We start from the raw sequence: 144,179 nt of genomic DNA on the forward strand, positions 1-144,179 counted from the left end.
TTGTTCTTTAATTTCTTGCCATAATCTTTACTTGTTTGGCACGGCCACAGGATCTTTTGTGAAGCAAAGTGCCATAAAGAAATTTGGTTTCTGATCAGATCCAGATTGCAACATTTTAATTCAAGTTCTCTTTGCCTAATTACCTTTGAGATTACCTAGCTCAGGAAAACAAATGTAAGCCTCTCTCTTTCTCTTTTATGCACAGAGCTGGCCTCTGATACCCAAGTGAACGGGGACTCTCAGAGCCCAGTGCCTGCTGCCAGCTCCCATGTTCCTCTGGCTGTGACTGCCGTGGCACTGGTAGCTGCTGTTCTCACTGTGGGAGGATTTCTTTTGAAGCGCAAACTGCAGGAACCCATCCAGTACCAGATAATGTGAGAGGCAACCCAAGGCTTGCAGGTGGTCGGTGCTGGTATTTTCACCAGTCGTCTGCTTCATGATTTGGTTTTGCAATCTGCGTAGCGGGTAACTCTTACTTGACTATACCACCATCCAGATCTTGTTTGAAGAATCTACTGTACTAAGGTAAAACCCAGTGTCACCATGAACTGAACTTATGAAGGAGCCTGGCTTTAAACTCCTCAAGTCCACATACACCTAAGGTCTAAAGGAAGGTTGATTCTTCCATCCCAGCATCCAAATAAGCTACCATCTTCAATGCTGGACATTTCAGAGCATCTCAGTTAAGCTCCTGCTTGAGTGTCTGAGAAGACTGATTTAGGTGACTGAGAAGACTGATTTAGGTGACTTGAGAAAGAACAACTGACTTATTTTGCCATTGCTGATACACAGACAAAACACATGCATAGCACCATGAGATACTCTGGAAACTTGTCCATGAAAAATGTTTCTTTGTGGTAAAAATATCTCAATAATGAGCCACAAGTGAAAATGCATATGGGCTGCACTTACAGAATTGCTCCTGTACAGCGCTGCTTCTTTTGGGGTTCTTCACAGTTACATGTTTCTCTGAGAAAATGTAGGCCATTTATAAGATTTTGTATAGAGGATGAATATCAAATGAATCAAATCTGTTATGTAAATGTGTAATTAAAAAAAGCAGGAAGGAAAACGTTTTTTTGAGCGATACCTCTTTTTGTGTACTTGCAAACCTACCATCTATGTGTCTGAACTCCCAATTAATGCGTTATCAAGTTGGAGAACATGGTTTCTGACAAAGTGACTTTGCCAAGAAATGATTTCTGCTCTTGCTCTTACACATTTCTGCACTTGTAATGGGGCAGGGGGAGAGAATGTACGTAAATTGCCATAAGGAAGTGTGACCCGTCTCCTGTCCCCATGTGAAAATGAAATAAAAACAGTAATAAAGGAAGAATCTCTTTGGAAGAAGCTACTTACTACAGATGGAAAGGTCACTGGTATTTGATTGAGAAATGCTTTTCTTTAGACACTCCTGTTTTCTAGCCAGCTATGAAAGAGGAAACATTGTTGGGAACAGTATAATGAACTATGTGTGAGGTGAGCCAGAGACAAAGTAGTGACGTGTAAGGAAGGTGAGCTGTACTCCAGGGTGACATCCTGACCTGATGAGGAGGATGCGGGCAGCTCTGACGGGAATCATTACAGCCTGTACCGTTTCTTCCTGCAAGCTGCCTTTTCCTGGTGACCCCAGGCAGGCCTTTCGTCATCGGTATCAGCAATAGCGTGGCCAGCAGGAGTAGGGAAGTGATCGTGCCCCTGTACTCAGCACTGGTGAGGCCGCACCTTGAATACTGTGTTCAGTTTTGTGTCCCTCACTACAAGAAGGACACTGAGGTGCTGGAGCGTGTCCAGAGAAGGGCAACGAAGCTGGTGAGGGGTCTGGAGCACAAGTCTTATGAGGAGCGGCTGAGGGAACTGGGGGTGTTCAGTCTGGAGAAGAGGAGGCTGAGGGGAGACCTTATCGCTCTCTACAACTACCTGAAAGGGGGTTGTGGTGAGGTGGGTGTTGGTCTCTCCTCCCAAGTAACCAGCGATAGGACGAGAGGAAATGGCCTCAAGTTGTGCCAGGGGAGGTTTAGATTGGACATTAGGAAAAATGTCTTTACTGAGAGAGTGATCAAGCACTGGAACAGGCTGCCCAGGGAGGTGGTGGAGTCACCATCACTGGAAGCGTTCAAAAAACGTGTGGATATGGCACTTCAGGATATGGTTTAGGGGGCACGGTGGTGTTGGGTTAATGGTTGGACTTGATGATCTTAAAGGTTTTTTCCAACCTTAACGATTCTGTGATTCTTTTGGTAAAAAAAATTGTACAGACTGTATGGGTTCCTGCCATTATGCTGTTCCCAGTGTTATCATGCAACTTATTTTGCCAGCGTTGGGGTTAACGCAAAGCTCAGAAACAAAGTTCTTGTTTGCTTGTTTGTATGCTGAATTTCCTGTGCTTTGGTGTCCTGTTTATCTTTCTATTCTAATTTTGGAGTATGAAGCAGGTAATTCAACTCTGTAGTCCTCCTTCCCAGGAACATACTAAAAAATATTTATAATTGGGTATAAATAAACATTGTTTTCTTTCTAGATCCCATAGCTCACAAGTAGATTAATTTTCCAGTTGATGATTTCCTTAATGATTCTGTGATCTCTCCGTGCTGTGGAGAAGGGACCATGCAAGCAGGGATTGGTATTGCCCACAAAGTGTGGAAGTGAATTTTGTTGTCCACACATGAGGAACAAGGACTGAGGATGGTCCTCCACTCCTCTCTGCCTACAGCCAGCTTTGAAAGGCAGAGCAATCCAGGAGACTGACCTGCCTTTCATCTGGTCCTGTTCTGTGGATCAGAGATTGTCCAGACTTGGAGGAATTCAGCAATCTGCTAAGCAGAGTGAAGACATTCCTGGACCTGGGCTTTCCTAAGTCTCTAGAAGAGGACCTTCCTCTCTGCTTTTCCCAGACTCGCTGTTTTCTCTTCTGCCCTCACTCCTGCTGTGACCTTGCTGCTGCGGTTGTGCGACCCCCACCATTTTTCAGGGCATAGCTTGATGGCACTTTTTCTACTTCTTCTAGTCCCAGAATATTATTGTGATCAGGCAAGCAGAAAGATCATAGACCTAGGATGTTGGTGCCTCCAACCTGCAATGTGCCTGTACTGTTCAGAGCTGAGTCTTCCCATATTATTCTGTGCCAGGGGCCCCAGGTGAAGATATACCAAAGCTGTATCAGAATGCAAGGTAGAATTACCAAGTTCAGTGGTTTCCATATTGAATGTTGCTGTAGAAAACACCACTAAACTGTTCAAGTAATTGGTGTCTCAGACTCATCCTCCTTACTTCCTACCACCTTCCTTGATCCACAAGAATTATAGAAATGCACGATTCAAGAAAGCTGGATTTGGTGATGAGGAAAGGGTCATGCTCTAAAGTACATGTGCCTGCTGAATGGTGTCTCTGCCAAGAACCTTTCTTCCCACCTCCTGCCCCACCACATTCAGGAAAGCTTCTACTGGTAAATCCAGTGGATTTGACTCTCAGTGGCAGTCAGTTCTGATCCACTTGCATCCTCACCGTTAAACAAATCCAAACTGATTTGCAATGACATGCTTCACATGACACATGCAACAGAGCCCAAGAGGCCATCAGGCAATCTGATAAATTAGACTAAGCTGCCTCATTGCATCTTAACACATGGATTCAAACTATGGCTTCTTTGTGCAGAAGTCTGTGGATATCCTCATTCCAGTCTAGATACTTTCTTACAGTAAGGAGTGAAAAGCTGATTAATCTTCTATGTCCTTTCAATGGTTTTCATTTGGACCTCACAACAGCTGATATTTCTGCAGAAGTCTCCTGACAGTAGTCAGTAGAAGAGAAGGTGTTTTCAAAGCTCGGTGGAACTTCTTCCACAGAGTAATGTGCTGAGGAAATCTTCAAGCTGCCAGAAGAAATCCTAGAGAGTAAAAATGTATGACTGCAGGAGACTTACCTAGCCAATGGCAAGGATGAAAACGTGCTCTATAGTATGTACATTAATTAATTAATTCAAATTTATCATAGGGTAACATTTATCTATTCCTACTCTGCAGAGATTGTCTGATAATCAAGATCTCTAGAAATAGCTAGATCTTTGAAGTTTGTAGTAAAGAATTAATTAGTGAAGAACATAATGAAGAATTAATTAATCGGTGTTGTTAATTTACTAGGACAGTCTGACTTTTTTTTTCACTTGAAACATCTGGGAATCACTTTCATGTTCCTCTAAGCCTCCACCCTTTTCAGTTATTACAAGAGTTTGGAGAAGAATTGCTATCCATCATTTACTCTTGCTTCACTGATTGCAATGTTTGATTGGTCAGTCAAATATACCAGATTTTTTCGGCTTCTTGTCAAGATGTCAAAACCAGAAGAATATGAATATTGAATGCCAGGTGTCGTGTACATTTCCTCATTCATGTGCGAATGTGGTTGTTTGTATAAAGAAGAAACATATTTACCCTTCTCAATGTTCACTTTCAAGGCTTCCAGCGTTATCTTTGGCCTCTTGTGTTTTGCACTTCCTTCTTCCATTCCAATACTGCTGGCCTTTGCGGGCCTTCTACATCATTTTTCCCTTGGGCTCCTGGACTTTAGTCTTCATCCCTGATGACTGCCCCTGGAGGCAATGAATTTTGTATATGGCAACAACTGTGCCACAAGTTTTAACTCCTCATAATGCCATCCAAGCTATGATGGCTGTAGAGGTAGGAATCAGATGAAGAACGATATTCTGCCTCTTCAGTGTTAGGATTGTCATCAGACTTCTCTTGTTAAATGGTTAAAACACAGAAACACAGAAAAGTAACCACTCTGGCAAGAAAGTGATGAATGAGAATTAAGCATTATTTCATGTTGTGGAACAGCTTTGGATTCATTCTTCAAAGAATAACACAGCTGTAATTGTCACTATGCAAAATTAGAAAAGGAATATATTAAGAAAGACTCTTAATAGAAATCTGAACCTTTTTTTTTCCCATTTGATGATTCAAAGGATCAAAGGAAATTGTAACTTTAAGTTGCAACCGATGTAATTTACTTTATGCATAAAATCCACTGATTTTTCTGCACAGTTTTCACAAAAAGTTATCAGCTGACCCTGATTCTCTTGACACTTTCTTGCAATCTAACAGTCTCTCAGTGAATAGAGTTTTGACTTGAACTTAATAGTGCAGAAAAGGAATGGGTTCATATCAGGGCTGGAGGTGTTGACTTCAACAGCAAGGTTCTTCAGGTATCTCATAGTGATTTGCTTACAAGGCTTGGCTCAGTCTCTCTCCTTAATTATCTGGAGCAAATTACACGCATGTTGAGGCAAAGTTATCACCTATATGCTGTGGTATGTGCTCCCCTCCACTTACAGCTGTGGCTCTCAAGCAAGCAATATTTCACACCCCTCTCATGTGAGCTCCTCTTGCTGCTACTCCAACTGTCTTTCCCCAGGTCCTGGGTCAGCCCAGACCACAGATTGCCTCCTCTCCTTTCCTGACATCTCCACCACGTTGCCTCTCCAGTGGCTCCTACATGCACCAAAACACTGCAGCCACCTCCTGCCTTACCCTTCTTGTTGTTGGCTCTGCAGCTGATGGCAGAGGAATTGATGGTGTGGTGGAGCTAGTCATTTTGATAGGATGCAACTGTCTCGATAGTGTCTCTCGGTTATCTTCATGTTGCATTCAGCAACAGCCACAGGTCTGGTGGGTTATGTTCAGAGACCTCTGCAGTCATACTTGAACAGGGCCACCAGGTCTTATTTTATCTGAGTATGCCAAACCTGTAAGAAATTCATGGCTCCCCAGGAAGACTTTCTTCACTAGTTGGAATGAAGTTATGAAGCTTTTATTACTTTACTGGAAGAAACCTCTTTATGTTTCAAGATTCCACTACCTTCCCCAGACCTGCCAAGGAATCTCCCCATAAAAGAAAAATACTGAGATTCATCAGCCAGAATTGAAAGGTATCTTTGGATAGGAGCTCATTTGCTTTGTACAACAAGATGATTGTGAAACCTATAGTAGCATAAATATTTCCTTCCAGGCAGTGGAAAATGTTACTCTTGAGATACTATCTTTTGCAAAACCCAGGAAGTTACAAAATGTTGAATAACAAATCAAACTTATTTTTGTTTCAGATCATAGGACTGTCATTGTTTTATTGTTCTGCTGTAGAAAGAGAAACGTATAGAGCCACGCCCTTCAGAAATAGAGGCTATATATTCTCATGGTCCTTTCTATGAACAGCACTTGATGAGATGGGTCCCACTACGATTTTGACATGGCTACTCTTGTTAGTTCCAGCAGTTCTGGAAGTGAAATCAGGTAAAGCATTTTGACTTGTTCCAGGCCTCATAAAAAACCATATAAATACTGTTTGGGATCCTCTCTGTTGATTACGTGAATAGAAACTGCATTCATGCTGGTGTCAGTTTGGGCAAAAGATTAAAGGGGAAATTGGATGAAAGAGATAGTACAGTTTTGTTCTGCTAAAATCATGAACTAATCATCATAGTGAATGATAAGAATGATTTAAAGCATTTAGTGGAGTTCATTTTGCCGCCACAGGGTCATACTTGTCTTAGTGCCTTGTATCATTGAAAGAATTGTGTCTGTATGTTATGAACGAGTCATTCTTCCAGTTCCAGAAATCTGATCTAAGAATTATGGAATAATTTTTTTTAATGTATATTTATTCCAGAGTATATGCACACAGACATATGCTATATATTTAATATTGCTCATATTATTTGATTCTTCTTGATCTTATGTACAATTTAATGAAATATAACAAGAAGTTAGTTTTCATAATAAAACTATTCACTGTGGATAAGTGAAGAACATCTAAAAATAATGATGAAAGACATTAAATGCTTTTAGTTTAACTTTTTTTTCATCATTGACTTTTTCCTTACATGATTAGTTTCTATCTCCTATGTGACTTAGGTGGCTTTGAGCTAAATAGTTCTATGTATATCCTAGAATAATTGCTGATTATTTTTCTAGGTAGTTTAAACATCATTATGATTATTGCCATCATCCACCTCATTCAGTTTTCTTCATCTGTCCTCTCCTTGCCTGGTGATAAGCCATCTTCCTCTTGCTGTTCCAGTTCTTCTCTCTGCTTTTGGCTTCATTCCCCAGCCCCTGGCTCTGTCTCCTGGATCAGAGTAAGTGCTGTATTTGTATAGTCACAGGCTCTTGTCTTATTGACACCTTTAAAGCATGAGGCAGGACACAACCTATCTAATGACATGCCCAGCTGATGGTTATGTTCTCACAGTGCTTACAGGCCATGAATGAAAGCAAATAAAACCGTTTTAGGTCAGCTATCATTTCCTAATCCCACTCTGGCTTTTTGCCACATTCGCAGTTTCACTTCTCAAAAATCCTATGGGTATGGTTCAAAAATGTCCAAGTAGATACTTGAAGAAACAAATCAGATATAGGACAAAGGGTACTTGTGTAGCTTCTCCTTTGGAACTGGCAGTTAAACGCATACAAATGGGGACAAATTTAGTTTGGACACTGTCTTGACCATTCTCCTAGTCCAACAACAAAGAATTAGATGCAGTGAAGAAATCCTGGAGCTGTTAAGTTCTTGGATTTGTTTTGCTTTGGATGACTTATTCAGTGTTTAATAACAAGCTAAATATGTATTTGGCAGAAAGGCAAAGTATAGCAAGTCCAGCATGTGTGTTTTGATTTCCAAAGTGCAAACACTGCATATCTTAAGTTACAACATTTATTTGCTTACTCACACTTAGTGGTAAAGTCTTTAATAAACTTCTTCACCAAAAATGGATTTCTCAGATCAGGATTTTCATACTGTTCACTGCAGAATGTCTACACAAGCTAACTCAAACTGGAAAGCAGATGGGCTTTACCTAAATGAATGCAGTAATCAATGTATACATGATAGGTCATTAGGTATTTCTATATTTCAAACTCTAATAAACAATTTACAGGCATGTAAGAAATAAAACCAGTGGATTTCTATTGAAATTTTTATAATCCCATTTGAAAGCACTGTCCATTCTGTAGAACACTTAGAGGAATTCTTCCACTAAACTTACTCTTAAAAACTTAGGATTAGTTTGTGATATGTGGATTCTAGGATTAGGTTGTGATGTGTGGATTCTAGGTCATTAAAATTCTCCTAAAAGTTTTAGAAGAAGAAGAGAAATCCTAGTTAAATTGCATAAACCAGGGAGAAAAATAAAAAATGGCTATTTTTTTCTCAAAAATTCTGTAGTTTTTCTGAAGGATTCATTTGGCCTAACTCTGACATAATTTTAAGCAAAGTAGGTCACTGCTTTTTGTCCTTCAGTAGTACATAATATCTCATGAATTGCAATTTACCTGCCTCGTAATTTTTGTATGGGCGCATTTTGGCAGCCCCATGAGCATAGATTTAGGAAAAAGTCAGTCTTGCCTGTCCAAGCTGCGTCTTGCTGTGTCCCTGAAGCCTTGGTGAACTGCTTGAGCCACTGCCTTGCTTTCCCCCCTGCACCCAGGTCAGCAGAGGCTCTGTACATCACGTAGAAGTGCTACACGTACATGCTCCTGGTAAGACACAGGTTGAGGGCAGGAAAGCTGTGCTGTACCTCCTAAATTCCAGTAGGATTCAATGTAAATTGCTACATTTCTTTGTTCTTTAGAACAAAACATTTCTACAACTATGAATAAAAGAAATACAAAAATATGAACGATATTCTTAAAACATGTAATTTTCTTCCCATTAACAAAGTGAAAATAATTTGGTGCTTTTTTTTAATACAGTTTTACTTAGATATCATTCAGGTACTGAAATTCATTTTCTCTCCTTTGCTTTCCTGCTATGCTTTTCTTATTATTAAAAAATTTCCCTTCTTGCTGAAATAGTTTGTGCTTAGCTTGTTGTCCAAATTTTCTGTAGAAATCTTGCATAAAATATGTGCAGCTGATTTCAGGATCTGCAAGAGAGGAAGAAAAAAGGTGTGTATCGCCTCTGTCCTCACAGCCATTTAATATCAGGCTAGACAAGCACCCACCAGGAACGATGGGGCACGAGGACAGAACAGATGACTTCTTAAAGTCACTTCCAGCTTATTTGTCTGACGCTGTGCTCAATTCCCTCTCTCCCAAAGCGACCCGTCTCCAGCTGGTGAACGGAAGGCACAGATGTGAAGGTCGCGTTGAGCTCTATTACAAAGGACATTGGGGGACAGTTTGTGATGATTTCTGGGACCTTTCCGATGCCCAGGTTGTGTGCAGGGAGCTGGAATGTGGCCAGGCCATCGCAGCTACAGGAAGCGCTTACTTTGGCCAAGGCTCGGGCAACATCCTTCTGGACGATGTGAAGTGCAAGGGGAATGAGGTCTCCTTGACACGTTGTAGTCACTCTGGGTGGAGGATACACAACTGTGCCCACTATGAAGATGCTGGTGTTGTCTGTTCAGGTGCTGTCACATTTTTCTTTTCTAAATACTTTTGCTATAAATTGCGCTCAATATACATGTGCCGGCATGGAGGTACGCAGACATTCTCCTCCTGAGGTAACATTTCATTCATTCAAGATATGTGGTGGAAAGCTATACCAGATATACCAGATAATATGTCTAATCTTTCTTTCTACTTTATTATGAAGAATTTTCTACCCGTGGAAGGGCACAGTCCCTCTGAAAAGGCCTGTTCTCAGGAAGCAGAGTCTGATCATCCAGCAACCCTGTCTTTTTACTCTGCTGACCCCGCAGAGCCAGCATGGGCTCATGTTTTTTCTCACTAGGGTAGTATACACACTGTGCTTGCTCACTCCATGCAAAGCAATTAAAAAACCCAAGGATCAGATATACATTGCAATATGCAGAACTTTTATTCTGTCTAATTACCCAGCAGTAACAAAGAGAATAAGGAAACAAGTTGAAATTGAGGCAAAGCTATGTCTGATAGGCAATGTTCATCAGGGAGGAATGGGGTTAGGTGGAACTCCACTTCTCATGGCAAGCCTTAATACATTCATCATGGGCAATAATAATTTCACAGTCACAACCCAAACTGCCATAGCTGACAACTCATTTTTTGTTTCTGTATTTTTCAAGTTTTCATTCAAGTTTAGGTCCATTAATATTATTTTCCTTTACAAATATTCATCAATTTTGAGTACTTTGTCACCTTGTTGTTTTCTGATTTTACTTTCCCCTTATTTTTTGAGAAAAGGTAGTTCATTTGTATGTTATTTTCTCCTGTATTAACAACAGATCATCATGAACTAAGACCTAGCTAACAGCAACAGGTTGTTCAGGTCTTTTATATACATTGCAGTTTTCTACATTTTCTCGAAGAGGAAAAGCCTAGAGAGCTGAATTCATGCTAGAAGAAAATGCTAGCCACATCAGTGTTTTGCACTTAGAAGAAAACAACAAAACTTGCTACAATACCTCTATTACCATATGCGTGCTGTGTTCAGTGTCTTTTTAAGTGCCATTTTTTTCTTGCTTGCATTCGTAGCTCCAGTGTCTACGACAGATGGGCCATATTCAGCAGATGATTCATGATGGCCTGATCCACTCCTGGCCTTGTGCCAAGCACCACCCCAAGACTACTGCCTGGGCTGCTCCTGGGGATGACCTGAGCCTCTGCAGCAGACGGGCATCTGCGATGGTGATAGGTCCAAGCCCTGCTGCTGCCAGCAGCCCTACAGCTCCTGGCGCCATGGCAGGAGCCTGTAGAGGACAGCCTCCGGCTGCGCCTGGGCCATGGTGTCCTGTGGCTGGGAGCAGATGCCACATCCCTGCTGTCACCATCTGGAAATACCACTTTCAAGAAAAATTTTCAGTTGGCTGTTACCCATCTCCATTCTCTCCATTGACCCCATTCAAGATGGAGTATGCCATCAGAGTAATTTGTCATGATTTCACTTCATAGAATCAGAGAATCTTTGGGTTGGAAGGGACCTGAAAGGTCATCTAGTCGAACCCCACTGCAATGAGCAGGGACATCTCCAACTAAATCAGGTTGCTCAGAGCCCCGTCCAACCTGACCTGGAATGTTTCCAGGGATGGGGCATCTACCACCTCTCTGGCCAACCTGGGCCAGGGTTTCAACACCCTCAGTGTGAAAAATTTCTTCCTCCTATCAAGTCTAAATCTGCCCTCTTTTATTTTAAAACCATCACCCCTTGTCCTATTGCTACAGGCCCTGCTAAAAAGTCTGTCCCCATCTTTCTTATAAGCCCCCTTTAAGTCCTGGCAGGCTGCAATAAGGTCTCCCTGGAGCCTTCTCTTCTCCAGGGTGAACAACCACAACTCTCTCGGCCTGCCCTCACAGCAGAGGTGTTCCATCCCTCTGATCATTTTTGTGGCCTCCTCTGGACCTGCTCCAACATGTCCATGTCTGTCCTGTGCTAAGGGCTTCAGAGCTGGACACAGCACTTCATCCTTGAGGAACTGGGCTTGTAGCTAACACACCGATGTACCCATTACACAAGTATGGTCTTCAAGTGAGTGGTGTTTTTCTTCCACATTCACAGGAAAGACCACTCCAGCACCGATGACCTCTGCAGTGCTAAGCTCAGTGCTGGAGGTGACCTCAACAGAGGAGACAACCACCACAGAACCAAGGACCTCTCTAGCAGAGGGACGTCTCCTCCTCATAGAGGAGACGACCTCCCTAGTGGAGATGACCACAACAACTTTAACGACGCCCACAGAGGAGATGACATCTCTAGTGGAGACAACCCCCCTAGTGGAGATGACCTCCCTAGCAGAGACAACAACCACAGCACCAATGACCTCTCTAGCAGAGATGACCTCCCTAGCAGAGATGACCTCCCTAGCAGAGACAACCACCATAGCGAAAATGGCTACCACAGCAGAGGGGAGCAGACCAGGTAACCTTGTCCACTGTCACTCACTGATCTCCTTAGTGCCCCTGATCTCCCTTCCCATACCTGATCATGCCGGAGGGAGTCTCCCATCCCTGGGCCACTCCGGTTAGGCCATTCCTGGCACCCAAGTCCACAGTGAGGATGCAAGCAGAGCATGGAGAAGAGCTGGTAAACTGGGGGGCTGAGGCTTGAGGCCAGGACCTCTAGCCATTGCTGCTGAAGGAAACTGTTTGGGGAGGGATTTCCTCTCGCTGCAACTAGGATGATTGTGACAGGGGATCCTTCTGCCTTCGCCCCTCCAGTTCCTGCATGGGTAGTACCATAGCCATTTCCTAGAGATGCTCTGGAATTTGGGGTGTGACTGGAAAACAGAAAGCTGCTGCATCAAATGTTTTGTAATACAAGTTAGACCTCCATGGTCGTGTGGTTCCTGCCCAGGTAGCAGATGGCTGTGTGAAACAGAGACGTCACAATGGTCATTTCAATTGAATGAAAGACCTCTGCAGGACGTGAAGTGCCATAGGACAGGGGGTCCTTAAAGACGGGCTCCTTCAGGTTGCATGACATGCTCTGAGTGTGTTCAGAGCCTTTTTCATTGACACCAAATACTTCCATCCATAGCTCCAGTGACCACCACAGACTGGCCATATTCAACAGGTAATTCATGCCCACCAGACCCATCCCTTGCCTTGCAGCAACATGCAGGCTCCCTGCTCTAGGGGCCCATCTGGGGACCACAGGGTGCTGGGCTGGAGGGACCATAACCCAATGCCCTGTGCCGTGTCCCAGGCACCCACCTGAGGCTCTCCGGTGGGAGGAACAGCTGCGAGGGCCGCGTGGAGGTGTACAACGGCAGCAGCTGGGGGACGGTGTGCGACGACTGGTGGGACCTGGGCGATGCCCAGGTGGTGTGCCAGCAGCTGGGCTGCGGACAGCCCACGGCCGCCCCGGGCAACGCGCGCTTTGGCCTCGGCTCTGGGAGCATCTTCCTGGACGACGTGCAGTGCCGCGGGGATGAGCTCTCCCTCCAGATGTGCAGGCACAACGGCTGGGGCGTGCACAACTGCAGGCACGTGGAGGATGCCAGCGTCATCTGTGCAGGTGCGTGGGCAGCAGAGGCTACTGCCTCTCCTGCAGATCCCACTGGGCGGGTTTGGGTGCCCTCCCTTGGGAGCAGCCATGCTTGTCCCCCTCAGTAGAGCTGGGGCAGAGTGGTGAAGATGGGGTTCTTTGCTGCCTGGTGCTGGAAGCACGTGTCATGCAAAGGCCCCGTCTGGGCAGGCACGGGGCACAGCAGGCTCTCCACACGCGCAGGTGTAGGTGCTCGGTGCAGTGGCAAAGAGCAGGATTGTGGGATCATGGCATGGGGAGGATGGGGCAGGACTGGGGACAGGGCAGGCTGGTGACTGGATGGGGAGATGGCAGGACAGAGCCCCATGGTCTCTGCCCCATTAGTGCTCCAGCCTTGCACTTCTGTGTGCATGGCCATGGCCATGTGCATTGCCATGTCCATTGCCATGTCTACTTCCATTGCCACAAACCCGCTGCATTTGCTGCCCTTTCATTGACTCCATCTTATTCCTTGCAGCTGCACGTTCAACCCCTCCTGCTGAAGCGCCGTACACAACAGGTAATTCATGCCCACCCAGCTTCTTCCCAGCCTTGCAGTGAGCCCCAGCCTGGCATGAGAGGAGAACAGGGGGACTTGCTGGCCTGAGCCTACCCAGCACAGGGCTGCCGCTCCCCTCTGCCTGTGGTGAGGGGCCATGTGGCTGGGGGCTGCTGCAGGGTAGGAGCTGAGCCTCTGTAGAAGGGCGGCTGCAGTGGTGACGGGTCGAGCCCTGCTCCGCCAGCCACTCCGCAGCTCCCGGCTGTGGGGCAGCAAGTGCCCAGGGGATGGGAGTAATCCCTTCCCTGGATCCCATACACTGCCGGGGCAGCCCAGGACACAGGTTGCTTGCCCTGGTGCCAGGGCATGGCGGTGGCTTTGCAACTGTCAAGCCAAGGTGGCCAGCACCTTTGTAGGCACCCAGTTAGGTCCCATGGACTCAAACACCTCCAGGATGCATGAGTGGTACCCCTGAGGGTATGGGCCACAGTCAAGGTGTGCCAAAGGCTTTTCTGCAAATGCCACAGTGCCCCGAGCAGCCTCCAGGACCCCCAGACAGCCCCCATGAACCCTCCCAGCAGGTCCCTGCTTATTGTGCATCTGCCTTCTGCACGCCTGGGGTGTTTTGTTTGGTCACTGCCGTCCCCTGGTCCCTTTGGGTCTGCACCACCCCAGCTCATGGTCACTGTGGCCCAATCTCCAAAACAGCCGGGGAGGTGGGGACGGCAGGTGCCAGGCTGGAGGGACCCTGACCTGGTGCCCTGTGCCGTGTCCCAGGCACCCACCTGAGGCTCTCCGGTGGGAGGAACAGCTGCGAGGGCCGCGTGGAGGTGTACAACGGCAGCAGCTGGGGGACGGTGTGCGACGACTGGTGGGACCTGGGCGATGCCCAGGTGGTGTGCCAGCAGCTGGGCTGCGGACAGCCCACGGCCGCCCCGGGCAACGCGCGCTTTGGCCTCGGCTCTGGGAGCATCTTCCTGGACGACGTGCAGTGCCGCGGGGATGAGCTCTCCCTCCAGATGTGCAGGCACAACGGCTGGGGCGTGCACAACTGCAGGCACGTGGAGGATGCCAGCGTCATCTGTGCAGGTGCGTGGGCAGCGGAGGCTACCCGCTCTCCTGTGAAGCTCATGGCCCTCTGTGCCCAGTCCCCTGTGTCCCCATCCCCTCCTCGACGCAATCCCCTTGGTGTTCCCCTATGCCCTAAGGTGGGGCCACGTCTGTGCCCCAGCACCTTTCTTCTGAGCAACACATCTCACTTGCGGCTCTTCTTCCTCCACACAGCTGCTCTGGTCTCTCCGACACCTCCATCAGGTAAGGGTCTTCTGTGGCTCTTCTCACCTTTTTTATTTGAGGACTGTTTCCCCGTTGGGGGTTTTTTAACTTGATTTTTGTTTCTATGGCAATATCACTTTAAATTTGCATGATAATTCTTAGACAGGCTGTGAGATCCTCTTGCGTTTCAGTGATGCTTATTTTGAATTTTTGTTTGTTGGCAAAAATAGGGGCAAGCAATTTCCTCACTGGGGTCTTCAGTTGGGTCAAGGCTTAGGTGTTGTCTAAATCTCTAACTTTTAACCACACACATCAGTATTGGCAGGGTGGTGGTCAAGTATTGCAATGTGTAATTTTTGGCTCTTCTGCTTACTAGAGCTGTTATGATCTTCAGCCTGCTATTTTTGCCTTAGAAAGCAGTTTTTAGATTTAGAGTTTGACCATTCACAGTAGAAAATAGTACAAAAGTGAAGGTACCTGAGAGCCTGTCCAGCCTGATCAGAGGAAGGGGCAGTGTCTGAATACAGCTGATGCTCCCAAGCTTGGAATAGCCCAGGAATCCCAAAATCCTGAGGCAGGGAGGGATATGCTGAGCTGGGGGGGTGTCCCTGTGCAGGAATATAAAATGGGGGGTTGTTGTCTTTATGTATCACAACTTGTAGGAATTAAGTTCAGAGCTTGCGCTCACCTTCCTATAAGGAAACTTTGAGTATTATCTGTGTGTTTAACACAATAATTATATGCCATTCATACTGTCAGGAACATGAAAGCTTTTTGCAGCTATGCTTACAGGAGAAATTAGATATATTTAGGATTTGGCACAGCATCCTGGAGTGCTTTATTTCAGTCTGAGACCATAAGATTACAGAGTTTCCTAGAAGACTTGCGACTTCTTTATCCTCCAAAGTCCTTAAGGAAATAAAAAGAAGCAGCAGAGTAACCGAGAGGATGCTGTCTGTTCAGGAAGGTGCTTCCATTTTGACCGTCATGACACCTCCCAGAATCAGACCTCGACTGCAGAAAGGAGGGACCCCAGCGGAAAGCACCGAGACGTTACCAGCCCAGCCTGCAGAGAGTGGTCTGACACCGTGGATGTGACAGGGAATCCCGAATCCAACATGAAAGTAAACCTAAAGCAAAACCAAATATTTGTTTTGATTTGGATCATACAGAATATCACCTGCAGTCAGCAGGAGACCTGTTTTTCAGCAGCTGCAGATGAGACACCTACAGCTCGAGTACAATTTTGTAGAGGATACTGTAAGTAAATTCTCTTCCATTTCTTTCTGCAGCACCTTATTTTTGTGGTGGCTCAATCTCAAATTCTTCGGGGATGCTACAGAGTCCCTTGTACCCTGGAAGTTATCCAAACAACGCTGACTGCGTGTGGGAAATACAAGTAGAGAACAATTTCTGTGTTATGCTCACATTTAGAGATATTGCGTAAGTAAAACATTGATTCCCTGGGCAAATAACAAAGTCAAAACTTACTTGAGAAGTTTGAAGACCTATTTGAAACAGGCAACCTTCCCAATTTTAAAGATACTTTCAATAACATCCAGGGGTTGGAAGACCAGAACAAAATCTGGATTACTGCAGTATTTTCTGCTCACAGTTTTCTGCTACAGCTACATAGAAAATGAGTAAAAATTCTGCCGTGAAAACTTTAAGTGATGAAAGATTTTATGACATGTTAGACAGTTAAATCAGAGTTGCTGAAGTGCATTTGACAAGGTGCTGATGTTTGTTCACCAGGATGCAAAGCAGCGGATGCCAGTATGACTACGTTGAAGTCTATGATGGGCCTCCACACTCTTCCCCGCTTCTTGGGAGACTTTGTTCTGGTTCCTTTCCCACGTACATATCCTCTTCAAACATGATGACTGTTCGCTTTCACAGCGATTCTAGATACACCTTCAGAGGATTTCAGGCTCACTACTCCTCCATTCCAGCAGATCACAACACAAGTAAGTTCCCAGTCAGTGTTTCTCAAGGGACAAGCCTGTTTATTTCTTTTGTTTGCAAAATAAATATTTGTATATATTTAAAGATGTTAGGGAAATTAAATGATGTGTGTAAAATATGATGGGTTGGTGTGTGAGTTGCCTACCTTCTAAATTAAGAAAAAAATAACATTTGCTTCAATTACAACCTTTAATCATCAACAAGTTCCTGAAGTCATTAATCGTATCTTCTTCTTCTACCAGCCCTGCTGTGCTTGCCAGACTACATGCATGCAGTGGTTAGCAGAGACTATCTCCAATCTCAAGGCTACTCAGCGCAGATGGTCACCCTAAATGACAATCGCTGTAAACCAACAGTCACATCACACGAGGTTATATTCAACATTCCCTACAATGACTGTGGGACGATACGAGAGGTACGGTAACCATAGTCTGCGCTAAATTGCAGCACCCACATTGAAAAGAGTCATGAAAAGGCTACTGTGGTCCACAGTGCTAAGTAGCGAACCAACGAGACCCAGAGGTTTTTAGTGCTGTAGCTTTTCATGCCTGAGGAAATCCCCACGCTTAATAGAAATGGGCTTCTAGGGGGGAAAACATGGGAGGAAGTTACGTGAACTTTCCATGATTTAAAATAGATGTAGTCTTGTAAGTGCCACACAGGTTTGGGATGACTGGGTACTACACGACCAGTGTTTTGTACAGATGTTCAATGAGTTGGGTCTGCCTTGGATTTGACAACAAGGTTTTCTCCACTGATTGTTGTTTAATTACATGCTTCAGCAAGTTTATTTAGAAAGTGTGAGCAGAAAAGACCAACATCAAGATTATTGGTTTAAAGAGGTTAAGATGAATCTATATTTTTAAATTGCATATTACTCTAGAAAAGCTCAGAACATGGAAAGTGACAAAAATGCAATTCTTCATTTTAAATTACATGTTAAACAGGAGACCAATGATACAATCAACTATTCCAACATGATCAAAGTTACTTCTTCTGGGTACATAATCAAGAGGAAAAAGAATATTCACTTACATATCAGTTGCAAAATGCTACAGAACACATGGATGCAAATAATGTATGTTGCTGAGGATACTGTAGATGTGAACGAAAACCAGTTTGGAAGATATGACATGAATATCACTTTTTATGACTCCTCATCATTCTTGCGGCAAGTGCACGACTCTCCGTACTACATTGACTTGAACCAAAATTTGTACCTTCAAGCTTATCTTCACAGCTCTGACCCAAATCTGGTCGTGTTTGTGGACACATGTGTGGCATCACCTGATCCTCATGATTTTAACACTCTGGCCTATGATATAATCAGGAATGGGTAAGAGCTTTCTCAAGTTGTTAGAAGCATAGCTGTAATACCCTGTCTGCATTTATTTAAAAGAATAGAGCCATCCTGAATTGGTTTAGATCTCATTATCAACAGACCGTTAAAAGGGGTCTTTGATTTTTTTATTTTTACAATATGAGCCTGGAAATAAGAAATGACATTTAAACCTTACTAACATTTCATTTCACTTACTTCATCCTTGTCCTATATGCAAAATTCAAAGTAGTGGGAGTGAGGTAGATGAGATGAGATAGTGAAAACTGCCAGCAGGAATCTATCATCCTAGGTGTTAAATATTTTAGTAAAACCAGGTCAAGCATTAGACTCATTTTTTTATGCCTTGTATAGCACAGACATTAGTAAGAGTCTGTTCTCCCCTCTTCACCATTTATAATCTTCCCTTGGAAAAGAACAGAGTTGTCAATGCTCTAGCTACTTCATAGGACTTAAATAAGTTTATATTTTACAAGTCTATACTATGCTGTAAAAGTTGCATTTTTATCCCACTGTGTTCTTAGTACCTGGCTATGTTGTTAGAATCTTGTTTTAATTTATTGTATTTTTGCGGGAATGTACATGTGTGTATCCATGAACACCAACTCTCTTTTTCGTTTCTTTCTAGATGCATCAGGGATTCTTCCTATGCCATGTACTACTCCCCCTACAGCCACTTTGCTCGGTTCAAATTTAATGCCTTTGAGTTCATTAGCCACCATACGTTGGTCTACCTGCAGTGTGAGCTGGTGGTGTGCAGGCTTGGTGACTATTCCTCCCGCTGCTACCAGGGCTGTATTACTAGGTCCAAGAGAGATACAAGTTCTGCCGAGGAAAGAGTGAATGTGGTTGTCGGACCACTTCAGCTTCGAGAAGGGGGTGCTCAGAGCAGGAATACTGGTAAAGCGAAATGAATTTCATATTTGCCCTAAGACTACTTCAGGCTTCAAGAAAAGTCATAGCTCTGTGTTTCTGACGTCTGTCACTGAAATCTGCTTTTGCTAACTTCGCCATAAAAAGGAAGGGATTGTTTGGCTGACCCAAACGTCAATAAATCTCCTCTTCTTTCAGCGCCTTGCAAACTCCCTGCTTTCACCTGCATGTATAAAAAGTATAACTGCTTTGGCTGGCCCGAAGGAGTGGTAGCGTGTAACACCTTTTAATGCTATAACTCCATTGAACTAATTAGCTCCAATCTGCTTGTGTAATGTGGTGGCCAGCTGGGAGCAAACTCCTAGCCTTTTTGAGAAACCTTTGATTCCCTCAGTTGTCTTCTGCTTGTGGAGTTTGCTTAGTGAATTTTCATCTCTGCTAATGTAAAGCCCGTTCAAACAGTTTAAAGCAATGAACTTGTAAGAAGTTACCTTATTTCTGACTGATCTGGGATCCATCCCTTTTAACAATATGCTGAGATCAAACCCTCCCTGCCTTCACTTGCAGGGCTGGGCTCTTCTGTGCCTCCTCCCCAGGCGGTTCCCGCTGCCGGTAACACCCTCACGCCGCTCGTTGCTGCTGTCGCCATCCTGGCAGTTGGCGGTTTTGTTCTTGCTGGTTTTCTTGCGAGACCTGCACTGAAGAAACCGCTTTCGCCTGCGATAATGTGAGATCGAAGGTCAGCACCATCCCCTGAATGACGACAGGGCAAACGTCACATAGCGTGAGCTGCCAAAATGCTTCACTGATGACAGTCACATATGTGCCATTTGTAAGAAGCTGTGGTATCTTTATCTACAATGACTCCTAGCCTGTTGCAACACTTTATTGTAATCCTAACACTTCATAAATGATTAAGCAATAATTTCAACATTCGTGTCACGAGTTGTTTGGTGCAATCATTATACCGTTTTCCTTCTCTCTAATTCTCTTCTCACATCTTTCTAAGACCATTTATCTAATGCCTCCAAACTTTGTGAGCTGGAGAGAAAATATGAGTGAGGCATCAGTAAATATTTTAAGGTTTATTAAAAGGGAGGAAGATTTAATTTGGGGAGAAGTAATAGGTCATGTCTGGAAAGGAAATGTAAAAATTGATCTTAACATGGCATCTGGAACTGTAGCTATTCAATATTCTAATTATTTTGAGTATTGTTTTTAGTGCTAAATTTCTCACTGAAACAATAATGGATCTGTGCTTATTTATAAAATGCAGAGATTTCCACGCTAAAGTAATATGGTACATGAGGAGTGTAATTTAGAATCAAAGGAAAGAATGTTTACAAGGCAGTAATTCTATTTTGTCTTTCAAATTAATGTCTCTGTGATTAAAATACAAATTAATGTCTTACTGTGTTGAAGAGTGTGGTGTGTTGGACTAAAAATTTGCCAAGTGATGGACTGAGCCCCTGCTTCTGAAATATTACATAGGGAATTTCTAAATAACTTAATGTAGGCTTCAAAAGGAATGAGCTAATTCTTTTTCTTTCCACACATGCAACTTTACAGAAAATATCTGGCCCTAGGAAGCCAGATTTCTGCCTCTTGATGCAGAAATGCTTTTTCTTTTGGTTTCCATTACTTTCTCCTGGGTGTCACACACAAAAGCAAAATGACCCACGTTCAGGGAACTCCTAAGGACCTGTCTATCTGCATTTCCCCCATCCTTGTGTTCCCTCCAAAGCAGATGGCTGACTGAGTCCCTGAGCATCCTCTCCCATCCAAGCAGGCCCTGCATCTGCTGCTGTTCCCACAGCATCACCAAAGGTGAAGACCTCAGGGAAGGTGACAGGAGCCCATTAGTTCCTGCCCTGTCCCTCCTGGCAATGGGGAGTCATTTTCTCTCCTATCTTTTTAGATGCATTTTACCTATTTGATGAATGATGTTTTTTTCACTAACTTTTCACTGCTCTAGATTAAATAAATCCAAATTCAAAAGATACTGAGCTGTTAAAGGTGTTTTGTTAGCATTATTTAAGGCTGAACCACACAACCTGATCTAAAGGCTTCCCATTGACACACATCCTAAACCAGGCAAAACTAAATCTCATCCAAGAGATCAAATGTAAGTCAGAAGACATCTCAGGTCTCACCAAAATGTCATTTCAAATGTTGAAAGACGTTTCATGTCTTCTTTTGAGAAGGAAGAGTGTTTTTCAATTTTCAATACTTTTGGTTGCTGATCACAACAAAATTATTTAAGTTCTTTTTTTTCCCATGGTTGTGTGCTTTGTGGTTGTGAGGAGTTTGGCTTCTCAGGACTTACCCAGCTGTTCAGAGTGTGTTGTCACATTCATAAATCAGGATGAAATATGCTGGAAATACAAACAGCCAAATCCCACATAAACATTTACCAATGGTGCATAAAAACATGAAAAGCAAGGTCTGGGATTTTTTCCTTTCATGTCCTACTTGAAAACACAGAGAATCTAAAGCCAAAATGTAAATTAAATTGTTTATTTGGCCTTTTGTTTTTTATTTTGTTTTTGTTTTCTTGTTTATTCATTTTGTGTGGGATCGGTGTTAGGCCAACCACATAGTGAAGTCTGGTGCCTGCAAACGCAAAGGTGTCAAGAACCAGGAGCATGTGGAGGCCACTGCCTTTCCTCTTTTTAAATGAGCTTTCTGGAGGCTGCAATCAAGCATGTTGATGTCACCTCCTCCACCCTCAGAGAAGACACACCAGTGATCACTTGGCAGGTTTTTGTTTTGAATAACTGTCTGATTTTGGTATTAGGTTATTTAATTTCTTCCTAGTGTGTCTGTCACTACTCAACCATATAGCATATACTTGTTCACTCGGTGGTATGTACTCAACCAACAATCTCGACACCAACTAAATATGTTGTTTGCAACATCATGCTAAAATCCCTTGCAAATGTCAACCTGTGTAGTGTGAGCTGTGTTGGAAGAGGATAATGACTGGATTACACCACGTATATCCAGACGATGTAGCTGCAAGTGTTCATGATAACTCTAATGAAACTGCACATTCCTGAACAACTCCTCTGAAGTAGCACTTGAGAAGGTTATTTTCATGGAAAGAGAATGGATCCATAGCAATTTGATTTCAAATACATACACATACATAGGTACATGAGGGAGCTGGGGTTGTTTAGTCTGGAGAAGAGGAGGCTGAGGGGAGACCTTATCTGAGGTGAGTGTTGGTCTCTCCTCTGAAGTAACTAGTGATAGGACAAGAGGAAATGGCCTCAAGTTGTGCCAGGGGAGGTTTAGATTGGATATTAGGAAAAATGTCTTTACTGAGAGAGTGATCAAGCACTGGAACAGGCTGCCCAGGGAGGTGGTGGAGTCACCATCACTGGAAGTGTTCAAAAAACGTGTGGATGTGGCACTTCAGGATATGGTTTAAGGGGCACGGTGGTGTTGGGTTAATGGTTGGACTTGATGATCTTAAAGGTTTTTTCCAACCTTAACGATTCTGTGATTTTTTTGGTTAAAAAATTGTACAGACTGTATGGGTTCCTGCCATTATGCTGTTCCCAGTGTTATCATGCAACTTATTTTGCCAGCGTTGGGGTTAACGCAAAGCTCAGAAACAAAGTTCTTGTTTGCTTGTTTGTATGCTGAATTTCCTGTGCTTTGGTGTCCTGTTTATCTTTCTATTCTAATTTTGGAGTATGAAGCAGATAATTCAACTCTGTAGTCCTCCTTCCCAGGAACATACTAAAAAATATTTATAATTGGGTATAAATAAACATTGTTTTCTTTCTGGATCCCATAGCTCACAAGTAGATTCATTTTCCAGTTGTTAATAACAAATCCCCATCTTTTCTAGACTGAGACTGAAAAAAGCAGGTAATTTGGCTTTGCAGGTTATGGATAAGAAACAGAATTTTTATTGTTTTTATTACTTTCTTTCCATGCCTTGCTATAGAAACCCACAGATATTCATTGACATTAGGCTGAATTAAGCAGCTAAGCATAACCTTCTGCTCATAGTTCTGACTTAGGTGTCCTTTAATGCCTTTAAACATAAAAAATGCCTTTAAAACATATTTAACGAAATCGCACCTAGCTGAGGAAACTCATCAGTGACCCAGCTGGGTCACAGAGAGTGACATTTGTTTTCATTTCCTAGAATATCACTTGGATCACCTCTTTTGCCCTGAATCACCTGGTACCCATCCAAGCAGATTTTCCTTCTTCTTTCTGAAATAAGTGAATTAGTCACAGGCTGTAATGTAGAAATTAATTGGACTGTTGCTCTTCTAAAGAGCTTGTCAAGTTTGAATGACTGTCGTAATTTTTTTTCATTTTTCAGAAACTATAATTTCAGAGAGATGGCTTCTCTCTTTCCTCCTCTTTCTGTACGAAGACTGAGGGCTGTATTTTGTCCTCAGACATAGTCATATAAACTTGTTGAGTCTAAGGAAGTTTTCTGTGGGTGTGACTAAATAGTGACTAAATAGAATAGACAAAATGTGGGTTTTGAACAGTTGCAGTCAGATGAGCATTACCTGGTAGCCTTGGAGGCTGAAACCCGTCTACTAAGATGGGGATGAAAGTCCAGTAGAAATCCATCAACTGGAATGGAGGTGAAGTAAGTACCTTGTGTTTTTTCCATACGACTTTTTCATTTCTGTTTCTTCTTTTCCCTCCTGCTCATCCCTGCTCCTACCGTGCGGATAACTTCCCAGTACATGTCAAGATCTTGTTATTCTTTGCCTTTTCTCCTGCAACAGTTCTGTTTGTTGCTCTTTAATTTAGGCACTGAGTAAAATTAGGCACTCTGTACAAAGACGGACTTTTCTTCTGTGCCTGACCAGTTGTTAGCACAAAAGGACCTTGACTTGAAGGCTCCTGTTTGCCAAAGTTACCTGGTTACAAAGGTTTATACAGAGGTTCAGCCAGGGATGTTGAGGTGTTTCTGAAGCATTTGACATCAGTTACCATCTTCTATTGCTAAGCCTGGATTTGAGCAGAGCTTTTCTGCACGAGATACAATGAAAACTACGTGGCGCTGATGTGAGGACTCTGTTCTCCCATGCAAAGAGATGGTGGGGAGCATGGTTTAATAGTGATGTGGCAAAGCCAGGCCTTCTTTCCAAAATGCTGGATCCTTCCACCCTTAGTCACAGGCTCAGAGAGCCAACTATGAAGCCCCAGTTGCGGAAGGGTGGCCAAAACCTCTTGCTTCAGTTTCTTTTAGAGCTCCTGGGCATTTTGGGCAGGGTGCATTTGAAAACTGCACGCTGTGCATGTAGAGTAAAGACTTGATCTGAGCCTTGCCAGTGCGAAACAAGCCTTCTTTGTTTCATGGAAGGTCACTGGATTTCTCTAAGGAATGTATTGTTGAGGAAGACAAGTGGACTACTCTCTGCCAACACTGTAAGGATTAATCCAGGCGTCATATGAGTGAAGGCTGTGAAGTATGACAGCTGGGATGACTCAACAGATCAAGCTGAAAATTAACTGTTTGAAATACAGACTAGAATTTGTGCAGTCTCGAGGGGTTTCTGGCATTGCACTTTGAAAAAAAAGCATGTTGTTTCCTGGCAGGTAAGGCGGTCCATTGCGCCACGAATGCTTACAGCTGCAGGGCATGGCTGCGTGAGTGATGGGAGCACAGGGCTAAGACCTCAGCCAGCTCGCGGTACCCCTGCCCCGAGGTGTTCCCCAGACAGGGCTTTGCTTGCTGGGGCTTGCTCTGTCCGGGCTCCTGGACGGCACAAGCGGGCCAGGGTGGGAGGTGCTGCAAATCCCCGCAAGCCTCTCAGCCCACAGAGCCACCCCGATGGACCCTGGCAGAGCCACCGCTGCGGACGTGGGCTGGAGGGTCTGATCTGCGAGGGGACGGGGGAACACAACCACCTCCATCTCCACTTTGGGACAATGGAGAAACTGAGAGGTGGAAAAAGGTCTGCCATCGGTTTTCACTTGGCATCACTGATTTTCTCCCTGGCTGCATGCAGCTGGCTGCTCTTGGGCCAGCGGCTGCCATTGGGTATGCCAAGGGGAGGATTTAACCACTGGTCCCATAGAAGAGAAGGGCTGCAGACAGTAAATAAGGTAAACAAAAAATCAAGGTATTATAAATAAACTCTTGCCAGAAAAAATTAAAAGAATATTTTTAAAATTTAAAAGCATTTCCATTGTATGAAATTGTATGAAATATAAACAGATTTATTGTATTGTATTTTAATATATTGTAGGAAAAAATACAGATGATAAGTAATTAATTTTCTTTAATGCACTGGAGGGGCTTAGACAAAAATATAATGACATTGAAAAGGGACACCAGCAAGCAGGTAACAGCATTTGCTAAAAGCTTGGTGAGCTATATGCACGTAGCAGGTTAGCCGCAGCCTGGGTCAGAATTACTGCTTTGGATACACCAGTGTGGGCAGATCCGTTCCTTATAACAAGTGCTTGTTCATGACAGGGTTTCTGTGCACTTTGGGAATTATATTAATCAATGTAGGTAATAATCTGGAAGTAGTTCAGAGCCAAGGGATAACACAGTGGTCTTCACTGTGCAGATCTTCAGCTGGAAGCCAAGAAATCTACATGCACCCAGTGCAAAAGTAATCCCTAAGGGGCCATATGCAGTTAATTTTTAATTCAGTAAATGAAATACCAATGGCAGTGACCTTCTGCTATGCTGTTCTGAGCACTGGCTTCCTCGTTCAGTCCATTGGTGGTCAGATAAACCACAGTATGACATGCTGGAGTCCTCACTAGACGATGACAGTATTGTGTCAGTTAACTCTACTTATGCGACTGCCATAAGGACACTGAGATGCAGATGCCTCACCCTTGGAAGACGCTTCAAAATAGGCACAAAACCACAGGACCTCAGGTCTGGTGTGCAGTAGAGGTTAGAACACTCTTTCCATGCTGATGGGCTCCTTAAAGAGCTGTTGTAAAGCATTTCTCCAATAGCCTGAGACCGCAAGGATCACTAAAGACACATCAGTCACCCTAATAGTTGATCTAATTTCCTTTTGCCTTCCAAAGAATTGTCCCTGAGGCTAGTGAATGGGTAGAACAGACGTTCTGCCCCTCTGGGAGAAGCTCATTTTGGTGGCGGCACAGGGGAAACACTCCTGGACGAGGTGCAGTGCCGAGGAGGCGAAACTTTCCTCGGTGTTCCCGTAGCAGATGGTTCATTGATGACTGTTTTCATCAGGAAGATGCCGGTGTCATCTGTGCAGATAACTTCCTGTTTATTGACATCCGTGATCAATAACATGTTCGACATATCTGCCAGACTGTGATTCTGGTGCTCAGCGAAAGAGAACTAAACTACCAAAATCATTGTCAAGCTCATCCCCAAACTATCCCCCTGCTTTTCACCACATACTTCTGAAGAGTGTACTATAACCCACACACTCAAGCCTCTATAAGCCTCCACACTCAAAACCTTTAAAGTTCATTAAACTCTAAGGAGCAGAAGAGTTTCCTTTTTTTTTTTTTAGAGTATAATGCCATCCAGAGGCTTCCCCATCTTCCCATTCCCATTGCTTCCTTACTAAAAATTAATTCAGCTGATTGTTCCTGAGAATCACAGAGAAACTAACTAGCGATTTCCTTATATGATGTAGAAAAACATCTTTCATGCGACATATTACTGTGTTTGCAAAATACATGCTACTATGCATTTAAAAATATAAACGACCTTATAAAGACAAAATGTCAATGTACTGAGAGTTGGCTTGTGGTGGTTTTTTCTAGCAGTGTGTGTAAATAGATGGTTTCTGCTCAGTTTGTTTAGTGCAAGTTGTTAAAAATGTGAACTTTTTCATTCCTTTTTTCTTTTTTTCGCCAGCTGCTTTGATGTCTGAAGTTCCCGGTAATTTTCATCTCCTATATTTCTTTATTGATTTTACTGATGAAGTACATTTTACCTAGTATAGTCATTTCATACCAATATACAGTTTATGCAGAAAAACAGATGGAACAAGTGTGAAGGCCATGTTGAAATATTTTACAAAGGAACCTGGGGGACCATTTGTGATGGTTTCTGGCATACAAGTGTTGCAGAAGTTCTCTGTAACCAGCAGGTTTGTGGACATGCTGTATCATCTTCAAGAGATGTCACCTTTACTTACAGCCCAAGAATTATTGTTGAGCATGATGTGCAGTGCAGAGGGAATGAGAACTACCTGTGGGAATGTTCTTACAGGGAGTGGTATAGAGAGAAGTGTGACATCCACCACGATGCCCGTGTCATTTGCTTGTGTACACACTAATATCTTTGCTTTATCAAGAAGAGTCACAATTAGTTTTTAATTTTGTCAAATTGAAAAGTGCTTCCATGAACTTGAAAACCCTTTTCTTAACAGCGTTATGGCTTTCTTGCCAGCAGCAGGGCTCTGTCCTACAAGAGGATTTCCCTTTTTTTTTTAATCAATATTTGTCATTCCAAACTTCCATCCAGCTAAGATTCAAAAACTTTTAGAGCATTTTAATCAGTGTCACTTGGAACCCACCCAATACTTTTCTACTACCATCACATTATTTTAATCATCTGTAATCTGTATTAACCAATTCTATTTGCTTATTACCAAGACGTGGGAGTAGCACCAAAAAGCAATCCCGAGGCACATTTTGCTCTTACAGAACCAACAAGCTTTCACACAGGAGACTTTGCATGAATTTAAGGTCCTAATCCCACATGCCTCACCTTGACAAAGCTCCTATTGAATGTCTGCAGACTATTTATTTGAGTGAGATAATCAAGGTAAAACAAATCCAAAGCTTTAGAGTCATAAGTCTTTTGCAGCCTGAGGACAGGGAGCAACAAGAAGGAACCAGGTCTCTGTCAGATCCCTCTGAAGAAGGACGTGCCATGCTCAGACTTCTGGCAGTTCTAGGTCCTTACCCAAATCTAACCTTGGCAACATTTTTTAATATCTGTCAGATGGTAAAAATATTGCAAAGTCTTACCCTGTTCTCCATTGATTTTCAAGTTGCTAGCAGGGAAAGTCAGCTCATAATCTCATGTCTCATCATTTTTGTCAGCTAGGAAATGAATCCTGCCTGTGGGAATGCTCTCATACAGGATGGCCAACATGTGGGCACAGAGAAGATGCCCGTGTGCTTTGCTCAGGTACTTTTGGCATGATTTTATTTACGTAAAATTATGAATTATGTAAATTGCAAATCAAATCTAAGCCTGAGACAAGGCTTATAGCGACAAAGGCAGCAGAGCTGTTAGGGTGCAACCCAAGAGAAGCACAGTGAAGGCAGAAGTGAATCAAAAGCCTGATTGCCTCCTTCCATTCTCCTCCACATGCCTCAGAGGTGGTTGCTGGGAGTGAGAAGTGGTGCTGCATGCTCAGGAAAGGCCGCATGTCTTCTGGTCTTGGATGCTCAGAAGATGCTACAGGTGGCAAGTCAGCAACATTGATGGACGTGTAGAAAGAAGGCACGTTACGTTTTGTGCAAGATACTGAAGGAGGAATTGTTTGGTGGCTTGGTAAACACTTCACGCTTTGGGTTTCACAAGGAGCGCTACTCCCATAAGAATTCTAAGGAAATCGGATACCACCAGCTATGGCACAGATACCCAGATTTCTGGGTGTGTGTTCAAACCGAACCCTTCCCATGCCTTTGCAGAATACAATTTTTAACTATTGTGGGTTTTTTCTTTAAAATTAGAAAGCATTCCTAGAGAATAAACTCCTGCTCTGGCTTTTCAACACAAGCTTAATTCTTTGTCTTGATTAAGGTAGTTAAAGACAGGTTATAAAAAAGTAATTTAGTTTTAGAACAAATAGACAATATAAGAGAGAGGGTTCTCACCACTTACAGAGAGCACACTGAGGTACAAAGTTCTCACCAGTTGCCACCAGGTCCCACAAAGGTCTGTTGTAGTATTTGTTCTGCTGTTGGCAATTCATTCATCAATTTCTTCTGAAATACAACTAAATCTGCTAAAATAACTATTTTCATATTGTTCATATTTTCATATTTCTAATCCACAGCTTCTAGAGGAGACAAGACACCTGGTAAGTCTTACATTTCCTTAGTTGATCATTCTAAGAATTGGATATTCACTGGTAAACACATTTTGCTTTTGTTTGATGCAAAGAGAAAAAGATAACCTTTATTCAAAGAGGATGGAAAAGTTCCATGCTACAGTTCATCCAATGATGTGGATGATTATGAATGAGTCAGATGTTGGGGAACCACCTTGAAAAAGGGCGCAAGGTGTGCAATTCATAACTTCACTGAATGAAAATCAAACTCCCTTCGCTTATGTCACTGCTTAGCAAATCGCATTGTAAGTAGATGAAAATCTTGGACGTACTTTCAGAGACTTATCACAGAAGAGCAGAGTGTCCCTCACATGCGCCTGCTTAGACTCTCTAGAAGCCGTTCTCAGGGAACACAACCTTCCTGAAAGTATTGTGCTACTCCAGAGATTCACTGAACCTGCACAGAGCAAATACCCACTTCTGTCATTCTTACAAAACTCCGGCCTCTGTATCTCAGTGTTTAATTATGGTGCAAGCACGGCATAGCATCAGAGGGATGTGTGCCCACTCCAAGTACCGTGTCAGGCTGCATGAATGGCCCTTTTTTGCAGAGTAGCTTCTTCTCAAGTCTTGCCCATTTTGCAATGCAGACCTCCACCTGGCACACGTGTAAGGTCAGAGCCAGGGCAGTGTGCCATTTACTTCTGTTCTTCTGTCTTTGCTAGAAATATCTCTGCGGCTGAAGAATGGCAGAAATGGATACGAGGGGCATGTTGAAATTTTTACAAAGGACACTGGGGAACAGTTCGCCTTGATTTCTGAGACATCAGTGATGCTCAGGTCATCTGCAGACAGCCTGGGTGCGGGCAGCCCGCCTCAGCACTGGGAGCTGCCCGGTTTGGGGAAGGCGCTGGAGTTATTCTCCTGGATGATGTGCAGTGCTGAGGGAATGAAGCTTACGTGTGGCAATGCTCTCACAACGGATAGTCGAGACATAACTGTGGCCACAATGAAGGTGCCAGTGTTGCCTGTTCAGGCAACTTGCCGCTTTATTTTTTTCATTTCAAGAATTTCCCATAAGACGCGTTTCAAAGTATAGCTGAAAATTCATTAGGAATTGAGCCTGTGGTGCAAAAAATTTTCTTGCTTCACTTCTGTGGACTATTTGAAGCCTAACAAATATGTATCTTATACCTATTTGCCAGCTCAACTCATCATTTTTTCTTTGGTTGTTCTTACAGGGTCTGCAGAATAAGGAGAGGGAATGAAGATATACATTACCTTTAAGGCTGCTTAACTGCTGAGGCATCTACAAGAAATCTCAACAGGCAGAAACCCAGTCTCCATGAGAACTGGATTTCTCAGCGAGGAATGACGAAGAAAGCCTCTTTCCAATTAATTTTATCTATTACAAACTCAAAGTCTCAGTGATTTCATCTGCTAATTACCTGAGGTTCAGAAGGCTGAGTATTTTGTGACCAATGTTCTTGGCCTTTAATTCAAGTAGCAGAATACGAACTGTTTCTATTCTGTTTGCTCTATAGAGTCCAGTAGGATTGATGTACCCAGTAAGAAAATGGTGAGACAAACTTTGCTAACTTCATTGAGAGGAGTTTTGCTTGATCTGGAGTCAGAAAAGGGAAGCTAGGCATCCTCCATGGCAGAGAGATACCTGGTCCACATTACATCCCTAACAGTTCCTCTCCTGGAGAGCACAGCTCCTCAGAGAAGTAGTGTTCGTGTTATTCTCCCATCGCCTCATGTTTTTTTACCTTAGCTAACCGTGCTGTTTGTTCACATCAAAGCAGTCTTTAGAAAATAATATATTTATACAAACCACCTAAAAATAAGTTTTTCTTGCAGTAATCTTTATATGCATTGTGTTGGAAATCTAGCAGTCTTGTGCTTTAATTCTCTCCTTATTCTTGGAGACAATCAGGTATTCAAATAAACTGAAAATAAACCTGATTACAAGCAGATTGATCCACTAGAAACATTTTCATGACTAGAGATTCAGCACAATTCACCCTAATAAATGGAGGTAGGATAGTCAGAAATGTTTTCTATACATATCTAAAGCACGTGTATTGACTGATGTGGTTATAAGATATCATAAATAAGTAATAAATGCTTCCACTGCATAACATTGCTTACTACTCATCTTTCTTTTTTCCATACCAACTGCATTAGTTGCCCAAAATGTCACAGTTAAATAGGATATCTGCTTTTTCACATAGTTCCTGTGGAGAGCACAGTCATGCTTTGTCAACTTCTCGCACCCATCATCACCACCCAACGCTGTTCCCTGGGGAAGGCAGGCACGTAGGGAAGGAGAAGGTGTCACTCCAAGATGTCCCACTGAAGCACTTCTTGCTGGTCATTTAGTAGCTCCCATGCCTATTGCATGTGTGTTTGCACAGCCTCACAAGTGCAAGCCTGCGCTGTGGAAAATACTAGTGTACAGACAAAATCTCTTTTATGTGCACTTTTTTCCTCTTACATCTGAGCCACTGAGGACTCATGCAAGGAGGAAAGCTTTCCTGATTAATCGATGTAGTTAGCCTGATTGTTTCTTGTTCTTTATTTACTCTAATAATTCATCTTTGTTAATTATTCACTTCATCATCTTTCATTAGTAACTAATAAAACAAAGCTAGGTCAGCATCAGTCCTATTTATCGTTATTATTTCCAGTAAATATGGATCAAAAATTTGATGAAAATTTGCACCTACATCTACTATATCTGATAACAGCTACCTGTGAATCAAGACCCAGAGCATTGCCACATCAGTTTCATGAAGGAAAATCAAAGTGCCAGACCCATTCTCTTTGCTCTCTCAGAGGTGCCACTGAGGCTGGTGGATGGCAGGAACCATGCAAGGGCTCTGCAGAAGTCCTTCACTGGGACCCTAAACTGGCATAAAAAATCCTTCAGTTTTATGCAGGCACAATTCCCAGTGTTTTTTCCAGGGAAGCATTTGTGAATTTTCTTAATAATTTTTTTTTCCTTAATTGAATATTACTCATGAGGATTATCAGAAGGAGTGAATAAATTGAAATCAGTGGAAACATTGGCTCAGGATACTCCTCTCTCCTCTTCTGTGATTTGAGCTTCAATGACTTCCATTTGGGAGTTGATTGGGTTGGGGTTTGGCCATTTATGTGCTGGGTTTTGTGTTGTCTCTGTGCACTTTTTTAATCAGTAATGTATTGATTATTCATATTTAGAGATGTATCTGAATCAAAATCCTCAGAAATTGTTATGGTCTCCCCAAACTCTCAGGAGATAAATCTCTAAATAGAAATGTAGCTTTCATAAATGGATCTTCTCAAGTGAACCAAACTTTGACATAGCATTTGGTTAGATTGTGGGCTTCAATGATTAATCCCTGTTTCTTACTGCATTGATTTTACTATCAAAATCTAGGTAAAATGCATTTAAAGGCAGTATTAGTCACACCACACCCCCCGGTACCCCCAATGCAGCAGAAGGCCGCTTCCATTTTTGTAATAACAAATGGTTAAAGAGTGCTGGAGACAGCCACTGGCACTGGTGGTACTCTGTGTGACCCACGGTACCTGCTGAGATCAAAGAAATTTGCTAGAAGCTGAGAAAACCTCTTTATTAAAAGTATGCCATTGTGCCTGTGAACGTGAAAAGCAGGAAAAGCTGCAAGAACGCAGCATAAGCCAAGATAAGCAATCTGTGTTGACAGACTCAGCCTTAGCTGGGTAACAGGATGAAATGACCCGTCAAACAGTGTCCAGAGCCAAGATCACCGGTACCCATTTACATTGGCATAGCCTTCATCTCCGACAAAGATTTTCCTTCACATGGCTCACAGCGGTGGACTGGGGTTTCCAGAGGCTGCGTGGTGACATCCTTATCCCAAGGCAAGTCTCCTCTGGAACCAGGAAGCCGGACCCAGCACTCAGTGCTCAGTTTTGTCCACAGAAGATGGCTTCACGTGTAAAGTTTCCACTTTGCTTTACAAATAAGTACACCATAAATGTAGGGAACCTGTTTGAAGGTTATGTTATTGAGGATGTGATTTACTTCACCTGAGCTTTGCCCTTTTCTCTGTACATCTTTCAGTTTGCAAAAAAAACCCCTTCACTTTAGAACATATGAGGGTTGAATTTAGTGGAATGACTGGCAGAGAGAACGCATGAAAAAAGAATTCATTGAAAGAATGCAGATTTTACTTATGGTTAAGAATACGTCTGGACAGCTAAGCAACAAATATTAGGGCACTACACAGCTTCATATAGATGCCATGGGTAACAGCAGCAGCGAATACACATCATAGGCTTTGACATGAGCAAGCAACCAGGCACATACCCAGGGTCTCCGAACCTCAGCAGAATATTGCATTTCCAAAGGCAAATCACAGCACAAAGCTGTACAACAGCTATTCATTATCCTTTGCTGCGCACACATTGCACCCAGTCCCCTGCCAACCTCAGGCGTTATGTGTACACAGGACCAAGGACTGCTGTTATCAGGTAACTTCTGCTGCCCCTGAGGTGGCAGGGATTGGGTCTGGGAAAAGCAGAAAAAAGGTAGCCCTTGGCTCCCCTGCTTGCTCACTTTTCCTGTTGCATCTTTTCCACCTTGCCGCCCTTTTACAATATATTATATTACTCCCATGTTCATTCCCAGTTTTTTTTTTCAAAGTAGAAAAAATAAGGAACCTTCACTTACATGTACATCTTTGAAGGCCTCAAAAGTTCCTCTAAAGTTGATCCTTCTTCTCGGCTTTTAGAAACAAAAGATAAAACTGATGAAACAATACACAACAATATGAAATTTTGACAATGACAATACATGACAATGAAATAATACTTCTTCCACAGTCAATGTTTTGGCTAGTCCTTATTGTATTTAATTAAGTCATTTTTCATCATACTTTAAAAGACACTGTTTTTCAAAAAGCTAAGCAGGTCCTTACCAATGGTGTTTCATGACCTGAGAGAAATATTCCCCTTGTCTCCCCAGGTCAGCCCTGAAGGGGCAGATGAGTTCACTTCTGTGGGGATCCAGGTTTCGGCATGCTGGTCCATCACCAGCACCCCACTAGATGAGAGCTGCTGAGGCTGTTTCTATAGGGCACTGCAAACACCTCCCCTATGGCAGGGCGCTAGCCATGGCCATTACCAGACTGTTGGGAATGCAACGGGTTCAGCAAAACCCAGGATTTGTTGCATAAAAAATCTTCTCAAAAGTGCAGTAAGTATATTTGAAGAAATAACAAATACATTACTGTAGCATGGAAAAAAGTGCACCATTTTGTGAGTTCACACATGTTAGTAATTTCTTTTTTTCAGGGAAGAAGAAATACAAATAAGTATTTGTACAAGAAATACACATATAGGAGAAAGGCAGTCAGCCCTGGTTTATTCCTCGAAGATACTTCAGTGAATTCTTTACAAACATTGGATATGAGAGCTATCAGGTGTCATGGTTTATAACCTCTTCAAGTGATAATGAGTGAAGAACTGCAAGGGAAGATGAGATAGATGGGTGCCTGAGGTGGGCCAGGGTTTCTCCTGATCTCCATTTGGGCAGGGACATCTCCTCTGACCTTGGCAGGAGTCTCTTTTGCATATGTTTACTTTCACCTCTACTTACTTTTAAAGGTATTTGCTCAGGTAGAGACCTCTTCATAGACCCTACAAAAGCACTGTGTCGTCAGATCATCTTACCCAGAAATGTGCTCACTCCCTGAGGACAGTGCCTCGCTGCCCTCCAGTGGTGGGAGCCTCCAGAACAGCTTTGCATTTTCCCATTGCTTTTAGCCCCTTCAACTGTGTTAGACTAAGACCCTCATGCAAACTATAACACAAATTTTCCATTAGGATGTTTAAATGCCTTTGGTGGGCTTACTTTTGTTTGCAAATGCTGGAGAAGTTGGCTGGTCAGAGCTGCAGAGCAGCATGACTTCATGGAGAACTTGCCCCTTAGCAGGTGGTGTCCTATGGAGAAAATGTCACACATACAAATATACGTACCTCTGTGCGTACAGACGTCTGTGTGTTCGTATTTCACAATACCAAATACACTCTGAAATTCGTATGTAGGTAGAAAAAGCTGGAAGAAGCTATTTCCAGGGAGGAGCAGATTTGCCAGTGCAGCAGAGGTCCAGCACTCCATGAGGAAAACTTGACACCCAACCTCCAACACAAAGCTATTTCACTACAGACAAACACTGTTTGTTTTCTATGAGTGAATTTCAACGGATTTCTTTAAGATGTTCTGGGAAACAGCTTTGCTATTCCAAGACCACAAAGGTCAGCCCTACTGTCATCACTGCTGGTTCTTGCCACACAGGATTAGTTTGCTTGCTTAGCTTTGGACTGAAGTCTTACCACCTCCTTTCTAATGGCACCTTCAATGTCCGTGATGGGAGCTGCAATGTTTAATGTGGAGGCTGGTCATTCTTTGTCCCCTATCTCTACAGATTATCTGTACAAATCTTCTGCCCCTGCTAGCCTTCGCACCTACCCCCATTACTTCTTAGATATGTTGTAAAACAGCCTAAGGTGAGATCCAGCCTCCCTAGGCAAGAGCTGGGCAGTGGAGTCCTCAGCCCTCTGCATGTTCGCTGGGACTAATGTCTTCTTTGGGACCAATGTCTTCTTTAGGACCTGTTTTATAAAGGAGACTGAGGAATGCTGAAAAAGCAAATCTTGATGTTTCTTCATATTCAATATATTTTGTATTCAGCGATGTCATGTCCCCCATTTTTTCCTATCCCTATATCTGCTCCAAACAGAAATGCCACTCATTAGGAGCTTAGTTTATAAATAGGTTAGGTGCCTACAACTTGAATTATGCCCCCACTTTCCATTAACACCCGTGCTCCTGCTGCATGGGATTTCTTGGACAAGTGGCTTGTTTGGCTGAGTCACCAGACTGATATCTTTCTACAGGACTCCACACTTCCTAGTGAGAATACTATTGAAAGTCCAGCATCAGCCAAAGAAATACTTTCATTATAAGATGGATATGAAGTTCACTGAAGTGGCACATACATATCAGACTTCTATGTCTTCTATGTGACATTGTTCAGATCCAAATCTTTAAATCCGGAGCATGTAGATCTATGTCAAGATAAAATGAATTTGCTTGTCATTGTTTTAAGAATAAAATCTTCATGAGATTTCAGCTGGAGTTATGGACCATTTCTAAAATTTCTTTTTCATTCAAAAGTGGAAAATGTTTGTATAAAATAGCTTAATTGCTGTCAGGAAAGAAAACTGCTACATATCGTACTGTTCAGGCCCAGCTTATAGCTACTTGGGTAGAAATACATTGATAAGGATCTACCATAAACCCACTTAGTCACTTCAGGAAATGACACTGAATTCAAGTTATACACACACATGGAACCAGGAGTTTAGATACTTGATATGACTGGTTTTGCTCAAGAATGTACTGTGAACATGGGTATCTAGATAGATATCATACATGGTACTGTGCTAAGAAAATCAGAAAAGCATTCCCAGAAAGAAAGAATTTATGTTCATTTTTAAATTGGCTAAGAAAATCTAGCTTTGTTTTTTTTCTGTCTGTAGCTGAGACCCATCTTCTCCCTGACAGTACAGAGTGAGGTAGAGCTGGAGGCATCCTTTGGGGTATCAGAGGCCACAGTGGTGTTGACACCACCACCTCATGCCAGGGAGAAGACTGTGTGGCTGGAGGGATCCTGCTGGACCTATGACTTTGCTAGAGGCCAATCTTTTCCATCTGTATAAGATGGCCTTTCTAGGTGGGGTTCCCTTTTTTCATGCAAGTCACCTAATCTGAAAAGATACCATGAAAACAGATGGCAAAGGACAATCTCCAGCATGACCTGTTGTATATTTCCTCTTCATGATGACTTTTTTTTATGCTTTCTCCTAGTCCTTTATTAATTTGTATTTATACTGGCACTACAATATTTTCTGCCTCTCATCCTATGATCACGTATCTCTTGCCAGTAGAATAAAAACCTGTTTCTAGTTTCTCCTCTTCACCTGAAAAATATGTTGTGCCTCAGTTCTTTTGTGTAGTATCTCACAGATCCAAAAGCATGTCTCGTAGGTCCTAACACACCAAGGCCCCACTTTCTTAGGCTCTGTGGAGGGGTGTAACACACAGGACTGTCAGAGAGCATCTGTGCTTGTCCTTTGAAGACAGGGGGGAAATCTCGATCTAGTTTGGTCAGAAACGTACCTGCAGTGAAACTGCAGGATGGAGAGCAGGGCATAACTGGTCAGTGGAGTCTTCATCTTGTTCAGCATTTACGTGTAACGAAGGTGACAAATTCCCTTCGGCAACTTCACAATTCTTAAAGATCATTTGGATTTTCCCTACTGTGCTCCATCAGTGCTCACCATTTTCTTGGCGATCACAGCAAATCAGTGTAGGTCACTGCACAGGGCCCCATGACTTTGGTCTATACTGGTCTTCCCCAGAACAGGGCATGGCAGCTGGTCATGCCTCTCTGTTTTAACATACAGATGCCTTGACTTGCACAGTTTTAGTTTAATTTAGGACCTTCTGGCCTTATCTTGCTCCATTTCCTTGGTTGTTGTAGTTCAGCAATTGTCCTGCTTATTTACCTCCAAAGCGGTTCTTCTTACCCAACCATGTCTTGGCCAATACCTCTTAGAACTGTTTCATTGCTCTGTAGGCTGGAAGTGAGACAGAGATAACTGCAGATCTGAAACATGCTGGAGGGATCTAGTCCCAGCTTAAAAAGGAGTCAGAGAAATACAAAAAAGCATAGAAACTGCTTCTTACGGGAGTAATCTGTAGCAGACAGAGAGAATTTGGTTGAGACTTTCCTGATCTCTTTAGGATGCTATTCTTCTTTTGGCACAATTATCACGCCAATTTAATCTGGTTTAGCATGGTTGTAAGTTGGAAACCAACTTAACTGGTGGTATGAGAAACCTTACCAAACAGCCTAATCTCCAAAAGTAAATCACTGCTTCCTGGAACAACCACATCATCAGCACATGGCCACAAAGGCGCCTGGGGAGTGTTTGGGAAGATCTTGGTAGCCAGTCCGGAACAGTGGTGTGATCTGGATCTACTTATCCGGATGTCTGGATGTACCCTGTGAAATGAAAATACTCACTAAATCACTTCCTTGGCATTGATCTGGAAGCTCAGGAAGAAAGATCAAATTGCACAGCACACACCTTTGATGCAGACCAGAACTCATTTGGTATAAATTCTGAAACTGTATTGGCTTAGAACAGACAACCACAATGAAAATGGACCTTCAAGTGCGTTTCACTTGGTTGCTTCTGTTAAGTGCTGCTCTTCTGTCTGAACCAGGTACCGTGTCTAAAATTTTGTCATGCTTGCAGGGAAAATGTTGCAGACAGAGTTAGTTACTAATACAGACTGGCTTGCTGGGAAGGGTTGGCAAAGAGCCTCCTAGAATATTGTTGACAAGCTTTGTACCATAAAATTGATGATTTAATTTGTTTCCTAATTCAAAGATTCAGATCAAATCCATAGGTTCTATTTCAAAATAAAACCAAAATGAAGAAGGCTGAAGAATATTTTCTTTGTTTCTCTTCTGCGAGTGGAATAGTTTGTGGAAGTTGTTCTCTAAATAGTCTTCTTCTAATATTCTAGTTTTTAATTTAAATTCTTCTACACTGTACATTTTTAAATGTAGAGAAAGAAAGAAAAAGAAACAGAGAGCAGCCTGCCAGACCTAGGTAGAAATACACTTTACTGCAGTGCCACGTTCCTTCAAACTTCAAACAAGAACCCCAAACTTTCCTTATAATCTTGCTAGTTTGAGTGAGATATTTTGATCTTTAATTATCAGCGTGGGCACCATGAAAAAAGTCTTGCCAATCCCTTACAAAAAGAGATAATTTCATAGAGTGTAGATTAAGGCGTTGGCTATATTGAATTATTTATAAGACAAAAGCAAAGACAGCCCAGAGGGAAGTTCAGCATCAGAGAGGACTAAAATGCATTTGAAGAAGATGGTCAAATCCCAGCGCTTCAGCAACACTATAATCTTTGTACTTGTTCAATAGGTTCACTTTTGTCTTTGGTTTGACCTGAAGTAGGCTGGATTAACTTTGACTGGAAAAATCACTTAGGATCCTGTCTTGCAAACCCAAGACTGTAGTATCACCATTATATTCGCGAGAGTAAAATCTGAAAGTGAGTGTATGAAAACCAAATGTTAATTCGACAAAAAAGAAAAAAAAATCCCAAAATTAAATTTCTCCTGATTTTAGTGATTGAATCAGGCACAGCTCTTCAGAGCATGATAATTCTGAAAGAGCAAGATATTTTTTTCGAAAGCTGCCATTTGAAAACATTGCTTTGACTGCTGGCAGCCCAAATCCTTTTTTCTTTCAGTCAATATCTGTAGATTTTCAAGGGTACTTATGCGACGAAAACTACAGACTATCAAAAGCACACAATCACACTACATGTTTGCACCCTGCTTTGGAAGACCATTTCATCCCCTGGTATCTGAACCATGATGCCATGGTCTGGTTTAATCAAACATATATTTTTAAATACCTTAAGCAATATGTAGTGTATTCTTCACTGCAGAGTTAGACAAAGCTGGGCTTCCCACGCAGACCTGAGTAGGCATTTGCAAAGAGAGTGGTTTTAGCTAACATGCTGGGCTGTCAGCCAGAAAACCGTCATGGTCTGCACAGATAAATGGTCCACAGCCTCCCCTGCTATTGTGGTACCAACATATGGCAAAGGTAAGTAACCCTTTCTACTGTCCCAGTGAAATTTGGCAGAGCTCAGCTCCCAGGAGCCCATGCCTTCACTGGAAGTGAAGGATGTACATGAAAATTTCTGGGGTTTGCATCCCTTTGTTCTTTGTGCTGCTAAGAAATAAGGTCCTCTGCGGTCATCTTCCACTGAGCTATGAGAGAATGAGCGTGTCCTTCCAGGCACCGGGAGGAACCTCAGGATTGCTTTGGAAACACACCACGTACCAACACTTACTGTATCTAACTCTGTATCAACCCATACCAGGTACCATCTCACAGCAAAACACAAAACATACCTAGAATTGTGGTATGTTACATCAATGCTAATATATTTTCTTATCCACCACAGCAAATGGTTTTTGGTGGAACTCACCAGCAGGTTCAGCAACTGAAGGTCAAAACTCACTATGGAAGAAATTTTCAGAATGGATAAAAGACAAATTTAAACCCAAAGGTAAGAGGGTGAGACATGTTCCTGAGTGTGAACACACCTGGCACACCTGTAGAGTTACATGAGCCAGCTCTGGGTGAGCTGGTTATCTCACCAGCACAGCCAACGGTAACCTACCGTGATAGATCAGGTCCTGTATGCCGCAGAACAGGGCTGAATCAAGCACACTGATTTGGGCTCCACTGTTCAGGCCCCTGCCGTGTATGGCTTTGTGCACTGCAGACATCCCCCAGTCCCCCCCAGTAAGCCCCAGGTACTGGGGACACAGAAACACTGGGCAGCCCATCCCTGTACAGATGAGGACGCAAGCTTAGAAGTTTAGATATCTTGGGTATAGACAAACTGAGATGTTTACCTGTCAATGTTTGCTTTAGTTTTGGAAGATCCACAACTACGACTGGTATCTGGAGGGGACCGATGCGCCGGGAGGGTTGAAGTTTACCATGAAGGCAAATGGGGGACAGTCTGTGACGATCACTTCGATATGAACAGTGGCAGTGTGGTATGCAGACAACTTGATTGTGGACAAGTTGTTTCTGTCTTGGGATGGTCTTATTTTGGCGCCGGCAAAGACGACATCCAGCTGGATGATGTGCAGTGTAGAGGAACTGAATCTTACCTTTGGGACTGTCAGCACGCCGGCTGGAGCATACATAACTGCGGCCACAACGAGGATGTCAGTGTCATCTGTTCAGGTGAAAAAAAAATAAGTTATGCACTCTTAAAAATCTCTTTGGATTTTCTCGTTGACCATAAAAGCAAGAAACATCAGACAGGAGTTTGGAAATCAGGCTAGAGCTGAAATGTGTGCATGTGGAAGCTCCTTGCATTTAGGCTGGTCTGCATGATCGAGGAACAAAAGGATGTCCTGGACAAAATACCAAGATTGGTAGCAGCAAGCAGTGAGTATGAAAATGGTGAAAAGGGAGTTCAGGACCACTTTAATCAACATCTAATTACAGGCTGTTCCCAAGGTAAGAAAGGTAACCAGTTATGAGGAGATAGAAGCATATACAGAAGATGTGAACCAGGCATGTCTGAATTGAAAACAACAAGTAATATTCTTGTCATAAACATAACTGAAAGCAAAGATTGCATAGCTAGAAGCAGCCTATTTTGAAGCAATATAAATAACGCACAATAAAAGTAAATTTTTGCTTTTTTCCCATGTTCACAGGTGTAGCACGCTCCACGGTTGCACCAACAGGTAAGGCTTTTGAGACATAAATCCATTATCTCTTCACAGTCTCCCCAAATACTCAGAGAATAATTTTTTAACTCAAAAATCATGTGATTACACAGCCTGTTGGCAGACAGTATTCTAGAAAGTGGCATGCTCTAAATTACTATTTATTGCTCCAAATCACTATTTATTCATCCACTGTAACATTATTTCTGTTCTTTAGATTGCTCATAGGAACTGTATTTGCCACTCATTTACTACTAATTAGGGAAAACATAAGGTGAGTCTTAACACTCCAGGTCCAAGTTTCTGACTCCTGTTTTTTACTGTTCCTGAAATAATCATAGCACCCTGGAAAACTTAAGTTACGGATGTTACTCATGTTTTCTGGAGTTTTTAAGTATTGAGTTAATTACTAATGTTCTTCATAATACACACCCACAGAGGAGTGGTCACTAAAATGCCATTTTCAATCATATGTAGCCCAGAAGTGAAAGAGTCATTCCAAAATTATTCCTTCTCAAGACCTGAACCTGCAAAAACACATTGTAGTAGCCCTGAACTGTTGCTCTGCACATCTATTTCTGCACTGATGGCACCACTGGCAAATATCTCTGAAGTTCATTTAGAACTGCCATTAATCAATAGAAATGTCACTCACACTACCAGAAGTTGAGGTCTGGTGCATTAACCCACTGCTACACAAAACCTGCTGTTTAAATTATTTCATCGATGTCTGAGTTCTCATGACCATACTGACAGTTCTCTAATAATTTATTTCCTCTAACTTCCAGCATCCTCAAAGAAGCCCCAAACTTCTCTTTCTGCATCAACATTTTCCACAGGCAGCACTGTTGTGACATCTACCACAGAACCCCTGACTTCTGCTGAAAAAGGCAAGGGAAAAAAACAAACTGCAAACGACATGTGTGGAAATTTTGAGCGATATATGCAATTTGTTTAGAGCAGACAGGAGGAACACCAAGAATTCAGTAAAAATAGTTAACAGCTCTGCATGTAAGTAGCCTTGGAAGAGCCAATGGCCAACACCATCTTCATTTTCATAGGAAAATGTGGTTGGAGGGAAAATGGGCATGTGGTTAAGTCTACCTGCACATACAGTTATCAAGACTGCATGTATGTATGGTGAGATCTTTACAATCAGTTCATCTGAGGCACTATTACCTGGATATTTTCTTCACCTTCAATTCTTTCAAATAATCTTGCTTAATTTTTCCTGGTTCTTAAGTTAGTGCGAAGGTAGAATGGAAACAAGGTGTGTTTATACCCTGCTGAGAGGTTGCATCAGTCTCCCAAGCTCACTTATAATTACTACCAAGTCCACTTATAATTACTAACTGGAAGATGTTCTTCTGAGCCACATTACCAAAAGTTAAAGTCCAAGGAACTGTCTTTCTTTTCCATGAAGCCCAAAGTATTAATGGTTTCACAGGTTCTTGAAATGCCTTTTCTTTTACATGGTTGTGTTTCTGTTGAGTAACGTATTTCTCCACGCCCTGGCCACCTCCACAGATTCCTCCTCTGCACCCAGCTCGAGCCCAGCAGGGACTGAGACTCCATCTGCTCCAGGGACCTCGACAACCCTCGAGGAAGGTGAGGCACACTTGCGTGCTGGAAGTCACTTCCAAAGCACAAGACAAACCTCATTCTTTATTTCCCTCAACAATGGCCACTTTGCATCTTTCCAAAGAACTGTTGCATCACTAGTAGTAAAAGAACGCAGGCAGAAATATCTACTATCTTTATTATTAAATAAGAAGTGAAAGTCGTCTTTTCAGCAAAAATAAAGGGCTGTGCATTCACTCATTGTCCTGCAAAGCCCAAATCTAGTTACTTTCACCAAGATTTCAGTTCACACGTTCACTCTTAATTGCTGCTGATCTCTCCTCTGCTTTTTATTTCCTAAACTCTCTCTTGGCCTCAGTTACAGCTTCTGCATCCACTATTGTCACAGAGGAAAATTCCACATCAGCTCCTGAAATCTCAACCACAGTTTATAAAGGTAAGAACAGCCATTTTGCAAGTGCTATCTAAAAAAAATATTCTGTTAATTTGGGTTTTTCAGCTGGACTAAGATGTGACCGTGTAAATCTGTAAAATATTTACAGCTTACAACTACAAATTAAACATCCCTGTGAAGGAACAACCCCCTTGCAGCAACTTCACTTTAAAAATATTAGGGTCTTAGGACATATCAGGAATATATGCATTTAATGATTAATACCTCTGAGCTTGTAGCTATAAATGCTACACTTAAAATTTTGTGAAGTAAAAGTGCCCAGATCATCGTGATTTTGTGTGTCCAAGATTCATATAAACTCCAGCAACATTAAGGAGCAGAGCCAGGCATTTGCACTCGTCTCCCTCAGTTGGACCTCTGCCTCTCCAGTTATTTAGCAGATTAAGAACGCCGGTTTTTATCAAGCCTGAGACGTAAAGCAAGCCACAAGCGCCTTGAATCACACTTGCGCTTTTAATTGCTACTTGCAGCCATTTGATGGCCCATCCTCTACATCCTCCCTTGCTCCCACCGCCGTCACAGAGCAGAGCAGGAGGTCAGAAATCCTGACCGCGCTGCAGACAGGTAAAGAACATCTGCACAACAGGCAGCGTGGTGGAAAAACACGGTTATAAGCTTTGCTTAGGAGGGGACATCCGTGGAGATGCCAAGAAATGTGGCAAAGTCACCATCTCGGCCTGTGACTGATGCTTGCCTATGAACCTCATCTGCCCGGTACCAACCGCTGGCACTGTGGGCAGGCGATCGCCGCCACCACTGCCACTGCCGCCGCCGCCGCCGCCGCCGCCACCGCCGCCGCCACCACCATCACCACCACCGCTGCCACCGCCGCCACCACCGCCGCCACTGCCACCACCACCACCACCGCCACCGCCGCCACCACCACTGCTGCCACCGCCGCCACCGCCACCACCATTGCCGCCGCCACCGCCGCCACCGTCACCACCGCTGCTGCTGCTGCTGCTGCTCCCGCCAGGAGCTGCAAATGCTGCATGCAGTGCCTGCTTCAAGGGAAGCTGAAGGAATTTGAACCACCGAACGTGAAGGAAATAATTATTTTTCTTTTTATTTCTTTAAGAAGCATGACCCAGGAAAGAGCCACCCAGCCTATGTTTCTCACCATTTGTAATGTTACCTATCTGGATTCTAAACAAATGATATTATAAATTTATAATTTTATCATTTCTAATTTTTATAACTTATAATGATAAATATTTATAATTTACAATTTATATTCTAAACAATTTGTATTTCACTGGCTTTCTCGTCAAGCCAGTCCAGGACAAACGGCAGGTCCTGTACTCCTTCTTGAGGATTTCTCAGCTCAGATTCAGCCTCTCCCACACCTCTCCAAGGCCCAGGATGTGGCAGGTTCAGCCCAGCGAGCCGGGGATGGGAGAGCCGGCTCTCCCCCCAGCCTCCCTCCCCGCTTTGGCACGGCTCCCACCTGCCAGCAGTGATGCGTGGAGATCCGGCAGAGAATTGCAGGAAAAACAGATGCTATATTTCAGTGTCAGCCCTGATGGCCTCTCCCTCCTTTCTCCAATGAGTACTGTACCTCTGGAGAAAGGCTTTTGGTCAGATAAGCCAGGAATAGCTGTAGTAAACACTTCCCTCCCTAGAACCAGAACGCCCCTTGTTATTTCGTTTTTTGAACTGCTTTAATAAAGTTGACAATACATGCCCCCTTGCAGTGTTGGGAAACTATATACCAGTAAATGTTACTGCCAAGTTAAAACACTCATTTCTATTTTTGCTCCTCACGCTCCTTTTGCTTTTCTCACTCCCGGTGAAAGAAGTCTGAAACTTTTTTGATGCTTTTAATGCAAAACATTAACATGCAGATCCATTTCTGAGCCATGCCAGTGGATGCGGAAGACAACTAATACAGACTCCCTCTTTCAGAAAGCCTGAAGGCAATTAAATCAATCAAGAGCTGATAGCAGTCATTCAGCCTTACCTGAATGCTCTTTGCCTCTCGTTTCCATGTTTCTTCCTCCTTCTCACAGCCTCTGAAAATACTGCAGAATCATCCATTTCACCCACCCCACTTACAGGAGATGGTGGAACCTCAGCTCCAGGAAACCCTTCCACAGCTGCTGAAGGTAAGAACAGACACTATGCCATAAAATCTAATAATAACAGTGTTTAAGTTTGTTTAAAATAGATTACACTGGTAGGATCACAATAACTGTATAAAGTTTAAGATCAGTTAACTGTTAATTAGTCATCCCAGTGAAGAAAATCCAGCTTCTAAACCCTTCATTTCTAAAACGTTGGGTTGTCAAAGTTTGGGATATATGTAATTATGAACAATTTGGAGCTTCAAGCTGCTTGTGCTATTTGTATAATTTAAGTATCAGCAAAAGTGCCCAAATATCAGCGCTTTCTTTTCCTGGGAGGTGGAGAGTATCCATCATTAAATCAGACTGGGACACCTTCACTTCAAAGATTCAATAATCTTTGAAAATTCTTTCCCAGTCTTAAAGATGGAGGTGCCACCACCTGACACAGTATAGAAGCTGGTTCTCTATACTTTACCACTCATCCTTTTTGGATTCTCTCAGCAAGGAATTAATGATGGGAGAGCGTAAGGCACACCACGCTGTGGTTGTTTCGTGGAGCTGCCTATGGAGAATATCAGCAGACAGTTCACGTGAATGCCTGCTGCCTGAGCCCCCAGACCTGCTGCCCAGACCCTTATTGTCAACATTAACAAAATATCACCTTACCTGAGTAATTATTTATTCAAAGTTTTGACTCAAATTACCAGATTTTAGAGGGTACAACCCAATTCACTTTTCCTTCAAGGACATAATCAAAATAATACAAACAATCATCAGCTCCAGTTTCTATCACTGATTGATGTTTTTCTCCAGTAGTGTATTTCCTCAACTCTTTCACAGTCCCTTCAACATCCCTGTATTCCTCCTCTGCATCCGTTTCAGTAAATAAAGAGGCTGGGGCAGTACCTACACCAGGAATCCTAAGAACAGCTTACAAAGACAAAGTTATAGTTACAGAATGAATCTTGAGTCTAGGTAAGCTAAAGGAAAGCCATATTGTATGGAAAATGTATATGATGAAGTTTTAATAAAGAAGCCTAAGAACATTTTGCTTCATTCTCTAGTAGCTAAGAAGCTTAAAAATCCAAATTTTAAATACCTATTTATCATGGTATTATGTGGTCAGGTAGAAGTACAAGGGATAAGTCCTTTGTTCTCTGAAAAAAAGCTTCCTGTATTTCCACATTTTTCTGGCAAAATGACAAATCCAGATAATTTTAACCAAAAATTTAATTCTGGTTCATATTTATGTTTGGTCATTATTGTTGATTGTTCCTATTGTTTTTTTCCTCCAAGCTTCAACAGATTATTCTGTCACAAAAACAGACGGCTTGATCACATCTGCCCCAGTCACAGTCAGTACTGAGCCATTAACAACTCCAGCACCGCTGTCTACGTGGAGAGAAGGTAAGGAATGGTCAGATACGACCTGTGTGCCTTGTATTCTTTAGGAGCAAAAACATCTCTGTCCTGCATCTCCACACAAGGCACCACTTGGGGCTCAGCAAGCCCCTGAGCTGCAAACAGGTGGTGGCCAGGAGATGACCCCAAGCACACTTTCTATGCTTGTTCCGTTCATACACTCCTCCTCAGCACCTCTTAGTGGTCCCACCTGGGGTGGGGAAATTAATTTATACCAAGCTTGGGTGCAGCCCTTCTTCAGTGCTGATCGTGCTGCAGTGTGTGTGCATATGTCCCACCTTTTCCCCATTCCCTTTGTTGGGGCAACTCTTATTCCAGCATCTATTTTCTAAGACACTTTGCAAGTTTTTAATGAATGAGGTGTTTTAATGAATCTATGAAACAATTTCTTAGCTATTAAAAATATCTTAAAAGCAGAATTTCACCAGACAGGGCCATTTTGCATCAGCCTCTAGTTGAGCTGGGACCTTCCTATCCACCGCATGCTCTCCTGCCTCTTCTAATGTAGCAGAAATTGATAGCCCCAGCAGGCTTTAAACTCCAATGTAAATCTCCACCAGGGCAGACAACTATGTGTATTTTGCCTCTGAACTTGATAGATATTTTCAATATGCACACAGAAAAATGCTTTGGATTCAAAGTTCTTTTATTGATGGACATTTTCTGTACTGCCTACAGTTGCTGTTTTAGCTCTCTGCGGATTCCAGGGAGCAGAGGAACTGGTGGCCATCCTCTTTAGAGCCCTCTTCAGAATACTGAAAGACACTTCCCACATAAACTAAATTCAGCACTTTAAAGCTTTCTTCAGTGCTCATAATTTTCAAGCCTATTATATTCTTGATTATTCATCCAAGCTCTCCCCATTATCTCTATCTTTCTTAAACGTGCAGTCACCGACTGAGCAGCTGAGGTCTCTTTAGTGCCAAGGAGAATAAGTAGCTCCCACGCATCACTCTGAGAGCAAGAGTGAGACTGGACTGGCTCACTGTAGCAATAACATTACCAACTTCCAGCTTTTCTATGGTCTTTCTGTGCCAACTGAAAGGATAATTGTGCCTTTATGCATTGGTTTTCTCTTTCCAATGAGCAGCCCATTCCACCTGTCTTGATTGAATTCCAGCTTGCTGATTTTTGACATTTATTCAGCTTATGAAGATCACTTTGAATTCTCATTGTATCCTTGGGGGAGCACGCAGGTCTTGCCTTTCCTTCTGCTGCTCTCTCTGTACTGTTCCAGTCTCAGTGGCAAGGGCTGAGGATCTCATTACGGAACGGTAGCTGTATAACACTCATACCATCTGTTAGTCCAAGATGCTGCATTAAATGATAAACAATTACCAAGGCAACTGATAAGTCTTCTCTTTACAAACTTTTTTTGACACAGCTTGTCTTATACAGACTTATCTATGCTGCCAGAAGTTCAGAGATGTGACTCAATGCCAGTGGTAGCAGCACTAAAAAGTGTAACACAAATTTGCTTACTGCTCCACCCATTAATCTAATTTCAAATAATATTTTCATGTTCAAGATCTAGGATCTATCCACCCTAATTTCTACAAAAGTTGTCTTAGAAATGAACAGACAAATCCTCAGCATGGTGAAGAAGAAATTTCAGTCAGTGTTTTTCTACTTTTTTCCTGCCAGTAATTTCACTTTCAAAAGGATAGAAAAGAAAACTTTCCTACTTTGAAGAATATTTTACAGACCTTTGATCAGATTTTGCTGCTTGCCTTACTTATGCAGACTGGCTCTATTCCAGCTGAATGAAAGAAAGTTTGCACTTCTTTGCACACACCAGTGAAACTGAGAAATGAATGTGATCATTCAAAAAAAAAAATTTACTTTTATTTGCTTGGCTTTCAGAAGTTGAACATGAATTTCTTAATTGAGTGATCTGTTGACTATGCAGGCTTAAGGAACCCAATACATGGTGTATATATATGGTTTCCTAAGAATTACTCTGGAACTACGTGCTTTCAACTATTAAGTGCTTTGCCTATGTCTACTCCACCAAGTATTTGAGCAATTTAATCTTATTTATGCTTACTGTTTGTGACAGGGATGCTGTTCAATGGTTAAAGGAAAAAAAAAAGGCTCCTCTAGCTCTAACTAATAATCTCGATACTTCCATTTGTACATACTGCAGGTAAACTGTGTTTGTGTTAAAGCCTCAGGAAAACTAAGTGCTCACCAATTCATTTCATTATATTCTACACTTAACTAAGCACAAAGCATTGACTTTGAAGAGATATAAATATCAATTGTTTTCTTTTAATAATTTGCTGAAAGTAAAAAGTTGCCTTTCAGCTGTCTGTAGACACTCATACAAGAATACATTAAAGATTCTTGGGACTGTTACTCAATCAGTCCTTTATTTTCTGAAAAAGTGCCCCCAAAAATTTCAGATTGATGTTCATATTTCAGATTAATAAAATACTTAATTCACTTAGAAACTTTAATAGGAAAGATGCCTCCCTCCCAATAAAGCCATTTTTAGTATCAGCTGAATCACAACAAATCTATTTCTGCCTGTAATTTAAGTCAAGATCTGGATCTAGAATTTTTAATCTGCCTCTTCCTCGCTATGTTCACCTGGATTTAGAGAGCTAATGAAGTGCAGTTCTTAAACTTCTCATTTCATGCCTTCCACCATCACTGGTAAATACTCAACACCTGGATCAGCAGGTTAATTATCTTCTGTCTCAATTACCTTTTTTCTCCCTGAAATCACATTTGGCAGTCTTGTAGAAGTGTAGACCTAGGTCTTGGGAAGTGAGCCAAGCACATTGCTGCTGGCATTTCTTTACAGCCAACATGTTCAGAAGTAAATGATAAGCGTGGTACTCAGATGGAAGGAGCTTTGATCATGGTCAGCGAAAAGGAATTAAGGAGAAAGAGAGTCCTAGGAAACATGGCCCTCATTCTGAATGGATGTGCATTAGTTGGTTACAAATGGCTGCCGGGTGACAGCAAAATGTCCCAAAATGAAAACCTTGTAATTACTGACCCACCAAGGAGTAAGGTGTGTATACTTGGTAGAGTTTATGATGGCCACAAACTAAGAGGAACTCAATTATGTTGTCAGCAGTGTCCCCGATTTCTTTCTCTGAAAGAAAAATACACTCCAGGCCCATAAAACTGATTTGGAACTTCAGACCTCTAAAAGCCTTTCCCTCTGAAAGTGAGATGAATGTGTGGAGTATTCCGTAAGTGCCCAGCTCTCAGAAATGAGCCTGGTGTGTAGAAATAGCTCTGCTACTATTCTGGGGAAATGATGCTGTGCCAACCATCTGTTATGCCAGAGGCTTAGCAAGGATGGGAAAAGAAGATGAACCAGGCATTATTTAAAGGAAGAAGGGGGGAAAAAAACCCCAAACAAAAGCCAAACCACATCCCTTAGATCGCATGGTATCCCAGGAAAAGGTTGGCTCTGGGTATTTGTGTTCGTCCTTTAGACAGCACGACAGTATAGGCGAGAATGACGGTAAAGGAAAGGTAGAAAACCTTCCCTTTGCTGCCCGGAGTGGGCGGCGGTGGCAGCTAGCTGCGCGGGTGAGGCTCCTTTTCCCCAGAGATAGCACGCTGCGGAAGGGGACCGTGCCCGCGCCCATCCGGTATTACGGGTAGAAAGACGGGTTCGAGCGTTTATAGCACCCGTCCTACGACAGCACCGAGATTCGGGGGAGGATCCTTTGCCAGAGCAGACCAGGTCGTGGGCGACCTGCTCCTGCCCCCACCGGGGTGGTACCCGGCCCGCAGGCAGGCGCCGCCGCGGGCGAGCACCGCTGACGCGGCACGGGCCCTTTCTCCGCAGCGGCTGCCGCCGCTCCGCCCCCGCGCCTGGCGGGCGGCCGCGGCAGGTGCTCGGGCCGCGTCGAGCTCTACCACAACGGCAGCTGGGGAACGGTCTGCGACGACGGCTGGGAGCTGGCGGCCGCCGAGGTGGTGTGCAGGAGGCTGGGGTGCGGAGAAGCTCTGCTGGCCCTGGCTGAAGCCCAGTTTGGTCCGGGCTCTGGGAACATCCTCCTCGACGACGTGCGGTGCAGCGGGGATGAAGGCAGCCTGTGGGAGTGCTCCCACAGAGGGGTCGCCGTCCATAACTGCCGACATAAAGAGGATGCCGGCGTCATTTGCGCAGGTACGCCAGCACGTCTCTCGTAAACTATAGCTTCGTGAGCAATGCCAGCCTGCCTGCAGCTGAGATTTTGACGCAAAACTTGTTTCCATCAGTGGGATTGTTTCAGGGATGAAACCAAGACCTATGAGAATTGCTGTGTTTTACCACTTTTTTTTTTTTTTTTTTTGGTCAACTCATGCAGTTTATTCACACAGATTTGTGTTTTAAGTTTTTATTTGAGTTCTCAAATCCTTTGGCTACCTGGAATACCATTGTCAATCTTACCTGATGCATTTTCCTACTCTATTATGTGACTGCTTTATGCATTACTATTTGAATAATAACTTTACATCATCAGTATTGTACTTCAGTCCTTCTAGTCCTGATTTCCCATGAATTATCAAGTACAACTAGTAAATAAAATTTCCTGTTCTCATATTTAGTAGGGAATTATTTTAGTAACTTCCTTTAGGATTTTTCCAAATCAGTTCCCAGTTTTCCAGCAATTCTGTATTCTGACTGGGAACAAGTGTGCAGTTGGAGAGCGCGAGTCTCTGCAGCCTCTGTGCAGCCGGTGCCACGGCAAGCTGTGGTCCACGGGCAAAGCCCACCCACGTGGAGGGCACTCCACGAGCCTGAAATGACTGAGGTGAAACGTAACTGTCTGAAAGGGGTTGTGGATGAGACCTGGAACAAAAAATGCTGGTTGGCAGCTTACCCTGGGGATACCTTTCCCTGGGGAAAAATCAAAGCAAATTTTTAGTAGAGTTAGGTTTTTTAGTACAGACCTCAAGTGAAGTTAAGCACCTGACCCAAGCAGACATGTGTCTCTTTGGTGAGTATGTCCCACACCTAAAACAATTAAAGATTACACCTGCAAGGTAACTGCAACCATTAACACCTGGCATTTAAAAAAAAGTTTGCAGCCTTTTCCCTCTGGTGATGATTTCAGAGGCGAACGGGTTGCTCTATATCACTACCTCTTTCTTTTTTTTCTCATAGTTACTGAAGAAGGTTATTAAGTGTCCTCATAGTAAAATTAAAAATTCACTTTTCTGTTTCCTTTCCTAGAGCCAGTCACTCCCCCGGTCACAACAGAGCCCGTTCCAGCTGGTGAGTTCTCCCAGATGGGTCTTGCAAAGTTTTCACAGCTTATATATTTTATATAGTAACTTAAGCACTGGTAGGAAGGTAAAAATTTTATAGGTAAAAATTTCAAAGCAAGTAAATGCATGTAAAATTAGTTTCTGAGACACTTGAGGCTTATCTAAGAGTTTTGCTGTTAAAGAATACTGGCATCAACAGGAATAGTTATGTTAGCTATGGACATATACATCAGAGCCTGAAAGAGAAAAAAAGTCTTTATATTTACTCACGGGTTTATATGGCACACTATGAGACAAAGGATTTATGGTAGCTGATGAACTGACAAGATGTGGCTTGTTACAATAAGATTAATTTCACAGTTTTGCCACTTTCTGGCAACACAACAAAGTTGGCTTTTGCTACATGAGAAATGCACCCGGAAAGCCCATTTCTGAGGCTGCTGACTGCCCGTGTGTTTCCCTCTGCTTTCCCAAGACATGTCCCTGAGACTGGTGAACGGAGGGGACGTGTGCTCGGGACGCCTCGAAGTCTTTCACAACGGGAGCTGGGCAACCGTCTGCGATGATGGCTGGGACATGCAGGACGCCACGGTTGTGTGCAGGCAGCTGGGCTGCGGAGATGCCGTCTCAGCCAAAATCGATGCCTTTTTTGGGGAAGGTACAGGAGAGATTCTCCTGGACAACGTGGCGTGCAGAGGGGACGAGTCCTCCCTGGAGCAGTGCTCTCACAGGGGGCTGGGCATGCACGACTGCTACCACAAGGAAGATGCTGGTGTTATCTGTACAGGTACTCACCTTTTCCATTTTGTTTAATGTGAATTAAGTTTCGTAAGCCGTGCGTGCAAGCTGGCATGGGCGGAAGAGGCTTGTCGCAAGGCTGGAGCCCGTGTGGGAACGGGGACCCTTGGCAGTGGCTGTGCAGGGAGAGGGGAGGCTGATGAGAGCCAGGGACGGCCAGGGGCACCCTGGTCACAGGTGGGACCAGCCCCCGTGGGCTCCATACATCCTTCCAACAAGGGATTCCTCTACCTGGGTCTGGGGGAAGCAGAGAGGGAAGAGCGGGGCTATAGGTATTTCCTTCCAGAGAGGACCACCAGTAGGTTTTGGCAGACCAACCCGGAATCTGCTTTTGGGACAAAGACTATTTGCCTAAATGCCTCAAAGTACTTGTGCCAGACTTGCACTTTTATAAATGTATTTTCTTCTCTTTATGAATTTGTACTCATTTTCAAAGATCTGCATCATATTTTTGCGAACTTTATTGAGGAAAATTAAGAAAATTCCTGCCAGCTGAGGATGCAGAAGATAATTGTTTTGATGGCGGCTCTGGCACTAGATGAATGTGGCGTTGCCGATCGTAGACATCAGTGTAGGCTGGCGGGCCACTGCATCTTTGTGGACTCAGCTGTTTCTGTCCAAGAGAAAGTGAGCTCCTATGGGGAAGTGATACTGATGCTGTGCTGCCATTTTGTATTATAATGATATAATGAATAATAGCCATGAGACTTGCATATTCCTGAAGAAGTGAATAAGGCTTCTACTACCCGTCTGAAGAAGCCTGTATTTTCACTTTGATTTTATTTTTGTTATTTCTTCTCCTCTCCCCTTTTTTTGGTACCACGCACCGTTTTTAGTTGATTGTTACTGAAAAATAATTACAATTAATATTTGAGAAACAATTGCAACGAATCTTTGATGTGCTGTACATAAGCTGCAAGCCCGGGAGAAGCATTTAAGGAGAAATCACATTCAGACTATCAGCCTCCATTCCTAATTCATTCAGTCCTGCTCACCGCAGTCCGCACGCTGCAAACCATTTCTCCTCCGATGTATCAAGAGGCTGTATTTTACAGAACAAAATGTTTGTTTCCCAACTGACCTTCCCAAGCTGCTCGTAATTGATTTAATTTAAAACAGAGTTCTGGATGGCTCGTCTTCCACGCTCTGGCAGATCTTGCAGTGCTGGAGCTACTTCACTGCAACCAGCAAGTCATACTGGATTTCAACCTGGCTGAGGAGGCAGGACAGAAATTATACCTGTCCCCACAGGTTCACTTCTCTGCCCCACTGTTGACAGATGTGCTCGTTGCATGGGGTGGCAGTGAAAATGGCATGGCAGAAACACCTGCAGCCTTCTCCCAAGCTTCAGAAAGCATCACATCAGTCACGGTTTTGGGGAGAGCCCTGACTGTTGCTGCTGCGTGTCTCGCCTTGTAACTGAAAGCGTTGATCTGGCTTCCTTCTTTTGATGGTTTTTATTTTCTCTCCTGACAGTCCCTCCGGAGCTTACCACACCAACAGGTACGGAGTAATTCAGTGTTTGTTTATTCACCTCAGGTTTAGGCAAATACAGCTTATTGTGCAGCAGGGTGCTGATTCCATCGGAATTCAGCAGTCCTGAGCCAAAATTCGTGCTCTCTCGGAGGTGAGAGTGCCCTTACCTCATCGCTAGCCCTGACGAATTCGAGGCGCTCAGGTGAACACGAGCTCCTGGTGGGATCTGTGGACAGCGGTGTCCTGCCACACTGAGCTCTTTTGCCTCTGTAGAGAGACACACCACCATGCACATGGTTTCCATCCACCCTCAAGGGCGGTGGAAGTACCACAAGCTGGTTTACACAAACACCAAATTATGGGCTAAACTGCCATAATGTAGCTGGATTGGGGATCTCGTTATGCCAAGCCTAACTGAACCAAAATGATAATGTTGCCTTGCTTTGTCAATCTATGCTTTGCTCACTCAGTATTGGAAAAATTACTAAACCGTGGCTTTTGTTTTCGCTTTGACAGTCCCGACCGAGTGCACGACAGCTGAAACACCAGGTATTTATTTCTGGTCACTTACTGAACCGTGCTGAGCAGAGGCACCATGAAGGTACCACGTCAGACCATGGAGGACAGCAGGATCCCCGGTTCACAAAGCGCTCGCGAACCGAGTCAGGGAATGAACTGTCAGGCACTCACGTTTTCGGTCTCCGCTCAGGATTGAGCAGGCTACCTGTCCTCCCGGCAAGGCTACACTGGCCGCCAGAGCCGTGCCCGGCCCGGCTGCATTATTCGTTTCCCTGCCCAAGCTCAGGGTCTCGCCATAGGGTTTTCCAGAGGTGATGCAGACCATCGCGCTGGCTGTGTCACTGCGGCGTGTACGTTCAAGGCCGCACTCGAGCTACGTTCAGCCGTGCAGCGAAGCGCTTCCCAGTTACTCACATGGCTTCATGCGATATCGCAAGTGTCTGAGGCTGCTGCTATGGGCCTCGGGGCAAAAATACACATTTAAAATGCAGACAATATTTAATTTTGTCTTTTCTTTCTCACAGTAACAGTCTCTCCTACTCCTGAACCAACAGACATTACCACTTGTAAGTAACGCAGCGTTACTCTGGCTTACGCGCTTAATTATCTGCCCAATTTCTGATCATGAATTGGCTGGCTCCCTGTCTCCACTGTGTGTATAATCTCATGGATTTAACCATAAGCTTCAGGGATAATCCCCATCGCCTCTCCCTTGGCTTCCATACACAACAAAGGAGAAAAAGGAGCTTGGTATCGGTACAGGAGAAATACCCGCGCTGCTGAAAGCAGTAGGGAAGGTGAAACCGCTGGGGCAGACAGATACACCCATATAAATTCAGATTTGCACTCAGTCATCCCACCCCACGAAAGCCAGCCTTCCTGCACATCCCCAAGCTGCATCCCCACCGCGGCACGCACCGGGCCCTGCTTCCCGCGGGAACGGCCACATTCAACGCCCGCCGCGGCAGCGGGGACCCTGCCTCCCTCAGTGCGGCGGCCGGGGGCACCGCGCGTTACAAACGAAACTGTGTCTCACCGGCCCCCGGCCCCCAAACCGTGGTTTAGCAAACGTCCCACAGGTTTCCAGGGCCTTTCCCGCGGCAGGTCAGAGGCCCGTCGGCGGCCACGGCAGAGGCAGCCTGCACGGGGAGGCGTTGTCCTTCCAGCGGGGACGCTCATGCTCCGGGCAGGCTTCGCTAACGCCTGCCCCGGGCAGCAGCAGCACCTTCCGCGCGCCGCTGACGGCCACCCGAGGGAGACCGGCGGGTCTCCCGTGGTCCGGGTGCCCGGCGCCTACCCCGTGCTGGCACAACGGCTAACCTGCGGCTTTGTTTTCTCTCCCGTCTGGGATCGGCTCCTGCAGAGACCGCGGCCCCTGAAGCAGCGGGTACGCATGGCTTTGGTTGGTCTAATGCTTGACCCTGGGGCTGAACCGGTGCCCTCCCCATTAACAGTCCTGGCCTTGCTCACACGGTAACGGAACAGTTACTGACGCCCGGCTTTTACTTTCTCTTTGACAGTCCCGGCCCAGTCCACGACGGCTGAAAAAAGAGGTATTTATTTCTGGTAATTTCTTCAACCATGGTGAGCAGGTCACAGGTTCTCACGTGAGTCGTCAATGGATTTAAAACGCAGACAATGTTTAGTTTAATATTTTCTCTTCTCACAGTAACAAGCGCATCTGCTCTACCAGTCCCTCCAACTCCTGAAGCAGCAGCCGTTACCTCCTGTAAGTCATGCAGCGTTACTCTGGTTTACACCCTTAGTTCTCTATCGAAGTCGTGCTCTGATGATGTGTTGGCATGTCTCCCTGTCTCCACTGTGTGCATAATCTCATGCATCTAGCATTTAACTTTGGGGATAATTCCTTTGGCTTCCATACAAATCAAGGGATGGAAAATGCTGTTGGTATTGATATGGGAGAAATACCTGCACTGATTAACATACCAGGGAAGGGGAAGCCACTGGGGCAGACACTCTACACCAGTATAAATCCAGATTTCCTCTAGATCATCTCTACTCCTAGAAAGTCAGCCTCCCTGCACGTTCAAAGTTGCATCCCCACTGGAAGTTGAGCCAGTGGGAATCCTTCTGACATACCCAGTGGTATTTGGTTTGAACCTTAGTTTTCTACAACGGGATTTAACTTTTTTAAAAAAATGGAAATGCAAGTTCTGCTCATTAATTGAAAATATTCTGCCTCAGATGCTTAGATAGAAAACTAAGGTTTTCTTTAAAGCCTGGGCCTATCAGCTACACATTGGTAAAGGGCACTCGGCTGCCTCAGTAGAACACACATACTTGTGTTGACAACATACAAAAACTGAACTTTGGATGCCAAGCATGCATTTGAGCATCGGACTATCTGCCTACATAAAGGAATAGACAGAATTAAATCTTGTTCCTATTAATGCTAGTAGTATGTTATCTTTAGTATTCAAGCCCCTACACTTTTCTTAATACGAGCCCTTTGTCCATGACAATTCTATTCCTCAGAACTGTTGTTACTAACATTTCCTAGTCTTAATGCATTCAGCTGATTAATGTATATTGATTGATTATATAAGAGCACACATTTTCCTCATTCAGTCTCACTTATTTCCTTTTTGGTTTGTTTTGTTGTTTGTTTTTTTTCCATTAAAAGCCCATCCAAAAACAGACCCAGCACCTATAAACCCAGGTAAGGTATTCGCATCCTTTCTTCTTCTTGATGACTGCCCTTCCTCAGGCAGTATATGCTGGGAGAGAGACGTGCGCTGGGAAAGCCTGGCGATTCAATAGCGGAGAGTATCTGAGTGCAGAAGAAAGGGGGAAGCAGGAGAGGCTGGGAGCAGGCATGGTGCTTGGGGATGCCGCAGCTTACCCAGAGACCGCACACCGCTGGTACGGGGGCTGGCAGCCGAACCGTCCCCGGTGGCGAGGGTCAAGGCGATGAGCTGGCCTATGTCTGCACCGTTTACGGAAAAAACACATTTAAACATCTGCCCGTAGCCCGCCAGGCTGCTGGCCAGTCAGTGCTCGTGTGCTCCGGAGGGCTCGCGGGCAAAGAAACAGCTTGTTATGGCGGGGAGCTCACCCTCTTCCCCTGAGAGAACGGACGAGCTTGTGTAACCTTGGGGTAGCTGTAGGAGGGAGCCGCGAACTGTCGTGGTTTAGCCCCAGCCAGCAATTAATGGCACACCTCCTCTCCACTCAGCTACCATTGCCGGGTGCAGCAGCACGGCCCACATTTGCAGTATTTAAATACCAGTATTTAATACACGCTGCATTTTACTCTATGCTTACATATGGATTATTAACACTAAATTTCTTCTTCTCCAGCAAACCTTCCTTACCTGCCTAAGTACGCGCGGGTGATGCTACTACGATTCTTAACTGGCCTGTGCCAACCGAGGAGGCCTGGGGTGCAAAGTATAAAGTTACAAGGGTAAATATTTATTCATGCACATGAGGCGTCCCAGCCAAACTGGGGCACCCCAAACATGGTTTTACACGGGGTTCTTACACCCTTCAAACGTGCAGGTACAACACAATTTGCCTAGTCACTCACACCCGCACTACCGATTACTAACCATAGTAAACTTTTGTAAAACAACTCCATTTCTGCAGCTTTCTTGCTCCCTGTCTATTGATCCAGACGTCCCTGGAGTCAGTCTTGCCGAGTTACTGATCTGTGACACCAGCATCAGCTGGGAGGGTTTCCAAGACGTGTCAGAGGGGCTGGGATGCTGGCATTATCTTGGCTGTCCGGGGGAAGCATTCACTCTGAGCTTCCACAAAGCAAAGTCCTTCTTTGCAGAGCCAGCCTGTCCTTCAGTTTGTTTTTAATTAAGCATGAACAATACCAGAGTCTCCAGTAAAATTCCACTACCAGAAGGTACCACTGTACCCTCCTACTACATTACAGTTTATAATGTGAAGTAATATATAGAAAGTTAGTAATACACTTTCATCCTGTAAAGACTGATTGATATCAGAGTTAGGGAAGGGAATTTTCCTAACAGTGACCACCAGAAGACCCCACACCAATGCCAGAGGCTACCGTGCAGGGAACGGACACCTGAGCAACCCCTGATACAGGCCTGGGATCAACTCCTATGCCGTGTTTCACATGCCATACAAAGGCTGTGGCACATGAAGGCTGGTAGGAATGTATGAGTTTGAAATTATCTCATGCCAAGGTGTTATCAAAATAATTTATGAAAAAAATTTCAAAAATATTTTTAGAGATTGTTACTGGATAATGCAACCCCATGGCTTTGTGAATGCCAAGACTTGGAAAGTTGACATGGAACATCCATGGCATAGATGAACATTATATTAACACCACAACAAAATTATATTTCTAAAAGTTCATTATTCTAAATTATATTACATTATCCACCTTCCCATTTAACACACTTCCCTGCCCCACTTCCCTTTCATAACCCTCCCTTGTCGGGTCACCTTGTGTGTGGCTAAACGTGCCCAAAACAAAGAGACTCTGGGTTACGTACAGCTCTGACGTATAAAGCAACGGCGTATTCACTCCAACACCCAAGGGAGAGCAGGATTTAGTGAGCTGGGCGCTAGCGTGGTCACCACACTGAGGAGACTCCCAACGAGCCTTTGCTGGCCGGGCGACAGTCAGGCGCAGAAGGGTCAGTCTTCCTCCGTGGCTCCTTCAAACAGACCCTCCACTGTGCTCAGCTGCCATTCCCCAAGTTTTTTTTCCTTTAAGACTTTCTACTCCTCCATGTTGGTGTTTTCCCTCTTGAGTCCTTGAGCTACTAACTGAACCCGAATTAACAGTTAACATTTAACAGTTAACATTAACAATTGATTCGTCAGTAATTTCACCTCTCTTATCTTGCGTGGCTCTGCAGACTTTCTCACAACTTGGCAATGTCCTCAGCTGGGACCTGCGGTTGGCCCACCTCGGGTGGCCCGGGATCTTCCCAGCATGGGCAGCTGAGCCCTGTTACCCCTTAGCTTGCCTGACTTTCTAGAGACATTCAGGAAAAGGTTTCAGCCATACTTTGCAGCTCTAAACTCGTAGCCCATCAAGCCATGACCTATTCTAACACAGTGGAAGGATTCATTTCTGGCACCTTCTACAGCAGAAATACAAATTCTCTTGACAAACCTCAACTGCAAAACAGACAGGAACACTGCTGCCCAAATGATACCCAGTGTTAGAGAGTCTCCATACCAGGAAACTCCATCTAGATGATTTATTGTCAAGTTTGCTTTTTATGATTCACCATCTTTTTCAAATTCGGTGAGGATTTCATCATATTATGTTCAGCCAAACCAGGATTTCTTTGTTCGTGCTACCCTCTACAGCACAGAGCCAAATCTGATGCTATTGAGACACGTGTGTGGTCTCTCCAAATTGTCATGACTTTATGACTGTGGCGTCTGATTTATTCAGAAAAGAGTAAAGAAAATATCTCAACAACCATTTCAAAGTAATTCCTCACATGTGATTGACTTCATATGGATAACAAATACATACACCAAAGAAACACAGTCCTGAAACACATTTGAGTTACCTGCTTGCAAGAAGCAGCAGGATTTTAAATGAGCTAGCTATTAGGACAAAAACACAGTTTTGTTAGTTGGCTCTTTATGTTTCATTCCCCATAATATTCTGGTAGGGAAGAAGAATTCATATAAATTCTCAGAAGGTATTTCACGAATTATATAAAAAATTTAGAGAAGGATGAAGCATCTGATTAAAGGGGTTTTGGTTGATTTGGGATATGGAATTGTTTCTTCATAGCTCTTCAGAAATTCTAAGGTTGAAATAAAAAATAACTTTGGAAAGGTAACAGACCCGCACAGTAACTCTCTTTCATGTATTTAAAATTCCATCAGGTGCTTTACATTTATAAATTTACATACATATGTGATATTTATATATGTTGTGCTACATATTATACTAACATACATATTAAATTCCATACAGTTGCATCTGTGTTCAGGAGTTCTGTGCTGTGAATTGTGATTAACATCACATTCAGAAATTTCTGAAGGAAAGTTTCTTGTAACCAATGAAAAAAATGGGCTTAGTGACCATGTCACTATTTTTGTATGACAATTATACATGGGGGTTTTTTTCCTTTTTTTTTTCTCAGGTGTGTAAGGGACCCAACCTGTGGGAACTACTATTCACCAGGCAACAGGATTGTCCAGTTCAAGTTCAGAGGCCCTATATACCCAAGAGTTTGCTTACGGTGCAAAATATTAGCATGCAACAGATACAATTATTCCTTCCAACGCTACCAGGGCTATATGACAAGAGGCAAAAGAAGCGCAAAGGACGTCATCATTATTATCATCCCCAAATAATAACAGCCCCAATAACGCTTCTTCTAACCATAACATTATGTTGATCGCTTATGTATGTGATCAGTGTGTTGCACATCTGCTACTAATTTCTAGAAATACATTATACTAGGCGTTGTAAATCTAAAAATGTTTTAACCTTAACTGTACTTCTGTTCTGTAATTGCAGAACTTTTATGTCTATATTGCAGATTTGTAAAACCTTAAACTTCAGTAAATACTCTCAGTGACAAAGAGCAATTGGATCAGCTGGCTGATTTTTCTCACCAAGACTTTGTGTCCCTCCCCAGTTCTTCCAGTTCTCCCCATTGTACCAAATAGCTCAAATACTGAGCATTTAAGGAAGATTAACCTGCCTTACAGATGCACACGTCACAGCGCTGCTTTCTGAGCTCACAAAGAGACATAAATCAAAGGATAAGCATTCCTGGTAACCAGTAATGTCTGAGCAATTACCTTAAACAGGAACTCAAAAATACTTGGAAAAATACTGTACATGTACTGAGATATAATATCTGCAATACGTATAAACTATTAATCTTCCCATATCCCAGGTTTTATTACTGGAGATTAGAAATATAAAAAATTGTACATCTAAATTTACTGCACTATAAGCATTTGCTTCATCCTTTTTCTTTCAATCTGTTCAAATGATGTCATGTTGAGCCAAGAAAGTGTTCCTGTACTTTAATGTTAAAGTGTCCTACTTGGAATGTCTTTGTAAAAAAAAAAAAAAAGGAAATTAATGATTTTCAGTTCATAATAGAGAAAAATCTATTGTTGATTGCGGAACTGTACAGGAGTACAGCAGTCATCTCAGAGAAAGAGATGGATTAAATTCTGATAATCTGGCAAACCTGGTCTGACTGTGAAAAGCATCTTGAAGACCAATATACAGTTTCCATACGGCGAGTATGTGCAGATTACTCAAACTCATAATGAGATGCCCTGTACCAAAATAAGGATGCCTAGCATCTAGATGCTGTGCCACACAAGACAAAAAAATCCACTTTTTCCAGCAACTTTTCCTTTTATGCTTCATCCCTTCAAAAAAGGGACTAGACTCATTCTGAAACTCAGCTCCATGAATAACTTAGCCAGCTCTCAAATGTCAAAGTCACGCAAATCCCCCACGAAGGCTCCAGATCTAATCTCTTACCTGGTGGCTAAGCCTCAGCATTGGCTGAGCAGGCTCACTGCCAAAGTCCTCATCCTGCAGGACCGTCATGCCCGTCCTGAGCCAGGGTATCTCCTAATCATACCTAGTTCATACAAAACTCCTTCACACTCGTAACCCTGCGGCTCCGCGTCTCACAGGTAATGACGTAAAGTGCTTGAAATCACATTTTCCCTGCTGTTGCACTCCCGGCTGCAGGCAGTGAGAGAAAGTGCCTGTAAATAAGTGTCACAACTGAATCCTCATTCCTTTGTACTAAAATGCACGCTAATTTGTGCTGAGGATCTGCTATTGTAAAACACCTTCCCTACAGTCATTCTCTCCTCATCTTAAAGGACTTTGGCTGGCCTTTGTCTTTTGAGAGGTAATTCAAAGCGGGCCGTTAATATTTTGGCATCCCTTGGTATCTGAACACATCACACCATCTGAACACAGACTTAACACAGTTTGAACGCTCGGATTCGTAGCGCGAGTACGCAGAGCAGCACAGTGGCTTAGGGACTTCTCTGTGCAGATGGAGCTACCAGCCAGCCTCAAGCGTGGGCACGGGCTCAGCCCTTCAGAGACATTGGGCCACTGCTTAGGTGCCCAGTCCTCCAGTATCAACTCCAGCAAAGAAAATTTCCTAATCATTTATATACAAGCAATTCCAAACAGTTTGACTACCAACCTGTAACTACTGGAGTAAACCACCAAGGAATCACGGCCACAGGCATTTTCTTCTGGGTTCTGATGGGCACAGCATTGATTGGCAGAGCTCCGTACACCAGTTCACATGTAAAATGCACACAAAACAGATGTTAGCATTTTGAAAAGTCCCTGCAAGTATGTGTGTGGGTTTAAGAAATTAAAGGCTATGCAGAGTAAATGCAAATTTAGCATTTCCAGAAGCTAAAGGGAATTCAGATGCTATGCAACATCTTTATACATGGATTCAATGCCTCCATGTTTAAAGGCAATATAAGTACACTGTCATGATGAAGAGAATTGCATTCAAAATCCTTAAAGTGCGTTAAAAATCAGAGAGAATTGCTTTAAAGGCGGCACAGGTCTCAGATTAGAAATATAGGATCATTACAGATGTATCATATTTCAGTTTAGCTATAAAAGAAAAAAAAAAAAAGGGTTGTACAAAAAAAAAAAGTCTTTATGAAAGTAAAGCGCCTGGATGTGTTTCAAGAAGGTCTGCGTTGCAATTTGACTTTACTAGTAAACTTGAAAGAACACGTGTTTGCACAGCTGTGGGATACCCGCTCTGTGTATTGGAAAGAACCACACAGCCAGGCTCCGGCGTGAACCCTGGCTGTCCCCACACCACGCAGGTACCGCGCCGAGCCAAGGTCGGGTAAAAGCACATCTGCGGCACTGGCACTCACAGCTCTAGAAGCTTTAACGATCCGGTATCTGCTGCTGCAGCAGGAAACGCTCTGGATTTCGAGAGCTTTGGTCCTTATGGAAGGACAGACAAAGCAGCGTAAATAGATTGGAACAGATACTCATCGGACTCGTGCTGAAGGAATTGAGGCTCTTGGGACCATGCTTGTCTCCTTACCTCGGGAAGGAAAGGCTGATTCCCTTTTTTTTTTTGTAGCTGCTATTGTGGGACTATGAAAGTTTCATCTGCAAAGCGGCTGCAGCGCAATATTCTTCTTTTAAATCTGTGACTGACATGAATCTGGCCTTGTTCCTCCACAACTGCTTCAGCAACAGCAAATTATTACTCCTGACAACCCTGTTACGACAGTCCCACCTTACAGCCTGAGGGATCCTCAGCAAGGACAGGGAATGACTTGCCCAATGCAACCTGAAGGGACAGGCGTCAAAATGAAGGTGGGGAGAACCAAGCTCCTGCTGACCAGTGCTAAGAGCAAACTGCTGAACGCATCTCCCACGGAGTCTGGCAATCCCTCCAGAACATTCCAGCTCATGCCAACGCACCCTGAAAAATGTGCTTTGAACCCACGAGAGCTGACAAAAACACACTTAAACTTACTCTATGCAGTACATGTTAAAAAAAATGGGCACACCTGTTACTTTCTCATTTATATCTGTTAAAAAGAAACAGTAACTGAGAGATTAAGCCCTCCATCTGTGATACCATGTAATACAAGATGATTACGAAATCGTATAAAAGTTAGAAAAGCCTAACCTCCCCAGCTGCCAACAAAATGCAGGCGCTCAGACAGTTCCTCCTCCTGCCTCTCTTCACTGCTTTAGCTCTCGCTGAAGACAACTCAATAGAATCCATGGGTATGGAAATCATGTCTTTTTTTCACCTGTGAAATTTTATTAGTTTTTGCGTAATAGGTATTTTATAGACAACTGAAGGGAAAAGTGTTAAACATATCTCTAAAAGTGCATCTTATTTTAATGTACTGCTGCACAATAGTAACACCGAAATGTGCCAGCAAGTGTTAAAGATGTTAAATAGGAAAAAAGAAAAAATTGCAATAGATGACTCCCTTTGGCAGATTTTTAACTTAAGAACTTGATTTTGAAGAGCTTTTACTCTGGAATTGAAATTTATAAATTAATACCATATTGGAGTAACAGGAATAAAGTGATTTAATTGGGAAATGGTTGCTTTTATTTGCTTTATTTTTCCTTTGTTCGATCATAAGCAATAGGCAGTCATTTATTGCTCGATCCGAGATCACCATTCTGTGCTCAAATCAGCAATTTACCTGATTAATGGTGGGTAGCTACTGTAGGATAATGAAGTATTGCTGCAGGTTTCTCTAGTGTGCCTGGCTACAGAACAGTCCAGAGGGACGAAGGGAGAGGGTAAGGCAAAGCTGACCTTGTAACGCTCTTACAATTGGGAGGTTTCATAAGTGACAAGGAAGGTTTCTCCTAAACCTTTCTGTTCCCTCTGGAGCTCATCAGAAAGCCTGATCTTTTTATCTGGGACAGCATACACAGTATAGGAAATTCTTCCTGCTGTTTTAGACCATTAGTTTTAGATTAATATTAAAGTAGAAAGGAGATCTTATGCCCAAACTGAATTATGAACTTTTTCTAAAGTTTCCTATACAATGGCCATTTCTGCAACTACTTCATAACTTATTGACATTCATTAAGTGATGTTAGTGATGTCAACCATGGTTGCTTTGGGTTTTCTTCATAAAAGAACTGGGTCAAAGTACAGCTAGCCCTGCATCCTGAACCTGGTAACAGTCAAGAGAGGATGCTCAGGCAAGAACAGGAATACAAGTCTGCATAATACTTCCCCAGAACACTCTTCCAGTCACTAACAGACGTGGTTCAGGATTTTTGAAACAGAGAGAAAGCACTACCTTTGTGTTTAATAGTTACTAAAGGCTTTGTCTTTCGTGGATTTGACCTGTTTTACCATCCACATCATCCTGCAGCAAAGATCCACGTGCAAAGAGCCAGCTCCTTTTGTTTCAAAACCACAACTTATTGGTTTCATTCCAGGCCACGGAATTACTGTATTGGAAGAGAATATCTCACACTAACCCTCTTCATGAATTTGCAGAACTCTAGCACCTCCTTTTTCCCCTAGTTATCTCTTTTCTGACCTGAAATGCTTCAGTCTATTTACTTATTCCTCACCTGGAAGCTATTCTAAACTTATCATCTTCACTGACATTCTCTGAAGCTTTTCCCATGTAGAAGTACCTTTTTAGAGACGGAGGATCAGAACTGTATGCAGCAGTAATCCCACACATAGTCCTTTAGAAGCTCAAATCTGGAAAGCCTTTCTGACTCCCTGAGCGTAGGTTCCCAAATGCTTTTAAGTCAAGGGCTGAACCTCAGAACTGGATTCAATGATCTTTAGGAACACCGTGTAGGGGGAAGACAGGAGGCTTGAGGTGCTTGTGGTGACCAGCCTTGCAGAAGAGAGTTGCTGAGGTGTCACTTGGCATTTCCAGTTTTGCCCCTGTCTTCATCTGTGCTATGTGCTGCCCTAACTCCTCTTTTCTCTGCTGCTAGGAAAATCGGGATAAAAAAACATTTTCTAATATACTTTTACTATTTGACTCTTTCATAAACTGCAGTAATATACAAAAAAATAATAATAGTACAACATTTTGCATGTCTGTTCCATGATGGACTGTCCCAGAGCTTTTGCGTAGTGGAGGAGGAAAGCTTATTGCAAGAGAAAACTTGAGAGAGATCCTTGCAAGCTGGTTTTTGTTGCTGTTCTTCAATAGGTGTACCTCGCTGTGGCGCTTCACTTCACGAGCTCAACAAAGCATTAAGGATTGAACTAAATGCAAATGCAAACTGCGTCTGGCAGATTCAGAGGAATGAAAATCAAATAATTAGGCTCATTTTCTCCTATTTCAAGTAAGTGTTTCCTCCAGATGTTTTTGTACTGTCTCATTCCATTCTCATTCCATTAGAATACAGCACGGAAAAATACTGCCTCCAGACACTCCTCTGTATTTGCTTTAGTAAAATGCTTATTGAATCTGTGTTGTGGACTCCAAAGAGCCTGTATATATATAAGTGAGCTTAGGTCCTCATTGTGGGGTTTGTTGTTTTGTCTGTTTGTTTTTTAAATAGATTTGCTCCTTCTTCAAGCTGCGAAACAGAAAATATTAAAGTGTATGATGGTCCCTCAGTTAATTCGCCTCTCCTTGGACAAGTATGTAACGACACTAATGCAGTCCCAGTACTTCAATCGTCTTCAGACAGTTTAACTTTTCTCATAACAACAAACTCTGTGGCTTTCACACGAAACTTTTTTGTCTTCTATTATTTCTTTTCACCAGAAACAAGTAAGTCAGAACTTAATGCAGTTATTAAGTACCATTTGAATTGCACCATTAAAAGAAACTTTCCCATTAGGACAGCAATTAGAGACTATTAACAGAATCTTTAATTAGTCTCAGTCAGTTCTTCAGCCCTTAGAGAATGATGGGGGGGAAATAGTGAGAGGAAAGAGGCAGCAAAACCATAGTGCACTTGCAGAGAGCCTAAAAGGTTAAATTTCACTCAGAAAAAATGATTACAAAGTCTCCATTATGGGACTCTACTCTTACTTACAGGCTTCTGCTACATTTACTCAGTTTGCAAATATTATAGCATTCACCCAGAAAAAGAATATGACCATCTAGTCAGAACTGCTCTGACTACAGGGCGCAGAAGTCAGTAAGGTTTTCATGCAACAAGCTCCTTACTTTTTTCCTTAAAAGGTAAGAACAGCTTGGACAAGATCAGTCCTCGCTTGCGACCCGTTCCTTTGCTTCTGCAAAGGGCATGGTATTAAGCTCTTAAAAGCTTCAATTTTACAGAGTAGTTACCACATCCTCATTTATGCTGCTGATAGTGAAAAATTGTGTCCTATTCCTAGTCTACATTTGTCTTTCTAAGGTTTCTACTGACTTGACTTTATTTTGCCTTTGTCTATCAAGTAAAAATTCTCAAATTTGAAGATTTTGCACTTCCATATAGATCATGACCAAAGCTTCATAGTTTTCTCTAATATAAAGTCTCTCAGGGTTTCCCTTGGCTGCTATGGCATCTTCATTACCAGTTTTTCAAGACGGCACCTAATTTACCCGAAATGTAGATACAACTAAATTGCTTACAGTGTCAAAGCTAAGTCATTTACAGGCATCTGAGATGTCATTACACTGTGCATCACAGATATAGCAACAACAGGCTTCAGTTTGTAACATCCACCGGACCTGAAATTGTCTGTTGAAGTTCTCTCTTTAGTACCTTTAGTCATTTCCAAAGGAACGGAATCCTAAAGAAACAATAATAATTTAAATTTTTTTTTAATGGTTCATTATATATATACCATTATGTTAACAATGTATCTACTCTTCTTTTCAGAAATTGAAAATTGTGGGGGACAATTAACTGGTCCCAATGGGACATTTACCAGTCCCAACTACCCAGCATCTTACCCTGAATTTACATACTGTGTCTGGCACATACAAACAGAAAAAAACTCCAAGATAAACTTACAGTTTCAGGACTTTTTGTAAGTAAATGCCCTAATGCTCTATTACTCTTTTTTCATTCTGTTTAAAGGCATTACTTTAAATGCAGGAAGCAGAAGTGCTTTCAGACTTTTAGAACATCTAAATACTTCTTATATCTATATATACAAATGTCCTTTGCTGACTCTTATGATAAAGTAATTGCAATGTGTTCCACATCACTATACATTATTACCCTATAGCTACTGAAGTGCCCATCAGTGAAATGCAGAAAGTATTTCAGGTGACTAGCCATGAGGTGTAGGTTCATTTTAAGCTAGCCTGAATGATCTGAATTTAAATCCATCAGTATAAATAAAGCTTTTGCTACACAAGGAACATGTTTAAAACCATCATGTGCACTGTAATTGCAATTTAGAATCGAGACTCAAAAGAAGAATAAAGCAAGTATCGCCCAAAGAACTTCTTCCTCCGTATTGCTGGCTCTTGGCCAAAGAAGATAACATAGAACTGCCTTAAGTACTTCCAAGTATAAATGCTGATGGAACCACACAGGCATGGATTTTCCTGAGCCATATCGCTCTTTATCAGTGTTGGTCTCCCATATGTAGTGGCTTTCCCTGCATCAGCTGACACCGTGCACAGAAGAAAGTCTCAAGACCAAGGGAATTCAAAGGGCAGTATCTTCAAGAACATTTCTTGAGATATTCGGACTGCAGAATGCAGTATAAGAATTCAGTAGGGAACATATAGGATTCTATAGGAAATCATTATGTTCACCACTGCCCTCTGAGATAATGAACTCTGCATAGTGTCGTGTATGTTCTCACCAGCCCTGGCCAGGATCCATCTGCTGATTCAGGAACAGAGAGGTTGTTCTGGAGGTATCCACCCACCACAGTACTGCTGGTGCGTTTCGCCAAGGGCGGCAGGCGCGGAGATAAGCTCTGGTGCAGATTGATGAAAAGGTCAAGAGCCCTCCCCTGGTGACATACACAAGAGGTTTGAGAGACCCACATTAAGTCAACCCTGCGCATTAAAAGCTCTTATTTTAAGATACAGCATCCTTTTCTTATATTTATATATAAATATTTGAAGGTGTGGTTATTTTTAGTAAATAAGTAGCAATCAATATATACAGTATCAGAGCTATAAACACAAAGCTGATCCAGCTTCTTTTTGAGAGCTATAGCAAAATGTTTGTTATTTCAATGGGAGCAGAATCACGCTCTTATTAGGCATTTCCTGCCTTTGAGGGTTTTCCATGCTTTACTCTGTTTTAATAATATCTATTCATGTGTTCTTTTATTCTCCATTCTTTTATTTCAGTTGACTAGCATTCATCAGACACTTTATCTGCACTGGACCCTCCATCCAGTATGAACAATATTCTCTATACTCAGATTTCCCTGTAATTATTTTTTCTCTTTCTACAGCCTGGAACTAGACCAAAACTGCCAATTTGACTTCACAGCAGTCTATGACGGCCCCACCACTAACACTAGCTTAATAGGAAAAGTATGTGGTCTTGCTAAGACCACATTTGAATCTTCTTCAAATGTTATGACAGTCGTGCTGTCTACAGACTATGCCAACTCCTACAGAGGGTTTTCCGCTCAGTATACCAGTGCTCCGCTGCCAGGTCCTGTGGAGCCCAACAGTAAGTACACTTGCTGCAGGAACAGAATGCTGTTTCTTATGCTCGCATATGATTCTTCCCAAATAAACATCAAAAAGAACTGACGGTTGATATTGGGGATTGAAGTCTTTTTATCAGTAGTCATTAACCCTCTTTACATACAAAAACCCCACATTAGTCTCACCTTCAGAGCACAGGTTATTACCTGACCCATCTGCAAAAGCAAGCCTGTTCTTTCTGGTCCTTTTTCTGGCCAGCACCACTGAAAATCTGAGTTTTTCCTACTTTTGGACAAAGCAGGCATTGTTACCATGCTAGAGCTGTAAGCTTTTTTGACTGGTCAGTTTAAATGTTTTTGTTCCCTGAAATACTCAGGAAAATGGTCTGCACTGGTTTGTCAAACAGGATTTAGGTGTGTTGCAGTTTCCTTTCCCCCAGAGCTGGACCATTTTCCTTATTGGCTCTGTATGTTTGCATGCCCATCTTCTCATTAACTGAGGTGGAAAGGGCACCTCTAAAGCCTCGTTGTCTGCCACAAATCAATTTCCTCACCCACCATTCTGCTCTTATCCTGTTGATTCCTTTTCCCTTTTATAAAGGCTGCAATTCATTCTGTTACTGGGTTTAAAATTAAACTTTCAGCACGAGTTTTACACGGTTTTGCTTATCTAACATTTTTGAAGTCAAGCATGAAATTTTGTTCCAACTTCTGCATGACTTCAAACGCGTGTAAGCTGTTTCAGACTGACAAATCAAGAACCATGCAACAGGTTCAAGGATCTAGACCAACAGAAAAATGACCACAGCACAGTTTGTGGTAATGTTTTTTGTTCTGTGGGGGTTTTTTTAACTTTCTCTTTCAATGGCAGCATTCCTTACCTGCTCTTCGGATAGCATGAAAATTGTTCTGAGCAAGTCTTATCTGGCCTCCCTTGGTTATAATGAAAATCACCTACAGCTGAATGATCCATCTTGCAGTGCAGTTGTAACAGATGCAGTCATCTTTTCCTTCCCATTAGCCAGCTGTGGAACAACTAAAAAGGTAAAGGGTGAAAAAAGTTTTGCGAATAAGCTAACAATAGCTTACAAATGTTAAGAACTTGTAAAAAGCAGTTTAGGACTAGCATGTGAATAAGCTGATTTACTTTCACTTAGCTCATCCCATTGCACGTTTCCAGTCTTGAAGTAGAAAGGACACTTTTTCTCTTTAGGAACCCAACAATCAAAGAACCCAATGATCAATGAGCCTTTCAAAGGAAGTTCAGAAGCCACACAAATTAACCCCAAATGTTTCATTCCCTCGCCAACCCAGGTTATCAGAAGTAGCACAATGTTAGGTATGTAACTTAAACATTCCAAGCGATACAGCTGGCACTTACCTTGCAGTTCGCAAGGGAAGGAAGAAAACCCTAAGATGTGAAGATTCCCAAGAGCTAGTTCATAGCATTCTTTTGATAAGGGTAACTGAAGCATAGCTTTGGTACTTTCCACAGTCCATGCAGAATTCCTTAACCTTTTTGCTGTGCGGCTTGGTTCAGTGTTTTGAAAAAACAGAAGGGCTGATAATGTTTTTTTGGTTGCAACCTATTTCAAAGGTATCTTGAGCCTCTGATAAGCAGAGCTGGGCGGCTTTGTTAACTTTAGTACAATTGCTTTCAATTGCACTGCTCATACAATCACAACTCAGCACTCCATATGATTCCTTTTACAGGATGAAGGTCACAGCATCACTTACACCAACATCATCTCTCTCTCAGCAACTGGCAACATCATCACCCGCAAAAAAAACATACAGATTATTGCAAAATGCAAAATGGAAAACAATTCAACCTTAGAAGTCATTTACATAACAAAAAATAATATAATCCAAAACACAACTGCTGTGGGAAAATACAATGTTAGCATGTCATTCTATGATTCAGAGTCATTCTCCAAGCCTGTACGTCAGTACCCTTATTATGTAGACTTGAACCAAACTCTTTTTGCTCAAGTCAGTCTTCATTCCACTGACCCAAATCTTCTGGTGTTTGTTGATAGCTGTATAGCATCTCCACAACCTGATTTTGGATCGCTAACATATGACTTAATCAGAAGTGGGTAAGACGCTAAATTTATTTCATTACCATGTCCTAATATATGAAGAAATATAATCTAAATGTCAAACCATATTTCTTTTATTTTTGTCTCTCATCTTCTCTAGTAGACTGTGGTTAGAAGCCCAGTTTCATAGAAATATAAAGGCATTACATAAACAGAGCTAGGAAAAACAAGCACCACATTGCACTGGGGAAGAGGGAAAAAGTACATCATTGTATGCCCACATATGAAAAATAACACCCTAGTTAAGTGCTATAGGTACAGTTAACAGTAGTTAGCAAGAATGATAACTGTATGTGGACTACTTCAACAGATCTGTAAATTCTGTTGCAGCTGCAATAAAGATGACACTGTGGTAACCTACCCACCACTTGAACACTATGGAAGATTCAAATTTAACGCCTTCAGGTTCCTGCGGAGCTTTCCATCAGTTTATCTCCAGTGTGATATTTTAATTTGTGACAGCAACAACGCAAACTCACGCTGTACCGAAGGCTGTAGCTCCAGGCAGAAAAGAGCTATTTCTTCATACACATGGAAAACTAACACCGTAGTAGGCCCCATCCGCCTGAAAAGAGATCTCAAGTCTGCTGATCACTCAGGTAAGAGGAATACATAAATTAAGAATCTGATTAAGCTCTTCCTTGGTGTAAATCCATTACCTTCGTTCCACTAATGAAGTAAGTGAATTACACTAGTTCAAAACTAACATGGCATCAGAGCAACGGGTTCAACTAAGTTTGTGTTATGCGAGATCACAGCAGTACTTTTCAAACTGACAGACCGATGGATTAAGGCATGCTCTCTGAAGTAGAAAAAGCAGCGCTCACTCATTACAAAAGTAGTGTATGCAGGATCTGACTATGCATTCGGAAAGTTATGAACGGCAAGAGAAGATTTCAGATTTTCAAACATGACATTTTTTGATGAAGCATATGCAGAGACCAGGACTCATTTCTCAAGCCACAGACTACTTAAAAAGCACATTCCAAATCATAGTCAAGCTTTTGTAGAACCTGTGTATCCTCTAACAGTCCACTCAATTATATTTGTTGGTACTAAGAAAAGCTACGCCAGATAACTTACTGCATGCTAGGTTAAATCCTCATACTGCATGTATTGCCTATTAGAACAAAAATACAAACAGGACAGCCACTGGAGCAGAAATCAAAAGCAACATGCTTTTAAATTAGAGCTGCTTTAGTGCCCCAATCTGGCAAACTCTCTAGCACAACTTGCAGTTGGCTCTACAGCAGTCTAGATGAGTACTGAGCGCTAATGTGGGCTATAAAATGTGGAAAGCTATCTTTAAAAGCTTGTATTGTTACTCCCAGTATACTCATTGTTCTAACTTTTACTGAGCCCGAAGCTTCACCTGAGCCATGCTGTGCCACATGCTCTCAGGTGTCAGACCTAAGAAATATTTAGAATCATGCTCTTAAATAGTAATAATTTAAACAAAAAAAAGAAAACATGCTTAAGTACTCTGAACTCTAGCAGCATTTTAAACATGTTCCCGTTTATTTCAATAGTGAAAGATTTTTGCATCCATATGCTGGCAACTGGACACAACTATAACATGAAAAGAATTCAAGTGCAAACAGATGGCACTCAAAGTACTACGACAATTAATCTATGCTTTATAATATCCTTCACGATTTACAGAAAAATGAGTTTTACTGAGGACCAGCTAGTAAACCATTAGAAGGCACAGGGTTAGAACAACAAGTTCCTTTTCTGCTCAGCTTTGCTTCAGCAATACGTCTCCCATCTGTCTGGTTCTAAAGATGACAATAGCATTGCTTGGCAGAAACTTGGCTGCAGCGATGCCAAAGAATTTGTTAACCTTCTGATGTTCTTCAGCACAATTGTTTTATTTAAAATTTTTACAATTCTTCAGTACTACAGGTTCAAAATTTTCAGTCAGTGTGGGTCAAGTCCTCAGAACCAAAATATCTGAAAAAATGTTTATTGAATTTCCATTGAAATGACATGGTATTCAAAACTATAAACATTCCACTTTGTTTTTTCTCTACACAGAATCCCTCACTAAAGCAGATGCTCAAGAAACCCCGAACCTGCAACAATACAGCTTCTACACTCTTTCATTTGTGGTTTTAATTTCAAATATTATAATTGTGGTAGCTGTGATACTAAAATATCACAAATGCCAGGCAGGATACAGGTACCAAAAAATCCAGACCTCATATTAACTACTTCAGGATATTTTGAATTTGTGTCAACTTCTATTCAGATTTGTCACCCAAAGAGTGGAGAGGGGAAAAAAACCCAAACCAACAAAAAAAAACCCAACACCCCCCCACCCCCACAAAAAAAAAAATCAATAAACTAACAGCCTTGGAATACAACAATTCTTGGAAACATATTTTCACTTTTTTTGTAATTAAACAACCCCTCTCAACCTCATACTCTACCTTAAATTCTTTTTCAAGTCAGTGATTTAAGTGTCTACCTCAGTTTCTTAGAAAGCATCTGGAAACTAACTTTACAGGAGTAAAGTGACTGGTAAAGTACAAGATAATTTAGGTCCTTTTTTCTTCCCCACCCCAAAAAAAAATTCTCTTTTCATCTTTTTGAATCACTTTGAAACTCCCCTGGCATGAGCTATGCTGAGGAACAACTGTGAGATGCCTGTTCAAAGCAAATTATCCTCTCTGCAAAAATCTACTCCTGTGGGTTGCTACCATCAAGATCTGACAATCTTCAAAAGACATGCGTTTTCCTGGAGAAGAAAATATTAGGTAGACTAAGGACACTGGATTGTACATGCTTACCCTGCTTGCTGAGTCAATGCTTGCTTCCCCATCAATAGCTTTTGCTCAATGCATTTTAAAACACCAAATACAACAAATGTCTGTGCACCCAACTTAGGAGTTTCCCATTCAGTCCCTATACAGTCCAAGTTAAATGGTGCACCCCAGAATTCGAAGACCAATAAACAGAAGGAAGTCTGAAGCTTGACCTTCCACAAAAGAGGGACTTCCAAGTTACATTTCTACCTCCCCAACAGATTAATGTAAATACCATGCAATAAGGCTACTTCTCTGGCCTAAGGCTGCTGAAATGCAGCAGATCCTACCTACCCCAGCATATCCTACCTGGCAACGAAGCCCCTTGAGAGGAACCATGAATGAAGTACTTGCACATCTTAGGATAATGAAACATGGATAAACAGAACTCTGCTAAATATACATTCATTTCAGTTGTTCCTGCATGGCTCAAGTATTTTAGGAGGGAAAAATTATGACAGGCTTGGTTTAGATACCACTTAAGGAGCTTAGATTCCTAACTTAGGTGCATGTATAGCCAGTAAGGCTTTCAAAGAACACAGGCTGGGGTTCAAGTTAGCCTGCCTCTCTAAACCCAACTCCTTCAACAGTGTAAGTTAGGCAATGCCAATACTACCCTTCCTCTTCTAGACAGAGTAATAAACAACTTCAACAGGAGGGCCATTAAAATAAACCAAAAGCACAAGAAACTACATTCTGTTCTACTAGTAACACATTACATATCAAAAATCAAGACAACAGAAAAGTCAACTGATTACATGTAGGTAGAAAGACAAGCTGTAACTCAGTTTATTTAGAGTACTTCTCCATTGCTCAAACTGAAACTGGGAAACCGTGTTTCATACAGCTTTTGGCAATGTTGTTTAAATAAATAAGCCACAAAGGGCATATAAAATTCTTATATTTAGGAAAGCACAGTGATTCTTAAGATGTTTCATAAAGCTAACAATGATGTACAATAGTGGATAGAACTACAGTAACAAAACACAAGCCAACAACACCAAGGTTCTTTACAGTTATAACTCCATAAATACTAAGCTTTGTAAAGTATAATTGCCCCTAAAGTACTTACGCTGAAATCCTGTATCTATATACATCTATCTCTCTCCATTAGAGAGCCCTTCATTAGAATCATAGTGTGCTTGTGAAATTTTGTTTGGCTTTGAGTTCTGAACCAAGTCCATTAAGAGAACCATTTTATTATCTATATGTGTCTGAAGAGCCTGGATTTGGTGATCAATATAGTCCATTAGTTTTTTCTCCATCATATCCATATTTTTTGAGACGATCTTCTCCAAATAGGAGCAAATAGGCTGTTCTACTCTGTGAAAAGAGCAAATATAAGAATAAGTATAACCTATTTTTTAATGACAAGGGACATGATAGATATCTGGGCACCTGAACTCCTTTTAAATGTAAAATCCCATTTATTAGAAAATAAACTTTGGAAGGTGTTAGGTTTTTATCACAAGTAAAATACCTTGCCTGCCTGCCACATTTGAAATCTCAGAAATTTTTTATAAACATGCTAGAGTATATAGTCATCTTCTTTCAACCAGAATTTTTTCAAAGGCTCAATTATGCATTAGACATTTATGTATAACAAAAATCCACAACTCAAATGTATACACAGAGTTCAACTTCTTTGAAGTATGGCAGAAAGATCGTGGCACGAAGTGCGAAAAAAGGAAAAGAGAAGAATTTAGGAGGTCGAAGTAGTCAAAATGAAAAAGACAAACTAAATGTATAGGAAATTATAGAAAGACCATACTTTTTTTTTTAAATCAAAAAAGGTGAAATGGTGGCAAGACACAAACAGTTTAGTAACAACAAATGATGTTGCGATTTCTGCTGAAAAAACATCTATATTCAAGCAGCTCATCTGAAAAAATAATCGTAACCATGTTCATTGCCACACAGCCTTCAAACCAGGTATTTTAAGATTCACTATTGCTGTTAATGAGAATCAAATGCTTACATTATGTGTTTTGTTTATTTTTTAAACTTGTCAACAAATACAGTCAAACTACTGCTTTAATAAGCGTACCAAACTTAACTTACCCAACACACTGGATGCCTTCCTCTTTAGTCACTGCTTTTTTACCAAAGTGCCTATCGCCATCTTTTAGACGAAGATGATTTACCTGACTACATAAGTATTGAAGAAAAGGAAGAAGCACCTGTGGATTAGCTACATTTGGGGTTTCGCCTGCTTGCTCCTGTGGATGCAAAGATCCCATGACTTTAAAATAACTTCTGAGGTCAACTGTATTTTGCTGGGGAGTAAGTCTTTCAGAATCAAAAGCAGTCCCACTTCCAGGTACCTCTGTGTTCAGATCACAACTTATTCTTAAGTCTTCATATACTGTTTCACTTAAATCATTTTTAACAGGCAAAGGTTCACTGGCTGATTGATCTAGTGATGTCTGATTAGCTGCACTGCACAATCCATTAATTGCACGGTCACCTCCAAAGTCTGAATTTTTCCCAAAGATCCAATTAAGTTTGTCTACAAGAGGTAAACTGTTCTGATGGGAAGAAAAACAATACAATTAATATTTAAGTACTGAAATATACAGGAAATTATACAATAGTAACAATAGATACTTCATAACTCGGCATTCTGCTAATGTGATGTAAAGATTTTAAAAGTAGTTCCAAATTATACTCTTAGGGAAAAACATAGGAAAACATTTACCCTGTACATATGTGTTAATTACCTTGTCAGTCTCTAAGTAACAAAACAGTTTTAATGACTTCATTTTTAGCATGCCATGTCCCCAAGACTGAACATTTATTAACATCAGATGAATTCAGCATTCTGTTGGAACAGCTCACTTCGCAGGATTACGATCTAAATCAAATAAATGCTGTGTAAGAGCATGTTCCCTTTAGCTGAAGGTGACATGATTTTAATAACCATAAAGGAGACAAACCAGCCCGTTTAGCAATGCCGCAAACATTACAGGGAACATGCCCACCATCCTTGACAAGCAGTAACAATGGAAATGAACAAAAGAAGAATAGGGTAGCAGTGAAGTTTAAAATCATGATGATACAGAGTTCTTAACTCTGGACTTGGTGTATGCACAGTGATTCCCTGAGTACACAATCTTTATTCACTGCACCCCTTATTTAAGGGTGACAATAGCTAAGCCAGGACTAAAATGGCAGAAAGTTTGGGTTAAAAAAAAAAAATCAAAATTCTTTTTCACCAAATCAGTTTAGAACATGCTTAACTGTTACTGAAGGTAAGGTCACAGATCAGTACTATTTATGTTTACAGAAAATCACAGTGACTTACCTTCTGCTGACATCGGACCATGTCCATGAGCTGTTGAGCACCTGGAGACAACTTAGATCCCATAGATTCCATGATAATTTGCACTCTGTCTAGATCTATGCTTGAGCCTAGTGAGGGAAAATCAGTTGCTAGTTTTGCAGACACTGTTGTCACTTGTACAATTATTTTACTGATGAGTATTCTTTGTTTCTCACCGATGGAGAGCAGCTATTGCAAAAAGGAAAAAAAATATTTTGGTTAGGAAAAAATTAGTTTCAGGTTTTCTTTGGACGTATGGGACAATGCATTATTCTTTGAGCCTTGGGAAAAACAGTGCTGAACTATTTTCCAGGGAAATTAAGCTAATTTCTCCTTGCTATTACTCTTTGGAAAATTCTGACAGGAACAGAGATGCCTGTACTACGCAAAGATAAATCAGGCCTCAATCTTCTAAGCACTTAAGAACAGTGGCCATACAAATTTTTCATAAGATTATTTAACCGCATTAGAGTTAACAGTTCTAATTACATAGAAATTGTTGATTATCTGCAGTTTATCTAGCTTATGATGTTTTTTTTCCTCTAAGACTATATTATCTCTCTCATATAAGTATTTCTTCATAAAAAGAAAACAGTGATACAAATTTAAAAGAACTCTGCTATCAAGACAAAGTACCATCTAACAGATTTTTAAGCGATTATATGAAGTCATGAAGTGTATAAAAGCAGTAATTTGACTAAGAGCAATGCAGTTTAGTCAATTAAGTGATTAAAAAAACAAAGGAAAATAAAACATTTCTGTTCAACTCCCTACCTTAATTCTACAGGAGGCCGCAGGGCATTCGAACTTAAGGTATTTTTTGTATAAAGTAACCTTTTCGGTTTCACTAGAAAATACAAAATAAACGAGCTGTGACATCACTATATAAAGTACTTTTTTCTTTAGTAGAAATACTCTATATTGGTAAATATTTAGGTAAGAAACAAGACTGACTGGAACATATTTCTAATGTGGTATAGCAGTTTTAATGCTTATATGCAACTTGTATTGAATCTTATCAGATACATATGTATAAAAGGATTCGTATGCGTACATACATTATCTACCAGAGAAGCTTTTGAGGTTCAGTACACATCTTCCCTGACACTCGGAGTTGGCTGTTTTTATTTAACTAATTAAGCAGGAGATGTGCCATGTAATGACTTAAAAACAAAACAGAAGACATTGCTTTAATTGCCCTGGCAAAGCATGGAAGTAAGTACTGAAGTGGAAAACAAATCCTTCTTTTTTATTTTCTCTCTTATTTTCAAGAGTGTCAGATGACTACGTATTAAAGAGACAAGAGATCTTTTAGCAAAGATCAGCTAAAAAGATCTGCTGAAGACGAGCAGATCCCTTGTGCAGACAGGTTAAACAACACAGAAAAGTTGCACCTGCCCCAACTCCTTCTGTAGTCCTACACAACAGAATTTCAGCGTAGCACTTTATAACTTACTGAATTAAATGCTTCACTAATTACAAAAGAACAAAAAGGTAACTAGCATAACTGCAGCCTTGTATTTTTACCAACGAGGCAGCGTTTGTGCAAGCCACCAGTAACTGTGAGGAGCACACCAGGGTTATCCCAGGCGACTGCAGCGCCTATGCCCATTCACCAGTTTTGCACAGACCTTCAAGAAAGACCAAACTGGGTGGCTTTCGTGGTGCAGACATCAGGCCTTTACCAGTAGAAGCACCTTGCAGGTACACAGAGAGAGAACGACACTGCCAGTAAGAGAAGGGCCAGACGCGTTAGGGACCCATGAGCAAGCCCCCCGACACCCGCCGCGGGGCGACGGCCGCCTCCCGCTCCAGGCAGCCCCCGGTGCCCGCGGCCAGAGGCCGCCACTCACCCCGGGGGCCGGGCGGCGCCCAGGCTCTCGCCCCGGCTGGTCCCGCAGTACTCCTCGCCCACGTACACCTCCATGTTCCGGGCCTCGCTCAGGATACCGACGGAGACCATCTCCCCGGCGCCGGCAGGCCGGCACTCCAGGTGCAGCACGCAGGGCGCCTCGCTCCCGCCGCCCGCCCGCCTCTCTACGACGACGGCCTCGGTGCTGCGGGGGGAAGCGCCACGGCCGCGTTGCCCCGCCAGGCCCACTCCCGCCCCGCCCGCCCCGGCCGAGCCCGTCCCTCCCATCACGCCGCCCGCTGGGCCGCAGCCGCCTGAGGAGAGCCAGCGGGGCGGCGCGGTCCCCTCCGCCGCCGCCCTCACCTGGCCTCGCCGCCGCCCGCGTCCCGCCGCAGGCAGACCGCCCGGGCCAGGCCGTCCGGCGACGCGCAGGGCCAGGAGCACCCCACCACCACGCAGCACGGCTCCCGCGGGTCGGCCGGCTCCCGCGGGTCGGCCACCTCCTGCGCCGCGCAGCCGCTCGCCATCGCAACGGCGCAGGCGAAACCGAACGGCTGAGACAGCGTAACCAGCGGCCGCCGGCCGAAGGCGCCTGCGCGGGGGAGCGGGGCGGGAGGGGAGGGGTCTGCGCATGCGCGGTTGGGTTGTGCTGGGCAGGGTCGGGCCGCCCCCGCTTGAAGTAGCGGCGGCGGCCCAGGCTTGCGGCCGGCGTGGGTCGGCGTGGTCTGGGGTCGCTTACGGGTGTCCCCTCCGCCCGGAGCCCACTCTCCAGGAGCAGCGGGCTCTGCCCCACCTCGGCCCTCGCGGTTGGCGGCGGCGGCGGCGGCGGCGGCGGCTGCTGCGGCGGCGGTCTGAGGAGGTTCCCCCACACGTTTGAAGCAATATGCACAGTGGGGGAAAATGCCAGTATTAGTCCTTTTTCTAATAAAATAAAGCTCCCTCGGAGAGATGGAAAAGCTTTAAAAGCATGTTAGTGGTACGGATTTGATAAAATAGCAAAATTTGGAGCAATGCACCTCTCTGTTCTGAGTTGTCTGCTGATAGTGTAGGGAGAAGAGCTATAAATAAAAGATGGGGTTCATTTAATTTTCAGTAGGATCCCGGCTTCTGGAGTCAGGGAAAGCTGCAGCACAGCCATAAACCCAGGGAACGCGGCAATCGAGTTCTCAGTGTTCGGCTGAGGAATGGTAATTAGGTCTGTAAAATTAGATAGACTTGGGACGGGCTTTGTACACGCTAAAACTACAAATGCAGTTGGCACGTGCTTTTTTTCACTGAAGCCATTGTTTTATGTGATTTACTGGCAATGGAAAAATGGATTTGCTCTGTTTTAATTATTGAATTAATTAAAGTTAACATAAATGTTTTAGCATGAAAACTGTTGTCTCAATCTTTGAGTTTCTAAATGTGCTTGATACTTCTGAAATGTGTTGCAAATTCATGCAGTTCTAGAAGTATTTATTTTCTGCTTTTGGTGACAATGTGGTTGCATGATGCCTCAGAAGATTATTCTAGTCCTGGAAGAGTGATGAGCCACGCAAAACTACAGACTTCAGGTGAGGGGAATTGTCTTTAACGTAGAAGGGACTGGGCAAAATCCCTGTTTTGGGGATTTCCATGTGTTCATATGCATTGTATTTTTTATATTTTTAAAGTAAAGATTAAAAAATGGAAAAGAACAAGCTGAAATTTCAGAGAGTAGATTGTTTTATACTCGAGTTTTTTACTGAGCTGACAATAGCCAGTATAAACATCCTAACCACTGGATCCATTGGTAGCAATATTTTATGTTTCTAATCTCATATGATCTCACGGTGGTATCAAAGTCCTTTAGAATAAACCAGTTGGATCCTGGTATGGGTTAGTGCTCTTTCTCCAATCAGCATGTAAGAGTGTGCTGCTTTTTATTTGCATTAAGCTGTCTAACCAGTTTTTTTGCAAGCCTAATGGATTAAATTTTACTTCCCATTTCCTCAGCAGAGATAAAGTATCAGAGTGCTTTTTCTGTTGTTTACCTTCAGAGCAGACAGTTCTCGTTCTTCTAGTTCTCCTGCGTAGAGCATCTAAGAGCCAGGTACACAGTGTCTGCTCGGATACTGTAGTAGTTTCTCCGGGAAATCTAGCCATGTTAAAACAAAGCCTATTTTTGTTCACTTTTGGACTAACTTTAACTGGAAAACCTTTTTGGATAAAAGGTAAGCTTTCAGGTTTTGTTACGTATTCAGAAAGTTTTCCAAGTCTTCTTGTACTCTCTGGTCCTGATGGTAATGATGCACACCTTTCAAATTGAGTCACTGCTCTCCCCAGGTATTAGGCTATTAGCTAACCTGCTAATTGAGAAAATCTTGTTCAAGAAAAAGGTGTCTGGAAAAGATTACAGGTTGAAGCTTTTTGTAGTTGAGTTCTTTGTGTTTGTTTGTTTGTTTTTTCCTCCGGGGATGTAATAGCTGTGTAAATACATCATGTACGGGACACTGGTTGTGACAACTGCAATTACTATTACTCTCATCGGCAGTAAAGACCGGAGTAAAAGATTTCAATCTGCAGTAATGTGAGGGAAATTCCTACTGTTTTGGTGTAGTTCTTACTTAACTCATTTCCATTTATGATTTGGCTTCAGATTTTAGATTTAGATGTAACACCTGAAGTATTTCTCAGAAAGTGATATTTTTACAACATGCATTAAAGATGGTTTCCTGCTTTCAGGTGTCAAACTGCATTTTCACTGTTAGTTCAACATACACTTAACTCATGAAACAATGGATTTTGTGATTTATATAATAGAATTATTGGTGATTAAGAGCTAAGTCAGAAGTAAATATAGAATGCTGATATTCTGATGTTCGGGGCAATGGGGAAAAGAATATGAGTAAAAGGATTTAAATGGAAGGAGAGGACTGAAGGGGCAGTTTATTTAATCAGGGAAAGGCCAGAAGGAAGTAGAGACATGAGCGAAGACGAGCAAGCATGGGACCTAACAGTGGCTAGGAGGCGAGACTACAGCAAATGGCTCTCTAACCAGTAAAAACCATTTCCCGCTGTATTTAGGGACTGAATTTATTCTTCAAGACATACAGTATTCTCCGATTCTCTGTCTAGGAAGTTCTGAAACATCCTGGCGAAGTTGGATCAACTGTTCAAAATAATTATACTAAACATCCGTCAGTCACTCCTGGAGAGCCCTGCTGTAGATTTACAGCTTGGCACAGTCTTCCTGGCACCGAGGAGGTGATTTCACAAAGCTTGAAGGAGCGTAATTCGATCTGAGATGTTAGCAACTCTTGCCCGGTTGATCTTAACTGGCCAGCTACTTCAAACATTACTGTGAGGGGACAGATGGGTGGACAGAGAAGGTAGCTGCGTAAATTTTCTGTGCTACATCAGGTTAAAAGTGTAGGTCATGGAAGAAAAAATGTTTCAAAAATAGTAGACAAAGTTACAAAGTCAATAATCCAGGTCAGAATATGTGAGATTTAAGATTGTGTTTTAAGTAATTCGATAGTTTTTCTTTCTGTGCTCCAGAGGACCCCAGCTTTAATCTGAAGTTGCCTTTTTTAAAATCAGTTTGACCATTCCTAAACTATTTCATCATCACTATCAAAGCCTGCACTGGATACAGGAGGGTTGTTTTGTTTTTTTAAAATTTTTCTTGTTCTTGGAATTTTCTGTGCTGTTGCTGTTGTATTGGTTGAGGGAAATTTTTTTTTTTTTTGCTAACAGTAGTTGATTTGTTTTGGTAATGTCTATATGAACAAATGATCAAAATTCATTATCCCACTTATAATGTAAGTAACTAAAACTAAGAGTTAAAGCCAAGATTGCCAGCTACTTTTGCACACCCAGTTTAAGAAAACTTTTGCTTGAATTTGCGGGTTTTAACACTTTATATCAGTTGTGTCTGGGGTGGTGTACTCATTAACCTCGAATACATCAAAACAGCATTTCTGCATGTTGAAAATATATCTGTAAGTTGCAAATAATATGAGGCCACTATATTTAGTTTAAACAGTCAGAAATTAAGAGTACGTTGGCCATGAATGAAAATGTTGATTTCTGCGACTTTCCCAGCATAACTCAAGAACTCTGGCAGAGACAGAATAGACCAATCTGAGCGTGGGCAGTTGGGTCCTGTACTGGATAATGTATTACTTATCCTTTCTGATTCTTTATAAATTTCAAACTTTATTTTTAGGTGTATCATCTCAACAGACATCCAGACTTTCTACATTAGAAATAATTATTCCTCAAATTCTGAGAGGCAGAGAGAAACATCACCCATTTTTTCATGAGGTTTGTTATACTGATTTTTTCTTCTGATGTTGCTGTTTTTCACAATACTGTCCTATACTACACACACACACACTGTATGGTTTGTATGTATATAATTTTCATCAAGAAAGGTGCCCCGCACTCTCTCTTCAGATTCTTAGTGTTTTCAACTAGTTTTGAGTAAATTTCTTGCTACAAAGGCCTGTGATTTCACTCTAAGTTAATGCCCTTCAAGCTTCTAGTCCTGTTAACAGCCTTGTAGACAGAAATGAGAAGGAACATGAAGAATATTTCCATTTCCTCCAAGTCAGATTAGATGTTGAACTCTAACTTGAACTAACATCCATGCTGTATATGTTCTTCTGCTCATTGTACCTGATCTTTGGATAATGAGAAGATTTTAACCAGGTAGCACCTAAAGGGCTGATGCTCCCTTTGTAGAAATGGTTCCACAGGGTTGCACAGGTTAAATAAATGAGTTAAAAGAGAAAGATCTGAGCCGTAATTCTTCAGTTCTGAGGTAACTTACCTTTGTTCCAGATATGGAGTTCAATTACTGAAGTAACTGTTAATGAAATAGCATTAGTCATCGTTGTTCAAACTGATTAAGGAAGGAAGAATCTGTGAGTCGTTCATCTGGCTGCTGGCGATTGTCTTGAGTGTCACGAAACATGCTGTGGTAGTTGGGCAAAGAGTGCATACATGGGCTGTGCCCTTCTTGGGGAACCAAGCCTGGCCACCTTCATCCAAGCTGTACCTACTTCCTCTCCACCAGCGTCTGAGGACCATCTGTTCCTGAGCCTATAGAACTATATCATAGTAGACTAAGTTTAGCTGTACTAATGCCCCTTTTTTGTTCTTTTAATAGCATAAATTTTACATTTTCTTTTTTCTGTAGACTCTATATTTTTTACATTCCCTCTACAAATCTCTAGTGCTAGACATACTTAATTTCTTATGTAGTTTGTGTACTTTTTCATTCTGTCTTCTATGTGAAAGTTTTTAGCTTAGTAGAATTTAAATTTTCCATAGGAAAGAATGTAGAGTGGGTGGCATGAGGGTTAGGAATGTGTGTTTTGTAAATCTGGTAAATACGGATTTCTCTTGTCAAAGAAAACATGGAACCGACACAGCCAAGTAGAAAATCACCTAATTAAGTGCTATATTTTGTTGTGTTTTCAGGAGCATTCAGATGACAATCTTTCTTACTCAATTAAAACCAGAAATGGAACATACCTCCTAAAACTGAAGAAAAATAAGTATGTGACAGAGTGTTCTAAGAAACCATTCCGTCTTGCGATTTAGTTGCATATAGTTTCAGAGTATAAAAATACAAGTATTTTTACTTTGCTTGTAAAATACTTATAGTACTTGTAATTTTACAAGTATCTTTATACTTGTAAATTAACAAATACAAGTATTTTTGTACAAGATTCTGGAAAAAATCAGAAGAAACCATTTAAATGGCAGACTAGTAATTGCAAAATTACTCTGTTAGTGTCTCTTTACAGTACTAGCTTGCAGATAGAAGGGAATAATATTTTTTCTAGTTGTGCAGGACTTTATTTTGATGATCTTTTTATTAGCAGCACAAGATAGTAGATTTCAGAAAACCCTTGCAGAAAATTAGAATTCAGCTCAGCATTAGCTCTTTATTAGCAGGGAGGGGAGGGTTGTTTTTCTATTACTGTTTGTAATATGAGAAATTTGTCTATTACTGTTGTTCCTCATTCCTGAGCCTGTAAGAGTCTAGGCCCTGATATAACATAGCCTGCTCAGGTCCTCCCCTATGGATATTTTAGTTAAAATATTTCAAAATACCTTATTTTCCAAATGATGCAGCTCATTTTTAAGGTATTTTGTTTCATGTCCAAGGATTATAATAATAATTTAGCATAAGTATTCTGCTAACAGAATGTAGTGCTTAGTAGGATTCTTGGCTTATTTCTTGCTTTCTAGACTGTTAAAAGAGCAGTAGTTTATTTTTGTTTCCAGAAAGCTCGTTAGCGAAGACTTTATGCTATATACATATGGGGAAAATGGGAAACTGGAGGCAACGCAATCAAAAACCAAGGTATTGTACATAATAAAATTCCCCTTTTGTTTAAGAATTTTCTCAAACAAGGGAAGCCAAGCTTTATGAACTGAAGGCTATACTAACAATTTGCTAGAACTGAGGATAACAACAAGGATGTGTATGCATTTAAATGTATTTTCAAAGCAAAAGCGAATGCAAAACCATTAACTCTGAGCGTCTTTGTATCTTTACAATAGGACAATGAAAATTGGTTACATTTTTGGCAGTGGAGGGGAAAATGCAAGTGATGCACATAAAGTATCTACAGAAGAAAAATGTATTTGCTGGGAAAGAGGCTTTTGTGAGTTTTCACATTTGTAGCTTTTCTGTTTAACAGTTACCACTGACATAAGACGTGAGGTTCTATGTCTTACGAGGGAGTGGGCTGTTATGGTGACACAGCATCACTGTTTTCCAAGGTGCGAAAGGAGATGCCAGGAGATAGTGCCAGGACTGAATTTGACCTACCTCATTAGGTCACCTTTGCATAGTATGCAGTTAAGGTAGCATACTTGCTATGCTGCATACTGGTATACATTAAATCTCTATAGTTTTGAGGTCATGAATCAAACAAGCCTTACAAACACTTTTGCATTTAATTTCAACTTTCAACTGCATGTGAGCTCAGTGAGACTTAATTGGGTGCTTGGGAGAGAGATCAGCCTTTGAGAAGAGTTTGTTAAAGAACAGGATGAGCAATGTAGATAAAAAGATTTTGCTGAAAGGTGGTAATGGGTTAAACTAAAAAGCTGGTTGTTTTCTAGAACCAAGGGACCACATGCTATTGTAGTTACTCTTGCCAAGTAATATTCTACTCCCAAGAAGGTTGGGATTACTTTTAGAACAGGGAACGCCGTAAACTTGCAAAAGCCAGCCATAACGTCATGCAAATAATAAGGTTGGTTACAAAATAAGTTTGCATTTGAAGGCAATAACCTTATTTTGTCATTAATTTTGTGGTTTTGTTGCATTTCAGACACACTGTTATTATCACGGCACTGCTGAAGGAATTGCTGACTCAGTGCTTGCTCTTAGCACATGTGATGGCCTTAGGTATTACCTCTTGCTTTTTACATCAGGATAATTAATTGTGCAGTACCAAAGTAAAACAGTAAAAAAAACAGTTGCTCTTCATCATACATCTGGAGAGAAAACACCATCCTATCTTGCAAATTTTTTTTGTATTTCACCTTTTGATCAACCTGAAAATCTTTACAGGCTTTATCGTTTCCCTCAACTACCACTTTTTATTCCTTTTCCAAAATTCCTTCACAAAAAAAAGATAACATGAGACAGAGTATAAGCCAAATATAGGCAGAACATGGGCATGAACTGAGACCTCTGTTACTTGATGCAAATGTCTTGACCAGAGGTACCTTTGTAGAAGAAACAGAATCACAGAATCACTAGGTTGGAAAGGACCTTCAAGATCATCAAGTCCAACCATTAATCCAGCGCCACCATGTCCCCTAAACCATGTCCTGAAGCGCCACATGCACACGTTTTTTGAACACTTCCAGTGATGGTGACTCCACCACCTCCCTGGGCAGCCTGGTCCAATGCTTGACCACTCTCTCAGTGAAGAAATTTTTCCTAATATCCAATCTAAACCTCCCCTGGCGCAACTTGAGGCCATTTCCTCTTGTCCTATCGCTGGTTACTTGGGAGAAGAGGCCAACACCCTCGTCACCACAACCCCCTTTCAGGTAGCTGTAGAGAGCGATAAGGTCTCCCCTCAGCCTCCTCTTCTCCAGACTAAACAACCCCAGTTCCCTCAGCTGCTCCTCATAAGACATGTGCTCCAGACCCCTCACCAGCTTCGTTGCCCTTCTCTGGACACGCTCCAGCACCTCAACATCCTTCTTGTAGTGAGGGACCCAAAACTGAACACAGGATTCAAGGTGCGGCCTCACCAGTGCTGAGTAATCTTATGCAGCTTTCGCTGAACTTAAAACGCTCCTGCAAACAACTCTGTCTTACGAATGGGCACATTTCAAAAGACAAGCCATTTCTCTGAAAAGGTTTTGATCAAATTTGAAACAATTTATTTGTTTGTTTCAAATACAACAGAATTACATTCATTTGAGAAACAAGATTTATGCATACAAGTTGGTGGTGTTCTTCCCACAGAATCAGTCCATGTGAGTGGGCAAAATGAGATGGCATGCTACAGCAAACTGCAGATATTCAGAATAGAGTGTGTCCCTGCTCCCCTGCCTTCACTGAGCTTGGCTCTTTAGCTGGCCTTTGGATATACTTGTCACTTGTGGTAGCTGTGTTCAGCTTGATGTCTTTTTGACAAGCAGAAAGAGGCAAATGGGATAAAGTTCACCCACATACCTTCATGTATAGTGAGATGCCACCCACAATAAATAATGACATTTCCTGGTATTGCTTTAAATGAAGAATAAAAGGTTCAACATACTAGTATTTCAGGTAATGCTGGCTCTCACTAAGCAGAACAGATATTAAATTTTGGCTGTTCATTTCTTTTTTTTTTTTGTTCCGCAAATATATGCGGACTCAAATCTTTTGGTTACCTTGAACTCACATTTTTGAGGATTTTCTTTCACAAGATATTAACTAGAGAATTCTTGTTCTAACTACAGTTTTGAGATTCTGGAGAACAAGATAACAGCTTCTGAAAGATTCTGGTACAGCAAATGGGCATGTACCAGGTGCTTCTGAACCATGGAAAACATAAAATCTTTATACTTAGCTGCACTCAGCAGTGCAATACTGTTATTGCCCTCATAAACACCCTGGTGATTGCTTTTAGCCTCTCCTGTTTTAGAAGATTTTTTTTTTTCTTCTAAAATGCTGGATTATGTTAGCTGCATGGGGCTAGGAGTAAGACTAGAGAGAAGGACTAAAAGAGACCTTTTGCATCAGCTCTGTACCCACAATCCAGACTCATTTAGTAACAATTTGGCTTTCGTGCTGATTCAAGGAGCCCACACTTGCGTACCATCAAGTATTTTAAATAGGTTCTGGTTTGTCTTTTGAGATCCTATTGGGCATTTGAACTTACCCCCTATACTAAGATAATAATTTATTTCAACATAGTGCTATGAACAATTAAGTATTCAGCTGTCATTTACTCACCTAGTCATAACCACGAGGGAAAAATTGTGGAATAATTTTTCATTCTTTTATGATTATTAGAGGAATTCTCTACATTGGTGGCAAATGGTATGGAATGGAGCCGCTCAACACATCCAGCACATTTGAACATGTGTTTTACCAGTTAGAAGATATGCAGGATATCCCCTTCCAGTGTGGTGTGCTGAATGGCAGCCTTCATCATGAGAAGATGTTTACGAAGCAATCTGTGAAATACGCGTTTTTATCAAACAGCACCTCTAGCAGGGAAAAGCTTCTGAGGGTAAATACCTTTCTGTTTCTCTCTCGAGTCCAAGCTTCTCCTCAGTCAGTGCCAGGAGCCAAGGGCCTCCAGAGCTCTTGCTTTGGCACAGGGTCATTGCCAGGGTTCGGCCTCATTGCCTTCATTTTCATGGACCCCAAACTGGTGGGAGTACTGCTAGGGAGATCCTGAAACAGAACAGCAGCACAATGGGAATTTAACATAGCTCGAAGCAATCCTTTAGCAGAAGAGCGAAGCTCTGCCCAGGACAGTTGTGGGTATGATGTGGAAGGCATGAGGCTGCCATTCAGCTCATGCATTCCAGTGTCTGAGCAGATGTGAATTACTGACATACAGATATTTATGTGGAAATCTAAGGCAAACTGATAGGCCGTTAAACAATGCATCACTGCTTTACAAATTCATGAAATAAAAATGATGAGAAAGATAAGTAAAAAACCTTGAACTCTTTAGTCATTACCCTAACTTATTGTGCTTTCTAATTTGCAGAAGCAGCGAGCTGTCCTGCCACAGAAAAGCTATGTGGAATTATTTGTGGTTGTGGATAACAACAGGGTAATGATTTCATCCAATGCTACATACATTTTATTAAACCATTGAGGTTTTTTCTGTGATATTCTTATATGATATTTTACAGTTTTTGCTGAAGAAATCTGATCCTGCTGCGGTGCAAAAGGAAACAGTTGAGCTGATAAATTACGTTGATGGGGTAGGTCAGATAAGTTGCAAAGATTCAGTAGTTTCTACTTTATTGTAGTTATCAAAAAACAGAACAATTATGTTCTGAAACTGTATTTGGAAGTTAAACAGCAATTTGTAACACATTTAAGGTACCTTATGAATCTGTGCACAAGTCTTATAGATGTGTAGACAGAGGGAGAGATGCAAAGTGCTTTTAAGACCCTTCACTGTCCTCCCACACTCTGACTGCTCCAGGAACGTGAGCTCTCCAGTAATTTTGCATTTCCAGGAAAAGTAATTCTCATGTTTGTATATTTTTATGAAGCAAACTGTAAGCGCTGTGAACAATTCCATAAGCTCTCATCTGTTCCCAGTTTCTCCTCAAGACAATTGGCTAAGGAAATGAATGAACATGGTCTTTCCAACTTCTCCACTGAAAGATATGTTTACGTACCTTCATGAAGTAGATTGCCATCAGTCGTATATTCTTCCCTATTTAGTTTTATATTATAAATATTTTATTTAGCTTATAATTTATAAGTATTTTATATTTTAGGTTATAAATGTAAATATTTTATATTTAGTGTCAAAGAAACTGAAGTTATGTCTCAGTCACTATGTTCAGATTATTGTTTACTTAGTAGTAGTGATGAATCTTTCATAATTCAGTTGAAACAGACTGATGGACAGTAACTACCATTATGGGGTTTTTTTTCAGATGTACAGAGCATTAAATATCCAGATTGTTTTGGTTGGATTAGAGATCTGGACAGATGCAAACCACATATCTGTAATGAATGGTTCAGCTGGAGATGTACTGAGTAGATTTGTTTCTTGGAGACAGAAGGATCTTCTTAAACGATCAAGAAATGATGTTAGCCATCTCATAATGTAAGTTTCCATTCAGTGGAAAAACTAGCCATGCTGCCAGTTTTGTTAATGTATATGATTTGGGCTTTGTCTGTGTGTATATATATACACATATGGTATATATGTATATGTGCCTGTGTGTATATATATATAACTGGAGTAAAATTCACTCAACTTCCAAACTATTTTAACCTGGAAAAACGACAAGAAACTGTAATGAATTCTTTACAGTTAATCAACTCTAAGTGGCTGTAGGTAGCTCTGCTTAAGTAGGGGTGTTGGACCAGACGACCTCCAGAGGTCCCTTCCAACCTCACCCATTATCACAGAATCACAGAATCACAGAATCACTAGGTTGGAAAGGACCTTTAAGATCATCAAGTCCAACCATTAATCCAGCACCACCATGTCCCCTAAACCATGTCCTGAAGCGCCACATCCACACGTTTTTTGAACACTTCCAGAGATGGCGACTCCACCACCTCCCTGGGCAGCCTGTTCCAATGCCTGACCACCCTCTCAGTGAAGAAATTTTTCCTAATATCCAATCTAAACCTCCCCTGGCGCAACTTGAGGCCATGTCATTCTGTGAACTCAAAAGCACTGACACAGCAGACTTAGGTGACCGATCATTATTTTCAAGCTATGTTATTCAGATATTCATTATTAATTACAGTGAAACTGTAACTGAAACAGTGAAATTCATCTTGAGGGTGCTCACAGGGCATGTGCAGGACAACCAAGGGATCAGGCCCAGCCAGCATGGGTTCATGAAAGGCAGGTCCTGCCTGACCAACCTGATTCTCCTTCTATGACCAGGTGACCCACTCAGTGGATGAGGGAAAGGCTGTGGACGTTGTCTACCTGGACTTTAGTAAAGCCTTTGACAGTGTCTCCCACAGCATTCTCCTGGAGAAACTGGCGGCTCATGGCTTAGACAGGTTTACTCTTCGCTGGGTAAAGAACTGGCTGGATGGCCGAGCCCAGAGAGTTGTGGTGAACAGCGTTAAATCCAGCTGGCGGCCGGTCACAAGCGGTGTTCCCCAGGGCTCGGTTCTGGGGCCGGTCTTGTTCAATATCTTTATTGATGATCTGGGTGAGGGGATCGAGTGCTCCCTCAATGAGTTTGCAGATGACACCAAGCTGGGTGGGAGTGTTGATCTGCTGGAGGGTAGGAGGGCTCTGCAGAGGGATCTGGACAGGCTGGATCGATGGGCTGAGGTCAACTGTATGAGGTTTAGTAAGGCCAAGTGCTGGGTCCTGCACTTGGGTCACAACAACCCCACGCAACGCTACAGGCTTGGGGAGGAGTGGCTGCAGAGCTGCCTGGCAGAAAAGGACCTGGGGGTGCTGGTTGACAGCCAGCTGAACATGAGCCGGCTTGATGATCTTAAAGGTCTTTTCCAACCTGAATGATTCTGTGATTCAGTGAAACCCTGATATAGTGATAGATTTCTTCTTGAGTTAAAGAAGACCAAATTTTGTCTTGCAATATTTGTTTCAAACTTATCAGTGTCTTTTAGTAAAAGTCATGAACTTTCAGCCCCTCTTTCAACACCACCTTCAAATTGTTGCAGAGGGAGAAGCTCTTATGGTGGATCCATTGGAATGGCTTTTGTGGGTACCATCTGCTCACAAGTCCGGGGAGGGTCAATCAGCACTGTAAGTACATAATGTTGTGGTTAATAGAAGAAACTAGCACAGGAGCTGCTAAACTGTTATAGATATGCTGCTAGTGGGACAAAGAGGTACCTGGATAATTGAAGGCTTCCCCCTGTGCATTTACAAAACCCAGATTTGTACATACTGCTATTGCCAGACATTGCTTCTACAGAGGTACCTTCCAGAACATCCTAATAAATAACGTGCACTTTGTTGACCTGTTTGGTCAAGTCACCCCAGTCTTGGAGACTAGACTTGTAGCTGTATGGTTTCTTTCATGGGGTTCCTTATGTAAAGACTTGCGCATATTTTTATGCATATATATTTTTTAAAAAAGCATTTCCCAATTTCTCTCATCATCACTTCCAGTCCACTTGTCTGATTTAGTCCTGAAATAATTTTTTTATCACCTTTTGTAATTCATCTAATTCAAGGCTGCATAAGAAAAGCCCATCCTCATACCATTAAAGTTCATAACCACAGTGGTTTTGGGATGGGAATGCAGCTACAATATAATGCTTATTTGTTTACTCTTTACATGGATAGAAAGTGAATATAATGCACTATATTCTCAAGTGTCTAGAATTCCCCAAAATAAGGCTGTAAATAGGCAAAAAATTTAAAACTTAAAATTAGTAAGAAACTATTTTTTTTGCCTTCACCCGTGGGGCAGAACCAGTATCTCCAGAGGTTCCTGTCCTTAACAGTATGGATGCCACAACATCGTGGACAATCTCAGAAGCAGCCTGCATTCTTTAACAGGACAATTTGTCGTTGAAGACTCCATTGAAATCAGTGTCATGTCTGATTAACTGTGTCATTGTGTAGAATATGATCCTAATGGAAGGACTGGAAAGAGTGGCAGAATCTGTCCCTACCTGAAAATAAATAGTGACAAATTGTCTCTTCTTGCTGCTTTCGCTTTATAATACAATTTAGTATTCTGTCTTCGTAGCCTCTGAGAGCTTTGTGGCTTGAATAAATCAGTATGTAGAAACACAGTATTTTCTTTAGTTTCACAATAATTTTTTTAACACTGATTCTCTTTATTAGTTGAATCATAACAATGTGTTACGTCATGCTACAGTAGTTGCACATGAATTGGGGCATAATCTCGGAATGAAACATGACGATAAAAGGTGTCCTGCATCCTATATTATGCACAGCACAGATAAGTAAGATTTCCAGTTATTTTATTTTAATGATTGTTATTTATCTGCACTGACTATGCCTTATAAGCTGTGAAACTCCCATGAATCTTGAAGAACTTTTGGGAACGGGGAGCTGTTTGAAAAGTTTAATCACAGAGCTGAATTCACTGACTTAGGTCTTGACATCATTTTAATTTATTTGAAATGTTATCTGTTTTCCGATGCAGTCATTCTTTATTTGTAGCACTCCTAAAAACTTATTTGGATTTTCTTAATTTTTTTTTAATGATAGTGTGTTGCTGTTTGTTTTCACACTGCTGAGAATGCTTTCCCTATATATTCACTGGGCTTGTGCAAACATGCATCCTTTGCACAGATTCTTTTAACAGTTAATTTAAATAAAACCTCTCAGCCAATGTATCTTTCAGTTCATTTCTTGTTTGGCTTCCCTTAAGAGAAAAAGATCATATTATTTTACCTATCCATTTTGTATTAATAAATCAGGGTAATTGAACACTAGACAAAACTACTGTGAGAAGATGCATTCCTGTGTTCTTAGGGACCCCAAGTTAAGGTGAATGTCTTTTTGGAAAGTATTTTCTAATGAAGTATTTTTAGACCCAGTACAGACAAGGAATTTCTAAGGCCTGCTTTATATAGGACACCAGAATGGATAATCCAATGATCTCTTTTGCTTCCGAAAGTATTTGCATTTATGTTATATATAGCATCTTTTAACTTCTGGTACTGTACTCTAATGCAAAATAAAGTGAAAATGAAGTATCTCATGATCTCCTAACATTATGAAACATGGTATTTATTATAAATTGACAATATTTTAGAGGGTTTGAATTGAATTTTTTCCTGTAAGCAAAATATTTATAATAAAAAATACTATTATGCTTTCCAGTGGATCCAGGAATTTCAGCACCTGCAGTGCTGATGATTTTGAGAACCTTATTCTGAATGGAGGAGGAAACTGCCTTAGGAATCCTCCCAAAACCAGTAATATTTACAAAGAACCTGTCTGTGGTAATAATGTGGTTGATAACAATGAAGAATGCGACTGTGGCAAACTGCAGGTAATGAATTAAATGGAACAGGATGCTTGTATATTATAGTATAGTATATTATAGTATATCATATCATATCAGTTGTATAATACTGGCCTTTTGGTATATCTAATTTGCATTATTTTGCAAGCAATATGAATATAAATTTTAGAAAAAGCCTAAAATCATACTTTGATTTTGATATGAACTCAGTTAGGGGTTACTGGACTTCACAGAGCTTTGAGCCAATGCTTAAGAAAGTGCATTTTAGCACAGAGTATGTGGAAATGCCAGTGTTTTTTGTGCTGGTTTTAGCAACGTGGGTATTTCTGTTACATAGAAGAGACTACTTATCTATAGAGCACTTACAGGTTTCCTAATTGTAACCTTTAAACTTAGTCCACAACACTTTTGTTGGTCATATTTGCATTGTCAAAATGTCCCTCAACACATGGGATATATTGATTCATTCTTTAGAAAACAGAAGTGTCTCAAAAAACACACCTATAAATTGAAAGGCTGTCAGCAAACCCTGGTTCCATTGTATAGGCCTTCTTCTAAGTCATTAAAATATACAAATATTTCTCTACATCAAACTGCTAGTGCAGTGAAAAAATAAGATGGGGGAAGAGGTGATAAGAAGTGTTACTTAAAAACCAAAGTGTTCCACTTCTTTTAGTGTCCATTTAAAGTGTAAACCTATCCTATAGCCCTGTGCCACAACACATCAAAAGAGATGTTTTTTCTGATGACTTGTAGTAAAAAAATACAGCCAAGCTGTATGCTGGTTTCCGTTAGAGCAGAGGCCTGTCAACCTCAGAACATGCAAGAGCAACGGTGTATTTAGAGTTTAGTTTGTCTGTGCACTTGGTTTGATGGTGTGCTTTCCTAGCTATATGGCGCGGTAAAAACAGTGTCCCCATGTCCATGGCTGTTCTGCAGGAATGTACTAACCCGTGTTGTGATGCTGCAACCTGCAAACTCACGCCTGGATCGCAATGTGCTCAAGGACTGTGCTGTGAAAATTGCAAGGTAGGCTGTTGTTTATTAAGCTAAATTGATACTTATTACTGGTATTTTTTTTATGTTTGAAAAGAGCTATTGTACTATCTCGTGACATATTTTCACATTATCAAACTACATTCACAGCAGAGAGCATGTAAGCAGAGAATTTGTCTAACAACTCTTGGCCAGTAGCTCAGAAATGGAATGTAATCTCTGTGTCACTCCTCGTAGGAGGCAGGAGCAATCAGGGCACTCAGTAGTAGTGATCTCCATTGTGCAACACCAAGTTTCTCCAAAGCTTGCGATAGCTGGATGCTTTTTAATTTGTACTTGTGTATGCATTTGTATGATCTACCCAAGTCCTCTGCAGGCTCAGCTCATAAACTTTATGACTACACCGTATGAAACCGAGGGAAGTTTTGGATATTCGTTATGTATTGGTCTGAAAGGTCTTCCTTAAAATTACAAAAGTTTCCCAGTTGTCGTTGTTTCATGTCAGAACTTCTGCTGCTGCAAAGTAAAAGTAGGGTGGCATTCCTCTCTGATTCTAGTTTAAAGTGGCAGGAACGGAGTGCAGATCGAAAATGGATTTCTGTGATCTACCTGAATACTGCAATGGAAGCAATGCCTACTGTCCCGATGATGTTTATACCATGAATGGCTACCCTTGTGACAACATGAAGGCATATTGCTACTATGGAGTATGCCAGAGTTTTGATTCACAATGTGAATCTATATATGGAAAAGGTATGTTTATAATGTAATGTAAAAAGACTTTTAGTCTCCAAATAGACATCTCATATTTTTCTTTTTCTTTCTCATATTTTTAAGACAGTGTAGTGGCTTACTGAGATTCACTATTTTTCATACAGGGGCACGAAAAGCACCTGATATATGCTTTGAAAAAGCAAATATTAAAGGAGATAGGTTTGGAAACTGTGGAATGACAGGTGGAGTGTACAAGAAATGTCCTGTTCAGTAAGTCACCAACAATAAAAACTAACCCTAAAACCTTCGATGTGAAAAACATATTGTTACAAACTCTCAGAGCATGAGATTTAAAAGAATATTTGCTTGAAATGCAAGCTAAAAAGCTTGGCTAGACGGTCTGTTTGCACTGATACTGGTTTTTTTCTGCTCACCTTGTCTCTGAGTGTTATTCGTTCAATACAGGCACAGTCTGTGTGGCAAGCTCCAGTGCACATCTGTTAGTCTCCAAAATCTTCCCGCTTGGAGTGTTGTCAATAACGCATCTGGGGTTTTGTGCTGGTCTTCTGACTTTGACTTAGGATCAGATGTCCCTGATCCTGCTCAAGTTCATGATGGAACAGCCTGTGGAGAAAAGAAGGTACGATGAATCACAGCAGCATTACAGAATATATTCCACCAACTGGAACGTTCTTAACTTTCAAAAGCACTACATAGTTCTCTTATTTGTATGCCATAATGTAATAAAAAATCTGCTTTTTCAGATATACACATACAAAAAATTGATTAGCTCTTCAAAAACTGGAGTGCTACAAATCAGTGAACTACATCATTGGTTATTCAAATTACTCCATCAAAATGCATCCACCAACTTAAGAAAATCTGAGACAAATACAGCTATAAAATTGTGGAGTACTGAATGTTCTATCAGCCCTTTCTCTTGACATTTAAGCAAAAGCTGTAAACTTGTAAATGTATACATTTATATACTATATTTATAAAAGGATGGGATATTTTAAAGTTTTGTCTCTGAAAGACGCTAAATACTTTTTCCAGGCCTGTGTAGATTTTGAATGTGTTGATGCAAGTCATCTGGGCTACAGCTGTGATGTAAAGCATAAGTGTAATGATAATGGGGTGAGTAGATTGTGTTTTCATGCCCTGTTTCTAGAAGACAAGAAATAGGTGTAAAATCCCTGCATAAAAGCAATAGCTAGCCAGATGACTTTGGTTTTTTTCTGATTTGTATTAAAAGTTAAGTCCTCTTTTTTATCTGTAATTCATGTTGCCAGTAGACTGTAAACGTCTTAGCACCAACATTGAAAGACATTTCTTCTGAATTTCCCTAGGCAATTTTCTGATATTACTGAGCTGTCAAGTTGTGAAAGGAAAATAATCCTTTGAGGAGGACAGTCTAGTGATTCCTGATTTTTATATTTCTATATGGAAAATGAAAATGGAGTCCAAAGGTTGTAAAACCGATAAGTTCTTTGGACTGTAATATATTGCAGGCAAATAACAAAACAAAGATTCACTTCTATAGGGGATGAACTTCTGGTGTTGGTATCACTCAGTGTTTTGGGATGTTAAGGAGGGGGAGAGCTTACTGCCAGCTAATGCTTCATTTATTTCTATGCAATACTATGCAATACTTCCTGTTTCCACGTGCAATTCTTAATGTGTAACTCCAGATAGATACTGGAGGTTGAAAGTGGCCACCTCCAGAAAGGCGTTGTTCGTTGGATTAATCCCTGTTGTATTGACTGTAGGTGTGTAACAACAATGGGAACTGCCACTGCAATTCTGGATGGGCACCTCCGTTCTGTAACCAGTCGGGCTACGGCGGCAGTGTTGACAGCGGTCCAGCTCACATAGGTAGTATAGTGAAACTGGCCTTCATTCTGCCTCCAGTGTCTGATAAAATACCTACTAATAGCAGGGTTTTTTCAGTCTCTTTTCAACTGTTTTTTTCTACTGCCTGGGACACTTAATCACGGACTGACTTGAGGAGCAAACATTATTATCTGGTGTGTGGGTTTGCAGACATGAAGGAAGTTGCTCCAAGGGAGACTTTGACCTCTCTTTTGTCTGAGATAAAAAGCAATACATTAGTTGATTAGAATTACTGTTATTTTTTTAAACTAGTTAGATATTTAGATATTTACTTAGGTATTTAAAACAGAGTTCTGATAAAATGGATATAACAGAGGAAGACTATAGCTTGAGAATGAAACCAGAAGCCTTTATATGTGGAAAGGGTCTCACAGAAATGAGAGAGGTTAAGGAGGTGCATGCAGCAAGTAGCAGTTGGCTCGGGTAAGAGCCACGAAATTCTGCAAAGGGAAACTGGAGTAGATTTTGCTGGCCTTCACACTGAGAGACCATGCAAGTGTGTTGTATTTATTAATAGCTTAGGAAGAGAAAGAAGACGTGCAGTTCAGTTGTGGGTAAGCAAATACAAAGTCTCCTTTAGAATTCTTGAAAAAATATATGGAAAAGGAAAATGTTTGTATATCATACAACATGGGCTGGGTAAGGCAGAGAGAACTTGTGATAACATAAGGCCAAATCCTACTTTTCTAATCTGAGCATTTGATAAATTTCAGTGGAGTTACTAGTTTTAATCCATAATAATTTGAAGATTGTAGTTCTTACAACAGACAGGTATTTTTAGCAGAAAAAAATGCTTTAATATGAGGTTAAATAAGATTACTATCTTACATTATTTTAATTCTTTTTCTCTAGATACATCACTTCGGGATGGTCTGCTTATTTTTTTTCTCCTTGTGTTGCCAGTAGTAATCATTACTGTATTAGCGGTAATTAAGCGTGACGCAATAAAAAGGAAGTTTTGCAGGAAAAGTAGAAGACAACACAGGTATATCACTTACTACCAATGCATATTTCAGTGCTTGAGAGCATGCTCCAGATTAATTTAGTAAGACAGTTAGATGCTTTATCTATACAAAGAATTCCATACCTCCTGAAAGAAAAGACTTCCCTCCTACTAGTAGCAGTAGGTAGTTTAATAGCCAGTACCCTCCTATTAGGTAGTTTAATCCAGATACTCCAGCTGTCAGTTCTCAAGCATTTTTTCCCAAAATACATTGCACTTTCCTATTGCTATTGATAATTCTATTGCATGGACACGGGCACAGCGTATTGAAATTATTTGCCAAGGCTAGAAAGGAGTGGAGTCAGAAACAGAATCCTGATCTCTGAGCTGTCCCTTGTCCCTTGAAAAACAACCGCATCCCCGAAGGTAGTTAAACCAAATGGGGATTTGCCTGATGACGTGGTTTTTATTTCAGGGATAACAATGTGCAGCAACCAAAGCAAAATAACATACCAAGTCGTAACACGAGAAATCATGAGGTAAGATGGATGCATACTTGCATTATTTCATGCCGAGTAATCCATATTATACAGTGCCTTTTCTCTAATATAGTTACTGGTGACTTTGTGGCTTTTTGATACATTCAAACCATCTGAATGTCCAAGTAGTTAAAATATTTTATAATGTGTTAGGCAGGATTTCTGTTTTCCTAAGTATGAGCTTTGTTGCCTGCCCTGCCAACGCAGGCTGTGAGTCTCTTTTTTCCATCTATGGGATGGAACAGGCTGCTACTTATCAGAGCAGACAAAGATTGAACTCTCAATTCTGTGGCCAAATACCACAGAAGCTGCTTAGCTGGGCTGCGGATCTACTTCTGATAAAACAAAATAAAAATTATCAAAACAAAATGTTGCAAGAGAATATGACGAATGTCACAGCAAATGAAAATCAGTTCTAAAATACCGCTAGCTTATACTGAATAATTAGCCACACTTTGATATCTGGGGGTTTTGTAATCTTGATTTTCTGTGATATCTTTTCCAGCCTGCCACATCAAGTCCTGATTTTTTTACCATATCACATTTCCCTGGTCCAAGGTTTGTAGTATTTAAAACCTTCTTTACTTCACATTTGCTGTGTTTACATTGCTGTATTATTGGAAATTAAGTTCCTAATGTCTCATGTCCTGCTTAGGAGGATTTTTCATGCAGCATCATATGAGATAAAATAGATTAAATGCTTGAAGGAGAAATGCTGTTTTACTGCTTGTATAGAAAACAGCGTAATGGGACATGTAAATGCTACTAGTGACAGGGAGAGGAAAAGAGGGAGGGAGAAGCAGAGAGTTAAATATATGTATAAATGCTAGCAACTATTTAAAAGTGGTAAAGAACCAGTTTAGCAATACCAGTTGTCTCAAGTCATGAAACGCTTCACAAAATGTGTTTTCCACACTTCAGGCAGCCAGTACAAACCCAGTTTCCTCCAGTTCCTTCAGGACATCAGAGACCCGCAGTCCCACCTAGACCAGCTGTCTGAAGTTTCCTGGCAACCCTCAAGCAATTCTGAGAAGTAACTGATCTGAAAAAAATTAAAGATTGCAATCCTCCAGTCCTCTCGTTATGCAGCCAAAATGCGTTCTGGAAGCACGTACCTCTGGAAAAGACTTGATGCTAAGAGGCACAGAACACAGATTTTGTAACATCCCATTATTTTGCTAATTGCTGCTGGCTGTATTTGTGCCTCTTCTACCTCACCTCTTTTTTTTACATCAGAAGCCTGAAGTTCAACTCTTGTTAGATGAAATCTATAACAGCATCAGAAAACAGGACTCTTCTGAACCGTAGCCTTACTTGCAGGCCAAAGAGAAGTGAATTCAGTTATTTACAGACATAATTTATTCACCTCTAGTCATAGGCTGCTGTGAAAATGAGAACGTAGATTATCCTCTTGGGAAGTCCGCGGTGTCTACCTCCTGGACCATCCTCTCAGCAGTACGCTGCCGGGAACCTCCGTGGCTCCTGCTGAACGCAGCTGTATCCCGCATGCCAGGCTTGCGGACGGTTCCTATGCCTTGCTCTGAGCCTTGTCTTCCGTGCAACCCTATCAGAGGTGGGATCCAGATCCCACCTCTGATTACCTGCTAGCTGCTTGCTTTCCAGTTCAGGTAGTTTATAAAAGTAACCTCATGTAGGGACTTTCTAGCAACAGAAAGAACCTCTGTAGCTAATGTATCTGAGTCTAAAAGAAACAAGCCATCTCTGCTGTTACAGAAAATGTGGAATATCAGGACGTACATTATACAACCTAACAGTGTTTTAATGTTTACTGGTTATTACACTTTGAGATTTTTGCTAGAAACTGATTCCACTACAGAAGCAACAGGTAACTTTTGTCATTCTAAATGGGATAATTGGGAAATGGTACCGATTTAAAATAAAATGTATGAAGTTACATAGTTTGTCAAAATGGGAACTTATGGAAAAGAAGCTGCTATGCAGGGAAAAACTCACTTGCGGGAACAAAGCTGTGGACACTGATCGGTGTACATCAGAGAGTAAATCACACACTGCCCCTGTTCGCATGCAAACTTTGGGAATATGAACTAGCAAAAAGAGTGAATAAATTGTAGAATGGCCTCGCCAAGAAAATATTTCTAGTCCCTTAGATGGTGATTTCAGAGAAGAGCTGGACGAAGGAACCCAAAACATACTGCAGGCAAAAATCTGCATTGGCAAGGAGTGTCTTCTGAAGAAGTGTTGTCTTTCTTAATTCCTTAGAATCTTAAATTGCTATTATCAATTAAATATACCTATCATTTAGACCTTATTCACGAGCACATTACAATAATTTAACATAAATGATCTGTGTCAGCAGACTTAGTAGCGTCTTGATTTTATGATCGTAACAAAAACCACTGCTGGGCACACCCGGGATCACTCAGCCGCCTGACGCTTCTGCGTTCACTAAAATGTGTTATTGAATTTATTATCAAAATAAAATTGAGTAAAAGCGGTTGTTTCACGCACACGGCCATACTGGACTCTGGAGCTCCCGGCTCCGACATGCTCAAAGCTCCGCGCCCCGCCCGCCAGGGGGCCTCCCGCGGGGAGGGCCCTGCGCATGCGCGCAGCAGCGGCGGACCACTGCCGGGCCGCGGGAGCGGCGGCTGGGCTTCTGGTTACGCTGGCGGCGGCGGTCCAGCAGCCGGGCGGCGCTGAGCGCGCCCGGGTGGGGCTGTGCGTGCTGTGCGGGCTGCCGGCGGCCGGCAAGTCCACCCTGGCCGGCGCCCTGCGCCGCCGCCTGCCGCACCGCCCGGGCTGGGCCTGCGCCCTCCTCACTTACGACGAGCTTATCCCGCCGGAGGCCTTCGGCCCGGACGAGCCGGAGGCGGGGCCGCCGGGGCCGTCCCCGTTGGTCAGTGCGGCTCCCCTCCTTCCCGCCGCGCGCTCTCTGCTCTCATTGGCCAGCCGAGGCGCGTCGCTCAGTAGCGTCGTTGGTCGCGCGGCGGCCGTTGCCGGGCAGTGCGGCGCATCCCTCGATCGGGGCTTCCCCGCCCCGATGCCGGTGCCGGTGCCGCCGCGGCAGGGCCTGGGGAGGGCGGGCGGCGGAGAGCCGAGCGCGGCAGCCGCGGAGAGCTCAGCGGAGGCGGCGGCGGTGGTGGGGGAGCTAGGGCGGGGCGGCGCGCGTGCGCGGGCGTTCACCCCTCCGCTGCCTTCCTCCGCAGCTGCCCCGCTGGAAGCGGAGCCGGCGCGAGCTGCTGCAGTGCCTGGAGCGGTTCCTGCGGGCGCTGGTTGGCGGGGACCCGCTGCCCGACACCGACGCCGGCACCCCGCCGGCCTGGGGCCGCTTCCTGGCCTGCTGCCGCGCGCAGGGGCTCCTCCCCGCAGCGGACAGTAGCGCCGGGGCTGGCCGTCACTGGGCACGCGCAGCCACGTCTAGGCCGCTCTACCTGATCCTGGATGACAATTTTTATTACCAGAGCATGAGATACGAGGTGTACCAGCTGGCTCGCAAATGTAATTACTCTTTGCCTCTGTGCGTAAGAACGCTTTCAGCTCTGTAGGAAATCCAGTTTTCTTTAACTGCCTTTCTTCTAAGTACTCTTGCAGGACACGTGTTATTCTTAATTGCTAGACTCCTGCAGTAGAGTAAGCATCAACTTAACTTTACTACTGTATTACTAGAAATAGCTAGGTCACTTAAAGCCTTTCTGAGGTATGTTGATCTCAGAAATTACTACTTGAGCAGTCTTGAAGGTAAAATAGTTTGTATTCCTTCCAGGTTTTGTAGTCTTTTCAGGTTTTTTATTCTTTCCAGGCTGAGAACTAGTGTAGAAATTACTCATTCATGTAAAGCCTTTCTCGTGCATGTTGCTCTCTGAAATTTTTACTTCAACAGTTTGAAGGTAAAATTGTCCATTTATGTTCTTTTAGATTCCTTGAGCTTCTGCCAGTTATTTTTAGAATGTCCACTTGAATGCTGCTTGCAGAGAAATCGTCTAAGAAGTCATCCATTACCTGACCAGACAATAAATTTAATGGCAAGAAAAATAGAAATGCCAGATCTCAAGAAAAACGCTTGGGAACGGAACAGCCTCATTCTGAAAAGTTTTGATTGCACTTCAGAGGATAAGTATGCTACTGGATTGATACTAGGGTTTTCAATAAGTTCTGTTGTCATAAACAAGCTTTTTACTCTATCTAAAAAACATATGTAAAAAATGTTCCAAATGGTGATTTTTGTCAATTATACACAATACATGCCAGTTGTTGGGAACATACAGCCATCATTCTTTGCAGAGTTCACCTCAAAACAAACTGCATTTCTAAACTGTTGTTGAAAATTTATGTAAATTGTCTGAAACAGCAAGACTAGAAATAATTTGTTGTGGTTTTAGTTGCAATTGTTTTTCATCTAACTTGCTCTATAATGATTATTTCATTGATTGCCTCATATATTTAACTGAAAACTTGGGGTTTTTTTTCTGTGATGAGGTGTTATTACAAAATGAAAGAAAAATCTTCAGTGAAACTGTTTGATTAATGTGGCTTACTCTTTTGTTTGTGTTCTTAGTGAGCAGATTATTAGTTTGCTGGCCACAGCTTTGGAAAATCCAGTGAAGCAAAACGAGGAAAACACTGAGCAAAAGGTAGCACTGCTTGTCTTCACAGCCACAGCTCTTTCAGACAACGGTGAATGAGTTAGTTATTCCTGAACTGGATTCAGCCATGATGACAGGAATTAAGAAACAGCTAGTGCATTTCTTGATTGCAAAAGCATACAGAAAAGTTAATCCTATTTAAAATGTAAGGTACTTCTGTCACCTTATTAAGTTAAGCCACCGAAATACTGTTAAGAATACTGTTACATGTCCTGTAGTAGTAAAAAGAATGCCCTTTGGAGCTCCCTCATCACACCAAGGAAAATAACATTCACTTCCTCCAGATCTTGACATAGATCTGTCTCTGGCAGTCACCCACATACATACCTGCTGCCGAAGGAGCAAGGGCACACTGCGCCAGTCACCAAGTTGCTGCTAACTTGGTACTTGTTTTCAAAGAGTACTTCAGAAGTTGATGACAGTCTAAATCAAATTTAATGTGTTTGCACTTACTCTTCCTTTCTGTTGGTCACCCTGGATAGGAAGCAGATCGAGCCATCTGTGCAGCTAGTACTGTCCATCAGGCTGATCAGACATGCAGACGAATCATCTCTCAGACAATGAAGGACGCAAAAGGTACATGTAGCATATTCGAGGTGCTAGCTGGCGACATAAGACTAAACCTATGAAATTCCTTCAGGGTAAATTGTTAAGGAATTCCAACCCTGCAGGTGTGATTGAGGCCATCTCCAGAAGTCTGGTCACAGTTATTTGTAGAATGTGAGCTAAAGTCTGTAAATTTTGTCTTTAAACATGAAGTTAAAAGTTCAGCTGTAATTTTCTTTTAGATAAAAATGTACTCCCAAGCAAGATGAAGAACCTGGCAGAAGAACTCAACAAACTCAAAGCAGAATTTTTGGAGGACTTGCGGCAAGGAAGTAATTTGAAAAACCAAATTTGCATACAAAATCAATATTCTGACCTTGCTACAAATGCAATTTCTTCATTCCAACATGAGGCAGCCAATGTAGTTAATAAATATATTTTTAAATAATGATATAGAGAATATTGTGGGTTTGGGTTTTTTTGGGGTTGTTTTTGTTTTGTTTTTTTTTAAGAGTCCAGAGTGTTTAAAATGCAGTACTGTTTCAGCAGCAGTGCTAAAAATATCTGAGATAACAGCTTCCTTCTCTGGAGGCTTGTGCCTTCTCTAACTCCTCTCCCTATATTATGGAAGAGAAATGCAGGCTAGTGCACTCTGTTTGACTTTGAAGATCAAGCCAAGAACAAACCATTCTTAGATTTTAAATTCCACAGAATCATAAGAAAAGTTATCCTGGGAGGAACACCCAGAAGTCTAGATCTAGTCCCGTTTCCTGCTTACAGCAGGACTAACCTCAAGCTGGATCAGCTTTCTCAGAGCCTCCTCCAGCTGTGGTTTTGAAGAGCACCTTGGATGGGGACCTGCTCTGCACTGTCAAACAGGTAGCTGAGCATTTCCAGAGAACACATGTCTGGGAAGGTATCAAAACAAGAAGCGAGCTGGCTGGCTCTTGGCTTCTCAGCTTGTTTCCCTGACAAACTGCAATGAATCAGAATCTTGAGAGTTGTACGCACATATGTGGGATTAACTCCCATGTCCAACAGAACTTAAAACTTGGTGCCACCTTCAAAGGCGCTAATAACATACATAGAAGGTCCATATGCAGTGACAACCATGATGAAAACTCTCATTTCAGACACAGCAGCTCTTTTGGTAAGAAGGAATTACGAGTGTGAGGAAACAAAGGATTTGAAGATGACCAAATGTGCAACTTAACAGTGGAAGGGAGTAAAAGTGTGTCCTGGTTCAGCACTAAAATTAAGCATTTTCAAGTTAAGCAAACTGAAACATAAATGCAGTGTTCCTTGTTTACCCAAAAGGCATGCTTACCTTCCTTACCATATCTAGACTGCAGCTAGTCATGAGCAGTTCACCAGTTCCACCTGTTGAAGCATATGCAATTAACTAACATGAGACTTAATGAGAAAGTGTTATTTTATTCATATCTTACAAAAGCAAAGCTTCACAACATGAACTACACTAGATATAGTACTTATTTCAGAATTAACCTTGTCATCTGAAAACATTCACTACACAATAAAATTTATTTTACAACTCTTAACAGGTTTCATTTTTGCATACAAAATATGCTCTTTACACTGAAATACATATTATTAACAAAGCAGGTACTTAGAAGCACATACACAAAGATTGCTCAATGAAAAACGCTTCAGTAGGGGATAGATTTCCTGCAGCAGAACATCCATTTGCTGTAGATTTTCAAAGAAGCTCAACATTAATAGAAAACTTGCCAGTGAAGACTTCTAAATTACATTCCCTTCGTCAAAAATAAACAAAAAACAAACAAGCAAACCCCCCAAACATTCTGGAACAAAACAAGTAGCAACAGATCATTTTGCTAGGAAACACTGTTGAAACATGTCTTCCAGCACTGAGTAGTATGTTAAAATGCCAATCAACATTTTATATCAAAATCCTCTTCACCTAAACATATATCTGTGAAAAAGCAACTATTTTTTCCCTATTAGCTGCTTCACAGTTGGTTTAAGTATTAACCAAGATAATTACTAAGATCTTCAGTGTAATATTTTCATGTTTGTTGGAAAATTCAGTCTCAAAATAAGTCTATATCAAGAGTACTATAAATAGTGCATATTAAAAATGTCAACAAATTATAAAATATTACAATAAAAACAAAAACCCCACAAAGTTAATGTTTTGCAACTACAGAACTTAACAGAGTCATTTCGGCTCATTCCCAAACTTCCCTGTTAATAACAGTTAAAATGCTAATCACCACCTTATAAGGATCTGGGTTTTTTTAAAAAAAAAAGTTAGTGCAGTGTAGCACATGGAGAACTCAATATGAAAAGTCCTAACTGAGGACTCGATCCTACAATTCCTGGCAAGTAGCCCTCATTGACTCTGCGTAAGGCCTGCTTCTGTAAGGGAATTGTCAGGACCACCCTCTAAAACAATTTTCCAGTACTAATTCCGGTCTTTAAATTATCGTAAATAGTATGCCCAAAATTACGAAAAACTAGTATGAAAATACACCTCCCAAACCTACTCAGTAGACAGAAGGAAATAGATAGGGTTTCTGTTTGGCACATCTGAACACACGGTATTGTGTTAAAAAATTAAGAATCCTAGGCCAGAAGGTGGCCTTCTGTGAAGGACTAGGATGTCAGCAGGGATTCACCCCACAGCTCTGGCTACAGAATCAAGGTATGAACACCAAAGCCTGCTGCTGCTGCCCAAGAACGCCCTTGCAAATAGGAGCTTGCACATGGAAAGAAGGGAAAATATTTTTATCATTGTTCAACAGTTCAAAGATGGTCAAGCTAATTTTCTTTTCCTTAGGTAATCTGAAACTGCAACAATGCTATTAACAGTATTAAAATACTTCTAAACAACAATTTGCAAGGTTTTGGGGTTAGATTTTTTTTCATACTGGATTCTATTATTAAGAACATACATTCCCCTGCAACAGAAGATCCCCTCCTAAATGAAGGCCCTTTTTCAATAAGATCACGTAGGCTTCCTCTTGCTACCAGCTACTCTATTAGTGACTTAACTATTCTCCTATCTAAAATTTCATTCAGGGGCATCACAGTTCAGAAATCATTTTTCTAAACTGCCACATCATTAGCCAACACAAAGAAAAGTCTATAATGTTTACAAGTACTGCCAATTAAAGTCCTAATAGATCACAAGCCACGTAAATGAAATGGAAGGATGAAATCTCAACATTTGTGCACACTGGAGTTAACCTCCCTACTGATACCAAGAGGGAGAAAGGCTGGAGCCACAAACCAAGGAGAACTTGGCTGTTGCTATCGGCATCATTCAGTATTGGAAGGTGCTCCTTGAAGCACCACCATTTCAGATGTTTCCTTGCAGCTGCTAGAGCCTAGGAACAGAATTTTGCATCATCTATCAAAACGCAAGGAAAATGACCTCTATAAATTACTAATTGTAATGGTCTTCAACTGTAACACCTGTTGTCCTCATATTGTATTTTAGCCAAATTTAGATTTTTAGAATGTGTCAGTATGTGATCAAAAGAGCGCTATCATTTCTACATTATTCTTTGACTGGAACAGTCACGTTACAAAACCCGTACAGGAGCAGTAACTTCCAACTGGATTCCAGTTCAGTCAACTTCTCATCCTTAAAATACAGGACTCCGTATGTTTATGCACAGAGAGTTGCAATTTTGCTTATAAAATAAATTTTGAAAGTATAAAGCAACAAAGAGATATTTTGGAATTATAAACTGTCATTATGAAAAATGGAAATTACATTCCGTTTTTACAACTCCACTGAAATGGATTCTGAACCAGGCCTGAAACCAAACACATTTTTAGGAGTGATAGTGTGTTGTCATTCATCTTCGCTACATTGGAAATACTTCTGTGGCATATTTTTGACCTCATTACTACAAGACTACATGCAGCCAAGAATCCGGTTCCTTCAGCTGGTTACTTAAGCACGGAAAAGTCAACAGTAGTTAAGTTAGGTAGAGAGAAACACATTTGGTTCCCAAATTTCTAATTCATTAAAGTCAAAATTACTTCTAAAGCTCAAATTCTCAGAAGGGTGGTTTTTCCTGCATTGATCTTACATTGAAGTCATTGTAAGTTTTTCCACTGGCCTCAGGAAGCTTTTGCTTCCATGACAATATAAATTTGAATAAGCCAAACATTTGCTATTCAGATTCCAAACTCTGACTTGCAGAACATCAATAAAATCTTCCTGCTTTTAATAAAACATATTTGCTGCCATATTTTGCTGATAGTAAAGGGGGAATATATAAGGGAAGATTTAATTTGTCTCAAGTAAGACAAACTAAGGTAAAAGTGCATGTCTAAACATGGGAAAAGTAACAGTTACTCACTTTTTTTGGAACATTACAAATTCCTGTGTAGCACATTAAGAGCTTTTCTTAATTTTGCTAGGATGTTTTATTTATTAAAGTGCCTGTCTGTTAGCCTAGGTTCTTCTAAAGCAAGATATACAGTATAAAAAAAACATAAGGATGTGCAATGGACTTCATGTACATCTTTTGTTACCATTTGCCACCTACAACTGTTAATCACAATGACTTCAAATGTAGTCAGCCAAAATTCCTTTGCCTACTACATCAAGAGTTCAGAAAACCCAGAAGCCCTTCCCCTTATTTCTAGCACACCAAAAGGACAACAAATCTGGGGGAGGGGACAAGACAAAGTGACTTCCAAGTTAGCTGAAGTTGACAGTAAACTAGATGATGATATGACTTTCAAACATACAAGAAACGTACCTTGTTGTAGCGTGGCCTGAGATAAAACTGAACAAATGATTTTTAATTTGTAAACCTCTTTTTTGTTTCTATTAGAACTTCTATCACCAAGATAGAAGTCTAGTTGTGCAAATTTTAGATATCTGTACAAATTAGTTTAAGGCAGTTAATCTCACGGAATATATATTAGTTCTAGAAGCTCTTTATTATGACTGTTTAAAAATTACCACCTTTTTAAAAGAATGACATGTAAAATTTTGGTAAGTGTAGTTTAGAATAACATGTCATATTTAATTTTTCTTTTGTACAACTAGTGAATGACAAGCGTTTAACTCTTCCTTTTTTCCTAACAGAGTTTCATTCACAATAACCTGTTATCTTCTAGTTTTGTGACGAGTTTTTAAAATAATAGTTAAATTAGTGTTTGAGCCCTAGCGTGAAAAGTTTTGGCTATACGAAGCAAAAACTTATTATTAACCTTCATCAGATGAAAGCAAGATTTATCCCAAATTTAATTTTTATGTGAAAGTTGCTTCTGTTTGTTTTTCCAATTTGGAGGAGCTAAGTTTTTAAGGATGTCTCCAAAGTAATCATATGTGTCATTGCATTAACATTCCATATTTTATGGTTAATATATTTTGTTTTGCCTAGTAAACAATCTGACAATTGCATCCTATGTTTCAGGACACACATTCTGTTTCTACACTTGTAGAACGTTTCTTGGGATTAAGTGCAAGCAACTTAAATTCAGCAACCAAAGCATGTAAATGCATTCCAACTCTTACAGCACACTCTCAGCTTTTTTGAAAGGCTACGTATAAAATAACCACCGCATCTTATACAAAATTTCCCTGGCAAGTTTTACAACAACATAGAAATTAATTTGTCTCCTCTGTCAAATTGATTAATGTGAGGATTCCTTATGGGAATGTGCAAGCTTTCCTTCAGCAAGTATGAAAAATATACTGTAATATGTTAAAAAACTAAATGAAAGCATGTTCTCAGTCAATGTTGACTATGTTGGCCTCTTGCAAAATGGCAAGCAAAGTCATACTTATTTTTACACTTACACCCACATATGTTGCACTGAAAAGGATTTTCAAATCCATGACATCCCATGTGAATAGTATAAAGGATATTGTCCGCAAAGTACATGTCACAGTGTTGGCAGTGATGCAGAAGCTGAGGGTCCTGAACTGGAAGGGTTGGAGCTGGAGTACTTGGTTGACTGTTACTTATGCTGGGAGTACTGGTGCGGGCACTGCGGTCACTGCTGGGACCTGCCACGGGACTATAGTTCCTTTGATTGTGTGTGGGACGAGGATCTGGGCTGGTTGGAGATGAAGTTTGAGGAATACTTGCTGACACAGCTGAAACTACTGCAGGTGCAGCAGGCTGCTGTATCATGAAAGGCTTTTCATCTTGACAGGAAACAACATCAGGAGAGGCTGGATTTTGGTTTTCAGGTGGCAAGCTAGATAACTGTCCAGCTAGTGTAGAGAGCTGGTTTAAAGGATTATCTACCATGAGGTCTTGTGGATCTCTTGGCAACCCACTGCTCTGGGTTGTTTTTGTCATACTCTCGTATGCTTCAGTTTGGATATTTGGGATTTCATGAGTGAAATCATTAAGGTAGTCTGGTTTCTGAACCACCATGGAAGGTGGACTCAAATTAATTAATGCTCTTCTGCTGTACCCCAAATTGCTGGTCTTCTTCTGCAAAACACCCCACATTTTCTTGCTGCTTAGGGAAGACCTTGTACCCTTGATAGGCACCATTTTATGTTTGCGCCTGCGGTGGTGAGATAAGTTGCTTCTGTCACTGCAGCGAAAGGAACACAGTTCACATTTGTATGGTTTTTCACCAGTATGTGATCGCATGTGAGCTTCCAGATGACGTTCGTAAGCTGATGCAAAGGGACACAAATGGCATCTGTGTGGCTTCTCACCTAGAAAATTAAAATAGATTATGCTACAGGATCTCATAGCGTGCTTGAAAAAGTCTTTTCATGGAACAGAAAGTAGCTAACTGGGAGCTGCTAATCAAACAGTTCAGTTTCAGCTTCAGTCATTGCTGGTCTTGAGTTTAGCTGGTTATTTGGTGGAAGAGTGGAGTACATTGAGACATCTCTGCCCCACCCAAGTGACAGCAAGCATAAGAAAAAAATGTGACCAGAATTAGCATAACAGATAACCTGACTAGGAATTGCAGCAATGATGCCAAGGACTGAATGCAATGACATTGTGTAGTGCTCTTAACTGGATCCAAACTCTACCTCACCTATAAAGTACATAAAGGAACATCTGTACCACCAAAATGTAGTAATTCTTAATGATAACTGTGTTTAAACACTGAAGGAGGGTATCCTTTTGGTATCTTCCAAAAATTCCTACTTTTAAACATCCTGGAACTATTATCTAAATAAGCCACGTACACATGCATCCACTCAAGAACTCAATTTTGAAAAAGGATCCTATGGCTAAAGAGTTATTGCAGAAAACAAAAGCCAGCTAATCCCTGGACAGCTGTGTGCTCTCTCTTAAGACATGATAGTACCAGATATTCTCCTTTCTGATAGGTACAACTTTGCTCTTCTATGATATGATATTTAGAGATATTCACACTAATGCTTTTAAAAGTATTTAGAAAACTTTCAAACATAATTACAGCACATTTGTAACATAACACTTTGCGACTTTTTATTTTCTTTTCATAGACTGATATTTTAGGAGCTTTTAGATCCAGGTCTGCAATGTTAGAAATGCCTAAAGGATTTGAGGCATGTTCAGATGCTGAAATAAAACACCATCTCATCTTCTCATCTAGAATGCCAGGTCAATCTCTAGAATACTTTTGTGAACTGACTCTGTTGCCAAATGGCACTACAAACTCCAAAAAAATGAGAGTGGGCTCCTTCTCTTCAGTCTTTACAGTTGTTTTTTTAAGCATTTTCTACTATTTTAAATACAAGGCAACACATCTGTTTTGTGGCTTTCAAAGTTCATCGAGAACAACTGTAAAAGCCAGAGATTTGGCTTTTCTGTAAAATTCTGTAATCCCAGAGATCTGAGATTTTACAGAATGCAGCGAGGCAGCCCTGCAAGCACTGTATAGGCCCCATAAGATGGCATGTGAACTGATACAGAAAGCCCTTCCCATGCTGAGCATCCCACAGTTTGGAATCAAACCTGGGATAACTGAATAGAAGATTCCCCTCCCCCATCACTGGCTCTTCAAGAGGAAAGAAAGCAATTTTTGTGCTGCCTCTAAGTATCTTATTTGCACCAACTGAAACCATGATTTCTCCACAGGCACGCATATGTATTCAGCTATATACACACATGCGTTTGTGTGTAAAGATCTGGAGATTTGGTACAAACAACAATGTAAAAAGACTGATGCATTCACAAAGAACTTGTCAATCTGAATGGTCTTATTTCATTCTAAACTTGTTACACAAAGATTTGCATCCCATATTGCACGGCCTTAATACAACACAGCTGGTGAACTACTAATTACACTGCTGTCAGACCCAGCATGAAGATAATTCTGCAGTAAGTTGCGTGATCACGCCTGGGTCATAATTACTTTGGCAGACAGCCTGCTGCACTTGCATGTTATCCAAGATGCATTATCTGTTCACTTATATTGCTCCGAGGCTACTAGTCAACTATTACTTCCTTATTTTAATGCTGATTTAGTCACTCTGAGCCTTCATAGTCCATGCAATCCATCTCTTGACCCTTTGCCATGCTTCCCCACCATGCTTCTGAGCAAAACACTCAGGCCTTGGATCTCCTTGCCCTTGAGCAACCACCAAAAAAACCCAAACAATAAAGCCAAGCAAACAAAAAACCCAACCCCACACACTGTCCTGGTTTCGGCTGGGATAGAGTTAGTTTTCTTCCTAGTAGCTGGTATAGTGCTGTGTTTTGGATTTGGGATGAATAAGAATGTTGGTAATGTACTGAGGTTTTCAGTTGCTGCTAAGCAGCCCAAGGACTGTCCAGCTTCTCATGCTGGCCTGCCAGTGAGAATGCAGGGAGTGCACGGGAAGCTGGGAAGGGGTACAGCCAGGACAGCTGACCCAAACTGGCCAAAGGGATATTCCATCCCATACGACATCATGCTCAGTATATAAACTGGGGGGGTTGGCTGGGTTGGGCTGCTGCTTGGGAATGGGCTGGGCATCGGTTGGCAGGTGGTGAGCAATTGCATTGTGCATCACTTGTTTTGTACATTCTTTTATCATTTTTTCTCCCTTTTCTGTCCTATTAAACTGTCTTTACCTCAACCCACGAATTTTACTTCTGAGTGAGCTGTGTGTTTAGCTGCCTGCTGGGTTAAACCACAACACACCCCAAACCTTCCCTGTTCTGGAATGCCCTGTCTCTGTACAAAGAAAAAAAGGGGCTTTCTGAAGAGCCATTCAGGTAGTGGCAAAATGGTGTTGCCATCAGGACACCATGCAGCGCTGTATTAAAATTAAGGATATTAAAATATTACTGTAAAAAGTCAAAGGGGAAATTATACAGGAAAACAAAAAAGGCCTCTGGCAGCCTAAGATTCTTGTCTATATGATAAAACCGAACAGATTGGTATATGGAAATGAACTGTTATCATTGTACACTCACTAGTATTTCATTAGGCATCAGACACGTTTGAGCCAGTAATCTGGCTATAAAACATTCACTGTGTGAAGGTGTGTCCAAATTGCTGAAGCTCTTTGATACACACTAGGCTGACATCCCCTGTATCCCACTCTCACTGGTAGCTAGCTTTCTGAAACAGAAATAATTCAGACTGCATGACACTGCAGTAGAGTGATGTGTGCATTTCGATTTGGCTACCTTCTCCTAGCACCTCTATCAAAGTTTCTTTGATCAAATGAGTCATGCACATACCCTCTGATAATGGGAATGCCTGCAGCAGCACTGAGACAACAGTCATCCCACATGTAAAGCACTGTTCCTCTGGTATAATAACAACAGTATCATATACTATAATCATGGGAAACAACTCAAAATATTAGTCAAGGCACAAACCCAGAGTACTATGCCGTAAAAAACAAATTTATGTAGTTCATGGAATGTTTGCTTCTCAATAATGACCATTGGGTAAGAGATTTTTGAGGACATTTCTCAGCATCCTTATTTTTGGTTGGAATCTTTCTTGCTTTTGTACATACTATGCTGCAGCTGTGCTGAAATGGTTATAATCTGCAGCAGGTATTGTTCCGCTAGCCCTAGCCATTTAGTGACCTCTACTCCCTGAAGTAGCAGCAGGATGAGAAAGCATTCTGAAAACACAAAAGAACTGTTAACCTAAGATCTGAGAGTATAAAAAAAGGTAGGCAACTTCCTACAGTAAGAGAAGGAATGCTGACACTATAGCAATACCCACATTTTGATACTTAAAGAAGGAAGACTTGATTTTTTGCTCTCTAGTATGGCTAAAATTTATGACATTTGATACTAAGTAACGACACGGTATTTCAGTCATTCTGTTTGAGGAACCCCATGCACACCAAAGCCATCAAAACCATCTCAAGAATCAGCAAACGCACAATACCAACATCTTCTAGTAGCAATTTGTGTTTCCCGTCACAGCTCTAGCAGCCCATCTGCTCATGTCGACAGCTGGCCAGTAGTAACTGTGGGCTTGGGGACACAAGTTTTTAGATCGCAATAGCTATACACTACTGAAAAGACATGAAATTTTAAAGTTGATGTTACTTCTGCATCTTTAAGCATCATTTAGAAGTCATCCTAAATTATGCCATTCACTGTAGCACGTCTGCAGTACAGTTTCTCCCACTACAATGACCCTCATTTCACAAGCTCAGAAATAGCACTGTGCAGGGCAAAGCTGTTAAAAGAAAAAATCTGTCATTGTCCACATACCATATGAGGCAAATGGACAAGAAAAAAATGCACCAAAACACACAACTGCTTTGCAGACCTGCAGCAAGCCACATCATTAAAGCTGTGTGAAATGCAGGTACACAAGCCGCAGTATTTTATCCACTGTTAGAACTATGCAGAATTTCCACTGGGAATCTGAAAACAGTGACAGCTACACACAGAGGTAGCTCACAGTAGCACAAGAGAAGAATTTACAAGATCTTCAGTGTCTGAACCTCAGAACTCTTTGATTTCTAGCTGGTTGCCATTTTCTACCCCATTACGCCTTGTCAAAAAAAGCCAATACTGCAGCGCCAGTGCAAGGAGCACCGACTTCCCCAAAACACATCCTGGGAGTTACTGTGTAGAAGCAAGGGTTCACAGCAAAGTGAGATTCTGACTAACAATAACTGTACCTAGAGAGAGCTACAATTACATCCAAGTTACAACAATGTCTTTCCTTCAAAGTAAGTCCCAGAATGCCACCTACCCAAGACAACTGAAATAACACTTAGAAGTTTTGGGACAGTCTGTACCAGACTGGAAACCTGTAAAAACTTCCATTCTTCGCAGAATACAATTTTTTTTCTTATTTGTCTATTTAGCAGCCATAAAGTCTTCTGTATCAGCGTAACATACATGGCAGGCACCAAAGTCAGACTTCACAAGGACCTTTCATTTGTCTTCTCTCATTTGACATGAAGTCAGAGCTGACTTCATGAACAGTTTAGGATATTCTAACCTTTATCGCAAGTTTTGCTTTTCGGCTTTATAAACCCAACAGTGGCAAATGCTTTTAAGCAAGGCACAGTAAGTATTTTTTCTTTTCATTATGGTTATTAAACATTTATTTGTTGATATGCCCTCACATTTGAATATTCTACCAATAAGAAAACTTTATTTTCTTATTACTGTGTTTTGTACTTTCACATCTAGATTGTTGTACAGAACAGGAGTATTTTCATAGCTAAACAACAGAGGAAATAAATCTCCATATGGCAGCATATATGTTTCTCACTTTTCTGATTAGCAAGGAAAAACCCCAAGTTACGTTTAGGGCTCCTCAACTTACACTGATGCTTTCATGCTGAACTTTACTCTCATATATAGTTACTTCAAATCCAATAGTCTGCAATAAAAATGTAAGTAGGAATTTGTGTAATTTAAATAGGTACATGGCACACGTTTAGAAAAATCAGACTACTAAAAAAACCCAAAGGAACAGTTCTAGTTTTTGAGTAACTCTAAGAACTATCACACTGCTTGAAGATGCTAACTCCTCACATGCAAATCGTAATATTGAGTGAATACCACAATGTCTCACAGCAGAGTACTGCAGAATATTTCATACCTGTATGAATTCTGATATGCTCTATGAGCCGTGCTGTTCCTTTGCTGGCATAGTTGCAGTATCGACACTTTAACTTTCCATCAAATGTCCTTTCAAACCCATCCACTAACATTCCTGAGTTTTCATCCAGTGAAACTTCAACGGAAGGATGATCCAGACCATTCTGATCACCTTCTGTCCCAGCTGTGAATAATGCAACAGAGATTTCAATCAAGAATTAGTGGGATACTACCTATCATGTCATATAACCTTTGCTGCTTTGTGCCCTCGGTCTTTAAATATACAGAACTATAAGAAAATACCCTGATTAAAACAAGGGTAGGTACACATCTTTTGTGATGTGGAAATAACTATCAGAAATGCTGCCATACAATTGTAGTAGTCTACACAATTATCTGGAATGTAAACAGTGCAGTCATTCTCAAAAAAAATACAATTTGATAGCACTGAAATTAGCTTACCTCCCTGAAGAGTCTCTGCTTCCTTGTCTCCACTAACTGATCCAGAAATCATATTTACATGGTGAGTCTGCTGTGTAAGATATTCCTGAAAATCTTTTACAAAGTCCAAAGGTTCTGGCTTCTTTTCACCCATATTCACTCTTTACATTTACAACCTCTTGTGCCTAGAAGGAAAAATATTTTCAAAATAGAAGTGTCATTGAATTTGAATGCATTCATAAAAACAAGTTTGGTTTTTGTTTGTTTGTTTGTTTTTAAGAGAAAGATTACTTTTATCATACAGCATGACTCAATGTGCAAATTGACAACCATAAGAATATTATTTTTAGAATTTTTAACTCATTAAAGATCATCAAATACACATTACTAGGGAAACCATTTTCAGCAACAGTAACTTAAGGACAGTATCAAATTGGATAAAATGATGTAATAACCAAAATCAATTTGCCTTTTTTTTTAATAAATGGATCATACCTGAATTATAGTTCCCTGCTAAGTAGCAAACATGCTCCAAAATGTACTCCCAACAGGTCAGATAGAAAGCACAGAGCACAGCTTCTCTGCTTCCCCTGGAAAGAATAGAAGGAAATTTAAGTCCATTATTCTTCCCAACCCCCATAAGTTGTAAGAAAGAAACTTGAAAAAATATACATGTTTTGAAAGACAGGTTCTAACACTCTACTGCTGTAAGTTTTAATAAAACAATTATACTTCCAGCAAAAAAATTTTTTTTTCCTGTTTTTTGTGTGTTTTGTTTTTTTTTTTTAAAGGCATTACTACTCCTTCGTGTAACTCACTGAAAGACACTTCTTTCTCACTGGTCATATGAATAGTTTTTCTGGTGAACATAGTTTCTTTCGTGAATGTGGCTGCAAAAAATCCCAAAGTGGGTAAGTCAGTCATGGCAACAGTAATGTTGGGAAACCACCTGAACATTGCCGATTAGCAAAGACAAAAAGAAGCCTTATAAAAAGCAGTATTTCATAGTTCTCCCAAAATTTTAGTTTCCTATCCTGCATAAAGCCTTAATCCAATTTATTATTTTGCATTGAAATAAAATAAAATATTCATTAGAAGTCAGCAGTCATGCTCTTTTCTGGGACTGTAAATGACAAACCTCTACAGCCTCAGTTTGCGAAGACAGAACTTAGGATTCAGTTGGAAAGAGGGCAATGAGTCCATCACATTATTATTCTTGCAGACTACAATCAGAAATAATTTATAATGCTAATTATTTATGATGTTTCTTATTTTCAATAAGTACCTTCTTCTTTTCCAAGAGCTACTAGACAAAACATTAGGTGACCTACAAACAACTCAAGTCCCAAGTTTGAGACCACATTTAAACACATCCTCCTGTATGTTCAGTTATTTACAAATGTTAGTTCACTTTTTGGCATGCAGATGAGTATGTTCTTTCACATCATACCCAAGTGTTCTCAATTATCATCATTATTATCACCATTAAATTGGTTTTTAATACATCTTTATGTACCAGTTTTGCCTACCCTCTTTCAGGTGTCACCAGCCTTGTGTAGGCTTAAGTTAATTTGTGTTCCATTTGTTGGTGTCTCCTGCAATAAAACAAAGATAAGGCTATGAATTAAAGATATGGAAGAGAAATACACAACAATGTAATGTAGAGTACTGACCAGGCCAACTTTCATCAAATTATAATAATAAAAATTAACAATTTAAAATTAAACCATTCTAAATGTTAAATGGTTCAAGATAAAACAACGCTAAAGGTCCATATTTCACAGGAGAGTCTGTGTATCCCTTTGTGTAAGGCACAAAAACTTATTTGACTAATTACTTTTATAATGACATTTAATTTTTAAAGAAAATGACACCAAATTTTAAAAATCTCATTGGGGAAAAGACATTATTTTGGGGATCAACTCCATAAAACTTCCTTTCTCTGCCTCATCAATTTAATTTGAAAACATTCATTTATTTTTTTTATGTCAATGTAGGTAAGTTGCAACAATTTAAGCATCGCCTCAAACCTCTACATTTCTAAGCACAAAAGAACCTTTTGTGATTTTATGTGGTATTTTTTACAGCTATACAGCCAGCAGTTCCCTTTTTCAGAGAAAAAGGATACAGATTAGATGCTTGCTACTGTCGCTACTGCAAACTAGTAAATGCAGTTTTAATTATTAGAACCTGAGCAGACCAGCTCCTGTTTCATGCGCTCGAATGGGCTGATCACAACACATGTCCCTCAAGTTCTATTTATACGGAACATTTTCTGCACAGAAAACTACATCTTCTCCAGCTTTATACGCTGATAGGTAGAATATGGGCTATTCATTTTCTACACAGGCACAACTGTTGGATTTAACATTTGTTACAGTGCTGATATGTACTAAGTTTATTGTCTAAACAGTGCTATAGGATGTGCTAGGACAAGATGTATTGTAAGTATTTTAGCTAAAGAATTTTGCTAAAGAAAATAATTCAGACACAGTAAAACCAGTAGTTTAACACACAGAGTAAGAACTCACTCTGCAGTAATTATAAAAGAACGTATGTCTACAAGCACATGTATGCACCAAGTTTTAAGGAATCACGGGAAAAAACGGGGGGGGGGAGATCTCTCTGCCCCAGCCTCATCTTCTCCACTGCAAATTACTTAAAACTAAAATAACGAAGGAAGAAGGATCCCAAACTCTAACCAAACCACTCCTTCTCCTTCTCAAAAGGTTTTGCGAGTGGGAAGGGGAAGAGGAAGCACAGCGCTGGCGGCTGCCGGGCCGAGCTCTACGACCTGTCAGCAGCCACGGAAAACTGCCGGTTGCTCCGCCACCCCCTTTCCACGCCAGACGGTCTACGAACACCCCCGCGTTTCCTTCAGCTTTCTCCGACCCACGTCGCCTTCACTCGTGGGCGGGAAGCGACATGGCCACGGGAGACATCCGCGTAAACTGGGTGTTCCCCCTTCCCGGCTTCAAAACAAGGGAAAAAACGAAGAGCTGCGCCGGCTTCCCCCACCACTGCCCACCCGCTCCGCGCTGGGAGCCGAAAGCAGCCTCCCACGGCGCGGCGCCCCCACCGCCCGGCCCCCCTCACGTCAAAGGGAGGCCCCAGCGGAGACCCCGTGGCCGCCGGGCAGGCGTGTCGCCGTCGCCGTCAGCGCCCCGGGGGGTGCGGACCGCGCTGCCGCCGAGGCCCCTCATGGCAGAGGGCAGCAGGGAGAGAGAGCACCACTCACCGCCGCCGCCCCGCGCCGCTGCTACCACCGCCCGCCGCCGGCGCCATGTTTGTTGTGCCTCCCGCGGCCCGGCCCGGCCCGGCCCACCGCAGCCTCGCGAGACCGCGCTGGGGGGCGTGGTCCGTTGGTCGCCGCGCTGCGCGCGCACCGGCGGGCGGGGAGGGGGGCGGTGGCCCTCGCGTGGCAGGGTCGTGGCGGGGGGGCGGGACGGGCCGCGGCAGGCGCCAACATGGCGGCGGCGGGTGGTTGGCTGAGGAGCTGCGCGAAGGTGAAGCGGGGCGCCTGAGGGCGGGAGAGGGGTGGGCCTCCTCGCCTTACCGGGGCGCTGGCGTCCCCCGGTGCTTCCCAGCCTGCGGGTGCGGCCGCGCCTGTTGCTAGGGTGACGCCGGGGACGCTGGGCGCTTGAGGGAGCTACGGGCCGGGGATTCCCGGAGGTGGGGGGCTCCCGCCTCGCTTCTCACCTCCGCTCACCTCACGCCGCCGGTTAAGGCTGCCGAGGAGCCGCCGAGCGCCGCGGTCGGGGCCCCATGTGCGCGGCGCGGCCGAGGAGGCCCCCGAGCGTCCGTTTCGCCGCTCTCCGGCGCTCCTCTTATGGGACTGGAGTGCCGCGTTCCGCTCGCGTTCGCCGGGGGCTGCGGCCGGCTGGAGACGAAGGCGGCTCAGGGGGCGCGGCCGCCCGCCGCTGCAGCAGCGACCCCGGGGAGCCGCTCGCTGGGGCTCGGATCTGGCGGGGTGCGGGGTCTGCTCGGCCGATTCAAGTGCTGCTCTGGCGGGGAGGGTTGCGGGTGGGTTTGGAAAGCCTTTTTCTCCTTTTGTCTTGCGTTTTTGCGTGTGGAGGGGTGGTATTTGGTAACTTCTTGCTGAGGAAAGTTCTTGCAAGTCTTGTGAAACGGTTTGTAGCTGGAGGAGCCCGTGGCTGGTAGGCCTGTGAGAAGACAGCCCTGTTCCAGCAGCAGAGGTGCTTTGATGTCTCCTTTACTTACCTAAAGAAACAGAAGACAGACCTAAACAAACTGTAGGGGTAATGAAAAGACAAAAGAAACAAGCAGGAAACCTGGCTTTGTGCTACATAAACTCCTCTGTTGTGCAGAGCGAGAAGAAATGCTGGCCTGAGACTTTCTCCTGGCGGCTTGTGGGTGTGTTGTGAGAATTGAAATAAAGAAAACCAGCCCCATAAATGAGGGCAAGCAAGCTTCCTGTGATGGAGCTTCTCTGCTGAGAAAGAGGAGCTAGGAAGCCAACTAGAATAGATACAGAAGTGGAAATCATCAAGGAAAGCAGAGTGAGCTTAGGAAAATATATTGCTTTGGCCTTTATTTATACCTTAATGCTGTTGCCAGGTCCACAAGCATTAAAATCTTATTTTAGATTGTAAAACAAATAGAAGGAAAACAAAAGAACTGATCTTTAAAGAGCTGAGGTGGAGGTAAGAATTGAGATAAACAGAAAAATCAATGTTATCAGCAACCCAGAAACCAATTTTCAAATACATGTGTTTAGTATGGCAAGCAGTCTGAATCTTGTAGGAGCGTAAATCATTACCTTGCCTACAGAAAAAGGGGGAAAAAAGCAGGGAAGCAATATCAAAGAATTTGAGTCACGTACATGCACTTTAACTATCAGAAAGTTAGTAATAGCTATATGACTGCATGACTTCTGAGAATAAAAATGTAAACAATAATGTAGTGACTTGATTTTTTTTTTTAATCTAAATGTTGAAATAAAACATAACTTCTACACTGTGCAATTTCTACTCTGCTATACCTGTGGATTGCTGCTCCATGTGTGGGTGTTGGTCCCATCCCTTGGGACCATCCTACTGGTTTTAAGAGTTTTCAAGGTAACTGTGTTATGAATATTCCTTTTGTCCCTGTAGCACCATCTCAATTTGGTATCAAACAAGCGTTTATCAAACCACAGCTGCATAGGTATGCTAAGAGTTACCTTTGCTTCTCCTGCCGCGGTAGGACACCTTTCTCTGCCGCACTCAAGTAGGTTGGCTGCAGTGGAAGAGCCTCCCAAGCGAAAGCTCTGGGGAGGAGGGAAGGCCTGGGGTGGTTTCTACTAAGGGGGGGAGGGAGGAGAAGCGAAGGAAGGGACAGTTACTGTGAGCACTAACTTTCTCAAAACCTTTGGCATTGTTGCCAAGAGTGGGCCTGCTATAATGGCTGTAACCTGTAACAAACACTGAGCTGTTTGCTGTGTTTCAAAGCTTCTACTTGCTAGCCAGGCATTTGGCAGGTCACCTCTGCCGATACAGCCCCGTGCACTTGTGCCTGACCTTGCTGAACTGCTTTTAATCACGTTTGTCCAGCTTCCCATTTTCATGAATGCATAGGAGAAAAATCTGTGTAGTTTTTGTAGACTGCAAGATCTGTACTTCCCGCTTTGCATGGAGCAGAGCCCTCTGAATGCGTTTAGTGATGTGTTCACCTGTGTGAATTATTAGCAATAATTCTACGTCCAAGTGTCAGGTGCCATCAAACAAAAGTAGAGGTAATCCCAGAGAACTGCCAGTTGTTGTTTCAACAGTACTGGGTTATTGCCTATTGAGCGTATCTACTTGCAGTTTTTCAAAAAGTTTTGTATTCTTAAGAAGGCATTTTTCCTGACAGCTCTTGGTTAGTACTGGTGAAATATTCTCAGTGATTCATCTTTGGTTATGCCACCATGAAAGAAAAATGCTCTTTTCTTTGTACTTGGAAATAAAGTAGTGGAAGAAGCAGGAAGTATGTGTGATTTGTAATCCTATAACAGCTCAGGAAGCATACTGTGTTAAATATATATATCTGTGTGTGTATACTTAAATTTTTTCCTTCTCAGACCTTGCTAAGAATATAGACAGGTGGATGTTTAAGAGTCTTGCACATCTGGGTGTTGAGTGTCCCTGCCATAGCTGGATGTTCTCCAAATAATCCATTCCTGACTGACAGCTTCCAGAACATGGGTGCCTCAGTTTTTTTCTCTGTTTAACCAATTCATTTTTTTGTTTTCTGTGAAGGCCTATAGTGACTCCAGTAACATAATCTTCATTTGAAAGCGTTACTGATTATCCAAACTTTGTGTTCATGAATCAGCCTCAACCTAGTTAGTATTTTTTTAATGTGACCAGGGGTGTTGAATGTGAATGAACACTGAATGTTCAGAGCAATATTTGTTTTTTATATTACCACTTCTTTTTGTCATGCATGACTGGCTGTGCTAAAGCCGGAGTTTCCTTACCGTAATAGACTTCTGCATCTTGTCTCTAAGACAAAAGGAATCTGTAGATCTGTTTTACATCGGTTCTTCAGCCAGGGAGATGACAGGTGTTGAAAGCCAACATGAAAGAGAGTGAATCAGTAAAAGGATCAAAGGAATTTTTACTTCCTGACCCCAAAGTTTCTGCCATTTTTTGAGGAACGTTGCTGTCACAGTGTGCCTTGCAAAATTGTCCTGCATTCTGTGGGCTAAATGGCAGTTTGGTTACAGCACAGCCAGTTGGTCTGCTTGCTGTGGGATTAAGAGTGTGTGCCTGCAAAAATGTGTGTTGGCAGGCATATGCTCGTATATACATTATTTCTATGGCACATCTGTGTCTTTGATGGAGGTTTCTGTCAGCAGTTGTCTTGGTAAGACATTAATATCTCCACACTTCAGACTGATGTAGCAAAAGTGACAGAAATCTGTAGCAAAGATCTGATCTGTAGATGTTAGCCACAGAATAAGTTGGGTTTGGGAAGTTACGAGAGCAAAGCCATTTTTCTGTCTTGCCTCTTTTGAGATTAGTCAGTCGAACTGTGCTGCTTTTTTGAATGCTGGTTTTCAGGAATACATTTTGCAGCAGCTAGCTATTGTTGGCCTGTTACTCTTTGAGACAGATAATATTCATTATGCTAACTTTCTTTAAAATCCTAAGAAATTGTTGTGTTGTTAGAAAGTATATTCACTTTCAAACCAAACGCATTCCTTTCTAAAGCTTGTTGTTATCTACTTGAGTAAGTCTTTGAACACTAAGTAGTTTATAGTTCTCCAAGGTACAAAACTAATTACCTGTCACACACCTGACAATCAGTGCATAGCTTGCTCCCAAAAGCCACTGTCTGTTCTGTTCGTTTTTGTGACTTTTGCCACATATGCTTAATGCCATTCCCCCTTAGTAAAACACTCTAATACCCCTGCTCTCTTGGTTGGATAACCAATGCTTCTTGGTACCATTTGAGATTGTTGTATGTCGTGGACAAATGGGGAGTGGTTAAGCATAAATTACTCAATTTTAGTTCCTTCCTGTACTTTTTTTAATAAATCAACCAAATAAGACATGGTAATTATTTGTTACATAGTACTATCAACATACTATAGGATTTATACTAACTATGTAGAAATTAACTACACAGAAACACTCAAATGCCAGGGCTTTGTCTATGAAATGTGTGCCCATTTTGAAAATCATTCTGATGGATAAGAACTTGGTTTGAATACAAAAATCCACAGTGTTGTTAAAAGTTATGCCCTTTCACAGAAAAACACCAATCATCCAGATGAAGTGCTGTCAGATTGCTTTAGAAACAAGAGTTGCCGGTTCCTAGAAGACCAGGGAGAAAGCGCAGTCTATCATTAAAGTTTACAGGTCTCCTGTAAAAAACATTAGTACGTCTATTTCACATTTACTCTTATTTGTTAATGAAGAGATTAATTCTATCAAAATATACACTTCATGACTATGAATATTGCAGCAGACTTGCAAAATAATCTATAAAAATAAATACTGTCAGCAGAGTTTATTTCTTGTAAACACCAAAAATAGTCTAAAACTAATGTTTGTGAATACTTTGTAGAATAACAGTGTGTTACCAAAATTCCAGAAGGAATATTGTTTGGGGTTAAAAGAAGACTAATTAACGGATATTTTCTTTTAGGACACTGGGGGGTATATATCTTCTCAAAAATTTTCAAACTAGACATTGAATGTAAGTTATATTTCCTAGTTGTTTACTGAATAAAAACACTGAGTGAAATTGTGTATTGCTGTCTGTATACAAGTACAAATTCTATTAACTGTTTGCATGTTCTGTGTTTATTGTCAACAGCTGAAAAGAAATATGCCAGCATACTTGACTCCTTGGAGGGTTTCTCCGTGTGTCTTTAGATCCTCCAAATCAGAACTCATGCCAAACCTCGCCAGTGATGGAGTTGTCTGTGCTCCACTTCAAACATTCACTGAAGAGGAGACAATGCTGAAAAATATGGGTACCTATTATCTGTGTAGTTAAAATTCAGAAATGTCTAACTAGAAGGGAATTTTTAGCTTAAAAAATTATTTTCATTATTTAATTCTAGTTAAATGTTGAGATTGTTGTGTGGGATTGTGCTTCATTTTAAAACTGCTTTAGTTCATAGGAGAAAAATGTACTGTTCTTGTTCCATGTTGCCATAGCACAGTTCCACATACCACAGTGCAGTGTACTCTGCATAAATAAATATTAACTCTTTAAAACTGTTGCTGTCACAGAAGTGAAGTTGCATGGCCTTGACTCGTGCCCTTTCTGAAGTGTTTAGTTCAGCTACACTTAACTGCTCGGGCTGGTTTTCAGAGATTTCAAGGATACCCAGAACAGTGACATGGGATGTGAGTGTCTGCCATGCAGCCAGGCCTGCACGAAGACGACAGTGTTTCAGAAGGGATCCTCAGAGCAAAGGTGAAGGAGTGAGGACCTGCACATCTGGGAGAGAGCTTATAAAAGGCTCCAATTAAGCAGAAACAGTCTGACAGGATTTTGTGCACTCAAAATAGCATGCGTTAAAGCCCAAGACCATCTTTCCAAACTGCACGTTTAATTTATAAAGAAATATGATACACCTAACTAAATAAGGGGTGTATTTGAAATATTTTCTATAATTTTTTTGGTCAACCAATGTTGCATAAGTGTTCCTGTGATGCTTTCAAAGTTTCTGAATTTATAAGAAGTATTTGTTTCAGTTTAGAGAGTTGTAGCTGAGTTCAGGAAGTAATTATAATTGACTTTGTGGCACATCTCCTTGTTTCACTTGGGCGACTTTTTGTCCTTTTCTTAACCTGTCTGGGAGAGTCAGGGAATACATGCATAACCTGTCGGAAGTACCACGTTGCTGTTATATTGAGCTTCAAGGAGGGTGTACTTACTTGTAGAATACTTACACGCTTTCTTTCTTCTCTTCATTACAGTGACAAAATTTGCTCAGGAACGAGTTGCACCTTTGGTGCAAAAAATGGATGAGGATTCGAAAATGGAAGACTCTGTAATACAGGGATTATTTGAACAAGGGGTCTGCACACTTTTACTTAATCTCTTATTCGGAAAGTGACATCATTTTATGAATCTCTAGCTATGTACTTTACAGATTTTTAGATTAAAAGATTGAAATATAATTCAAATGAGTTAATGAATCATTAAAAATTATGGATTTATCAACAGCAAGGCAACTTTCTCTTCCTTTTTACTGCATTGTCACTCTCTGTCTTTTACTGTAATATTCTTTCCATCTCTCCCATACCACATTCTTCATCTTGAGTTCCTTGTCTTCCCCCTCCCCTTTTTTTTTTAATTGGATGAACATAATTGTGTAGAATGCTAGAACCGCCATGACTCTGATAAGTGTTACTGGAAAAGGGTATCAGGAGTCCTCTCTGTCCTTACTGGAAACCACGAGGACTTGTGTTGCCGATATCCTGGCGTTCATTCCTGGATTCAATTTTAGCCTTTCCTGCTATCAAACATAAAGCTTGTCTGTGTTTAGAATGTCATTTTTTATACGACGACAACTCTAAATATTAGATTTCTGTTGAGGTTGCAATTGTTGTGGAAAATGTAATCAGATTAGGGTGATGATTGGCCTGTATACTGCACATGTAAGTTATTTCTTACATGAATTGACTATCAACTTTTGTGAAGAACTGTTATTTTGTTAAGGGTATTGAAGGAAAACAGGTCTTTGGGGAAGGATCTGGAAATACTTATATTCTGTGGTTTTTATTCTAATCTCTTAAGTATCAACTTGGACTAACAAGTTGTTGACAGGAACTAACAGATTGATACATTTGCATCTTTTACATTTCAGCTGATGAGTATTGAGCTTGGGGAAGAATATGGAGGAACTGGAGCTTCATTTTTTTCAATCATATTGGTGGTAGAAGAATTGGCCAAAGTTGATCCAGCTGTAGCTCTTCTGTGTGAACTCCAAAATACACTAACAAATAAATTGTTTAGCACATATGGAACAGAAGAACAAAAGAGAACCTACTTGCCCAGAGTGGCTAAAGATACAGTGAGTCAAAGTCTCACTTTACTAAGCTATAATATAGTTTTTAATAGTTAAGTAATGTTAGTGGAGGGTTTTTTTCAGTGACTGAATGTGTGACTGCAGCATTGGAAAATACCTTTATGTGTGAACTTTGAAACACTGGTTAGAGCTGAGATCTGTGGTGATACAGATACGTCCTGTCATCAGTAGTTGAGAGGTGAAAGTGGAAAGGCTCTTATTAGTTTCATTAAAATTTAATTTACTGTGGAAAAGAACTTTAAAGCAGTTCACTTTGAGAGACATGTAATTACATAGTATTTCTGTTCTTAATCTCCGTATCTGAAACTTAGTTACTTTGATGCAACAGGTTAAAATGTTTGAATTTAAGAGATTTCTGGTTTTTTATAACTGTTTTCATTGCAGAACTTGTTACATGTTGTGCCTATATATTCAGTAAAAATTAAAATAGATTTTTCCCCTCAATTGGCAGATAGGCAGTTTCTGTCTTTCGGAGGCTGGATCTGGCAGTGACGCTTTTTCTTTGAAGACTCGAGCTGAAAAGAAAGGAGACTACTATATTATCAATGGCTCAAAGATGTGGATTAGCTTAGCAGAACACGCAGGAGTTTTCTTTGTGATGGCAAATACAGATCCATCCTTAGTAAGTTGCTAAAGAATAGTTGCATTTCAGTGATAGCTGTTGATAAATAAAACTATGGATTTTATATTAATAATCTGATGTTAAAGGTTAATATACTTTGCATCTTTTCCTAGCTGACAGCAAACCTTTAAAAATATTTCCCAACAAAAATTGAGAACTGGCTGAGCAATTTAATAAATGCCTCCCACCAGGGAAAATAAAAATGTCAGAATCATAATTGCTTAGGTGAAGAGCACAGCATGCATTGGTGTTATTCTGAATAATGGAAGAACAAATAATCTTAAGTCAAATACAAAACTAAATTGTTTAAAACTTCTATTTATTTTTTTAAACTTCTTTCAGTATCTCTTTCTTAAAAAATTAACTTTAAGATTCTTATTTCTAGAACTAAAATTTCAGGTTTTGACTAAATAAGAAGAGGGGGTTTTCTTTCATTTTATCACACAGTTGAACATCATGTTGCTTTCTGAATTTTTTTTCATTTCTTCACAAGCTGGTGGGTGATTTGAGTACTACGTAGAATGAAAATATATTCGATAAGCCAATGTGTATCCTTGTGAACTGCTGTGCATTGCCATATAATCTGGAGTTGTTTCTATATTAGCATCACATTTTAAAAAATATATAATAAATTGTCTTCTGAAAGTTAGAAATTTGCTTTTAAATATTCAAGGAGATTAAAACTCAATGCTGTTCAAAGGTTAAATAACAGTTGACGTCAGTTTAAATGAGAGAACAGACCAGCATAGAATTGCGTAGTGAAACGCACACTCTGCACTAAGCAGCTCCCATCTGGTGAGATGGGCTGTCGCTGAGGTGAGATTGAAACAGCAGCCTCCTCTTTAACAAGAGGCAGCTCTTCCAGAAGAACCACACGACTTTTTCTGCCTCTCAGTGTCACCCTCTTAGTGAGAGGAGGTGCTGTGGACATTAGGGACAAGAAGAGATGGAAATACGGCCAGGAACACCTCGCCCTTCTGTCTCATGGACCTTGTAGTATGTTGCGTAAGAGATGCTGCTGTGGTTCTGGCTGGAGGAAATGCTCGGTGAACAAGAGTGAGTGGTGGAAAGGAGAGAGAATTGAGAATTAGAATTACACAATGGGAAAAAGAGAAGGTGACAGCTCTCAGGAATCACCATTCTGTACTTCCAGTATAGACTGGCACCACAGTCCTGTGTGTCTCATTTACATAATACCAGTCCCCTGTCTTATCAAGAGAACCTTTAATTGTTCTGATTGTATTTTCCACATGGAATATTTAATGGAAAGGTGTACTCTGGCCTTCGTTAAACCATAATTTGCAGGCATAGAGGGAACAGAATGATGTTGCTAGCATTTTATTTAGTAATGTAGTATTAAGCAGGTGTGAAATTTCAGCATTGGAATGAGATATTTAGACGACCATTTGGTGATATTAGTATAAAAAAAAGTTCTTTATTTTTTTTAATGCGTCCTAGGGATACAGGGGAATTACATGCTTCATAGTAGATCGCAACACAGAGGGGCTACATGTAGGGAAGAAGGAGGACAAACTTGGAATCAGAGCATCTTCCACCTGCCCAGTAACATTTGAAAATGTTAAGGTATTGTAAGTTGTCTAGCTCTTGAAGTGTGATTTGTGTATAATTGCAACTTGACCACATCTAAGGAAAAAATGTTAACTAAATTACCAATTATTTTTTTCCTTAGGCATACTGATTGTTCGGCATATTTTAACTTTTTCCTCTCTATTCTTTCACAAAATTTGTGAGGGGGGTTGGGTTTCTTAAATTTTGATAACAGTTTTTCTCAATCATCAGTTTATAATCACATGTATCAGGAAATGTTCTAATCAGATATTCTAGGAATCAAATGTCTGGTTTATGTTTTATGCCTTCACTTACGAGGAACATTAACTAAAACATATGCACTGATTCACCTGTGAACTGTACTAGCACTTGCAAAGCAGAATAGAACAGGAATAATTGTGTGATTTTATTCTTTAGGTTCCTGAGACCAATATCTTGGGACAGGTTGGACAAGGCTATAAATACGCAATTGGAATGCTAAATACCGGCAGAATAGGTATTGCTGCACAGGTGGGTAATTTTGTTTAATGCTGAATACAACCAGTATATAACTTTGAACTTGGTTTGAAATTTACAAAATATTTGAAGCTAATAAGAATAAACTATTTAGGAAATACTTTATTAAAGACTAAATTGCCACTAGATGTCACTCTTCCTGTGTCTAAGTTACAGTAGAATACTGAACCAACTGTAAATGGTAAAGTTCTCCTTCGGTGACATCAGCAATAGATTTAGAAAACATTTAATGGCAATTACTTTGTCTTTGGTGGTTAACTTATTGCTACTGAAATATACCAGTATTTTTATCTCCCATTATGCAAATTTATTTTACAAAGAAAGCTAGCTTTGGAAAATATACACACTGAAATGTGTAATGGTAATGCTTCCAACTGTGATTGTATGGGATTGCCAAATGTGACCTTACGCTAACTAATGTTTTTCCAATAACTTATTTTTAAAACAAGTATGATTTTTTTTTATACCAGAAGTGTCCTAGTTCATTGTTGTGTTTGAAAATTGCACCTTATGGCATTTAAGGGGAAGTATTTGCTGACCTTGGAGTTATTTCAAAATGTTGTATTTTGTTGTAAGCTCAGTTTGAATCTCAGATTGCTGCTGATGTCAGTGGAAATCAGGTTCAGTCATATAATAAAATGACTTATGATAAGTTTTTATATTTTTAGTTTACTTTTGAAAATAATCTTTTCTTTGTTTCTACTTTGTTTGGGGTCTAATTGTGCTGTATAGGGTGTAATACGTCTGTACTACTGATCTCCCTTATCTTTTGCACTAGGTTGCAAATAAATCAGAAGCAATAGTCCTCATGAAATTTAGGCTTTCCACATGGCAGTATACTATGCTGCTGAATGGGTTGGATTTTCCATCATTTCTAGAGATTATCTGTGATTAATCTTTGTCTGATATGGCATTTAAAAACTAGAGTTTTGGGCCCTGTTGTTCCCAGAGATATAAATAATATAGAGGTTCTGGCAGTAAAATACATGGTCTGGATTTTACTCTTAATTACTCCGTTACATTTATAACCTAACTAAAAGTTAAGGTCAGGTAGTTGTTGTATCTTAGTTGCTACTTTCTTGGCACCTTCAAATGAAGAGGAATATACTTGAATGGACAAAACCAGCAATTCTAAAGCCCTGTAGTATTGAATTCAGTTTTGCAGTAGTAATAGTTTTAAAAGATAATGAACATCTTATAAAATGTAATTGTGGCTGTGAAAAGAGTTTCAGATAGATTTAGTGCAAGGTAGCTGCATATATTGTTACAGGTGCTGAAGTTGATATACTTGGTTCATCTACAGGAGTTTATATAAGAAGGCAGCAAATCTGGTAATACACCTGATTAGCCAGAGACTGCTTTATTTTCTGAAGTTATTTTCCCATATACTCATTTTCCTATGTACTGAGGGTTTTTTTCTAGAACCTTAAATAACTAAGGAGTAGATGTCTGAACCCAGTCAGTCATGTTTTTATCTTCTTGGGGCCCTTGGCTTTCAGCTTGATATGTAGGTCTACGCAAAAACACACATACACTACTGTACATCATTAAAAGTAGTTTGACTAAGCTGCTTCACGTGACAGCTGACTGCCACGTTGTAGTATCGAGATTCCAATTTTACCATATACTGTTACCTTGCTTTTTGATACTTCTTCATGCCATTCCTTTCCCTTTTTTTTCCCCCCCCTTGTTTGATGCTTTCTTTACTCTAGTATCCTATCTTTGTTTTCCCTAGGAAAGAAACTAGGTAGAAACAAAGAATGCGTTCAGATGGATGGTAGTTATATAATGAAATCAACTGATCTGATTTACTAATAGCTATATATTCCAAGATAGATGAAAGGCAGGTTCCTTTATTATCTTGTTGGAATGGAATATACTTTTCAAAATTTGTTAGTTAAAAAAATTGTAAAACTAGTTTACATTCAAGATTTCATAATGTTTCTCTAGGCTAACAAGTCAGACACTAGTGTAGATGCGAGTTACTTCTTTATGAATGTTCGTGTATAGTTTTCCCAGATGATACGCTCCAAGACAACAATTGTGTTTTGCTGTCTTTGCTGCTGAGTGAAGAGAGTGTGTGGAAAGACAATGGATCTTCTAAATTGTTCTGTTGAGGTTGTTTTTTTTCCTAGAAAATGCTGGAACAAATGTTACCTGTCCTTTCACTATACTAATTTTCTAACTTCTGAAAAAAATTGCTAATTCTGACAGTCTAGTGTCTTCTATAAAATGAGAAATCATTTTTATTATGAAAATAGCTTTGGATAATAATTCAAATTATTTTTCCTTTAATAGTGTAATGTAGATCTATAGATCTTTAGTTTATAGTAATTTTCCCGTGTAATTAAGAATTTTGCCCAAAACACTTAATATTTGTGCAACCACATTTGACCCATAGCCTCTGTTCAAAAATTAGTGATAGTGTTTTCACAAATATTTTTGCCTTTAGTAAGAAAGTTTCTTTCAGGAATGGAATAGCATAGGATAGGCTTATTCTTCAAAGTTTGGTGGGGTTTTTTTGTCCTAACTCACCTCAATATGTCTTATTTCTTACAGATGTTAGGACTGGCACAGGGGTGTTTTGACCATACAATTCCCTATACAAAGGAGAGAGTCCAGTTTGGGAAAAGCGTATTTGATTTCCAGGTACTTGTAATGAACACATGGGAAGTTTCCTCCAAGGAGTAATAGTTACCACAGTAAATGAAGTCAGCAAAATGAGTAATCTGACTTGCGTAATTTGTGCTCCACCTTGTGTCATGTCTGTACTTCTCAATATTTGAGAAGAATTTTTCAAAAGAATTTCAGATGAGCATTCATCTGCCATGTAAAATATATAAATTCAGTGCTATGTGCCTTTGCAAGTACTGTATAAATAATTTAAAACTTAAACACATTATTAGCATAACCCCTTTTCCTTAACAGTATATTCACTGCCTTTGAAAATAATACACATGGAACTCCTTTCTCTCCTGATTTTAATATCACAATATGCTGACTGTGTTGCAGTTTTTACACCCTTTCATGAGGTGTAGGGGAAGGCCTTTTTCTGAAGACACTAGAAATTATAAAAAGATGAGGAAAACTGATTGAATTCGTAGATTTCCTGTGTTATACAAAGACATTTAGTTTTCATGATAATATCTGTATCTTAAAATGAAGAAGACTCTCTGTTGCAAAAATGATGTATCGTTTAATAAGGAAGATATATAATTGTAATTACTATCGTAATTTTCTTGTTAAAAGAAACCTACATCTTGGGTGAAGGGAAGGAACATTAGTACTACTCATAATTTATACAAATTTTAGGAAGCACCCACAGATACCTAGGAAATTATTGGAACTGCGTCTTTTGAATGGGAAATGGAATTTATAATTGCTGAATAATTTTGTTATTTTGACCTGCATATATACTTTTGCAAATTTTAGGGAGCAGTGTTAATGTACTAATAAGATGAAAGATTTCATTGTGTTTTAGGAGCTAGACAACTAAATGTTCATTTTCAATCATCATAATGCTTGGATCTCCGTAAATAGACCTATTCTGTAATACCTACCATTTAGAGGTGAGCTCTATCACCTTTTTCCTTCCTTTTGGATCCATTCATCAATCACATTCTCTAATCTTTTATGCTGCTCCTAACTCTTGTCTCATAGTTACGGGACATGGTAAGAAGTGGTTGCCACCTTGCTATTTCTCCACTTTATTTAAGAGGTGCTTTTTTCAATTTTTCCTAGGTTAAGCTCACAGCATTGACCTACCCATGTCTCTGTGGTGCTGAGGAGAATATTAAGATTTGGCTGAAATTTTGCTTAATATTCATGGGGTGCACATAGGTTCATGTTAGACCCTCCTGTCTAGCCAGTCAGGCAAGAAGTTCCCTAGTACTCCTGAATCCAAGGAGAGGGTAGGAGAAAATGGGAATGCAATTCCTAAAAGGACTTCGGTGGCTCAGAGGTTTTCCAACGTTGATGTCATAGATGCAGAGATAAGCAGAATTACTAGTCCATTATATTTTGTGTTTTTATTTTAGAGCATAGGTATGTTTCTTGGTGAAAAGAATGGTTTTTGCTAGAAATTCAGTACTAGGTGCTGGTTCTGTCTGACTTGCAGCATGCTTGTTACAGGGAATGCAACATCAGATAGCTCAGGTGGCCACACAGTTGGAGGCAGCAAGGTTGTTGACCTACAATGCAGCCCGTCTTGCGGAAACAGGAAGGCCATTCATAAAGGAGGCCAGCATGGCCAAATACTACGCTGCTGAGGTAACCTGCAGTTTCTTTATGCAGTGGATTTTTTGTACTGCTGTTTAAACGTTTCTTCTGTTACTGAGTGTGTATAACTTTTAATTAATGTTTTGCTGTGAAATCTGTGGATGTACTTTATCTTCTTTCTCATTCGCAATCTGTGTGTGGAATGTAAAGTAGGCTAGGCCACCAAAGAATGAACTGCTCACACCCCTAAATAAAATTTTGAAAAACAAGCAATAACATTAAAAGAGAAAGTGAATTAGTATTTTCACTCATCTAGAGAGATTTCATTTTCTCAGGATTCTCTTTTTGTGGCTGGAGAATATGGCATGGTGAGACTGCATTTGTGACCATTTCAACTCTGCTGGTCAGAACTGCAAGTCTTAATATGATTCAAAACTGGATTGCTTCTGCCTCTTTCTAATTGCTGTTTCGCATACCACTGCTAGTCTTTTTCATAGTGCAGCATATGAACTATTGCAGTAACCGTTAGTGAATTCTTGATGTCCTCCGACTTAAAAAAATTCTTCTTCATTCTAAAATGGCTTGCATAAGGTGAATACAAAAATATCAGTCCTTTCTCTTCCTACTTGTTCTAGTAACTGCTTTAATTGCTGTTTTGTTTCTACTTTAAATAGCTGCAAAGAATAAAATTTACTACCACCTGTGTGAAGTTGAATCCTGAAATTGTAACTCTGAAACTATTTTCACAGGTTGCAACGCTGACAACTAGTAAATGTATTGAATGGATGGGTGGCGTCGGATTCACAAAAAATTATCCAATAGAAAAGTATTATCGTGACTGCAAGATAGGTGAGTGATACTTTCTTAACAAGTATTTCTTGTAGCATTAATAGTATTAAAGTTTGGGGATAAATGACTGGCTATTTTTTTAAGATATTTTTTCCATGAGGCTGTCATCAACACTGATTCAAAGGCTCAGATATACAAAGGTAAAACTTTAGGTATAAATACCTGTGTATGTAAGGCTAGTTAAAATGTTTAATTAGATACCAGTAAAATAGAGACACATACATTGTGTCTGATTCTGATAAGAAAATTCCAGTTCAAAAAAATTGAAAATACTTTCTTTGGCTTTAAGATCTGAATCTGTGTGGATTTTCAAGACTTCCTTCTTTACCAGTATAATCCTTAGACATAAGAGTTTGACGTTTCTAGCAATATTATCCTTTCAGTTTTATTGCTGATGACATTCGTAAATACTTAATTTTTGTTGGTTATATAGGAATTGCTTTTCAGGAAAACATCTTTTTATTATGTTGTACCAGCAGAAGAGTATTTTAATTGTTGCAGTTAATAAAATATGAACATTTATGTAAATAAAATTCTGTTTCTAGAAATTGCTCAGTAAAGCTTCAGTTCATAATTGTAAATGTTCTAACTGGACTGTTAGAACAGTATCTTGGTCTCTCTTCACATACTCACTGTGGTTTTACAGATTTCTAATTTGTTTTCTTTGGATTGCAGGTACAATATATGAAGGAACTTCAAATATCCAGTTGAGCACCATTGCAAAAAGCTTAGCAAAGGAGTACTGAAACCATAAGGACTTCTCGACTGTTAATGGAAATTATTTCACTGAACACTCATTGTGAATTATGCATTTATTTGTAATTATAAAAATCATAAATAAGAATACATCATCACAGACAAAATCATAAGGAAAACAGTGAACTCACCATTTCAGGACAGTGAGTGTGTAATTCATGTGAAATCGTGAATTCCACATTCAGACCCTAGTCATGGGTTAAAAGTATCTCTTTCTGCCTGAGACAATTCTAAGCTAACACATTGGCTGAAATTATTTCGTTGCCTTAGGCTGTGCAAACAGTGTATCTCCACTTTGAGATTTCAAAGTGAAAAAGAAGCCAAATCTTTGGCTTGCCTGGTGTGAAAGGTTCTGTTAAGCCACCTGGGAGGAAGGACTCCACACGTGCAGCAGAACTGCTGCGTGGCGTGGAGCTGCTGCTTGTTCGTGTACCCCTTTATTAGCATGGGGTACAGGAGAGGTAGTATGTGGAAAGAGGCAGAAGTGATGGTTTCCTCTCTCCCAGGTGGAACGATGTCTGTGGAGCTGCTGTAATTGGAGTCATTTTTATAGCAGCCCTTAGTGTGTTCTTAAGTATATCTTGGTAATTAAGCCCTTCCAGCCCCAATTTGTAGTACTGAAAGGTGGATAATATCTACCTCCCTTTGCAGCCTTCTCAGCTGTTAAGGGTTTTAATCTAAGAGGCTATTTATAGTTCTCCTTTCATAAAAGGTTGAGTTGAAATCTTTGTGAAATGGGGTTAAAAAAGCTCTAGTAGTTCTGCAAAAAGACAGAGATATAAGCTAGGTAATAGGAATGCTGTGATACTACCTCACAGTGGCCTTTCCATGTTCAATGCATTTTACCAACTTTAATCCGCAGAGCCTTCCTGGGAATTAGGGACTAGAAATCTTGCTCATGGAAGTTAGTAGTTCTCTACAAAAAGAGCAAAGTTTTTCTCCTGCTGGGGTGGTGGGGAAAGTACTTGCTTTTTTGTTCCTCTCTGTTTACTTTAAAATTAGACATTTTATTCACTGGAGAAACCTCTTCAGTGCTGGAGAACTAATTAACTAAGAATCAAGAGAGGGAAAGCTTAATACATGAAAAATTAATATAATTGCTGTAATTGGCAATTTGTTTCAAGTGTTTTTGGGAGGGAAGGATTGGTTTTCTGGTTTTGGCTAACTTAGAAGAATCTAATTTTTAAAGCTTGCTAGTCACTGATGATTCACTTCAAGTGGAGCTCAGAATGTTACAGTCCAAGGCTCTCAAAGGATTTTCTAGCAAAACTAGGGTAAATGACACTTCTGTAAAACAAGCAGACTGCAGTGCCTTATACAAAGAAACAAACAAGGAGGAAAAGCACAAAAAGTTTTCTTTCTGTCAGCTTCAGAGGGAAGCAACTACTTTAGTCAATCACTCCCCCCACATACCTGTTGATAGGCAGAGAATTAACGTGGCAGTTATACTTACGCCAACAAAAAAAAGCCCCTCCCATATCAGTTTGATCAACAGCTTTGAGATTTTAAAAAATACAAGACTAGGAGGTGATTTCTGAAGTTTTCTTCTATCATCATTATTATAGTTATTATTATTTTTACTATTATTATTAATATTAATGCATTTCAGGTTGTTTGCAGACTTGCTTTCAGCAGAATTCACAGAATCACAGAATCATTAAGATTGGTGAAGACCTTTAAGATCTTCAAGTCCAACCATCAGCTCAACACCACCATGCCCCCTAAACCATGTCCTGAAGTGCCATGTCCACAGGTTTTTTGAACACTTCCAGTGATGGTGACTCCACCACCTCCCTGGGCAGCCTGGTCCAATGCTTGACCACTCTCTAAGTAAAGACATTTTTCCTGATACCTGGTCTGAACCTCCCCTGGCGCAACTTGAGGCCATTTCCTCCTGTCCTATCAGTATTTACTTACTTGAAATGGCTGAGGAGATTGTTAGACTAGAATTAAGACTACAGATACCACAACAGTTCACTACAGTTATCCTGCTCAGCATAATCTATCTGCAAGCCTGAAATGACCATAACCATACTACAAAATGCTTGACTTAACATTGATTAATGTGATGAGCTGTGCTAATGTGAGATGCAGTCCTTAGCTGCTGCAGTTTCACCTGCTTTGCTAACATGAGTGTCAGCAGAGATCAGGTTTTGATTCATACTGTTTAATAGGTCTCCTAGTTTGAGATACTATCTTGGCTTGGCTTCTGCAGTGTCGTGTGAGGCTATGAAGTGAGTGACAATACTTAACTGACTTAATATGGTGTAAAAGCAAACTCTTTATGGAGGAAAATGCAGAGCTCTTTGAAGGACTGCTAAGGGCTGGATATCCAGGATTATGTAAAAGGACTGTCTCTTTGTGTAGTACTGTGTCAGGTATCCATTTGAAACAATAATCAGGAAAAAATCAAAATAATGTGATTTCCTACAGTCTGAACTCAGATGCCATAGTGCAGGAAACAACTTGCACAGCCTCATCAGCTACTGAACAGTTCTTCTCAGAAAAGCAAGGTCAAGCCTTTAACTAATGTTACAGCTGTAAATATTTCATGTCTCTCAGTTCTATATGCTGTATTCTGTACACAGTAACTTTTGAAAGAATTGTGTGTATTGTATTTGATTTTTGTCTACAAAATTCTGTGGAGGAATATGCACACAAATGAATTATAACCACTGAGTTTCTTTCATCGTCGTTTCAAAAGGGCACGTACCACCGTGGAGAGCATTAGGTATTCTGGCCGCTGACTCTGGGAAGAGTTAACTTGTTTCCTCCCCTTCCGTCTGATTCCATTGCTGCACTAACACAGCCGTTGGTTTAGTAATACAATTACTGTGCAGTTGTCCAGGAGCTGTTAAGAGCTGCCTGCATTCCCCCCCCGCTGTTCAGTTTGGGACAGGCATTTATAGATTGTCATAAATTGCATTTCTACGTTTGGCACTGTGGGCACAGGACCGTTGATGCTGGCTGGCTACACCAGCATCATTAGTGTCTGTGCTAATGGCAGGACTCAAAGCTGCTTTAGCCACGATATGTAGTTCTGTTAGTGAGTTTTCCCTTTATACACCCTTAGTCAGCCCAGTCAATCTAGTCTATTGCCCTGGAACGGCATCTTCAGTATCAAATGTTGCATCTGGGCTTCCCCGGTTAGAAGAAAAGACCTGTATCGAGAATGTAGTAAAAAGTGCCTGAATTTGATATTTTACTTGATACAATCTATCTTGTACGTCAGGTGATGGTTCTCTAATAATCTGTCGTTTAAAATTTTTCCCAGATCTTGCAATTTTTGTACTGGGAGAGAATGACTGTATCATCTGTCAGGTTTCTTTAGTTTTATTCTGGTTTGTGATAAAGGTCTGAGGCAGTTTTCACAGAAAGGTTTTAATTGCTACTTGGGAAATACTCAAATACAACATTTTATATGATGTTTTCTATGCTGTTGTTCTTTCTTCCTTATTTTCTTTTCCCCATATAAAGATTGTGTTAGAAAAGGCTTATGTGAAATACAAAGTAATTGTTCATTGGGAGTCTTTTGCTATGTAAAGAATTTTCTAATTAACATGTTATTGCATTTCCATTTGGAAATCTTTTGGTGAGAGACACATTTCGAGTTCTTCCCACCAAGCTCGATTTGAAACACAGTCTGTTTCAAAAGCAGCTGTCTGACTTTCCTGAGCTTGCTTTTTGGATACACGAAAGCTGAAGAAATGTTTTTCCTCAGCCCCATAATATATTCAGTGTACCGGTGTGATAGATCTTCTCCTAAGAGAATTACACGAAAGTGGTTAACAGCTACCACAAATACTCATAAATATTTACCTCTTATGTTATCACTGTGCAAACTGTTGGCAGAGGCACAAATCAAGCGAGAGCTGACGGGCAGATGAATATGTATTGTACGATTCCCAACGAATTTTCACACAATTTGTCATTTTATGTTGTATCAAAAACAAGCTGTTGCAGAGCGTTTTGCAAGGAGTTGTCTTCTCTGAAGTGTAACTCCTTGGTCTAGATCTAGGTGAGGGGCATGGTTAGTAGTCTTACTCTTCTGGAGTTGGCTGCCTAGAGGCGCGCAGCGTGGTCGGCTGTACACGCAGGTGAGAGGAAGCGAGTTCTTTCTGAGCCCACACCAGAGACAGTCAAACATCAGTGCATAGTGCATCTAGAGTTCCAGGCTAACAAATAGGAATTACAATCATTATTTCAGTTAAATATGCCAGTTGTAAGATCAGTTGCTATAATTAACAAAGTCCAGCTTAGCAGCATTGAGGGAATTTCTCATTATCTGATACTAGAGACATTATTAAGATGCTTTGAAATCTTGGCGTTTATTATCCTCTAAAAATACTCTGTTCATGTGCCATAACTCTCTAATACATTAGGTGACTAGAACTAACCAGCCTGTTTCTTAATAGCTTGTTTCAGAGATCAGAGCATTCAAATGTTGATTCATATTGGTATTTAATGTTCAAAAGAACATGCAATGCACAATGCAGCATTTTTCTCATATAGTACTTTAAAATACAAATCAAAAAGATGTACAGTCTCAACAAGCAGCAATAGCATTTTAATATATTTTTTCAAGATCATTTATGTCTTTCTGAAACAATTCTTCCTCTGTGTGTCTTAACTAGCTGTAGAGCCACTAATACTGGAAGATGATATCTATAAAGAAATCTCAAGGTGACTTCACTGAAGATCCTAAAGAAAAAGCGCTCCTCACCTGACAGAAAGCTGTGTTTTGATAGCCAAGTAACCAGCACTTTCAGAACTGGGTTTATTTAATATACACGATGAGGACTTCTGAACGTGCAGAAGCATATGTTCATCAAACATTTTGCAGGGGTCCCTGAAGAAAGGAAAGCCATTATAAGCTGTAACCACTCTTACCAAAAAAAAAAAAAAAAAAAAAAAAGTTTTGAATAGCAACAGGAAAACCTAAAATACAGCAATAAATCCCCAACTTCCACATTGCAAGCTTACATTATTAGTAGGTCACCTAACCAGGAAACTAGCATATATGGGCTGAACAGTAAATCCTGCTCTCTTAACAGCCCCGCCTGGAGGCCCTACAGTCCGGTTGAAGTGTCGTACTCACCGTCGTCACAATTTGTGACAGTTTTAAAAGCATCTGTTGCACATCGCCTGTTAAGGCAGGGCTGGACTGCTTTGGATGTTTAACACAGGAGAGCTGTCAACTTGCAGACGTGAGCAGGACTTAAAATGAGCTTGACTTCATCTGTACCGATGGCTGAAGGGTCATGGTGGGAAAGTGCTCATCGGTGGGAGGAGCTGAAATGGTGCCTTACTGCTTTTTTTTTGGTTTAGGGCCAAATACAAGTTGGCAGGTCAAGAAATGCCTTAATGTTTGCCAGCTATGAGACAACTTTCTTGCCTAGTGTAGAGAGGACGAAGGGAAGGGAAGAGCTGAGCTGCAATCTGATGGGCTCATGTTGAGTTTGTGTCCCGGTGCCTCTCTGAGCCCGGGAAGTTTGATTGTTTGGCTTTTGAAAAGTTTCCATTCTGGAGCCTGCAGAAGGACTCTGGGTGGGTCTCCACTTCATAGGACACAAGAAGCTCCAATACACACATCCAGAGCTGATGTTCTCCTGGTTGAGGGGTTGTTTCCTGCCTTCTCTCATGAGCATTCAGCCAAGACTTTTAAAAGATGACCCACCCATGAGAGGACAGAATAATTCTCTCATCATCCTTTTCATTACCTCAAGTTTGCTGCAAGTTTCTTGGATGTTTTTGGCCTGAATTATTTTTTAGGATATGCTGCAAGATTTTTCTATTCACTAATTTGCATCCTAAAGATGCGGATTAAATGTAAATTTTTAAATTAACCAGAGCAGTTAATTTGATACTGTGTCACTGAGTTTTCCTGCCTTGGTTAGATGGTACCTAAAGACATGATAATTGCATTTTTGAAAGGATATCTTGCTTCTCAGGATACTTTTTTTTCTGTAGGGATACAAAAAGCAGAGAGTGTGAAAGGTTAAGACTCCCAGAAGCTGCAAGTGTTATTTATGCTAAAATGTATTAGCTGATATAAGTTTGTTTATGGAGTCACTGTATCATGCACCCAACACCGGCTAAAGGGCCAGCTGGAGCAAAAAAAACAACTTTGAAATGATACTAAGTTGTAGGCACGACGTTTTGCATTTTTTTTTTGCATTTTGTCTGTTACGGCATATGAGATACCTCATGTGACACATCTCGTACGGATGTGTCAGTTCTGCTAAACTGACCTAAAAAGAATTGGGGAATAATTCAGAAATTTAGTTAAATACTGAAAAGCTTCATAGAACTTGTTAATAGAGCTATTGAAGATATGGTTGTTATGGAGCAAATGTGTTTTAGCTGCTGCTGTTTGTTTTAGGAAAGAAAATGTTAGAGATTCTGTTCCTGAGAGGGAGGATGTTTACACACCAAATGCAGCATTTGCTCCAATTGTTCCCATAAGAATTGAGGCAAAGCATTTTTTTCAGCTCAGGTACTTTTTGAACTTTGAAAATGTTTTATGACTCCCCATTATGTACTAGAAGATGGTTATATGATATGAAGGCTGTATATACATTCATAGTCTCATTTTCCCCATGTTCAGAGAAAAATTCCTTATGTTCCATTGTATGATTTTTACCAAACACAAACTGTTATGCTCCCTTCTTAAATTCCAAGTTACTTTCGCCTTCTCAATGTCTGTCCAACCAAGCTTTAAAGAGAAAATCATTTGCTCAGTTTAATTGCGGTGATGTCTACATTTGATTGATATGGCATTTGTTTTGATTGTTGCTTGAGTAATAAAAGCTAGATTCAGCAAGCTATTTGTTATAAAATGTATCTGACTGCCATGCAGGATTCACAGTTCCCAGGGTCCAAAGTAAGGTGCAGCAGTAGGTCTTCCATTTTATGCTAGAAGTATTTTAGCTCCACTGTGCTTTGACTTCAGTGATTCAATTTGCAGAGATTAACAATTCTCTGGAGGTAATATAGCTTGTCATTATTTAATAATTATTTAAAATGTGCCTTGTTACCCTTGTGTAAGAATCTGGGCTGCCAGAGAGTTGTGGTTGTCCTCTAATTCTTCAGGGTGCTGACACAGCATTGGGTTAAAGCACCTGATGATGTGGAGTCTCAGACTATTGTAATTTAATAGCCAACCTTCTCTACACTGCTGCTTCTATTTAGAAGTGTCCAAAAATCTTTTTTTTTTTGACTGTAAAAGCCTTCTGGCACTGAACTACATCTATTTCTTGACTGAAACATATCTGCTCTATGCTA

At 41.2% G+C, this 144,179-nt stretch overlaps 8 protein-coding genes across 8 annotated transcripts in view; 6 read left to right on the top strand and 2 right to left on the bottom strand.

Annotated features, from left to right (window-relative positions):
• Positions 1–378, top strand: part of DMBT1 (deleted in malignant brain tumors 1) — a gene marked incomplete at both ends in the record, with an annotated part of 15,300 nt that extends 14,922 nt beyond the window's left edge. Inside the window, one exon of the mRNA XM_082002325.1 lies at positions 206–378. Coding sequence (XP_081858451.1) covers positions 206–378 — 173 coding nt within the window. The remainder of the gene's footprint in view (positions 1–205) is intronic.
• A 39,201-nt stretch (positions 379–39,579) lies between these two features.
• Positions 39,580–54,859, top strand: LOC309406947 (scavenger receptor cysteine-rich domain-containing protein DMBT1-like; the record flags this gene model as incomplete). The annotated part of the gene is made up of 11 exons (XM_082002326.1): positions 39,580–39,643; positions 40,484–40,708; positions 41,287–41,316; positions 45,343–45,438; positions 46,696–46,806; positions 50,609–50,978; positions 51,806–51,819; positions 52,010–52,051; positions 52,520–52,831; positions 54,382–54,469; positions 54,835–54,859. The coding sequence occupies 11 exons, from the start codon at positions 39,580–39,582 to the stop codon at positions 54,857–54,859; spliced, it is 1,377 nt and encodes a 458-aa protein (XP_081858452.1).
• A 9,653-nt stretch (positions 54,860–64,512) lies between these two features.
• Positions 64,513–74,894, top strand: LOC309406913 (CUB and zona pellucida-like domain-containing protein 1; the record flags this gene model as incomplete). The annotated part of the gene is made up of 9 exons (XM_082002292.1): positions 64,513–64,594; positions 66,523–66,658; positions 66,878–67,092; positions 68,156–68,306; positions 69,702–69,925; positions 70,774–70,946; positions 71,616–72,001; positions 72,335–72,603; positions 74,042–74,894. 9 exons carry the CDS (start codon positions 64,513–64,515, stop codon positions 74,212–74,214), a joined length of 1,809 nt encoding a protein of 602 aa, XP_081858418.1. The 3' UTR covers positions 74,215–74,894.
• A 1,014-nt stretch (positions 74,895–75,908) lies between these two features.
• On the bottom strand, positions 75,909–80,512 carry LOC309406729 (ATPase PAAT; the record flags this gene model as incomplete). Its single annotated transcript, XM_082002037.1, has 6 exons — positions 75,909–76,134; positions 76,873–77,339; positions 78,116–78,322; positions 78,908–78,980; positions 79,987–80,190; positions 80,349–80,512. 6 exons carry the CDS (start codon positions 80,510–80,512, stop codon positions 75,909–75,911), a joined length of 1,341 nt encoding a protein of 446 aa, XP_081858163.1.
• A 1,598-nt stretch (positions 80,513–82,110) lies between these two features.
• LOC309406768 (disintegrin and metalloproteinase domain-containing protein 9-like) lies at positions 82,111–101,220 on the top strand (the record flags this gene model as incomplete). Its single annotated transcript, XM_082002090.1, has 22 exons — positions 82,111–82,180; positions 84,178–84,275; positions 85,437–85,513; positions 86,250–86,328; positions 87,308–87,384; positions 89,497–89,716; positions 90,206–90,271; positions 90,354–90,425; positions 91,116–91,288; positions 92,845–92,929; positions 93,983–94,104; positions 94,991–95,162; positions 96,075–96,164; positions 96,689–96,884; positions 97,010–97,115; positions 97,311–97,485; positions 97,902–97,982; positions 98,615–98,720; positions 99,591–99,723; positions 100,157–100,220; positions 100,726–100,782; positions 101,146–101,220. The coding sequence occupies 22 exons, from the start codon at positions 82,111–82,113 to the stop codon at positions 101,218–101,220; spliced, it is 2,394 nt and encodes a 797-aa protein (XP_081858216.1).
• Positions 101,221–102,626: 1,406 nt separating this feature from the next.
• Positions 102,627–106,385, top strand: PSTK (phosphoseryl-tRNA kinase). Its single transcript, XM_082002131.1, has 6 exons — positions 102,627–103,098; positions 103,409–103,700; positions 104,118–104,316; positions 104,758–104,833; positions 105,328–105,421; positions 105,634–106,385. The coding sequence occupies exons 1-6, from the start codon at positions 102,805–102,807 to the stop codon at positions 105,837–105,839; spliced, it is 1,161 nt and encodes a 386-aa protein (XP_081858257.1). The 5' UTR covers positions 102,627–102,804; the 3' UTR covers positions 105,840–106,385.
• Positions 106,386–111,071: 4,686 nt separating this feature from the next.
• On the bottom strand, positions 111,072–117,982 carry IKZF5 (IKAROS family zinc finger 5; the record flags this gene model as incomplete). Its single annotated transcript, XM_082002199.1, has 3 exons — positions 111,072–112,082; positions 117,389–117,571; positions 117,850–117,982. 3 exons carry the CDS (start codon positions 117,980–117,982, stop codon positions 111,139–111,141), a joined length of 1,260 nt encoding a protein of 419 aa, XP_081858325.1. The 3' UTR covers positions 111,072–111,138.
• Positions 117,983–121,295: 3,313 nt separating this feature from the next.
• On the top strand, positions 121,296–136,954 carry ACADSB (acyl-CoA dehydrogenase short/branched chain; the record flags this gene model as incomplete). Its single annotated transcript, XM_082002609.1, has 11 exons — positions 121,296–121,334; positions 126,136–126,295; positions 127,251–127,351; positions 128,144–128,350; positions 128,817–128,987; positions 130,446–130,571; positions 130,974–131,066; positions 133,632–133,721; positions 135,204–135,341; positions 136,040–136,139; positions 136,815–136,954. 11 exons carry the CDS (start codon positions 121,296–121,298, stop codon positions 136,883–136,885), a joined length of 1,296 nt encoding a protein of 431 aa, XP_081858735.1. The 3' UTR covers positions 136,886–136,954.
• Between the last annotated feature and the right edge of the window lie 7,225 nt (positions 136,955–144,179).

This window comes from Phaethon aethereus (assembly GCF_964289735.1).
Source record: "Phaethon aethereus genome assembly, chromosome: 7".
Taxonomy (NCBI): domain Eukaryota; kingdom Metazoa; phylum Chordata; class Aves; order Phaethontiformes; family Phaethontidae; genus Phaethon; species Phaethon aethereus.

What these genes read in the sequence shown, in the direction of transcription:
- PSTK (XM_082002131.1), top strand. Translation starts at nt 102,805, where the DNA reads ATGCGCGCAGCAGCGGCGGACCACTGCCGGGCCGCGGGAGCGGCGGCT. An exon ending in CGCCGGGGCCGTCCCCGTTG is followed by an intron (nt 103,099 to 103,408) that starts GTCAGTGCGGCT and finishes CTTCCTCCGCAG; the next exon opens with CTGCCCCGCTGGAAGCGGAG. An exon ending in GTACCAGCTGGCTCGCAAAT is followed by an intron (nt 103,701 to 104,117) that starts GTAATTACTCTT and finishes ATGTTCTTTTAG; the next exon opens with ATTCCTTGAGCTTCTGCCAG.